This window comes from Mytilus edulis, chromosome 1 (genome assembly GCF_963676685.1).
Source record: "Mytilus edulis chromosome 1, xbMytEdul2.2, whole genome shotgun sequence".
NCBI classification, from domain to species: domain Eukaryota; kingdom Metazoa; phylum Mollusca; class Bivalvia; order Mytilida; family Mytilidae; genus Mytilus; species Mytilus edulis.
The window spans coordinates 1,768,565-1,912,743 of record NC_092344.1 but is presented as its reverse complement, the minus strand read 5'-3'; the positions used below and the strand labels follow the sequence as shown (position 1 = coordinate 1,912,743).

Here is a 144,179-nt window from a genome sequence, read left to right as displayed (position 1 = left end):
GTCAAATTGGAATGATGAAAAATAGTTTGAAGTGAAAACTATCTGCATTTTATTAATAATTTACCTTATAAAAAATGTGTTAATAGGTTTGGACGATAAGAGACTAGATACTTCTATCACTATAACTGCCCTTTATCCATATAGTAATCAAGTTAATTCCTTAAAATCTATTACTTGTAATATAAAGCTTGCAGTAAACAATAACATGTGTAGATAATGTGATACAACATCATTGTTTAACTAAGTTTGGAATAATATTGTACACAATTTTTTCCACAGGCTAGTCAAAACCGTGAGAATAAATAACTATATTAAGTTGCTAATAAATCAATTCAGTTTTCATAAACTCATCATATATACCAGGAATGATATTTTGTGTAAACGCCAGACGCTCGTTTAGTCTACAAAAGACTCATCAGTGACGCTCGAAAAAACAAAAGTGCAATCAACAATGAAAATATTTCCCAACAACCATATACACAGAAAACAATGCATAGTAATACACAGATAATATGACACCAGTCAATCGACTACTGAATCCCTTTGAACCATTTGAAGAAACCCTATGTGTTTGAAAATTTAACATGTGTTTGTGACGAAATGATGTGGATTGAGAAAACAAAGTCACAAATATAAAAATCATAAAGGCATGTTCATCCACTATTTTCGTGTGAGTGAACAAATGAAAAAAAGATTTTATTTTAATTTCAGAATATAATTAGCATACTAACATAGCTAGCAACATGCACGTTATCAATTTTGACATTCAACATTATATGAATTAATCGGTTTGACGATAATAGTTATCAAAAGTACCAGGATTATAATTTAGTACGCCAGACGCGCGTTTCGTCTACATAAGACTCATCAGTGACGCTCAAATCGAAATATTGATAAAGCCAAACATGTACAAACTTAAAGAGCATTGAGGATCCAAAATTATAACATGACACCAGTTATTTTCTCAATCCACAATCCAAAAGGATAAACTCAGCCCCAATAAACAGCCGACTATGACGAAAAACACGACGCAGACAAGAAATTAGAATCATTAAGTTCAGATTAAAAAGCCTACTTTTAGTGACCTTAAAGTTAAACTTCATATTCTAGTAATTGGAAATGTCTATTTCAAATGTACTGGGAATTGAACTGTCAGAAAAAAACTGTCTTTCTGTTTTCAAATGTAATAATATTAGGAAGTGTTATCCCTTGCTGTCAAGTTTGTGTCGTCCTTATTCAAATAATCTACAAAACTTAAATTCAATTATTACCATTTCCTTATGTTATATTTGATTGAGTATCATTCTAATAGTTGTTTGGGAGTATGCGTGAAAATATGACATGTCTATGAAAGAGGGACGAAAGATACCAAAGGGACAGTCAAACTCATAAATCTAAAACAAACTGACAACGCCATGGCTAAAAATGAAAAAGACAAACAGAAAAACAATAGTACACACGATACAACATAGAAAACTAAAGAATAAACAACACGAATCCCACCAAAAACTAGGGGTGATCTCAGGTGCTCCGGAAGGGTAAGCAGATCCTGCTCCACATGTGGCACCCGTCGTGTTGCTTATGTGATTACAAATCCGGTAAATAGTCTATGATTCTCACGATGTTTTGATATATATATATATGTATATGAAATAAACTCACCAAAGATACCACGAAAATGGTCGAAATAAAAACGATGCGTAAAACAAAAAAGTAAAATTAAAAAAAAATATGTTTTCTTACAACATTCAAAAAGCACTAACGGAAGACAATATAGTGAAATGTTTCGCTTTTATAATAGTTTTAAAACTTTACAATCAAATCAGACATAACAATTTGTTAAAAAAATAAATAAAAACGAATCAATGAAGACTAGTTTCTTTTCTTCTAGATGATCATTTGCGGATTGGTATCTGACTAGCGATTAAATTTTGAATTAAAAACTTGTGTACATTAAAATAATGGGATTATTAATGACTTCTAGTAATAGAGAGAATAAATGTTTGATTGCGTTGATATCAAATCGTTGAGTGGCTATATTATAACACGCATTAACCTAAAACCAACAGTTGATCGACATTTACTGTAAACCCATTCCTTTGAGATTTTGTAGTGTTTTCATAATAAAACGAAAAAGATAATAACCACTATAAACAAAGAATGACTGCAAGGTACGACGCAAAATAACGTCGCCTGCAACACTGTAATGCAATTATTTAGTAGTCTATCAACCAAGGTTAACGAGAGTACTAACAAAGTTGGTTGACCTCAAATAATTGGAAACAACATTTGCAAAGTCCAGGGAATTAGACGATTAAAAAAACTTTTCTATTTGTTTTGTTTTCATGTGGAAAAACTTTAAGAAGTGAATAATTCAAATTGGACTATTGTTTTTATTTATTAGATTAGTGTAATGTAGTTTGTATCATAACTTTGATAACTTTACAAATTGCTAATTGTGCAAGAACTATATCACCATTTAGCCATATGATTATAAATTTCATGTCAATTTTGATTTACTTGTCCTCTGATGTTTTAAAACAAGATATTTTTTTCTAGAGATTTGATGGTAGTTTAAGTTAGAATTAGTATTTTATGGTTTCTAGGGACTTTGTTATCAGATAACGATAAAAAGAACTAGCTCTGACCGATTTACTAAAACCGCATAGGCCTTGACTGAAAACTTGTTCAATACAGAATCTTTTATGCATCTAACCACTTTAAACCAACATGTTTGGGGGATATTTGTTTTCACACCAAGTCACTTCCGGTGCAAAAGAAAAATCTTTTTAAAACAAAATTAGACCTACCGAATAAGACTATTTTCCGGATTTGTAATCACATAAGCAACAAGACGGATGCCACATATGGAGCAGGAAGGATCTGCTTACCCGTCCAGAGCACCTGAGATCACCCCTAGTTTTTTGTGGGGTTCGTGTTGTTCATTCTCTATTTTGGCTTTATAAATCTTATGATATGAGCGTCACTGATGAGTCTTATGTAGACGAAACGCGCATCTGGCGTACTAAATTATAATCCTGGTACCTTTGATAACTATTGCTATGTTGTTTCATGTGTACTATTATTTGTCTGTTTGTCTTTTTCATTTTTAGCCATGGCGTTGTCAGTTTATTTTCAATTTATGAGTTTGACTGTCCCTCTGGTATCTTTCGGCCCTCTTCTTTATAGAATATGACAGTTCTAGTCCATTTGTTTTTTATGTGTTTTGTCATTTGATTTTGCTATGTGATTATGGACTTTCCGATTAGATTCTCCTCTGAGTTCAGTATTTTTGTGATTTTACTTTTTACTGAACCATAACTATAAGCCTGTTCGGCTTTTAAAATGAAAACTAATAAAAATTGGAACATATGTTTAGTGCAATGAAAGCTATTGATGGACAAAATTGAAAATAAGACAACCGGATACATTACATAATCCGACAAAATACAACACAATCCAACACAGAAAATAGAAACACCCGAATTAGTCAAGGCCTCAAGGCAAAGTGACGTCATATTTGAAATTGTAAAAAAGGGCAAAAAAATGACGTCACATTTGAATTTGTAAAACAGCACACCAAAAATGAAAAATGACGTCACATTTAAATGAATAAAATTATCTGTCAAAATAAGATAGAATTAGGATTGATTTAAGATTATATTTGTACTTATACTGATATTACATTTAATAGCAATGAAGATTGCAATACTTATTAGTATCAAACTGAGGTAGCAATAAGACAATTACCTATATTCTATGTCCGGTTAATTCAGAATCGAACTGCAACCGAATACATCGTACAAATTACGTTGAACCAAATTAATCTAATAAATAAAGGCCGTGATTAATTTTCTTTAAAAGACATTTGACAAATTCAAACGATTAAATGACCAGTAGGCACTACAAACAAAAAGAGACTTCAAAGTACGACGCAAAACAAACGACGCCTTCAACGCTGTATTGCAATTATACTGTATTCTATCAGCACGGATTCAATAGAGTACTCAGTAAGTTGTTTGACCTCAAATTATTGGAAACAACATTTGCAAAAGTCAAGGGAATTAGACGACAAAAATTACTTTCCTGTTTATTTTGTTTTTATGTAGAAAACTACCGCAGTGCTGCCAGTTTGTGTCAATCTAATCTAAATCATAACAAAAGTCCATTCAATTGTTGCCTGTCAAGGGGATTTTTTTTTATTGCCAGACCATAAGAGTCTGGATTTATCCTTTAACGCAAAACATGTCGGTTATCCCCGTATATAGTTTTAAATCATAAACTGTCATAACGTTTTCTTTCCATTTAAACTCATAGAGGTCGGAAACAGATAGATACACAAACAATAATCGTTTTTTTAGATCCACGTGAATTGAACTCTGATATTATTTGTCTAACTGGCATTCATTCCACAACGCATTATTGTTTTTATGGAAAGCAATAATTGCCCCAAATAGTATAGTCTTGTCAATCGATATATACCATGGTTTTACACACCTAAATGTTTTGAATGCTTTTCTCAATGTTGTATTTCAACAGTATCATTTGTATTATTAATCAACAGTTTTTTGTCTTTTCAATGTTGATATTAGCATATTACAAATTGCACAATGTTTGATTTATTCGGTTAGTGCATTATAATTGGTATCATAACATTAATAACTTTATTTTCAAAATTGCAAATTGTGTGTGTACAAGAACTATAACGTCATTATACCATATGAATATACATGTAGTGTCAATTTTTATTTACTTGTCTTTTGAGGATATATTTTTTCTAAGGATTTGATTGTATTCAAATATAGAATTTACACTCTATTGTCTGATATTGGATTTGATATCAGATAACGATTGAAACGAGTTCTTCCCGTTTAATCTGCACAGGTTTTGTGTGAAAACTTATACAATACAGAATATATTGTGCATCTATACACTTTAGACCAGCATGTTTAGGGATCTTTGTTGTCATAACAAATCACTTCTGGTGCAATACAAAAATCTTTTTCAACACTCAATTACCAAACATAACTTTTAGCCTGTTAGAATGTTTTCTAAATAAAAATCACTTAAAGTAAGATCTAAAGTTAGGTTCAAATGCGTAATAAATGATAAAAACAAATATATCAACTAGCATACTAAAACTTTGACTTTGGACAAGCACATACAGAATGTAATGTGATTACAAATGCTTTTGGAGCACTTAACCGTTTCTTAATTTCTTTCCGGTAACTATATTATAGTAGTCAGCACTTGTGCTGACATGATCTGTCTTTTGCTTGTTTTTTGGGTTTGATTTGTTGTTAATTTAGTGAATCATTCTTTATTGATTATTTTGACATTGTTAGTAGAATACAAAAAAATACCATTTACTTATCCTGCCTAAACATATACCGTATGCATTATCGTGTACAAGGTCAATGGAGTCTTTTAGAGGGATATCCAAGTAGTTTGATCTATAGAAATGTCAACTGTGTATGTGAGATAATATGCGAAATTATTTTATAGAATAGTGAGTGCAAAAACACAAATAAAATTCTGAAAGTGTAGTCGTAGAGATGGAATGAAGAGATAAACCCATGACTCATGTTTCAAAGCAAAACACTATCTAAAAGGTGCATATAGTTCTCAAATATAATGATCAGCTAATTAATTCCTATTAGAAAACTTGCATAATAAACTAGGTTCCCTTATGTTACACTTCATTCAAATAGATATATGAAGATGTGGTGTGAGTGCCAATGAGACAACTCTCCATCCAAATAACAATTTAAAAAAAGAAAACCATTAGAGGTCAATGTACGGCCTTCAAAACGGAGCCTTGGCTCACACTGACCAACAAGCTATAAAGGGCCCCAACATTACTAGTGTAAAACCATTTAAACGGGAAAACCAACAGTCTAATCTATATAAAATAAAAAAACGATAAACGAGAAACACGTATAAATTACATAAACAAACGACATCTACTGTACATCAGATTCCTGACTTAGGACAGGTGCAAACACTTGCAGCTGGATTAAACGTTTTAATGGATCCAAACCTTCTCCCTTTTTCTGAAAGTACATTCTTCTGAATTAAAAGCTGTTTTGACATAAGTTATACAATGTAATCATTTTAAAAATATTACCAATTTTTGTTCAACACGATGTTGTAACCATTACAAACAAAGAGAGACTGCAACACTGTAATGCAATTATGTCGTATTCTATGAACACGGATTATAAAGAGTACTAAGTAGGTTGGTTGACCTCATATTATTGAACACAACAATTGCAAAAGTCAAGGGAATTAGACGACAAAAACATACTTTTCTATTTGTTTTGTTTTCAAGTAGAAAACTGCCAGTTTGTGTCGTTAACCTTTGAATATTTTAACAAAGAAGTCTAATTTAATTTTTAAAAGTCAAAGGGAATGTCTCTAATTGCAAGACAGATATGTCGGTTGTCCTCAATATAGTGATAAACCAGAAAACGATGAAAGAGGGACGAAAGATACCAAAGGGACAGTCAAACTCATAAATCAAAAACAAACTGACAACGCCATGGCTAAAAATGAAAAAGACAAACAGAAAAACAATAGTACACATGACACAACATAGAAAATTAAAGAATAAACAATACGAACCCCACCAAAAACTAGGGGTGATGAAACGTTTCATGTCCGTTTGCACTAATAGAGATAGGAAACAGGTAGGTACACGATCGAAACGCTGCAGACTAGAGTTATCTAAATCCACGTCACTAGAACTGTGACGTAAAGTTTTCTTATTGGCATTCACACCAGATTGCATTATTGTTTCCTGAAAAATATCATTAAATTGCATTAGTCTTTCTAATCTATCATTTTATTGTTTTGTAAATCTTCATGCATAATAAACCAGGAAACCTTAGGAAACAAATCAATCAAAACTCACTACTTTGAATAAAATGGTTCAAAGCAATTTTAAAACAAGTACTACAATTTAATCATTTACACAAAATAATATCAACTTGTGTTGTAACCATTAGGCACTACAGATAAAAAGGCTGCAACGTCCGACGCAAAACAAACGACGCCTGCAACACTTTAATGGAATTATTTTGTATTCTAAAACACGGATTAAAGAGAGTACTTATAAAGTTGGCTGACCTCAAATTATTGGAAACGACATTTGCAAAAGTCAAGGGAATTAGACGACAAACATTTCTTTCCTATTTGTTTTGTTTTCTGTTGAAAAAACTGCCGCAGTGCTGTCAGTGTATGTCATTCTAATTCAATTGAAACCAGTCTGTGGGAATTTCTTTGATTTCCAAACCATATGAGTCTGGAGTTACCCTTCAACGCAAGATATGTCGGTTGTCCCCAATATAGTGGAGAATGAGAAACTGTATTAACGTTTCCTGTCCATTTGAACTGATAGCAGTAGGAAACAGATAGATACACAAACAATACGCTACAAACCCAATATAACGGAGAATCAAAAACTGTATTAACGTTTCCTGTCAATTTGAACTGATAGCAGTAGGAAACAGATAGATACACAAACAATACGCTACAAACCCAATATAACGGAGAATCAAAAACTGTATTAACGTTTCCTGTCAATTTGAACTGATAGCAGTAGGAAACAGATAGATACACAAACAATACGCTACAAACCCAATATAACGGAGAATCAGAAACTGTATTAACGTTTCCTGTCCATTTGAACTTATAGCGGTAGGAAACAGATAGATACACTAACAATACGCTACAAACCCAATATAACGGAGAATCAGAAACTGTATTAACGTTTCCTGTCAATTTGAACTGATAGCAGTAGGAAACAGATAGATACACAAACAATACCCTACAAACCCAATATAACGGAGAATCAGAAACTGTATGAACGTTTCCTGTCCATTTGAACTGATACCGGTAGGAAACAGATAGATACACAAACAATACGCTACAAACCCAATATAACGGAGAATCAGAAACTGTATTAACGTTTCCTGTCTATTTGAACTGATACCGGTAGGAAACAGATAGATACACAAACAATACGCTACAAACCCAATATAACGGAGAATCAGAAACTGTAGGAACGTTTCCTGTCAATTTGAACTGATACCGGTAGGAAACAGATAGATACACAAACAATACGCTACAAACCCAATATAACGGAGAATCAGAAACTGTATTAACGTTTCCTGTCAATTTGAACTGATACCGGTAGGAAACAGATAGATACACAAACAATACGCTACAAACCCAATATAACGGAGAATCAGAAACTGTATGAACGTTTCCTGTCCATTTGAACTGATACCGGTAGGAAACAGATAGATACACAAACAATACGCTACAAACCCAATATAACGGAGAATCAGAAACTGTATGAACGTTTCCTGTCCATTTGAACTGATACCGGTAGGAAACAGATAGATACACAAACAATACGCTACAAACCCAATATAACGGAGAATCAGAAACTGTATTAACGTTTTCTGTCCATTTGAACTGATACCGGTAGGAAACAGATAGATACACAAACAATACGCTACAAACCCAATATAACGGAGAATCAGAAACTGTATTAACGTTTCCTGTCTATTTGAACTGATACCGGTAGGAAACAGATACATATGTAGATACACAAACAATACGCTACAAACCCAATATAACGGAGAATCAGAAACTGTATTAACGTTTCCTGTCCATTTGAACTGATAGAGGTAGGAAACAGATAGATACACTAACAATACGCTACAAACCCAATATAACGGAGAATCAGAAACTGTATGAACGTTTCCTGTCTATTTGAACTGATACCGGTAGGAAACAGATAGATACACAAACAATACGCTACAAACCCAATATAACGGAGAATCAGAAACTGTATGAACGTTTCCTGTCAATTTGAACTGATACCGGTAGGAAACAGATAGATACACAAACAATACGCTACAAACCCAATATAACGGAGAATCAGAAACTGTATTAACGTTTCCTGTCAATTTGAACTTATAGCGGTAGGAAACAGATAGATACACAAACAATACGCTACAAACCCAATATAACAGAGAATCAAAAACTGTATGAACGTTTCCTGTCAATTTGAACTTATAGCGGTAGGAAACAGATAGATACACAAACAATACGCTACAAACCCAATATAACGGAGAATCAGAAACTGTATTAACGTTTCCTGTCAATTTGAACTGATACCGGTAGGAAACAGATAGATACACAAACAATACGCTACAAACCCAATATAACGGAGAATCAGAAACTGTATTAACGTTTCCTGTCCATTTGAACTGATAGAGGTAGGAAACAGATAGATACACTAACAATACGCTACAAACCCAATATAACGGAGAATCAGAAACTGTATGAACGTTTCCTGTCCATTTGAACTGATACCGGTAGGAAACAGATAGATACACAAACAATACGCTACAAACCCAATATAACGGAGAATCAGAAACTGTATGAACGTTTTCTGTCCATTTGAACTTATAGCGGTAGGAAACAGATAGATACACTAACAATACGCTACAAACCCAATATAACGGAGAATCAGAAACTGTATGAACGTTTCCTGTCCATTTGAACTGATAGAGGTAGGAAACAGATAGATACACAAACAATACTCTACAAACCCAATATAACGGAGAATCAGAAACTGTATTAACGTTTCCTGTCTATTTGAACTGATACCGGTAGGAAACAGATAGATACACAAACAATACGCTACAAACCCAATATAACGGAGAATCAGAAATTGTATTAACGCTTCCTGTCCATTTGAACTGATACCGGTAGGAAACAGATAGATACACAAACAATACGCTACAAACCCAATATAACGGAGAATCAGAAACTGTATTAACGTTTCCTGTCCATTTGAACTGATACCGGTAGGAAACAGATAGATACACAAACAATACGCTACAAACCCAATATAACGGAGAATCAGAAACTGTATTAACGTTTCCTGTCCATTTGAACTGATACCGGTGGGAAACAGATAGATACACAAGCAATACGCTACAAACCCAATATAGTGGAGAATAAGAAACTGTATTAACGTTTCCTGTCCATTTGAACTGATAGCGGTAGGAAACAGATAGATACACAAACAATACGCAACAAACTTAAGAAATTTAGATCTACGTCAACTGAACTCTGATGTGTAGTTGTCTCATTTTTTTTTATGAAAAGTAACAATTCCCCAAAATAATACAGTCTTGCCAATCAATCTATACTGTGGTTTAGAAACCTAAGTTTTTCGAATACTTTTTTAAAGTCTTATTTCTTCAATCATCCGTTGTTTGTTTACCTTTAGAAGTAAATATTATAAATTAAACTTTTTTATGTATTAGATTAGTGCATTCTAATTTGTATCATAACTTTGACTTTTCAAATCGCAAGTTGTGTTTGTACAAGAACTATACTTTGAACCAAAATCTGTAATGCATTCAATGTTTTGAAAGTCGCAAAACAAAAATATTGAACTAGTTTTGTCTTCTACGTGCAAAAACCCGGCTAACTGAACGATTTGATATAGGTTTTCTAAGCGACTTCATATGTTTGATGTGAATAATGATCTCAAAGCAGACTACAAACAAATCAGTTAAGACATGTGGTCATACAAATTACCGACAATTGCAATCATTTTTTTCTATCAAGTAAATTCTAGACAAAACCTATTGGAATACTAGTAAAACATTTTGTGAACACAAAAGCAAAAGGACTACAAGACACCACTAAGGGTATCTTTCCTTGAATACGTTACAATTTTAGTTTCAGAACATTTACGTAATTCATGATCAGACAAATGATGTCAGTAGTACGCAGAATAATATGACGCCCGCAACAATGTAATGCAATTATTTAGTATTCTATCAACATGGATTATCAAGGGAACAAACAAAATTATCAAGGGTACAAAAGAAATTCGGCAAAATTTTAAACATTGGTTTTTTTCATTACAAATTTTATTTATTACAGTATTAGTTGTTACTTTCTGATATGGTACAAAAATCAACCTAAAAAACCCTTTACGTTTTTGGCCCATATACATTTTAAAATGTTTATTAAATTATATTAAAAAAGCACCACATTATTTCCCTTTGGTGCATAAATGCTAATTTTTGCATTTAAATATTGAAACATCTTCTTTTTTTCTTTTTTTTAATTCAACAACAGTATTGCTCGCTGTTATCAATTACTTCACTAACACAGCTATCTCAGTGAAGGTCCCTGTTTCATTATTACCAGAAGTTCAGGGATTCTGCAGGTAGATAAACTGCATATTGTTAGTCGTTTACAGAATATTATAAATATAACATCAATAGATAAATAATGCTTATCTAATTATATGAAAGTATTTATATCACCTGACGCTATTTTCGGAATTTCATAGTTCATCCGAGTTTGGGATGATTTTTAACTAATTATCAGTTTCCATGTGTTTCTGGATAACGTTGTTTTTCAATCAATATCGAAAAATATTGTAATTATCTTTTTCTACATCATTATTCAGGTAAGACAGATAAAATTTGCAAGAACACGGTAATCAAAGAACAACTATGTTGTGTTTTTTGTAATGTATAAAACCTCGTACCAGATTATATAAATATTGTGAAGTCTATCAGGCAACATAAATAGATACAAAATTAGATAATAAATTAATTAATACACAATGATAACATTACTAACCATGTTATTAGATCATACAATTCAAATACACCTAAATATGTTTCCTAATGTTCCTTTTCTTTCATGGTTTAAAAATTGTTTTCTAGAACGAGCCTATTTCTAAGCTTAGTTTGAAAAAAAGAAAATACATTTATATTCTTTGTTCTAAAATTTGACAGATAGGGTATTTGTGAATTGAAAATATAATTAATGTAAGGAAAAAATTAATATCATAATATTCTACATCACTTATTTTGTAACCCCAAATCATTTTTTTTAGTGTTAAAATGTGTTTTCCAAGGTTAACTTTTTCTAACAAATTAAATATTTCTTTCCAAAATTTATCAAGAAAGTGGCATGTAATAAAAAAGTGTTCATAATCTTCTGTAATATTACAGTTATTACAGTCGGAGTTTTGGCATATTTTCCATTGTTTTAATAAAACTTTGTTTGGAAGAATAAAATGTAATAGTTTCCATCTGAACATTTTTAATTGATTTTCTTTCAAATAATTATGAACAAATTTTAGTATGTTTTGAGCTTTATTTTCTATGTTCTTAAAATTTAGTAGTCTCTTCCATTTGTCAAAGCTAATTGGTATTTCTTTATCTTGTTCTAATAATATTTTGTATATTTTACTTGTTTCTAATTTATTTATATTTTGTTTAAAGTTATCTTTGTCATAAATATACATTAACTGTTAGTACATTAGTTGTTCTTGAACAATTTTCAGCTAAAATATTAACCCATTCTTTTGGTATAGCTTTTTTTAATTTTAAAAATTCAGTTATCCATTTTGTCTTTTTATTAAGCTTTTGTCTAATAAATTTTTCTGTTATATTTCCAGATTCATCAATGATATCATTTATCTATATTCTGTTGCTATCTATCCAGTTTTGGAATAAAAATGTTTTTTCCTGAAATTTCATCCACTGATTTCCCCAAATAACTTGTTGGCGGATTAGTCTGTAGTTTTTGGGTATTTATCATTTTGATTATTATTTTTATTCTTAATCCAAACTTATATATCAAGATAAAACTCTGGTAGTTTTTTTATATCTGGAATTTATACTATCCAGAGTCATTGTCAATGTAAGAAGATTGTTTCCAAATTTGTTTAAATAAAATTTTGGTATTACAGTCCAGTTTAAGAATGGCTCTGCATTTAATCTTTTTTTTTTATTGTTTCTATGTATTTCTCTAAATTAATCATTTCTAATCCCCAATTTAATTTGTCGTAACTTAGTACAGAGCGTTTAACTTTTTCTGTTTTGTTATTCCATAAAAATTCATATATCATTTTTTTTTAAACTGGTTTAAACTGGCGTACAAAATTATAATGCTGGTACCTTTGATAACTATTAAATGCTCTTTATCTATGGTTGAGACAGATGCTAAAATGTAATTTTAGAAATAATTGATTAATGATTTAGTAACTGTGATCCTCCTTATCATGGTTAAGTTTCTCTTTTTCCAATTAAGAATAATTTTTGCTGATTTTTCTAAAAGTTTTTCAGCATTTAATCTTTGACACTCTTTTTTATTATGACCAAAGTATATACATGATATACCTAGGCTCTTTACAGGTGTATTTGTCCAGTTAATATTTTCATGTTTTTATCTTTGCAGGTTTTTTGCTTTCCAAGCCAAACGCCCTCAGTTTTAGCTCTAATTAATTTCAACCCTGACAATGTTCCAAATGTTTCAATCATATTAAGTGCTTTTGAAATGTTTTGTTTTGTTCTAAGAAAAAGAGTGGTATCATCTGGTAGTTGACCTATTTTTAATGTGTGAGTTTAGCCATCAATTTTAATTTCAAAGCCTTTGAAGTCATGATCTTGTCTGATCCTACATGTTTAAATTTCAACAGCAATTACAAAAATTATCGCACTGCATGTGCACCCTTGTCTAATCCCACGAAAAATGCTTATAGGTTTTGAAATCCAACCATTGTTTATAACTGAGCTACATATCAGTATATAGAACTTTAATCCATTTCAACATTGAACTTTTGAATCCAAATTTTTTTAAAGCTAAAAACATGAAATCCCACTCTAAAGAATCAAAAGCTTTTGAAAAATCTAAGAAAAGTAGAGCTCCCTCTATGTTTAATTATGTTTGATATCTTGAATTTGTATAATGTTATATCCAATGGGCCATTCTAGTTAATATCTGCTAAAGGGGGATGGATGGTCCTTTCTGAGGGGTGTAAAATTTATACATCTTAGGGGTGAAATTTTGGGTTCATTCATCTGACACGTACACTTATACGCAAAAATTTCTGAGGATTTGCAGCAATAAATAATTAAAAACAATTATATCTTAGGGGTTACAAAAAATACCTATTTCAGATCTTAGGGGTGCTTTGGAATGTAGACAGTTTCGTATCATGCATTATCTGGTATTGTATTTAAAATTATGACGGGTACAATCCTTGCAGTAAAAAATTTTGATTGGTCAATTTTTTCCATGAAAGCCCATCCACCCAATATGAACAGAAACTCTACATCTGATAGGTCTTAATTTATAAATCTGATAGGTAGTTTTTCATGATGTTTTTTTCTGATAAATATGAAAAAAAATCTCCCCATCCATCCCCACCTGTCAGAAATTAACTTGAATGGCCCAATATATCTACTTTTAACAAACCCATTTTGATCTCCATGATTAATTTGAGGTAACATTTTACTTATTCTTTGTGCCAATGACTGAGCTACAATCTTTGTATCTACATTTTATAATGTTATTGGCCTATAGTTATCTAAAGATAGTGGGTCATTTTTTTTATGCAGAAGGGAAATAACTCCTATTTTTTGTAAATTAGTTAACTCCCCTTTTTCATATGAAAAATTGAATGTATTAACAGCAAAATTTTTCAGATCTTCCCAGAATATCTTGTAAAACTCTACACGTAACCCATCAATGCCTGGGTCTTTATTAAGTTTCATTTTAAATAGAGATTCTGTGCAGTCCTGGATACTTAATAGACCTGCCATACTTTCATCTTTTTTAAAACTCATGGGTGACTAATAGTTTTTATCATTTATTCAAATAAGCAGTTCTTAAACTACACAATTGTAAAATTTAAGCGATTTATATTATTTTGTGTTTATTTTTATTTTATTTCGATATTACCTCTATTTCTCCTATTAGTTAAAAGAAAGTACCTTAAAAAAATGCATGCTTCTTTCGAAGGCAGATTGTGAACTTTAATGAATGGTGCCACTATTTTTTTTTATTTTATTTTGCTATCAAGTATATGATAAAGTTCATTTAGAGAACAAAATAGTGAAATCCTATAAATAAAAAAAGGATTTATACTCTCGAGCCTCCTTAAGAGTAGTAAGTTAGTTAGTTGACCTCAAATAATTGGAAACGACATTTGACAAAGCCAAGGAAATTAGAAATCCAAAACGACTTTTCTATTTGTTTTGTTTTCATGTAGAAAATAGTCACAGTCCTGCCAGTTTGTGTCATTTTAATCTTAATCAATATAACAAAAAAAGTCAAATTCAATTATTAAAGTCTAATAGCATACTTTGATTGCCAGACCATATGAGTCGTGAGTTACCCTTCAACGCAAGATATGTCGGTTGTCCTCAATATAGTTGCGAAGCAGAAAACGATGAAGCGTTTCATGACCTTTTGAATTCATAGAGGTAGGAAACAGGTAGGTACACAAGCAATACGCTACTGATTAAAGATATATAGATCCCATCAATATAACTGTAATGCATAGTTGTCTTATTGGCATTTATACCACATCGCATTATTGTTTTCAAGGAAAGCAAAATATCACTAAATTGCATTAGTCTTGCCAATCAATCTTTCCATAGTTTCATAATACTTAGTGCATTATAGACGAAGTAACCTTGTGTTACAAATCATTCAAAATACATTATGTTGAATAAAATGGTTAAAAGTAGTTTTAAAACAAGTACTACAATTTAATCATTCTGGAAAACATATCAACTTTGTTTAAACGATTCTTTAACCATTAGGCACTACTAACAAAAATACACTGCAATGTACGACGCAAAACAATGACGCATGCAATACTGTAATGCAATTATTTCGTATTATATCAACACGGATTCAAAGGAGTACTAAGTCAGTTGGTTGACCTCCAACAATTTAAACGATATTTTCAAAGGTCATGGGAATAAGACGACAAAAAAATGACTTTTTTATTTGTTTTGGTTTCATGTTGAAAACTGACGCAGTGCTGCCAGTTTGTGTCATTCTAATCGAATGCATTAAAAAAGAGTCCAATTCAATTCATACCAGTCTAAGAGAATTTCTTTGATTGCCAGACTAGTTGAGTCTTGAGTTATCCTTCAGCGCAATACATGTCGGTTGTCCCCAATACATGTCGGTTGTCCCCAATACATGTCGGTTGTCCCCAATACATGTCGGTTGTCCCCAATACATATGAAACAAAAAAATGCGTTTACTTTTCTTGTCCATTTAAATTAATAGCGGTAGGACACAGATAGATACAGAATTAATAGCGGACGGACACAGATAGATACAGAATCAATAGCGGTAGGACACAGATAGATACAGAATCAATAGCGGTAGGACACAGATAGATACAGAATCAATAGCGGTAGGACACAGATAGATACAGAATCAATAGCGGTAGGACACAGATAGATACAGAATTAATACGCTACAAACAAAGGAAAATTTGATCCACGTCAATTGAACTCTGATGTATTGTTGTTTACTGGCATTCATACCACATCATATTATGTTCTCCAAAATTGTATAGGCTTGCCAATCCATTTATACCATGGTTTACAAAACTAAGTGTGTCGAATGATTTTTTCAATGTCTTTTTCTTATTTCTACACGATCATATACTTTCTCAGTCAACTTTAAGAAGTAAATATTTCAAATTGATTTTTTTTAATTAATCGATTAGTGCATTATTATTTGTATGATAACATTGATAACTTTTAAAATCGTAAATTATGTTTTTCACAAGTTCTATACCATAATTTATCCATACATGTATGAATATACATTTAATGTTAAGTTTGATTTACTTGTCCTTTGACGTTTTACAACAAGATATACTTTTATGGAAATTTGATGGTATTTTATTTTAGAATTAGCACTTTATGGTTTCTAGGGACTTTGGTATCAGATCACGATAAAAAAAAAATATAGCTGAGACCGCAAAGGCCTTTTCTGAAAACTTGTACAATACAGAATACATTATGCATCTATACAATTTAAATCAGCATGTGTGGGAAATATTTGTTTTCATAACAAGTCACTTCTGGTGCAATACAAAAATCTATTATAACACTCAATTACTAAACCATAACTTTAAGCCTGTTATGTTGTTTTAAAATGAAAATCAATAGAAGTAATAATTAACGTTTATTGCAATGAAAGCTTTTGGTGGACAAAATTGAAAATAACATAACTTACTGCTATGAAGGACAAAACAGAGAGATTAATTAACTCGTCCACTTAGCGTAAGATTTACAGACGACAGTATATTTAAGAAATGTAAATGTTTTGAACATACAATTTTTAAATAGTTTTAGCCAATAAATGGATAATGTATTTAGATAGAAAAATAAGCAGATGTGGTATGATTGCCAATGAAATAAATATGCACCAAAGTTCAAATATAGTGAACGTACGCAATTGTAAGTTTTTTGGACTCAGTGTTTGCTCGACGTTGACCTGACTGGACTCTCACCCCGGCCTCAACAGGACTATTCCTATTATATCAAACGACGTAAAACTCATATAAAGCGGTTTATATTAACGAAATTCAATTATTGTTTTTTTTAAGTAGGATAACCTACAAAATGTTATCCATTTCACATAAACGTATCCAGAACTATCATGGTGTTTTTCACAGAAAAACAACTCTCATTGCATTTCTCTAAAGGACAAATAAAGAGTTAATAAACTTATCATAGATACCAGGATATATCTATAGTCGCCGTCACGTAAAATTGGCACCATGTTTTTTGTCCAAAAAAAATTAAATATCAGCCGCGTTTACTCAAGATGATGTTTTTCATTTAGGAAGTGAAATCCTGTCCAAATATCCACTACTGTCCTACCTTTTATTATGTTTGTACTGTATAATCCTGACCTTCACATTTTTCAAGATTATTTACATTGTAAAACCGCCATCTTGGTTTCTATGAGGATTCCCTATTCCATATCATTCGTTACTCTCCGGTAATATCATTGTCATATATGATACAATTTCTCGCGCTTTTTACGTAAAAATGACGAAAAGCTCTGCGAGTCACAAGAAAATTGAGAGCACGTGAAACCCCACGGCAACACTTCCGGTAATAACAATGTAGGATTCCACCATACAAAATAATCTTGAATTTTGTGAAGGTCAGGATTATACAGTGCAAACACAATAAAAGGTAGGACAGTAGTGGATATTTGGACACGATTTTTCTTCCGCTAATCGAAAAAACATGATCTTTACAAATCTAGTAAACACGGTCGATATTTAAGAAAATTTTGACAAAAAACATGGTGCCAATTTTACGTGACGGCGACTTAAATATAATTTACGTGTCAGATAATTTCAATAAACGTTTTTAAATCCGTCTTTGAAATAAACAATACAGTAATTATAATAGATAATCTAATATAACGTTTTAGCGTAAAGTAATGCGTGAATGTTAAAAATGTGTCTTAAATAATATAAATCTATTTCCTTTTAAAAAATAAATACAGTTAACAAGCTGTATGAGAGTCCGATACATGTTGTGCATGTTAAAAAAACATGGAAGGATTGTGCCTGATGTTCATATGATGAAATCATAATCTTTCAGTCAGTTTAATTGAAGTCTGGAGCTGGCATGTCAGTTAACTGTTAGTAGTCTGTTGTTATTTATGTATTATTGCCATTTTGTTTATTTTCTTTGGTTACATCTTCTGACATCAGACTCGGACTTCTCTTGAACTGAATTTTAATGTGCGTATTGTTATGCGTTTACTTTTCTACATTGGCTAGAGGTATAGGAGGAGGGTTGAGATCTCACAAACATGTTTAACCCCGCCGCATTTTTGCGCCTGTCCCAAGTCAGGAGCCTCTGGCCTTTGTTAGTCTTGTATTATTTTAATTTTAGTTTCTTGTGTACAATTTGGAAATTAGTATGGCGTTCATTATCACTGAACTAGTATATATTTGTTTAGGGGCCAGTTGAAGGACGCTTCCGGGTGCGGGAATTTCTCGCTACATTGAAGACCTGTTGGTGACCTTCTGCTGTTGTTTTTTTTCTATGGTTGGGTTGTTGTCTCTTTGCCACATTCCCCATTTCCATTCTCAATTTTATGAAATGAAATTGAATTCTGGTATCCCGGAAAAGAAATACAAACTAAGTTTTCGCTTTGTAACTATCTCGATTAATTCAATATAATAAGTTTTAAAAAAAACTGTATGAACATGTCCTGCATATTACCAACTATAAGAGGAAGACAACGAAAAAACAGAAACACTGAAGTGCAACAACAAAAAAACGACAATGCAACACACACAGAAACAAACTATAAGATAACTATTGCCATTTTTCTGACTTGGTATAGGACACCTTAAGAAAACTTTGTGGGTTGAATCTGGTTTTGCGGGTAGCCAAATCTAGCGCTTATATGACCATGTTAAATTACCACTAAAGCGATATCACTACATGACAGTACTACAGTTCAAATAAATTCAAGAACATTACGGAAAGAGAAATACACAAAAAAACATTACAATATTGAATATATGTGTCTACAAATATTTGTCTTTATAACAAATTCTAATCTTTTCCACGAATGTGACGTCACTGATTCTGTACTTACCATCAAGGACATGTCAGATGTTGTGTTCGAATTGTTTAGCCTTCATGAATACTTCAGATGGGCCACAACTTCCATGTCAATTGGTGTCAAGAGTTGTCTTATCCACAAAATTCTATATTAAAAAGTTATGTTTTTTCAAACAACTCCTCATCACAATTCTCAAAAAGCTTATAATTATAGGGATGGGCTTTAGTTGCATACACTAGGTTTTGACGTTGTGTGTTATTCAGTTTACTTGACACTTTTTCTTACATTTGTCTCTGTACTATTTGTTTCTTTTTGGTCGTATGACTCTTGTTTATTTGGTCTTTAACTGATTGGGAGGTATAGCTTGTTATAGCTTGGTTTAAAAGGAGGCTGCATCTGAAAATGCCTGAGCCAAGTCAAGAATGTCACAAAAGTTTTTCATTTTTGCGTTGGTTGATAATGTTGAACGTATGACTTCCTCAGTTTAAAGTGACTTCCCCGTGCGGCCTTGGATACAACCGTTATCGTATAGTCGTCTATAAAAATTGTGAAACAATCCAAACAAAAAATCTAACGACCTTGTTTATTACAAAACAATTGACGAAACACAAATATGACAGATATAAACCACCAACAACCAATAAACTACAGTCTCCTTACTTGAGGCAGACAAACAAAAGAATGTGGCAGGGTTAGGCATAACCGTGTTATCCTCCTCTAATCTGGGACAGTGATGTAACATAACTAGAGGCCCTAAAGAGCCTGTGTCGCTCACCTTGGATTATGTGAATATTAAACAAAGGACACAGATGGATTCATGACAAAATTGTGTTTTGGTGATGGTGATGTGTTTGTACATCTTACTTTACAGAACATTCTTGCTGCTTACATTTATCTCTATCTATAATGAACTTGGCCCAGTAGTTTCAGAGGAGAAGATTTTTGTAAAAGATAACTAAGATTTACGAAAAATGGTTAAAAATTGACTATAAAGAGCAATAACTCCTAAAGAGGTCAAATGTTGACTTATTTGTAGATCTTACTTTGCTGACATTTATTGCTTTTTACAGTTTATCTCTATCTATAATAGTATTCAATATAATAACCAAAAACAGCAAAATTTCCTCAAAATTACCAATTCAGGGGCAGGAACCCAACAACGGGTTGTCTGATTCATCTGATAGATCTTGACCTGATAAACAATTGTACTTCATGTCACATTTACTTTGAATGCTTTGGTTTTTGAGTTATAAGCCAAAAACTGAATTTTACCCCTATGTTCTATTTTTAGCCATGGCGGCCATCTTGGTTGGTTGGCGGGTCACGCCACACATTTTTTAAACTAGATACCCCAATGATGATTGTGGCCCAGTAGTTTCAGAGGAGAAGATTTTTGTAAAAGATTACTAAGATTTACGAAAAATGGTTAAAAATGGACTATAAAGGGCAATAACTCCTAAAGGGGTCAACTGATCATTTCGGTCATGTTGACTTATTTGTAAATCTTTGTTTGCTGAACATTATTGCAGTTTACAGTTTATCTCTATCTATAATAATATTCAAGATAATAACCAAAAACAGCAAAGTTTCCTTAAAATTATCAATTCAGGGGCAGCAACCCAACAACTGGTTGTCCAATTCACGCCACACATTTTTGAAACTAGATACCCTAATGATGATTGTGGCCAAGTTTGGTTTAATTTGGCTCAGTAGTTTCTGAGGAGAAGATTTTTGTAAAAGTTAACAGACGATGCCGGACGACGACGGACGACGGACGCCAGGTGAGCTAAAAAAAACCTGAAAAAAAACCAGTTGTTATTGGCTTAGCGTAAGGGCATACGATACAGTTTGATGAAAATTTTCATATAGGCTATTTTTTGCCTGATTTTAAAATCAAATATGTAGTAAAAAATACACCTTCATGTGCTACTTTTTGAGTTAAATGAGGTCGAAATTTTGTATATTTGCTCAAAACTTGGATTTGTGGTCGTAATTTTTTCTTTCGAAAGAATTCAAAGACATAATTTGTTTGTTTTAAAAGATAAACACATTTTTTTTTGTTAAATAATTTGTAATTTCTGAATTTCATAAGTATCCTAAAAAGGTATGCGTTTTTTTATTCAGAAATAACTCATATTAATCAAATGGTCATGAATTGAGAAAAAAACGTCATTTTTTGCTGTATATTAATCAAAATTAAAAAAGTTGCACTAATCACAGTTTTATAAAACTTAGTCTACATAATCTCCCTGGAAAATGAAACAAAATGTCGTTTTGAAAAATTGGGGTCCATGCACTCGTTTTCAAATTAATTCAGTTTGAATGATAAAAATCAGTCGAAAAATGCATCTTTTCCCGATATGTCACAGTTTGACGTCGCGAAAATAACATGCGTGTAATTTTCGATAATAAGAAACGTAAAGGATTTTTCGATACTCCAATTCCCGCATGCTAACTTCTATAGTTAGCAATCTCAAGATGACTGACTCTTTTGGTGTTGCTACTATAATGCATGTTAATTATAATTTTTGAAATGAGGAAGGCGCTACCTTGAATGCCAGATTTACACCAAGACTATGTCCTATAATTATGTTAAAGCAGAGGACAATTTTAGTATCATTCATCATCCATGATTGAGGCTGGCGGATCCGATTTTCTGTCATTTTATTACAGCACAGAAAACCAACAATGATATTTTAAAACTAATACCAAAAATTTAGGTACACGAAGAAGTAAGCTTCCTTACTGAACAATTTATTCAATTTCTTTATATTAGAAAAATAATGGTATGCCGCTGATATCAACAATAATACAGCTTTATTCAAGAACAAAGTTCGGATTTTCTCCACGTAGCACATATTTTATCTAACAAAAAGTACAAAAATACTGGACACCGAGGAAAATTCAAAAGGCAATAGCAAACAATATTTTTACACGCCCGTAAAAATTTTGACGGGATGTATTATGGTATACAAATGTCCGGCGTCCGTCTGTCTGTCGTAAACATGGTACATCATATTATCCTAATGCCATTTAACATGGTTGTTTTTTCATGATGGTCAAACGAGCTGTATACTTTTTGGTAGAGTTTTTGAGTTATAAGACTTTGTAACTAAAACAGGGGGTGGGTTTTTTCACAGTTCGCGCTGTATCTCAAAAACTATTTATGATTATTGCTTAAAACTTTACACACTTCTTAGTTATATGAATCTGAAGATCTGTATTCTTTTTGAGGAATATTCAAATTTTATTTTAAAGTTATTGTGTTTATGAAAAAAGAGGGGGTTTTCACATGTCGCGCCGTATCTCAGAAACTATATATAATTATTGCATAAAATTTCACATACTTGTAAGTTAAATTATTCTAAAGATCTGTATACTTTTTCGCGATGATTCTTTCATTCGTCTTAGAGTTCTTGAATTTTTATTGAGCTTCAATTTGGTATCTTAGAAAAGATGTTATGATATACAAACTTCCTTTTGAGCAAGAATAAGGAATGAGTCAGGATATACTTAGTATGACTTCCTGTACCCCCGTGTTATTTTAAAAACATGTATTATGTTTTTTTGTTTTTCAGAAGACGAAGGGCGTGTCATGCGATTTTAGCTCAGCTGTTTATTTTGTTCTTTATTTTTTTTACAAATATTTTAGAGAAATGACGGAATGACAGCAAATACAATGGAATTTCCAATATAATTAATATTTTCAAATGACATAACTCTTTTAAAGAATAGTTGGTAAGCACTGTTTTCGAACGTGTCAAAACGATATCAGTTTTATAGAAAGGAGTAGGTTCAGTAAGACCTCTTATGGCCCCAAAATATAGCAGTTTTACAAAATTGTGAAATTGTAATCTTTTAGCTATTTGTTAGAAAGTAGAATTCTTCTGCTACATAAATATAGGCTGTTTTTGACAATACAATGTACATATATCGGGTACTGGCATCATTAAATCATGCTTAATTACTGAAATCTTCACAATTTTAGCATTTTAGTTAAATTTTAGACGGTTTCCGTCTTAAATGAAAGTGGCCGCATTGAAGTTGAACACGGATGCGGCCACTTTCATTTTGACGAAAGCCATCTGAAAAGTGACGTTTTTTGGCATATTTGATAGATTTTTAATATTTTAAACGCTTGAATCGGAGCGTTTTTAATGACTAATTCAGTTACAATCTTTCACAAAAACTAATCAAATCAATTGAAATAGACATTTAAGTATTTAAAAAGTGTCCAAAATCTTTCCTTAGATGAACCTGAAATTTGAGGCCAAAATCGGCCCTTATCGGACCTAATCCTTTGGCAAGAATTGTATATTTAAAAAATCAAACTAACCATAAGGATCGGAACGACAGACAGAGGAATGAACGTGCGATATTTTATGTAACCCCTAATGCGTTGCGCTGTAATGAACAAACATATTTAGTTGTTTACCAATGAAATTACGCATAGATTATATGTCCAGTCCTCTCGCTATTAATTCTTAATTCAATCGATTTGCCAAATCAAAAATTTCAAAATTATGGGACTGTCCCTCTGTCTGGACAAAAGCATCCTTAAGCATATTGACGATTATCCTTTATAAATTTTATTTGGACTTCAACAATGAGCAAAGCCCATACTGCATAGTCAGCTATAAAAATTGTGAACTTTAAAACTGTTTAGGAGCCTTCCAGTTTATTCAATTGTAATCATTGACCCGAATAAAAGTTTAATTTTATGAATAAATGTGAAATTTTAAAAAGTGATTAAAACGTGGATAGAGGGATATAAAGGAATATTGTAATGAAAAAGCAGCCCACCAAACAAAACAAAACAAAAAACAACATATACAGGCCAACATATGCTATAAGTTAATACATAAATAATACACGAGTGTGTACAGTACATGTACCTGTTTGTCAAGTTCTAAATTGCCGAGTCTTTAATTTTAAAAGCCGTAAAAATTATCAACTGTTACATTCCGTAATCACTTTTCTTGAGATGTTTCTCGCTTAGACCACAAACAAAGAGATATATTTATGTTTCACATGATTTTGTTTCCGACAATAGTATAACCAATTTTAAGGTAGCTCTTTACAAGCAATATTCATACATCTGAAACATTAATTTCGTCGGTAATTTGCAGCGATAACATTGAAAAAGTCTGCCAGTGACGTCGTGCACTTTAGCGCTAACATGGGGGGTACAAAGGGGGACGCAATTTTTAGGATAAATTGCGTTTATCATAGAATCCAGCACGGTAACATATATTTTTTTTTTGAGATTTGGAGAAAGCATGACAAAATGCAGTTTATGCAGAAAATTATAAAAATGACATTTTCAGAAACACTTTATTTCCATATTTTTTGATTTAAAAAAATACCACTTTGAGCATCTGGTCCGCAATGTCAAGCAAGGCTTGCATAATTGTATAGTCATTCGTGTAGGGATTTCTTCTTTCCCTTATTGTGTCTTATCACAGCTTCAAATTGAATCCGGTACTCCAAAAATTTTCTAACATCGCCGAACTTTTTTACAAAATTGCACAAATCCCCAATTTTCAGCCTCAATTTTCTCGAAAACAAGCACGGTGACCTAAGTTTTATTTTGTGTTTTATTTTATAACTCGCCAAGGCCTACAACATATATCAAAATTATAAAAATGACATTATATTGAGGGTTTATTCCCGATTGTCCCACTTTTTAAAATTTTAGAGTTCTGATTGTCCCACATGAAAAGTTCTGATTGTCCCACATTATTTTATGTAGTAAAATGTTCTTAGATAAACAAGGTAACTGTTGTTTGTTTTGCTAAATAAACAAGAATTAATTATTGCACATTTAATATTAATTTTCTAAAAGTATAAAAAAAATGTTTTTTAAATCATTAGATTGATACACTTTTGATTAAAAAAATATAATATTTCTGATTTATGAAATAGATCTTTTAAGGTCTTGAATTAAACTTTTTTTCTGAACCTGATTTTTGGGTTTATATATGAATCTAGAAAAATAATTGGTGACGAAAATCATATGGTGGTGCACTTATTTTTGCTTCAGCCATTTGAAAGTACCCAATTCTGATAATTTTGTCAGTTTTCATCAAATGTTATCCATTTTTGGGCTATTATCATGAAAAAAATCACAGTTTCACAATTAAACTTTATTTTTTTTTATACTTTCAATAAAGATAGGTTGGACCAATCTGAATAGATCTAACTTAAAAAAAAAACCTTGAAGTAGGTGTTAATATAAGAAAGTTTTATAAAATTTTATTGCTTTTTTGTGTCAAATTGACCATTCTATTGACTATTCTGAATCACTATTGACCATTCTGTCAATTTGTCAATTTGTCAATTTTGGAATTTTCTCTTTTTTTAGAACACAAATCTTATTATTTCAACTTCTTTGTTATAATTGATTGAAAAAATACATATTTGAAAAATTTGAAAGATTTTTCTTTTATATGGGATGCACATGCTTCTGGTAAAAATCATTTCTTGTACCCCCATCCATTTTCTCTAAATTTGCTGCTGTCTAGAACTTTTCCAGATCAGCCTTTCAAAGAATCACTATTAAAGGTTGCTTTTCCAAATTTTGTGTTTGCAGTCAACAGGACTCTTCACCAATTATAAAGAAGAGCAAGACTTCCATAAGAGATAAGAAGATGTGGTATGATTGTCAATGAGACAACTCTCCCAAAGAGACCAAATGACACAGAAATTAACAACTATAGGTCACCATACGGCCTTCAACAATGAGCAAATCCCATACCACATAGCTACAAAAGGCCCCAAAATGACTAATGTAAAACGAGAAAACTAATGGCATAATTCATGTACAAAATAATGAACGAAAAACAAATATGTTACACGGCAACAAACGACAACCACTGACTTACAGGCTCCTGGCTTGGGACATAACCACAACAAAGACACTAAGTACAGATCTGAGAGTACTCACAGTACTGACTGCTAGTTCAAAGCCAATAAAAATATGCATCTTAGACTAAAAAAAAATGTTTTTTTAAAAGACTTCATATTATATCATATGATACTTCAATTGTACCTACTATGAGCAAAATAAAATATGTAAATATTATTATTTGTTCTTATTTTGTTCATATTTTATAAGTTACATTGATTAGTAACCTTTGATTAACTGCAACACGCTATAAAAACAAATTAATCATTATAAAAACAGTTCCCAATTGTCCCACATTTAAACTTCCCAATTGTCCCACAAACATATTCCCGATTGTCCCACAAGATTTCATTACCTTTTTACCTGTAATTTCAAAAAGTGGGACAATCGGGAAGACACCATATTGAGAAACTGTATCGGATGCCCTTAAGGATGTATTCTTCTGACGTTTCAGTCTCATTCAGTCTCATTGAAATCTCGTTCTGTAATTATTTACAAAACTTGGGTCACAAGTGGAAAAAAGCAATGAATTTGAGAAAAAGCATCATCAAACTTAACCCTGTGAAAAAATTGGGGATTTCAAATGGGTAGTTTTTGAGTAATCAAATTTTTAAATTTTATTACCAATCAAGTAATTTTTATTAGCCAAAATCTTGAGAAAATGGGTGAGGGATACACAAAATTATTTTACCAGAAACATGTACATCCCACATCACTTTTTTTCTTTTCAAATGTTTTAGATATGTATTTTTTCAATCATTTATAACAAAGAATTTGAAAAAATATGCAATTTGTGATTAAAAGTGAGAGAAATCACAAATTTACCAAATTGACAACATAGTAAATTTGACACAAAAAAGCATCAAAGTATGATAAAACATTCTTATATTAACACCTACCTATAGTTTTTTTAATTCAATTTTTTTTCAGGTTTGTCCCCTTCATCGTTATTGAAAGTATGACAAAAAGTTTAATTGAGGAATTGTGATTTTTTTTCATGAAAATAGCCCCAAAATAGGTTAAAATTGATGAAAAATGAGAAAATCATCAAATTGGGTACTTTCAAAGGCCGTAGTATAAAAAGAAGTGCACCACCATATATCTTTACCAATCATTTTTTTACAGTCATATAAACCAAAAAAACAGGTTTAGAAAAAAAGTTCTAGAAATTTTTGGCTCATCAGAGTTATACATCCTTAAACGATTGGTACGAGAGAAAAAAAAACCTTACATAAAATTAACAGACAGAAAGCACTAATAAAAGAGAACTCGCAGTTACTAAACTGGTTCTAAACCAATTACGCCTAACAACTAAAATCATGCTCTAATTCATCTTCTATTATAATTAATTGGTTTGTTATGGTAGTATTCAAAGTATGTTAACTTGATCAGTTCAGTTATATTGCACTCTCCCAGCAATTTTATTCTCACCGAGTTTAGGTCAATTATTTCTTCTATGACATGATTGTGTTCTAACTAATTTCAGAATTTGAAGTCTTTCTATAGATAATAATTATTCAGATGACATTTAAAAGAAATGGAAATGGAAACCTTTCAAGTTTTCTATCTTGCGCTACGGATATTTGTTTCCTATCTTCCGAGATAACCATGCTAACTATATCATAATTAATCTAAATAAGGTCTTCGTTCAGACATTGTTGAGGAATTGATTTTTTTAAACATAGTTATTTCAGACATTAAAGCTGTATTGTGCCTAAGATGACCATTAACTAAATTTTGACAATCTATCATTTTTTTGCTAAAGCTTTCTTACAGTAATTTGTCCGGTAAAATATCAGTCATCGGTATTCGTTGATTAATCTGAACATTTTCATCTGAATACAAACAACATCATCTGCAAGCTGCATCGTTTGTACTTTGGTGGGAAGTTGTCGCATTGGCAATCATACCAAATCTTCTTTTTGTATACGGCATGTTTTGAATCATATCAAATGTGGTCTACAATCCATTACTTGTTTCTATCTTACATGCAATAATGACCTCTAACCAAAGAACTTAATAGTGTACATTTGACATTCCCCGGTTCCTCAGGGCCATAAGAATTTAAACTTTTCAGATTTTACTAATTTTTTATATTAACTTTTGATAACAGCCATAATCGTATTATTCTATTAAAGTAGATAAGTTTGCTCATTAAAGATGTGTTTTTAATTCTTGAGAAAAAAAGGGAAAATGAAGCAACACAGATTGTCAATATGAAGCAACACAGATTGTCAATATGAAGCAACACAGACTGTCAATATGAAGCAACACAGACTGTCAATATGAAGCAACACAGACTGTCAATATGAAGCAACACAGACTGTCAATATGAAGCAACACAGACTGTCAATATGAAGCAACACAGATTGTCAATATGAAGCAACACAGACTGTCAATATGAAGCAACACAGATTGTCAATATGAAGCAACACAGACTGTCAATATGAAGCAACACAGACTGTCAATATGAAGCAACACAGATTGTCAATATGAAGCAACACAGACTGTCAATATGAAGCAACACAGATTGTCAATATGAAGCAACACAGACTGTCAATATGAAGCAACACAGACTGTCAATATGAAGCAACACAGATTGTCAAAATGAAGCAACACAGACTGTCAATATGAAGCAACACAGACTGGCAATATGAAACGACACAGATTGTCAATATGAAGCAACACAGATTGTCAACACAGACTGTCAATATGAAGCGACACAGATTGTCAATATGAAGCAACACAGATTGTCAATATGAAGCAACACAGACTGTCAATATGAAGCAACACAGACTGTCAATATGAAGCAACACAGATTGTCAATATGAAGCAACACAGATTGTCAATATGAAGCAACACAGACTGTCAATATGAAGCAACACAGACTGTCAATATGAAGCAACACAGACTGTCAATACGAAGCAACACAGACTGTCAATATGAAGCAACACAGATTGTCAATATGAAACAACACAGACTGTCAATATGAAGCAACACAGACTGTTAATATGAAGCAACACAGACTGTCAATATGAAGCAACACAGACTGTCAATATGAAGCAACACAGACTGTCAATATGAAGCAACACAGATTGTCAATATGAAGCAACACAGATTGTCAATATGAAGCAACACAGATTGTCAATATGAAGCAACACAGATTGTCAATATGAAGCAACACAGACTGTCAATATGAAGCGACACAGATTGTCAATATGAAGCGACACAGACTGTCAATATGAAGCGACACAGACTGTCAATATGAAGCAACACAGACTGTCAATATGAAGCGACACAGACTGTCAATATGAAGCGACACAGATTGTCAATATGAAGCGACACAGACTGTCAATATGAAGCGACACAGACTGTCAATATGAAGCGACACAGACTGTCAATATGAAGCGACACAGATTGTCAATATGAAGCAACACAGACTGTCAATATGAAGCAACACAGATTGTCAATATTTAGCGACACAGATTGTCAATATGAAGCGACACAGACTGTCAATATGAAGCGACACAGACTGTCAATATGAAGCAACACAGATTGTCAATATGAAGCAACACAGACTGTCAATATGAAGCAACACAGACTGTCAATATGAAGCGACACAGATTGTCAATATGAAGCGACACAGATTGTCAATATGAAGCGACACAGACTGTCAATATGAAGCGACACAGATTGTCAATATGAAGCGACACAGACTGTCAATATGAAGCAACACAGACTGTCAATATGAAGCAACACAGACTGTCAATATGAAGCAACACAGACTGTCAATATGAAGCAACACAGATTGTCAAAATGAAGCAACACAGATTGTCAATATGAAGCAACACAGATTGTCAATATGAAGCGACACAGACTGTCAATATGAAGCAACACAGACTGTCAATATGAAGCAACACAGATTGTCAATATGAAGCAACACAGATTGTCAATATTAAGCGACACAGACTGTCAATATGAAGCGACACAGACTGTCAATATGAAGCGACACAGACTGTCAATATGAAGCGACACAGACTGTCAATATGAAGCAACACAGATTGTCAATATGAAGCAACACAGATTGTCTTCAGACGTCATATAGTTTATTCATGCGTATCTTTTATCGATATACATATTAAACAACTCACTGTCTCTTCCATTTGTGCATGCGTATACATTTATCCAGAATAGTATGTTTGTACCTAAAGCATGATTTAGACATTATGATAAGAATGTTGCTGCATGTTTGTTATTAAAGAGTTTTTTTGTTGTTGTTGTAGAATATAATCTATATTAAAATCTAGGATGCCCTCAATAGTACGATAGCCGCGAGATGAACACATGGAACTAGTTCTGTCTTCGACGTGCAAAAGCCCGCTAAACTGAAAAATCTAATATAGGTTTGTATGCAACTTCCTATATTTGATGTGTTTAATGATTCCAAAGTAGACTACCAAACAAATCATTAAAAAATGCGATCATGAAAAATACAGACAATTGAATTTTTTTTTCTGTCCAGTTATTCTAGGCAAAATCCATTTGAGCAGCAATATAACATTTTGTAACCATAAAATCAAAAGAACACTACCTAAGGATAACATCCGTTGAATACGTTATAACTTGAGTTTCAGATATTACATAATTCAAGATCTGACAATACATGGAAGTATCTAAGTACTTTACAGAATAGTAGGTGCAGCTAAAAGGTGAACAGTTATGTTATACTACACCCGTAGTCTTGATCTTGTGGTAATTGTCAACAATTTAAATATTAAATCCGAAGCTGAAATGGTCACATAATGGCCGCATGTCTATTTGCATTCATATTGCAGATTTATTTTGTTATTTCAAACTCTTGATGATGATCTATGGTGACGGGTGTCACATATGGATTAGGAACTACTTATTCTTCCACAGCAACTTAAATCACCCTTTTTTTCATGAGTTTTTGTTGTTTATTCTTTTGTTTTCTATGTTGTTATTAGTGTACTGTTGTTTCTGTTTTTGTGTTGGTTTATTTTTACAATTGCGTTGCCGCTTTGTTATATACTTATGATTTTGTAAATCCTATAGGCATCTTCCCAGTGTCTTCCCTGGTCTTTCGATGACCCTTATTAAAAAGCGAATGTATCATCAAATCAAAATATTATATAGGATATATAGACTTAAAAGTCTTTCTCGTTTCAGAATTAATATAAAAGTTAGATGTTGTATTATTGTCAATGAAACATCTGTCAACAAGAAGTCAAATAAAATGCTAAAAAGAAATTAAATCCTAATATTTGTGAGAAAACCACATACCGTAAAGTCGTTGCTAGAGGGCCCCGACATGCAAATTGTGAAACAATCCCAGAAAAAAATCTGAAGGTCTGATTAAAAATCAAACAATCTATAGTGCCTAACAAGATTTTGTGAGGTAGACGAAATTGACTTTAAAACGATCGTATTGACTTTTGATGTGCAGAAATAGGCAGATCGGACATATTTTGACTTTAGTTACTTACTTCTTAAGTTTGGGATTAATTGTAATCAACATATTCCAATGAGACTGAAAAATGCTTTTTTTTATTATGATAAATAATAATTTTACCTGCCGTAGTCGTGCGTAAAATATATTTCGGTATTTCTCTTACGAAAATGACTTGTTTAATGGAACAAAACGTATTATTTGTAAACTTTCTCTTTACTCTTCACAATAGGCTTTTAAAAAATAACCTTTCCAACTGTATATTCCGAAAATTTTGTGAAAATCGAATAAGTGGCAATTCTTACCTTTCATACCTTAACTTTCATTGATAAAACATAATATTGACTCGTCCAGTGTCCAGTTTGAAGGTCATTTTAGTTACCGGTCACATTCATGCACGTTCTAATTAATCAATAGTCATGTATGAAAAGCATAAACAAGTTTGAAGGTAAACTAATAACAACTTAATCCAATCAAATTGCCTACGATTCAATAACAATGACCAGTCCACATCATAAAAATGTATAGGGGTAAACTGGGTAGGGAGAAAATGTCAGATATATTAAGTTCATTATTTTGCAATAACGAGTAAAAATTTGTTAACCAATAGATTTGTTATAATTTCATAATCATGTCGTTATGTATTGGTATAGTTTTTGGATCTTTCATTAGCGTATTTAAGGCTGTAGAAAGTTTGGCCTTCAAAAGTCAACATAATCATTGACTTTATAAAGAAAATTCGCCTTTTTAAAACATTGAATGTTTCACAAATAATACGCGACAACAAAGCAAAATCATTTCTTAAAACACTGCAAAAAAAATAATTCTGATTGATGCAGTGGTATTGTCATAAATTGCACTGGAGTGAACAGTGGTACATCAAACGTCGAATTCCCTCACACAATGTTATCACACACTATAACATAGATTCATTTTCACAAAATATTCCGTAAAGATCGTAATAACGCCGGAGGAGGCTTATTTATACAAAAGATGATATATCAGTCACCAGAAAAGGTGTACTCGAAAACCACATTGACGAAACTATCTGGATGGAGATCAGAGGTAAAGGTCAAACTTTTTTATTATGTTGTACTTATCGATCGGAATGGTCAGGTGTTGAATATTATACACGGTTAAATCATGCTATTGAACTTGGTTATCAGTATACAGAAAACATTGTGATTTCTGAAGACTTGAATTCAGATTTATTTTCGTATAATAATAATAAGTTATAATTCATCAATTTAATTTAAAAACGTAATTAATAAACCTACAAGGGGAACTGCTCACAGTAGTACGTTGCTTGATCCGATCGATTCATATTAAGTGATGCTTTACAATTTTCTTTTTCTGATGTACTGAATGTACCTGCTAACATCAGTGATCACGATGCCTCTATTATTTTTTTACAATGTCCAAAGTCCGAAACAAAGTCATTTAAACGGGAAATATGGTTATATGAAAAAATAGATGTTGATAAGTTTTCAAATATGTTGAATGCAATTGAATGGAATGAACTCTTTTCCAATGTTGAGGAAGTAGACGACATGGTCACTATATTCACTGAACAAATCCTAAGTATTGAAAGAGAGAGCATTCCAACCAAAATAGTAACTATACGTGGCAATGAAAAAAACACTGGTTTAACAGTAATATCAGAAAAAGCAATTCGAATAAGGGATAGATTACGAAAAAAATCAATTAAATCTAAAAAAAAAGAAACGGATATTTTATTAAAATAAATATAAGAAACAGAGGAATAAAGTGAATAATATGAAAAAAGAAGCGAAAGAAAATTTTGAGAAAAACTTGGAAAATATAATACTAGATAACGCTTCAGATTCTAAAGTTAATTGGAAAATTATGAAGATGCTGATTAAGCCAACTAGAGGATCTAATAACATACCCCCATTAAAAAATATTCTTAATGATGATCGTTTCGAGGAGTTCGCCGATAGAGACGACGAGAAATGCGACATTCTAAATAATTATTTTTGTTTCATTTCATCACTAGCAGATGTTGATGCTCAATTACCCGATTTCGACAAAAAAACTAACAATTTATTGAATGATATAGTAATTAGTACTAGTGAAATTGTTGACATCATAAAAACTATAAATCCTAAAAAAAAAGCGTCAGGCCCGGATGTCATTAGTCATAAGATGCTTAAAATTTGTCCCGATTCCATTATGTATTATATTTGATAAGTCTTTGCAGCAGTGCAAATATCCTTCCAGCTGGAAAATTGCAAATGTTATAGCCTTATTTAAAAAGGAAAAGGGGGATAGTTCATTACCTCCCAATTATAGACCTATATCACTCATTAGTTGTATAGGCAAAGTCATGAACGTGTTGTATATAAATATGTTTACAACCACTTACAAAGATTTGAATTAATTTATGAGTATCAATCGGGTTTTCTTCCTAAATGTTCCATGGTTCACCAACTGTTAGAAATGTATAATTGCATATTGAACTCACTTGAAAAGAAAGAGATAAGTTGTTTTGTTTTTTGCGATTTCTCCAGTGCCTTTGAGAAAGTTTGGCATGATGGTTTATTACATAAAATGAAGGCTTATGGTATAAATGGAAATCTGTTAAAATGGTTTAGAAGCATTTCAGCTGGAGTTCCTTAAGGGTTGGTCCTTGGACCATTACTTTTTATAATATATATTAATGATATTGCAGAAAGACTTATTTCTCTGTGCAGACTCTTTGCAGATGACACATCGTTCAGCTGTGCGGATCGTGATGCTTTTCAGATAGAAACTGTGATAAACCATAATCTGGAAAAGCTGAACGAATGGTAAAAAAAATGGTTAATGTCTTTTAATCCAGATAAAACGGAAATTAAGTTATTTTCTAATGTTGAAACTCCAGAAATGAACTTTATATTCAATGATATACCTATTACAAATATTCATAAACATTTAGGGGTTACATATAGCAATGATGCTAAATGGAATGTTCACGTTGATAATATCATCTTAAACACGTCTAAGCATATAAATATCCTAAGGAAATTGGAATATAAATTGAGCAGAAAAATTTAGAAAAACTCTATTTAGTTTTTATAAGACCTTTATTTGAGTATGCAAGTGAGGTTTGGGATAATATTGGGGTAGGTTATGTCAATAAACTGGAGCAATTACAGCTCCAAGCTTAAACTATGATCTATATAGGGTCAATATTATGTCTGACCCTTCTTGCCGCTGTGGTGTTAATCGTGAAGTTTCCTATCATTTCTTTTTTAAATGTATATTATACTCAGACATACGAAATAAAATGTCTGAAAGTCTGCACTGGCCTCAAAATGATTGTAAAATTAACATAGAACTACTAACCTCGGGTAGTTTTCTTCTTTCTCTAGAGCAAAACCAAACCATTTTCAAAAATGTCTTCGACTTTATTAAAAGTTCGGAAAGATTTCAAATTGTCTAAATAGCAAACCATGATCACACACTAATCATCATCTGAGTAAAATTATTCCCCCTTTTTTTGTCCTTTTTATTTTTCGTTTTTTAAATTTTATATTTTAATTTTTTTTTGTGTTTCTGTTTTCTAAATATTCATCTATTTATTTATCTATTTTTCTTTTTTCTGTATTATCATTATTTTCTTTTTTCTTCAATTTTCCGTCTTTTGATCCATATTTATATATATATATAACTAAACAGATATACCATTCTATACATGCATCCTCATACATATATTTTTGTATTATATTGCTATAAATGTTAAATGGAGAATACTTCATAAGTCTGTTTGACTTGTGTCTTATCCAATTTGTATTTAAACAAATAAAATATGTTTAAACTAACAATCTAAGAATAAAACAAATGTGACAGACATCCAATTACATTTCCATCGATATAGGTTTATAATCAGTGGGTCAGTCTGGCTAAAAGTGCTTAGTGAATTAGATACAATGCTTTGCAATGCCGAAGATGTGATTAATGTTCATTTAGAAACATGATGTGATTTAAAAACGTTTAACCCATTTCTTTACCTTTTCTGTTATACTTAACTTCAGACTATAAAGAAACAGGTCTGCAAAGAAAAGTGAAATGATGTGATTTAAAAACGTTTAACCCAATTCGTTTCCTTTTTGAACTTTTCAACGTCATACAAATACAGAAACAGATTTGGAAAGAAATGTGAAATCAAGAGGACATAGAAATTGCATTAACAATTGGCACTCATCGTTCATAATCTGATTCAGTACATCAAAGTTAGCGTTAAAAGACTTTTCCAAGTAGAAAGTCTCATGAACTATCAATATTAGCTATTCAATGTGCCGTGAAAGGTTAGAGGATACCCAGAGGACATTTTAACTCGTAAGTCGAAAAGAACCTGACAAAATGTCATAGGACAAAGAACACATAAAGACGTCAAAAATACAAATATGTACCACACATAAAATTAAAGAATAAGCAACATAAACCTCACACAAATCTGGGGTGCACTATTAGGGAAGGCAGATTGTTTCTTAGTAATAGCTGCCGCCGTTCATAAAAGAACATTTAATTCAAGCTCACTTTCTAAAATTGTCAACTTCTATGCAAGAAAATTTTAATTTAGCACTGTGGTCAACGTTCATCCCAAGATTATATTGAACGGAATAGAATTTAGATTTTAAAATATTTTTTTCATCATGATTATACTGATTAAAACAATACGTTAGATAATATATTCACAGAGCTAAAGCTTGCAAATAATTTATATGAATAAAAATGTGCAACACCTTTTGATGATCGTTTTCATAACACAACATAACACACAAAACATCAGACTGAGCAATACGAACTCCACTTGAAACTGGAAGTAATCGAAGATAATCCGGTAGGGTGAGCAGATCATGCTCTACATGTGACACCCTTCATGTTACTTCTGTTAGTACATACCCAGTGATAAGCCTAAGTTGATACGTCACAATTGCTGGAAAGGGGATTAATGCTTATTGATGAATAGTAGAAAACATTAATGGACAAATAAAGTCATTTATTACAATTTATTACATCACAATAGCCATTTATAACAATATTTACATAATGAATACATCGTTGTTGAGCAAAATCTTTGAGCTGAGGAATAACCTTAGTAATGAGCCATGATAAGGGATAAACATTTCCTCAAACAAAACATCAGTGTTACCATGAAATCGTTATAGTTATTATCATATAGTAAAAAATACTATTTAAGTTTTGAAAAAAGTAAACACGTGTTTTATTTTCACGTCACAAAAAATGATCATTATGTGACTGTACTACAGCATTCATCTTTAAATCTGGCTTTTTAAAAGTTTGAGAGTTGTGGGGCAAACGATAACATTTTAAGAAAATGTTGATTTTATCCAAATGGAGCGATAATTCAAAAAGTTTTAAAAAGGTAACATATTTTTGCTTGTTTCTTAAATTTTGGAGCGAGTGAAACCGAGAAATTTATATCAATTTGCAGCAAAATAATTTCATTTAAAAAAAATGAATACCTGAAATAGTTGTAAAACCCATTAAATGACTATTTTGCCGGATGTTGTTTGTGAAATTCTGAATATCACTGAATTATATATTATAAAGAGCCTCGTATTTTAACTCCACACTGATCGCAATGACACATACGCAGTTCGCATCGTATTGTTGTAACCATTCCATATCGTAAACAGCAAACGTTTAACGTCTATATACAAATATGTTGAAAGTTAGATGCAATTTTCATAAATTTATGTGATAAAGAGTTACACTATCGTACCAATGTATGGTAACAATGTCGTAACATATCTACAAGTCTGTTCATGTTTACAAACACCTCTGGTTCATTCCCTTTTTATCACTGAGATCTCATCGAAGTTGAGGCGCTGTAACATGTTTGTCAGTCATTTACATAAACGCAAACGTAAAAGACTAAAAGCTCCCACTTCTTGTATCCGGTATGAAGAATGGCAACGGTCGCCTCCTTCGACGACATGGAAATGATTCTTTAAAACTTTTCCTAAAGTTTGCTGAGAATAGTGCGTATAAAATTGGATTTAATGCGCTATTTAAATATAATATTAGGAATGACACTGGAGATAAAACCCGTTCAAGGTCATACATAGGCACTTTCCAAAATAACAGGAGAATTCTTATATGATGAGGGAGTACACAAACAGTAAATGAGATGACAACGGCAACTAGTAGTCTTATTACACGCCTTCTACTTCTTACTGCTCTTATGCTGTTCATTCGCGTTTGTTCAGTGTTAAAATAAACACGTAGTTTGGGAACATTCTTAGTCTCTCTTGTTTTATACTCTACAAATGCGACATTGTTACAATTAAACCTTGAATGGTTAGTGTTTATGTCGACCATGTTTGACGAAGATGCTGAACTCCTTTCCGATTCCACTTTTTCACAAGAACAGCGCTTTGTGCTTTCCTTTAGTGAATTACGTTGGTTTGAGGGTTTACAGTATAGACATTTGTCTCTTTGTTCCTTGTGATTACATACAGAAGACATTTTATGCATTCTAAGAGAACGTTTCCGACCTTGACCTTCAGATGATGATGTTGTATAATACGAATCTTCAGCTGGTATTTCTACAGGTTTCGGAGGTTTTGGAGTGCGTGGTTTTTTACTGACCTTCCAGAGTGAAATACCAATTCTACAATACATATAGGACATTAATCCCAATGGTATGACATACCAAATGATAAAATTGGCCGTTACAAGAGCTTTCATATTAATACGTGAATAATCTGGGAAACAATAGTATGTTATTTCACCATCCATTCCGGGCATTTCATATAAATCAAATATGAATAAATACGGCGTTCCATATACTGCTGCTATCATCCATATTATTGCTTGCACTAAAAACAGACGTTTTTGAGTAATACATCTTCTAGCTCTCAGCGGGAATCTGATGGCGATATATCTTTCCGTAGCAATGGCTGTCAAAATGACAATTGACGCCGTGTACGACATATTCCAGACAAAATAATATATCTTACACATCGCCTACAAATGGAAAGAAACATTTTATGTCATATTAAACATGGAAATAAATGGAAATTAAAAATAATATTTACATTTTGTTAGCCTTCACAAGGGACAATAATATTTTTTTTGAATGCATATTGTCACTTGGAGACTTAGAGGACTTACAGCTCAAGATATCTGTCTGCGAATTGTCTTTAACGAGTAACTACATTATGTATGAAAAGGACAGCATTAATATTTATAAATTCTTATATTCTGTTATTCACTCTATATACAGACTATAATTAAATTGTTGTTTCTATTAACTATTACATTACTGTATTAATAAACCATTATTGTATTAATAAACCATTATACATGGCGTTTCGGTCATTGGCGTATAAGGTATTGGTGCTAGGTTTTCATAAAGACATCGTTTAAGTCACAATATAAGACTAATATGTTGTATCAAAACCTTTTAATGAAAAACGCGTCTGCGTAAGCATGGAGGTGCACACACCTTGGATGGAATTAAGAATAAATGAAATGTCGTTGTATCTTTAGTAAAAAATATTACGACCCAATATATTAATCCATATTTATTAATAACGCTTTAACATTTGTGAATTGTCTAGATATGCTTCACAACATGATTTACGATTGAATGTACTCAGCGAAAAATAACGTAACTTATATTCATTTAAATAATATAAAATCAAGAAGTCGTAAAACTGGCGATAAAAAGGACATTTTAGTTCAGAGATCGGAAACAAAGAATTAGTTAAGCTGTTCGTGTGTCTTTGAAAGGAAATAAAAATCACTTATCATTGATAGATTTTTCTATTATGAGAGTCCTATTCAAAATTGTCTTTAACATAAGTGTTATTTTATCTTTAATGAACAGATGGTTTCATAGTGCTAAACATTAATATTCAATTTGATGACTGCAGCATAATCGGTAAGATATCACACATGTTAAACTTTACTTCTGAGTTATACTAAGTTTCCTTTTGATCTTCATCATTGTAATCGTCAAAAATAAGCAAGAAAAGATAGGACAAATGAAAATGCATGTTTACTATACGTTGCATAATACTTTAGTCTTGTAGAACATGATTTATCAATTATAGTTGATAATAGCTTTCAGTAGCTGCAAGTACTACAAGTTCAGTACGTTGTATCTTTTGTCTTTATTTTAGTTTTTTTTTGTCACGTGCTTCGTGTGATCTGACGATTCGAGTTTGAGTTGTTTCACGTATTGCCGTATTGGACCTTTTTAGCTGACTATAATATAAACGTTTTCTTCATATATATTAGTTGAAGGTCATACGGTGACCTCACATGCTCAAATCTGCTTCACTTGGAGTCTTGTTGATAGTTGTCTCATTGCCAATCATATGAACTTAATGTATATAACTTTGATAGATGAAATACATTGTATACATCAATGAAATGACACTTTAAACATGGCGTGTGCCGGACGCTCTTTTCTTGGTGTCAACCCATGGATTATTGTTTTTTTTATACATTATCCTCTTGCGATTAATGAAAAGAAGCTGATAGTATCATCACTGTACCAGCCACTTAATAAATCATGTCTTCTTGTTGAATAGTTCAAGTGTGTTGACTATATATTGATCTCGTTAAACATGAAGTAAGAACTTGATTTGGCACGAAATTGTTGACACATACTAGATTGGGAATTTGAAAAAAATACATATTAGACTATCTTTTTTTATTTTCACAATATATTTGCAATAGGATACATGCAAACGTATTCTGTGCATTCCCCAAATTTGTATACATTACATGTAAATCTGTTCATTTGCAATAATGAATGTTTGAGTTTTTATAAATGATATTGTTAGGTTCTAAAGAAATATTCAACCTATGTGAAAGGCGATGATTTCGATTGCAACTTTACTATATGGGAATGTTGAATGGGAGCAGAATATTTACATTATATCTGACCACTTATGTTACTCCAAACATTAACGAAGATCAAAACAGAACAATGAAACTAGTTGTATGAACTTACCCTGTCTAAAATCATCAAAACAGAACAATGAATCTAGTTGTATGAACTTACCCTGCCTAAAATAGTCAAAACAGAACAATGAATCTAGTTGTATGAACCTACCCTGCCTAAAATCTAGTTGTATGAACTTACCCTGCCTAAAATCGTCAAAACAGAACAATGAATCTAGTTGTATGAACCTACCCTGCCTAAAATCTAGTTGTATGAACTTACCTTGCATAAAATTTAGTTGTATGAACTTACCCTGCCTAAAATCTAGTTGTATGAACTTACCTTGCCTAAAATCTAGTTGTATGAACTTACCCTGCCTAAAATCATCAAAACAGAAGAATGAATCTAGTTGTATGTACCTACCCTGCCTAAAATCTAGTTGTATGAACTTACCCTGCCTAAAATCTAGTTGTATGAACTTACCTTGCCTAAAATCTAGTTGTATGAACTTACCCTGCCTAAAATCCATTTTTGAGAAAAGAATGTCGACAAGTTAGGCAATACACAAAACACACCAATCCAGAAATCCGCTACGGCTAGGTTGGCTAGGAAAAAGTTGGTCAAGCTTCTTAACCTAGCACTTTTAACTATCGCAAACAATACCATAATATTACCTGAAATTCAAAGAAAAATAATTTAATTTCAACATACACATTTTAGTATAAAGCTGAGATAACTTCTTTGTTAACTTAATACACATATCAAACGTCAGAAAAATCCCTGTGAAAGATTCATTTTCTACAGAAAAACACAAACCACTGAAACATATAATAACATAGTCAAATCATATAGACAGCAGTACACTTATTTACCTTTGCAGGGAAAATAAATTAATTCATAATTAATTTTTGAATTGTATTATTGATTTTAAAAAAGTTCTCTTTTAAGTGTGTGTGTCAGGGTGGTTGTGAGAAAAATAAAACATGTCCGCAGTCTCACGTCCTTGGTCTATTTAGAATAAATAACATTGGCACTCACACCACATCTTCCTATATCTATTAAGTTGATGTCAGTTTGTTGTAATGCATTTATTCTTTGAACTGGGACTCTTGTAATATAATGACGCATGATATGTACAAGGCCTAAATTGACTTTATAATTTCAATCAGTGTGTGTTTGCTCTCCCTTTCAAGTATTTCCTTGAATTCATTGTTATATGTCAGATTTCTTATAAGTAGGTCACAAAGGATATATATTGGAGATGTAGAAATAAATACCACTAATGTACTTGAATTAAAACCCAGACAAATTGTTCTAGGTGTTGCGTTTTCAATTAGTATCATTTACAGCTGTTGGATGCCCTTTTGAACGTACAAATAAAACTAATTATTGACCAGTTTTATTGCCTGTATTTATCTCTTATGGGCCATCTGATTAGACACATAAAACGATAAAAGTAGCCTTCGGTAATCTATTGAAAAACGTGTCATTGGAACAATCTGTACTTATATTTCTATATGTCAAAGCTTAACCAGTACCTATATACATCCCGTTCAGTTCAAGTGCGAATTGAGGATTTATCCGTTCTAGTTTCTCACTAATTGCGGTGAATTGAAGGATGTTAATGAGAGTCTGCTTTGGGGTTCCTTCATTGCTGTATTTTTTAATTTTTCTTGAGATGTTTCTCTATGCTAGTTCTTTTTATTAAATGTACATTTTAATTAGTTTTCTGATATTTTGTTAATTATTGACTCATGGTTATTAGCTATAAGGGTGAAATTTCATTGATGTACATTATTGAATACCATAGGTTCGTGGTTTTCTGTTTGATTACTCTATGGATTATTTTTCATTGTTCACCGATTTGAATCAAAATCTCATATTTGATTGTTAACAATATAAAACATGTATCAAAATTATAAAATGTCTAATAGTGTCGCATAATTGCTTACATCCTCGTCATTGGGATTCTGGTGATAGTAATAATACCACATACTGGTTACAGGCACTTGTCTAAGAAAACAAATCTTGAGACAAGTGCCTGTGATATAGGTAAATATATATGTGTCTTTCTATGTTGTGATGTTATACCATTGGTTCAGAAAAGAGAGAGGGTTTAGTACCATTAAAACGTTTAATCCCGCTGCAAATGTTACACCTGTCCTAAGTCAGGAATCTGATGTTCAGTAGTTGTACACTCTTTATGTAGTTCATACGTGTTTCTCGTTTCTCGTTTTTATATTGATTTTATGTTGGTTTTCCTATTTGAATGGTTTTACACTTGTTATTTTTGGGGCCCTTTAATTGATTATGGACTTTCCGAATTGATTTCCCTCTAAGTTCAGTATTTTTGTGATTTTACTTTTTATAGCTTGCTGTTCGTTGTGAGCATATGCTCCTTGTTGAATCCGTACCTTGGCACTCATACCACATCTTCCTATATCTATATATAAATTATATATTAAGGTACAATGTTCGGTTATATGAATGATAACGATAAAGACGATATGCCTCAACCTTTGATAAAAATGAAAATGTTATTTGGTCACTAGTCCTGTTTATGTGTTATAAGAAAAGTTAATTTTAATCATGCTGGTTTTTTATAAAGAGAGGTTTGTTTTACTATTGCTTGTTCCTAAAAAAAATTGTAATTTTACAAGTGAAAATAGCTTATTAAAGTCCAAATATTTTTATCTGTAACAACCGGTGAAACTTATAGATTATACATTTATTTATAGGTTTATTAATTTCAAAAGTGTCAAATACTGATTGTCATTTAACATTTACAGAATATGAATCAATGAAGAATGCGTCTTGTGTACTTTCTGGGTATTTCTTTATTAAGATTAATCTTCAAATTAGCATTGTTTGACCTGAATGAGTGAAGTTAATTTCAGGTTCGACGTTTATAACAAATGACGTGTTGTTTTTTTCTTCTTTAAAATAGAAATGAGAGAGAAGCCCAATTTTTTGTCATTAGTAAAGTTATGTAATACCATTATCTTACATGTCAAACACATTAATTAGACTTTTTTTTAATCAAAACTAAAATAGTTTGCACTTAGCATTGAGATTAGTTTTATGCTTGATTATCATTACCACTATGTGCGGGTTATTTTTCTGGAAAGAAAGTATAAAACGGAACGCTGTTCGTCAAATGATTCTGATGGGGAAAATTCTAGATGATGTTTTTTTTTATAAAATAACACGTAATAATTGCATCTGATATAAGTATCCAAGATTTTGATTGGTTGCGAGCTTGTGTACTTTTATGTTCATTTCAAAATGTGATTAACCAGTATTTACTAACAACAAGAATGTGTCCATAGTACACAATGCTCCATCCGCACTTTAATTGTCTATGTTCAGTGTTACCGTGAAAATGGGGTAAAATCTCAAATTTGGCATTAAAATTAAAAAGATCATACCATAGGAAACATGTGTACCAAGTTTCAAGTTGACTTGACTTCAAATTCAACAAAAACTATCTAGACCAAAATAGTTTAACCTTAAGCAGGACAGACGGACTAACGACCGGAAGAACGGACGATCAAACGAACGAACAAACGGACAGACGGATGAACGGACGCACATACCAGAAAACATAATGCCCATGAATAAGGCATAAAAATATATGTGAGCAAACAAAATACATTGTGGGGTAGGTGATAATCAATTGATAAATTGCAAATTCAAACACCAAAAGTTTAAAGAAGTTGACTTATTTTCTCATTTACTATATATAAAGAAAACATTCACATTCTTGAAAATTGTAAAACCATGTGCTTCATATAAAATGTACCAATAACACGTGAAACATCAAACTATTATTTTAAAAGTATGTTATATTACTACGTTGTATTATTGAGATAGTTGAATGCGTATTGCTCTCTGGTGAATAGTTGTCTCATTGGCAATCATATCATATCTTCATTTGTTATATTAACATTACTGACTAATGCACATACTAGTAGCTCTAAAATAAAGTACCGATAATCTGAACTATATATGAACAATACAACTATTTTTCTTAATGATAACATGGCAATTTCTTTAATTGTGTACTATAAAACATTAAGCTGCGATGTGTTTAGATCTAAAATATCTTATTGACTGCATAATGGGAAATTTAGATAGAAAGCGTTGACACTGCAAAAAATATTATTTTCAAGCTGCAGAAATCCCGGTTCACCGATCTCAAAAACTAAGTGTTATTTTTTTTTTATTTCGTCTTCTTTAAACGTTGACTAGATGCGTTTCTGGATTTTGACTTATTGCGATTTATCTAGTGATATATATATTCACGACATTCTCTGTTCATATCGTTCATTAATCTGTGGCCTTACTGAAACATGAAACACATACTGAGTTCTCAATACACCAAACACAAAGACAAAGGTAAACATGTCATATAGATTATAAACCACCAAGGGATTTGGTTAGTTAATGAAAACTGTGAAAACAAAAGAAGTCTACGTCAGAAGTGATCAATTATATTTAAATTCTTGTGACATTATTCAAATTAGCAATTGGGCTAATTAACAATTTTATCTATTGTTTGCTATAAAAATCCCATAGGAGTTCCATTCACTGTTCAAAGGGTTATTAAACTTAGAAGAAAATTGCGTAGAATAAGTCACACTTTTCATTTACTGATCGTTTTCTCTTTATTTCAAATACAAAATTACAGAACCATATCTTCAAGGCATTTTAAAACGTATGTCATAAAAAGTTAGAAAAAACAGTCACATTTTATATTAAGATGGGAAAAGATTTTCACTGGCTTTCTATCGTTTCATCCAAATATTGCATTTTTTTTGCTTTTTCTGAGAAATTGGCTATAGAAGCATTGAAGTTATTAATCGCATCTCTATTTTCATTTCAATCGAATCCTAGGAACCCAAAAGCCTCTTCAAAATAAGATACGTGAAAAATCAGATTACAATAATTTAATTTATAAGATAAAGTTAAAAGTTTTAATTACTTAAGGTGTATTACTAAATTTAGACTAACCGACAAACACAACGCACCGTGTGCTAGTTTAAAGACTTTTATTTATCTCTGTTTCCCTAATCTATATCATTATATATGTATGTATGCCCCCGTGTTTGATTTTAACCTTCCAGACTGATCATTTTGGGATTGCGTATATATCCACTTTAGTATAGAGGGTTATCAAGGTTAAGTATTAGTTTTTGTGATTTATTGAACCATCAGGGCTGCGAAAATGTAAAACATGCTTCTTATTCTTTCATAATACAACCTAGTTTAATGTTAACGTGTTCATTAGTTGTACATCACTGTTCAGCGCAAAAGTATGGTTCTTGGGATGCATTATATGCAAATTTAGATTTTATTTGCATCGATTTTATCAATTGAGGAATCACTTTCATCTTTGAAGACCATTTACCAGAACATACCGTACTCACTGAATATAGATATAAGGAGATGTGGTGTGAGTGCCAATGAGACAACTCTCAATTCAAAATTTGTAAAAGTAATCCGTTATACATGTAGGTCAAGGTACGGTCTTCAACACGGAGCATTGTCTCTCACTGAACAGCAAGCTATAAAGGACCCAAGATATGATTTGTGTAAAACCTTTCAAACAGGGAAACCAACAGTCTAATCTATAAATAAAAAAACGGGAAACGAGAAACATTTATGAACCACATCAACAAACGACAACTACTTAACATCAGAATAAGTTGTTGGTACCAACTTCTCAGAATAAAACCAGATCGTACAAATAAATCAATGTAATATGTTTCAGTATGGTTTTCATTTTATTCTATTTTAGTTCTTCAGCGATTATGTGTATCTTTTTCATTGTCTTTTTCTTCATTTGATGGCAATCTTATGCGTTGTACACTGTTGCGTCTTAGGATAATAAAACTTTGAAATTTTGAATCTTGGGATTTGAAACCAATAAAATATTCTAATTTATACAAATATATCATGCACGCACTGGAATCGATGGTTAATATAGCGTTTCCAATATAATTGTAAAGTGATGTATACATGAAGTACCATGCGTTTTTATTTGTCCGATAAACGTTCAAAAGGAACTAGTTCAATCTGTTTTACCGTATCGTGATACATAATATATCAACGATCCCTTTGACATTGGATCAATAGTACGCACTGCACTACCAAATTAAGAATTCAAGTAGAATTAGCAATCATTGAATAAATATAAAACGGTCAATAAAATGGACTTAACAGCAGTAAAAGTGGGATAACTAAAACACTAATCCGCTGTGTATGGTATGGGGGTGATAACTTTCAAGATGCTTTTTATTGGCTGGTCTATTTATCAATGACATGCGTACCATTATCTGGTGAACATGTTTCGGTATTCTAGTATATCATTGTTTGATTGTTGGTTGCTTCAAGCTCATTGACAAATATTCATGCTTGTTCAGTACCAAAGAAAAGCATTGAAATATTATCATATATCCCATGATATCATCTTGTCATATTGAAATCTCTTATTTTGAGGTAGCCATTTTGATTTGGTGTAGACTAGATATTTTTGAAATTTAAAAAGATACATAACTGGGTTTCTTCTTTGATTTTGTTTATATGTCGTCATGCCGGGGCCTTATATGTGTAACTTAACAGTATTGGGTGTTCAAAGTCGAAGGCAGCGCACCCAATGTGATTTGTAATATGGTGGACAGTTACACATGACTGTACTACATCTGTTTATTTTGAATGTGAATAACTCCTTAAATACTGGCAGAAATTAGATCATATACGATTAAGCAAGAAAAGTAGTATTGAATAGATATATTAAAGAAGTTTCCCCTGTAGGAAAGTGCAGACTATGCTAAATAAAGGCAACAGTAGTATACTGCTGTTCATAAATCCGTAGAAAAATAAATCCGGGTTACAAACTAAAACTGAGGAGCGCATTAAATATAAGAGGAGAACAAAGACACAACAATAAAATGTAACACACACAGACACGAACTAGGCATTAGAAAAAATCTGATGAGAATAACAGATATAACATCAAAACTAAATACATGAATTTGGGATAGAAAAGTACCGTCCCACGTCTTATAGTAATGTGAATTCACACTCCGATATAAGAGGAAATAAACGACACAACAGAAACACAACGCTAAAATGTAACACACACAGAAACGAACTATAATTAAACAATGGCCATATTCCTGACTTGGTACAGGACATTTGTAAAGAAAAAATGGTGGGTTGAACCTGGTTTTGTGGCATGTCAAACCTCCCGCTTTAATGACAATGTTAAATATTACATCAAAATGACAACACAACATAACAGGACTACAATACAAATACATAGGAGATCATATTGGACAAAAACACAGTCGAATAATAGCTAACAAAAGGCACCAGATTTAAAATCTAATACACCAGGATTGCGTTTCGTCCACACAAGACTTACTAGTGATGTCGGATACAATGTTCGAATAGATACATAGTCAACTTACGAGATGATAATTTAATGTATTTGGTGCTATGATTCGTTAGGAATAAAGTAATTGTAATATATGGATAAGCATTATCCTGAGGTAATCCATGAATAATAAAGGTTTGACAAGTCTGTGAAGTATAAATTTTTAAAAGCTATTTAACTTTACAAAAGTATAATGATTGGCTATTTAGTTCAGACTCATGTAGCAGTAGTAATATGCACCTTGTCGTACATAATTATGTCTTCAATAGACCTTAAACATTGAAAAATGGTATATGTAAAACACACAAGAGTAAATAAAGAGGTACGTAAATACTGGCAAATTATCATCAAATAAAGGCGGTTTATTATCAAAACGGTCAATAAAACAATAAATCTGTGGCCTCTTTTATCTAAAGTTACATGTGATAGGTGCGTCCAACATAGTCACAATATATTGAGGTATCTAGCAGAAAGTAATATTAAAGGATATGGCTAACTGCCAAATGACAATGAGATAAAAGTTGTAATTGAGATTAGGTTTTAAAAACATGTTTGTATAAAAGGTAAATTTGGTTCGTTATTCACAACCACCGTGTACATACAATATATATGACACTTATTTTTGAAATAGATTTAATGGCAGTCTTGGTAAATTGTTATATATTTCCAGATGCCGTTCAAGGACAATTTACGATGTTCACATTAGTATTAAGCCAAATTTGACTTCCAGAGTTAGAGTGGGTGTACTTATTCCGTAAGAGATTAATTTTATTAAACTCGTCTCGTTTTTCTACACGTTGCTTTAAGGGTATTTAGTTAATACCTACTTAGATATACAGACACAAATTACATTCTGTAAATTCAATATTAAACAAACTTTTTTCAGTTAAAACCCAACAAATGTCGTAATCAGTGACAAAAATAAATTAGACAATTCTATTACTATACGCCTTTCTGTTAATAAAATTAACGGTATCAATTTTCTTGCACCAGATGCGCATTTCGACAATACATGTCTCTTCAGTGATGCTCTTTTTGTAACAGTAAATTTTAATAACACAAAAAATCCGTATTTTCATGCCAGTACCGAAGTACTGCCTACTGGGGTGGTGATACCCTCGGGGACTAATAGTCCACCAGCAGAGGCATCGACCCAGTGGTAGTAATAACATTAACGGTACCAATTGTCTTGCACCAGATGCGCATTTCGACAATACATGTCTCTTCAGTGATGCTCGTGGCCAAATTATTTGAAATCTAAAGCTTATATAAAAGATGAAGAGCTATAATCCAAAAGGTCCAAAAAGTATAGCCAAATTCGTGACAGGAATCAGAGCTTTGCATGAGGGAGATACATTCCTTAATTTATAATAATTTCTATCATTTTGTAATAGTAAATTTTAATAACACAAAAAAATCCGTATTTTCATGCCAGTACCGAAGTACTGGCTACTGGGGTGGTGATACCCTCGGGGACTAATAGTCCACCAGCAGAGGCATCGACCCAGTGGTAGTAATAAAATGAACGGTACCAATTTGTTAATTTTGCCTTAAAAATTTGAACATTAAAACTAAAGATTTGCTATTTTGAGTCCACGTAGTAATGAGTGTTGGCATTACGGAAAGTGGTTGTTCTGTTTCAATTTCTTTTAAAGACTGTCGTGAATTGATAGTATTCTCAGAACAGAGCTAAAATGAAAGCTCTATATTATCCTTGTTTATGCAATATAAGTCATTGAAAAGTTGGCAGTTCTCTCTAACTTTGTTTGCCAATTTACGATTGGCTATTTGTGTTTGTTTTATAATTCATCTATGACAATGGCTAATTAACCAATATGATTGTGAAAAGAAAAATAGGAGTTATCGAGCAATTTTTGCAATGGCAAAACACGAATAAAAATGTTTGGACTGAATACAAAATACTGGCTTATGTTAAACAGCGGAATATTAACAATACAGTTGTAAATCATTCACATGGGTAGGAATACCGACGGATTTATCAGAGCAATTAAGATAAATGACGTAAGATGTATCGTTTTTATGTCTTGTATGAAAATAAAGCAGACAACCCCAATGACACACAGACATAATAATAACGAGAGATTTTTCCCTAAATCTATCAGATGTCAGGAAAGCCTGGAAACCTGCCTAAACTTATATAGGTTACTATTCATGTATCTGATTATTCTGAAATATATTCTCTCCATTGTGATTGATGAAGGTAATTATCAGAAATAGAGGACTATTTTACAATTTATCTTAAGCTTAGGTTTATATAATATATTTGTTTTATTTAATATGTGATGTAAGATTCTTTGGATGTTTAATAGTAGATATAATTGAAGAACAGAGGTTATCTGAAAAAAAAAACCTGCTTGATTTTAAATGAACGATTACAGCCAATAAACATGTTTTTAAATTTACGACTTGAACATACTGTTCTGCTTTGGATCGACACTTTTTATTTACCAAAATGCTGCCATGATATGCATGGTATATGTCTTAATATCACATGATTCATGTTGTTATTTCTACCAAACTACGTTGACTCCAGTTAGAATCAAAGACAGGTACGCAGTCATGAAAATATGAAAATATACAAAATGTACATAGCATTTATTTTGTACTTACTACACTGTACTTGAAAACATTTAAGGATACACACAATCAGTTTTGTTTCTACTTTTTTTTTATTTCTATACGTGACATACGTGATCATTTACCAGCCTTTTGTTTTGCAAGTATTTATAGGAAGCTTTTATGTCGAATATATGTTCTGCTCACGTCCTAGACATTGCCATATTGTATATACTCCTGCCTATATATTGTAGATGACCTGTAAGATTCTGTAAGCGTCTTTCGGTTTACTATATCTTATCGACATATTTTTTAATCAATCTAAACTGTTTTAAATTCAACCGGTATTTCTCCCGAAAGAAACATTATTAAATATATTATTCGAACTGAATACAAATATATTCCAAACATGTTTTACTTGTAAAATTGCTTCTCTCAATTTGGTGTACAGTTTTTCTGACCGCATCAGTTTACACATTTTGGTAACAAAAGTATTCCTATTTCAATGTCCTGTGTCTATTCTGCTAGGTTAATTTCAATCAATACCAGATTCAAAGATAACCTATTTGAGCCATTTGTCTGAGACGTGATTTCATTGAAAATTCGAACTATTTTTTTTAATAGCGTCAAATTGTCTGTAGATTATAAACTGTATTTAAAGTTTATCATCTGAACTAAGGGAATAACCAATTAACTTCAAAAATGAGGGTATGGTTTGTTTTTCCTAGAAATATACTAATCCTAAATTTGACTAAAAAAATCTTCCCGTTTTGAAGTTAAATAGTTGGACCTTAAAACAACATTGTAATTGTTGGGAAAAGATTTTTGCAGACAATTAAGTGTTCACATGAACAATTGTAAGCATTAATATACTGAGTTTAGCTTTGAGATTATTCTGTTTTATTAATGCGGCTAGTTGTTTTATGAATTTAGCGTATTTAAGTACGCTTATAATACAAGGGGGAAATGTACACAAGTAAGGCAGTGAATAGTATGGCTTCTAACTCAAAATTTTAGTAATTATGACAGACATAATACAAGGTCTTATTTAGTTTTTTAAGGAATGACTGTGATATTTTCTTTGTCAAGGAAGAAATAACATCAAACATGTGGTGCACACTGAATAACACGCGTAGCGGCTTTATTTAAAGTATGACCACATTTGTTATGTAATTCTGAATAAACAGAAAAAATATATTACAGTCATTTCTTATAATTTAATTCTAAATTCCATTTTAAGCCAGTGTAGATCACGAAAAATATTGATGATGTCCCGATCACGTGACAAAATTATGTTTATGAACTGATGAACAAAACACTGTCAGCCAATCTAAGACGCGTTACATTCAAAATTAAATTATTAATGGATGATATTTTGTCTTTACATAATATGGTTTTGACATTACGTAATGATCAAGTATTGTTAAAATCACATTGATTAATGACACAACCACATTGAATAATGGTGAAACCATATCAAATAATGACAAAATCATATTTCGTTATGGCAAAACTATATCAAGTCACTACGAAACCATATCGTGTAATATTGAAAGATCATTAAGTAATAATAAATACAGATTGAGTTATATAAAAAAAATGTAAAGACATAAAGTAATAATAAAACAGCATAACGTATTGGTTATCATGTCTATTCATATCTGTTAAAAATAACAAACGAAGTTCGAAGCTATACTTATAAAGTGTAAGAATACCAAACTACACCTAAAATTATGTACTGTAATGACAATTTGAATTAAGCATGTTAACCCTTGGCTCAAGCTTACATCTTCTCAACAGACAATACAATGCCTAGTTCTACAAAAATGTAGGTAATTCAGCCTCGCCAAAAGTGAACATTAGATTTAGTATTTTATATGACCTAGACAGGATTGGTTTTTTTTGTATATATCTTTATTAAATAGACAGGTGCAGACATTAATTAATTTTACATATTTCGAATATGTCGTGCTTATTGTGATTCAATGTTTTTGATTTTGTGTAGGTTTCCTTCATCTATGTCACTTCCAGGATTATAGAACACATCTCGGGAAGTTGCAACGGAATCGTCTCAAAACTTAAGCGCACTTTCCTAAAATACACACTCTATCTATTCTTGTTAATTAATTATAATCTCAAAATTGATATTTGACTACATTTAAAGGAGCACTAGCTGGCGTTATCATGTTCATTACTCAAATTATCTTATTCAATTTATAGCCATGTACATTATTTTTTCAAATTATAAAAAAGTCTAAAATTAACAATTTATAGGTCGATAATGTGTAGCTTCGTTTCGTGTGTATTTAAGTAATTGACGCCATCGAATTAACTGTCGTGCTGACCTCCGATATTAGCGATATAAACATAATTGTCGCTATTTAACGAAATTTTTCTTCAATCTTACTGACTGATAATAACCTTTCTTAGCACAAAAGAGTGATATGAAGTAATTATCCATAGGAGCTAAGGGTACAAAGACGTACCTGCTCAAACAAGAAAATAAATCTCGTTTTAGAAATTTACCCCAAAAATGAGGCAGACTTAAAGTTTTTCACTATGATCCAGCATTTATTTTTTAATCGCTTTTTGTCGCGTTTCAACATCAACTGCTAACCTTCATAAAATCTTTATTACTGAACCAATTTCAAATATAATTGAGAAAGAAAATGGGGAATGTGTCTAAGCGACAACAACCCGACCATAGAGCAGACAACAGCCGAAGGCCACCAATTGGTCTTCAATTTAGCGAGAATTCCCGCACCCGTAAGTGTCCTTCAGCTGGCCCCTAAAGATATGTATATTAGTACAGTGATAATGGACGTCATACTAAACTCCGAATTATACACAATAAATTAAAATTAAAAATCATACAAGACTTACAAAGGCCAAAGGCTCCTAACTTGGGACAGGCGCAAAATTGCGGCGGGGTTAAACATATTGATGAGATCTCAACCCTCCCCCTATACCCCTAGCCAATGTAGAAAAGTAAACGCATAGCAATACACACATTAAAATTCAGTTCAAGATAAGTCCGAGTCCGATGTCAAAAGATGTAACGGAAGAAAATAAATAAAATGACAATAATACATAAATACACGTAACAACAGACTACTAGCAGTTAACTGACATGGCAGCTCAAGTTCAATTAAACTGATTGAAAGATTATGTCTTCATCATATGAATATCAGGCACAATCCCTCCCATTAGGGGTTTAGTATCATACTGTCATAGACTATATGAGAAGAACATAATCTGTGTCATGCCAATAAATGTTTTTTAAAAAATAAATATGTTTAGTTCTGATGCAAAGACCCTATAAGTGAATCAATATTAAAGCCAAAATATGCAATCTTTAATGACCTGACAACAGTATCGTAACTATATCCCTTCTTAATTAGTACGTTTACGGGTTTTGGAAGCTTTTGAGGTGAATACTGACATTTTTGTGCTTTATAAAGAATATTACCATAAAAGATTGGATGTGAAATACCTGAACGTATAATATGTCTGCATGTTGAGTTATATTTACGAATTATTTCCTTATACCGGTGATAAAATTTAGTAAATGTTTTGACCAGTTCGTGATATCGAAAACCCTGGTGTAATAATTTTTCAGTAATACATAAATTTCTCTCGCTAAAATCTAATACGTTGTTACATACACGAGCGAATCGTACAAGTTGAGATATATAAACACCATAAGATGGTCAAAAACTATGGTACCATTTTAATCGTAACAGCTAGTGGAACACAGAAAATATACGAAAAATTGAGGCAGGAATGGAAAAATTTCACCTTAAGGTAGCACTCCACAGTTAGGAGTGTAGTTTCGCATTTTGGCCCCTGTGGATTTTTCAAATATGAGAGCTAGTGTGCAATAAAATTCCTTTTTGGATAGCTGCGTATTAAAATAGCCTTTGTATTAGGTTTATATGCACATCAAGGTTATGTAATATATGTAATATAGGTTGTTTTCTGTTTGACAGTCCGTATTTCCATTTCCCTACCATACATTGGTCCAGCAATTATTGTAATGTTTTTTTCTAACTTTTTATCGCACGAACTTTGTGATTGTTTTTTACGAAAAAAATGAGGCGAAAGACACCTATTTTTTATTTGATCAATAGAATGATTAATTGCAACAGTTTCTAATAAGGTAACACTCAAAAGCGTTGAAATTCTAGTTTGATCCAAATTTTTTTTTTGGGGGGGGGGATATGTGACATGTTTCCCTCCCTTTTTGCAAGATTTTATGGTAGATAAATGCAGAATGTTGGCATGGAAACACATAAAAGGAATTATTTTTCACCCTTTTAACTTTTGAAAATCAAATCTATGGAAAATACTGATTACATACATATGCACATGTACAACACAAACAGTTAGGTTAATGTATTAGAAATCCAGGAATAGGAGATGATAAAACATTTTGTGGCTCATTTTTAATTTTATTTTCTAACTGTGGAGTGCTACCTTATGGCACATTAAAAAGCACAGAAATTCACCTTTTAAGATAAATTTTATCACAAATCTTTAGTCTTTTATGTTCTTGTTTTAGTTCTAAAGGTAAATCATCTGCTAGGATTGCAATCCATGTTTATTTTATTGTTTACTATCCTTAGCAACCAACTATACACATTTTGACACTCAGACATGATGCAGTCTTAAATTTGTACACCATTAGCTTCGCCCTTTTAACCAAAAAGTGCGCTTTATATGATATCCTGCAAATGTCTATAAAAATAGATATAAAAAGAAAGCGAACGCAAACGCGTGTAATCTAATTTTTCTAGGTCTGTTTAATTTCATTTTACATATTCAAAATATATGTTGATTATCGCTTTTGACTATATAAGAAAGATTTTTTGTGTATCGAATCAGCCAATCAAACGATATACCTTTATTTCACATTGAAAGTTCACATTGTTTTCCTTTAAATAACCGAAAACGCATAATGCATGCGTTATCAATCTTTAGCCAGGGAGTAAAATTGAACTTCACATGCATTCGGATTCAATAAGGTCGAATTTTTCACTTGTAAGTGAATTATTCATCATAAATGTTTCTGAGCTTAATTTGAACAAATTGAGCAATACTGGCTACTAAAATTCACTTTCATTAATGATTGAAAGAGGGACGAAAGATACAGAGGGATAGTCAAACTCATAAATCGAAAATAAACTGACAACGCCATGGCTAAAAATTAAAAAGACAAACAGACAAACAATAGTACACATGACACAACATAGATTTGTAGAAAACTAAAGAATAAGCAACACGAACCCCACCAAAAACTAGGGGTGATCTCAGGTGCTCCGGAAGGGTAAGCAGATCCTGCTCCACATGGGACACCCGTCGTGTTGCTCATGTTATAACAAATCTGGTAAATAGTCTTATTCGGTAGGTCACATCTATGAAAGAGAAGATATGAGGCCGACTTAACTGTATCTGTTGTATACTTTATCTCTAGTTCGATGAGATATATGCGTTCAACATAGTCACCAAATCTTGAAATATTTAGTGAGAGAACATCATCTATATAGCGGAAAGTAAAGTTCAACATTCCAGCAGCACCTGCATACGGGGTATATATCTCTCAATTGATACGATATTCCCGTGCTTGCATTTCCTATCATGATTTTCTTGATAGAGGGTTACTGCTCACAAGGAAGCTATTAAATCAAGAGTTCCAAATGGTGAAGTTGAAATCATCCCTTCGTAAATTTTACGGACGCCATCACGAGTTGGTTGACCGTTATGGAATAACCATTTCACAAATGATATCGGATATGTTCCTCACGTCGTAACTACAATCCCCTTCCCTTTCATGAATTTGACCTACCGAATTAGACTATTTACCGGATTTGTAATCACATAAGCAACACGACGGGTGCCGCATGTGGAGCAGGATCTGCTTACCCTTCCGGAGCACCTGAGATCACCCCTAGTTTTTGGTGGGGTTCGTGTTGTTTATTCTTTAGTTTTCTATGTTGTCATGTGTACTATTGTTTTTCTGTTTGTCTTTTTCATTTTTAGCCATGGCGTTGTCAGTTTGTTTTAGATTTATGAGTTTGACTGTCCCTTTGGTATCTTTCGTCCCTCTTTTAAAGGATGTTGCTAACTTCTAATCTTTCTTCCTTAGAAGTTCCTGTATGATCTTACACAAATCATACTTTATATACCACATTCTTTTATTCTTATATTACCATTTGAAAAAATTATTTGTCTTAAAGTGAATATAAAAATGCATACTAATACAAACAAATAATAGTTTGTATCTTCTTGTCTTATGCTCTATTGTGGAGAGTTTAATTCCTAATAATTTCAACAGTAAAGATTCGTAACTTGTTATTTCAGTATTAATACAAGTAATAAAATACCGAACAGCATAAACTATCTGTTATCAATTTACAATATCAAGTTCATGACCTGCTTATTTATCTTATACTAGGGAATTATTAAAAATGTATATGGCTAATTGGTTAGTTTGCGCTCATGATTGATTATATTGTATCTTATCTTTTTATAATCTTACCTTATTTAAAAATCATTTTCATAATTATCATAAATAAAAAAAGGTCAGAAACACTCAGTTTGCTTCATTCCCTTGACAATAATCATCATCCATAAAATTCTGTAAATTAGTTTTTCTATATCAAGTAATGTTTTTGTAGACAGAATTTGCAGTTGTAATGACATGATTTGAGTAAGCGTATATATCTTGTCCTATAAACAACCTAAATTGATCTGATTTATGAATGTTCAAAACGCGATGTTAAGTAAAAATCTGTAAAAGTTCAAAAATAACACATCACTCGTGGATTTTGATGGAAAATGCTGGCATATTTATTACTATCTTGCCAAACTATCATCAGCAACAAAATTTACATATTGTCTACATGATAAAACTTCAAAAACGACGGATAACGGAAAATAAATGGTGTATAAATTCATGACAAGAAATCACCAATCTTACTTGACAAAAAACAAAGGCAAAGAAACAGTTTTTTTTAATTCCAGTTCTTAGTCTAAACTTCACAGTGAAACACATCAGCTAGCAATCTCAAAAAGGTGAAATACGACCCCTAGCGGTTGTCCGATATTCTAAGCTAACAGTTGATCAGGCTTGATCATTGCATCACAGTTACGGAATAATATAAAGTTATTATGAACAAGCTTTACCAAAGGAATTTACCAATTATAAGTAATCGATCAGTTCTGTGGGAAACAATTGTAAGAACGTATTTATAAAAATTATTACAAATGAGCTTTGTTCTATTACGAATATAATAATAATAAATATTGTATAAAAGGTCCACATTCTTTTGAAGAATAATTAATCAAAATTGGCATTTATTCAGAATTAGTTACATGACTATGAAAGAACACATCTACTTTAGTTATATATTGAATGATATCACAGATTGCCAAATGGCCATCAAAAATAGACATACTAAATCAGATATCACAGGGACAATAAGAAATCATGAGATATGAGACAAAATATGTAATGCTTATATGTATAATGCACTTAATGGTTCAATTGAGATTAAATTACATCCATTGCAAACAATTAGATAATAAGATTAATTAGACAAGGCACGTGCAATCCTGATAAACATGGACAGAACACCTGCTTATGAAATAATTGTCAACAGGTACGCTCGGGAAAAATATTATGTAAGACGTTAAACTCACATGAATTTATCACAAATGAATACCGAATACATTCTCTGCACCATATGAATTAGGTTATGCAAATCAAAGACATTGTTGCAGCATATATTGCATTGCAACGGCAATCATAAACACTAATCTACTGTATACATGACAACCAACACTTGTTTTTGATGGCCTCTTCGCAGTCCTCGTTTAAAATTTTGCACAATCTTAAATTATGCCTCCAAGAAAATCCATGCCATAACTTAAATCAAAATGAAAACTATTGAAATGCCCGTTATTGTACGCAAGCTAGGGAAAGAACTGATGGACTTCGTTTGTGATAAGAAATGAAATTACAAGAAAGGAATTGATCAATTGAGTAGCATATAAATACTGTGCAAAATCAGATTTATAAATCATTGCATTCCGTTTTTATGGATTTTAATGTTGTGCTTTTGAATGCTGCAAATCTATTTTTACTCCACGATTTATAAGGATGTAATTAAGCAGAGTGCTTTACTCTTTTAATTCGACTAATCATTATCTAATTCGTACTTCCACCTCCCCATGGTGAGCACGGATAACAGTTATATATAGACATGTTATAATTTACAACTCACCTATGATTTACATGTGCATAATAGGCGCAAAATGAAAGACAGAATTGGCGCAAGTAAAATAACAATTCGCTTCAAGTGAAATGCATATCGACGACAATGCTAAAAATTATAGGAGTGTATAGTATGGCTTTAAGAAGATTTCTGAGTTAAGTTATCATATTATATCTCTCAGTCTCGCATAGACATAATACATACTGTTAACGTTTATAGTGCTTAGAAGTGACGTAAAAAAATACGAAATTATGACAAAAAAACATAATGACGTCAAAATTGTAAGCACTAGTGGTTATTCATATCTGTTAAAAGTAATAGACTAAGTCAAGTGTATTCTAATATCGAGGCTTCACACATAAAGTTCAGGAATACCATGTTACAGATACAATTAAGTTTTCTTATCACTAGGTCGAGACAGTTGGAATTGAACCTGTTTTCCCTTGGCCTCAGGCTTACACATTCTCAGCAGACGATTCAATGTATAGTTCTGTAACAATGTATATAATTTAACCTTACCTAATGCCCGCGTCACACTGTCCCGATTTTTACGCCGATGGCAACACGATTATGGAAATTTTCAAAATCGGGACTGATCGTATCCAGATTGGGCTATTCGTAGTGCCATCTTTAACCATCGTAGAACCATCGGCCACTTTTTCTAGCCTTCGGGGACAACTTCGGGAAGGGTTCTAAATTTTTTAACATGTTAAAAAATCCCCGAAGGTGCGTCCGATGTTGAGGGTTCGTATTGAGATCGTATCACCATCCTCACCATCGTAATGTCACCGGGAATGCATCTTTGAGCATCGTATTGCATTCGTGTTTCCATCGTTTCCATCGGGCAGTTTTGACATTACGATGTCTACACGAATGAATCACGAAGCTACCCGAAGGTCTTACGGTGGCAACACGACTTCGTGAAGACCTCGTAATCCCGTCGTGTTGCCATCGAATAAAAGTACGAAGGCGACAAGATGGAACTACGACGGCAATAAATCCAGCTAAATGTAAGTTAATTTTCGCGCTAAAATACATTTAAAGTGCCATGCGCGATATGCACTGGTCAGTCTAATACGAATGTTAAGAAAGACGCTCACAAAACATGGAGCTCATATCATATGATTCTATGAGAACAAGAAAGGCGACAGCGTTGTTTCTATTAATTCAAATGGAACAAGAAGAGCAGATATTACAGGCTCAGGATTTACTTTTACAAGTAAAATATTATTTTTTGTCAATTTTTCATATCAAGTAACATAATGAAAATTATAAACGCGCCTCGTACACCAACACTGCAGGTACACGTTTATAGGGAAACCAACTTTTTCCTCATTATTCTGATTTTTTATGTATCGTCTGAGTTGTTGGCACACGAATGTTTACTCCATAACCATTTTGTTTTCTATATGTCATATTTTGCCGCATTTGTTGCTTTCCCCACATCCTTCCTTTTGTCTATATTATTATAATATTCTCCTGGAAAGAGCTCTTTTTGAATAAAAGGGATCAACGAACCGTTCCATTACCTTACCTTTAAGATAGATCAGTAAACATGCGCATAATTATGGGTGATTATTCAGACTAGTGCACACATTTTACAGTTCAAACAAGGCAATGCCGAGCGTGGCATCCCCTCGTATGTAACATATTGGGGACAAATATGGACACTATATTTGTATATGACACATGCAGAAAATGGTAAATTGAATATGCATATTTGATACTTAAACTATTTTTTTAGAAATCAACCAAAACATTCAGTAACTGGAAATACCTTTAATATTGTCTTTAGAACCAGCAGGTAAAACAAATGAGCAACCAATTTCCTGTGTATTATGCTATTTTGGCATATAATATAAATGCATCGTAAGCTGTACACGACGTCTTTTAGACATCGTATGGCCATCGCGCCATCATCGTAATCCATCGTGTAGCCTTCGTGATCCATCGTGTAGAATTCGGCTGAGATATGAAGCTTAAATACCCGTCTTCGGTTAACCTTCGTATGTCCATCTTTTGCTATCGTATATAATTTCGGCACCAACGTATAGACTTCGTTATTCATCGTACTTGCTTCGGTCACTTTTTTGTAATTTAACGAGATCGGGACCAACTTCGTACGAACTTACAATTTTCGCATTCGGGTGCCCATCGTATATAAAAATCGGGACAGTGTGACGCGGGCATAAAGAGAAACTTTTATTAAATTTAGTCTTTTATATAAACCAGACAGGCTTGTTTGTTTGTATATATCTTGATTAAATATACAGGTGTAGACATTAATTAATGTTACATATTTCGAATATGTCGTGTTCATTGTGGTTCAATGTTTTTGATTTAGTGTAAATGACCCTTCCATGATTATAGAACACATTTGAAGAAAGAATAACGGAATATCTTTCAAAAGTCAGCCCTCTAACCCAAAGTATACGCTCTACTTATTCGTTTAAATTCCTATCTCGTTAGAAATATTTGACCACATTTCGTGGATTATGTGTGATACTAGCCCTATAACACACCAATCATTTAATCTATTATTTCTATTTATTAATAGAAAATTTTATTACGAAATGCTTTATTGAGTGATGTCGCAATATACCCGACGCTCTACGCCGATGAAACATATCTCTCAATTTGAAAAAAAGCAGCAATTGTTTTTATGATAGTGCAGGAATTATTCGTTTCTACAATCACCGTGTATTATTTTTCTAAATATTGAATAAAAATGCATAATTTATGAAATGTGTAAATTTGAATAATAGTGTATGCGTATTTCTATGATTATCATAAATAAAAAAAAGAAACTGTCAATTTGCTTTATTCCAATGATCATAAAAACTCATCTATTAATGTCTGTTTAAATTAGATTTTTTTTTTATCTATAGTAATTATTTTGTAGACAAAATTTGTAGTTGTAATTACATGATTAGTGTATATATTTTGTCCTATAAAAACTTTATTAGTTAATTAATGAATGTTCGAAACGCGTAAAAATCTGTATAGTCTGTAAAAGTTCCAAAAGAACACATCACTCGTGGATTCTTATGGACAATTCTGGCATATTTATTACAATCTTGCCAAAGTATCATCAGCAAATAACTTTACAAGTTATCTACATGATAAAAGAAAACCAAATGTACCATACTTGTCAATACAACTTCAAAATATGCCGCATAAGAGAATATTAGGTATAAATTCATGACAACAAATCACTAATTTTATTTAACAGAAACAAAAAGCAAATTAACAGTTTGTTTTTGTATTCCCGTTCTTTTGATAAACGTCACAATGAAAAACACCAACTATCACTCTCAAAAAAGTGAAATATGAACCCTGGCCGTTTTCCAAAATTCTTATTAATAAGTCGATCAGGCTTCTTCAGTACATCACAGTCACGAAATAATATAACGTTATTATGTACGAGATTTACTTAAGAAATCTACAAATTATAAATAGGTAAAAAGGAAAATTTCTACGGGAGACAATTGTATAAAAACGTATTCACTGTGTATCATCGCCACCGGAAATTGGGTACTAACGAAGCGGAGAGAAATAGAAAAAAAAGTAAACAAGTTAAGAATTCATTCAATTTAAAGCATTTCCACTCATGTGATGAGGGTGCCGCTTAAGAAATGATTTTCTGATATATAATTCTTTAAATTATTAGGCCGATAAGTACAAAATTAATACAAGATTTTGAGTAATACTCCAAAACTTGCCACTTAGTACCGGAAAATTTAGAGGTCGATCATCCTCTGTCGCCCATTCTCAAGATATTGAACTGTTTTTCATTATTTTTCCAGACACGTTTTTAGATTATTATAGTGTGGCATCATATTTACTGAAATTTGTTGTCAAACACTTGTTTTTTTAAAGAATATGGACAAAAACATTGTTTGTTTGTTGTACAGCGAATTGCAGGACGTTGTACGGCGAATAGCAAAATAACAACTTTTGTCTGTACGGCGTCTTGCAATATATTACAATTTTAAGAGGAAATTAATTGCTGTTTAGATAATATTAAGTGACGATATTTTGTTGATATCAAAGCTTTACAGGCTTACAAATATACAAACGTTTTACTAATCAAATATTATTAAATATATGCCGTTAATTCAGTTCAGAAGGCCTCGTTGCGTTCCGCTTTTCGATTTTGTACAAAAAGGTTTTTTTCAACCATATTATCCTAAATACATTTATATATCGTTATACTACTAACGACTGTTGTCTTATTTGTTGTTAGGTTGAAATTGTGTAAATTCAATAAAATAAACCGTCCATTCATCTTTTGTTGGTGCTAGCTTTTTTTTAAAGATAAAAACAGTGGAGATGTGGTATGATAGCAAATAATATAACTATCGATCAGGATAAAATAAAGTGTGTGCAAGCAATTATATGCTATCGTACGGCCTTCAACAACGAAAACTCGTACCTTATAGTCGGCTATAAAAGGCACCGACAGAAAAATGTGGAAAGGACTCAACAAGAAAACTAACGGCCTAACTCATATACAGTCTAACAAAACAATTTATGAAACCAACAAATAAGATAGAGATGAAGCAACGACAACCAACGAACCACAGGATCTTGAATTCGGACAGACAAAATTAAGAAAATACTTTGTTGTCATCGAAAGTAAGAAGAAACAAATCGTGAATTCCATTTCGTATTAATTTTCTTGTCAGTTTCTTTTTGAAAATATATAATTTGTATAAATCTAAAATTCTGTCAAGCAAATGGTGTTTCTATCTAATGTGTTTTATCTAATGCATAATTAGAAAGGAGGAGGGGGGTCCGTTAACATGTTAACAACACCTCGATTTTGGTAAAAACAGTTAACAACAAATTTTAAATGCTGATAAGAGTTAACAGTAACTTTAATTTATCCTTTTTTCCAAACGAACCCAAAAGCAATGAAAAGGGGAAATCCATATCTTCAATGTATTCAGAAGTTTGAAAATCATTGTACAAAGTCGCAAAAATGCCAAGCTCCATAAGGAATCTTTTATAAAGCTTACTAATTTTCAGAAGACACACGCAAGTACCATATTTTTTTTTATTGACACATGGACAGACAGTTGAACGGATGGAAAAGCAGACGGATTGACTCCAAGAAAAAGGACTATGTCATGAATAATCGAAAATGCTTCAAACAGCAAAAGGGAGGCTTCTTCTGGTTATGTATATTGTTTAGTATGAGTGAATAAATACTATAGGGCGCGAACATTATTTTTTTTTATGGCGGGGGCTCTTATAAATTATGGTTACATCTCAGTCAGGGTATTCATACGACTCATTGCTTACATGATTTTATTAAAAGGAATTACGAAGGTTTACTTATTTTTATTTTAAATCATCAAAACCAGTGTATAAATCAGGAAAAAAAAACATGTAAGGTGTCACAAGTTGAAGCGGTCTTTCATCTCCAAGTCCCAATTAAGAACTCTGATCTGATATAAAAAAAAAGCCTTGGTTCATCTTATCATTTCTGAAGTCTTAGACTAGCAAATTTGACATCAATTTGAGAACCAAGTCCTCATTTTCGGCTTCTTCTACAAGGCCACACAGTTCAGTTATTTTACGAATTGCAAATTGAAAAGGTAATTTATTTTTCACAATTCCGTCCAGGTACTCTGGGTCAATATAACTTATCAAACATTCCATATACATCTGAATTATTTTCATCATAGGACTGACCAGAGTTTTAGCTGGATAAGAAGTGGCCTTTCCTTTTAACGTTTTGGATACATTACAAATAGAAGGCAGATATAACTACATTGGTTAGACGTATACAGTGGGACATGAGATATCCCTAAACATGTTTAACACTGCCGCAATTGTTGCACCTGCATGACCCAACTTGAGTCCGTAACCTTTCCTACATTTGTGTATAGTCTTTTTTTACATAAATACGGCCGTTAGTTTTCTCGTTCGAATTGTTTTACATTGCCTATTATAGCTGACTATGCGGTATGGGCTTTGCTCATTGTTGAAGGCCGTACGGTAACCTATAGTTGTTAATATCTGTGTCATTTTGGTCTTTTGTGGATAGTTGTCTCATTGGCAATCATACCACATCTTCTTTTTCATATTGTATTTATTTCATTTTTTAAATTTTGGTTCATTTATATGTTTCAAGAAACAAACATTGAACTTTTACCCCCTTTTTGTAGTTAAATGATTGCTCACTTAGGAGACAGCTTTAGGTATATCAATACACAGTTACAAGTTTAGTTTCGCATTATAGACATGGTGAATTTTCTAAATATGAAAGTTTTTGTACAATTGAATTGATTTTTAGATAGTTAAATACTAATATAGCCTTCCTAGTGGGTATATATGAACACTTAGATTGTTTTTAGTATGTTTTATAAGCCATTTTTCAGTTTAAGCGTCCACACGTTCCTATCCGTAACGCCATAGATTTAGAAATTTTGTATTGTTTTTCAATAAAGATTTGACGCTTGATCTTTTCAATTTTATGGAAAAAACAGCAGAAATGCCTTGATTTTTTTTACCTTTTGATAGATATATGTCTATGGTTTAAGGAAAGGTATTACTCTTATTGATTGAAATTTTCATTTGGACCAAATTTTTGAGATCTTTGTGACATGTTCAACCCCCATTTTGCATGTTGCCATGGTTAAAAAAAAGAAGATTATATTTCACCATTATTACTATTGGAAATCAAATCTATGGACGATTCTCTTTCCATAAATATACACATGCATAACTCAAATAGTAAGCCTTATTTATTAGGAAGAAAGGGAAAGAGGGTGTTTAAAAATTATGAGTGTCAATTCTAAGTTTTTTTCTTATCTGTGAATTGACACCCCACCCTAGTGCATAATTTTCTCGTTGCGTTGGGTTGTTTCTTCTATTTGGTCGGGCTTCTGTTTCTTTGACATTTTCCTCATTTCCATTTTCAATTTTATCAAGGATTTACTATACTCAAAGATTTTTTTAAAGACATGTACAGTTACACATATGCTGTTTATGTCACTCCTTTGCGGAAGCAATGTAAAGAAAGAGATGGACAGCAGATTTTAATGTGATTCTTGTAAACAGTTAAGATCAGTTAACAGAGAAAATAATGTCAGAAACAGTGAACACTTTAAGTATTAAGTAACAGATAACAGGAATCTCAATTTCAAATAAACAGTTAACAACATTGCAAATTTTAACAAAGCAGATTACAGACAGTGGGTCAAAAACAGTTAACAGTTTTTAAAAATCAGTCAAATAACAGTTTTAAACAAATTAAACCTTGAAAAGGACAAAAACAGTTTAACATAGAAGGGTAACACCCCCCCCCTTTTCCCCCCTTCAACCTTAGATATTTGAACTTTATACTTTATATTCTTTGAAATGACGGTAAATAACTATTCTAAAATTAGTAAGTTGCCGTACAGTTGAAAACAAGTTGCCATACAGTAAATTTGTCAACACGAGCAAGTTGCCGTACCCTAGACTTTACTTTTTATGGTCCGTATTCTTTAAAATACATCTTTTTGACAACAAATTTCAGTAAATATGAAGCCACACTATAATAATCTAAAAACGTGTCTGGAAAAATAATGAAAAACAGTTCAATATCTTGAGAATGGGGCGACAGAGGACGATCGACCTCGAAATTTTTGGTACTAAGTGGCAAGTTTTGGAGTATTACACAAAATCTTGTATAAATTTTGTACTTATCCGCCAAATAATGTAAAGAATTATATATCAGAAAGTCATTTCTTAAGCGGCACCCTCATCAAATGAGTGGAAATGCTTTAAATTGAATGAATTCTTAACTTGTTTACTTTTTTTTCTATTTCTCTCCGCTTCGTTAGTACCCAATTTCCGGTGGCGATGATACACATTGGTATTTATATAAAACAGCTACAAATAAAATCTGTTCTATTCGTATAGGCAATACAGACGAAAAAAATGATACATATTTTAAAATGTTACGAAAATATTCTTATGAAGAATAATTAATCAAGATTGGCATTTAATCAAAATAATGTACATGACTACGAAAGAACACATCTATGTCAGTTTATATATTGAATAATATCAAACATTTCCAATTACTTCATCGTAAATGTCCACCAAAAATAGACATTGATAAATCAAATATCACTGTGATAATCAGAAATCGTAAGATATGACACAAAAATGCAAGATGTAATGTTTTATACATATACTGAATTTAATGTTCACATCAAGATTCATTTGTAACCATTGCAAACAATCACATAAAATATATCATGATTAAGATGTACAGGACAAATGATATATAAGATTGCCAATGCCTTCATCCACCGAAAATAGACCCGATAAATAAGATGTTACAGGGACAATCAGAAATCATAAGATAAGAGACAAAAGATGTAATGTTTTATACATACTGCACGTAAGTTTGCATCTAGTTACTTTTGTAACCATTGCAAACAATCAGATGCAAAAAAAACTTCAATCCTCATTAACATGGATAGGAAACCTGCTTATGAAATAATTTCACCAGGTACATTCCAGTAAGAAAGATCTAATGCATTAGTATGGCAATTAGAAGATCTAATGCATTGATATGGCAATTAGAACTAACTAACTATTATACAAAACACGTCTTGATATATATATATTTGTACTCGTAAAAATTAATAGAATTACATGTCAACCCGTGAACTTGATGAGTAAGCAGCAATATAAATATTTCTTTTGAATTACAGTTCATGTTGGTGTCCTCTTCCCAGTCCGCGTTTAAACATGCATATTTTCAAGAATATCTAGGCAATTACTTATATCAAAATGAGAACTTTTGAAATCCCCGTCTCTGCATGCAAGTCAGGGAAATAAAAGATGGACTTCGTTGTTAGCAAGCACAACAAAATCAGATTTATAAATCATTGAATTCTATTCTTTTAATGTTGTGCGTTTGGATGCTTCAAATATATTTTTACTCCGTAATTTTAAATGATGTAAACAGAGTGCTTGTATCGTTTAATTTGACTCATCCTTGTCGAATTCGTACTTCCACCTCCCCGTTGTGAGCAGGGACAACAGTTATATACAGTTATATACATGTTATAAATAAACTCATCATAGATAGATACCAGGATTAAATTTTGTATTTACAACAGACGCGCGTTTCGTCTACAAAAGACTTATAAGTGACGCTCAAATTCAATAAAGTTATAAAGGTTAAATAAAGTAAAAAGTTGAAGAGCATTGAAGACCATAATTCCTAAAAAGTTTGCCAAATACAGCAAAATTAATCTTTTCCTGAGGTAGAACAGCCTTAGTATTTCAAAAATTCATTTTAACAGCTAGTTTATAAATATGACTTTATCCACGATATTTCATGTCATCACAGAAGTGCTGACTACTGGGCTGGTGATACCGTCGGGAAATTATAACTCTTCCAGCAGTGGCATCGGCCAAGTGGTTGTAATTAAACTCACCATAGATACCAGGATTAAATTTTGTATTTACGACAGACGCATGTTTCGTCTACGAAAGACTCATCAGTGACGCTCAAATTAATTGAGAATTAATTGACAGTTCACCAATGATTCATGTTTGCTCTTTCGGTGCAAGTGAAAGACAAATTTGGTGCAAGAAAAATGCAGATTGGAGAAGATGCACAAAAGTATGCCAATGTATAGTATAGCTTCCACCTTAAATTTAAAGTAATTTTGACAGACATAATATAAGGTCTGAGTAATCATGATGTATCTTTCAATTCTCACAGCAACATTTACAAAATACATTCCGTTAACGTTTATACCATCGAGAAGTGACGTAATTAAATACCAAACTATGACAATAACACATGAAGACGTCACAATGGCTTGAACTAATTTCTATTCATATCTGTAAAAATTAAAAGGCGAAGTCCAATCTGTTCTATGTTTGAGGCTACACACTTAAAGTACAGGGATACCAGGTAACACCTACAATAAGGTTTTCAAATCACTAGATCGACACACATGGCCTTAGGCTTACACCTTCTCAGCAGACAATACAATGTCTGGTTCGTTAACAATGAAGTAACTCAGCCTCACCCAAGGCGAAAATTAGATAAGATTAAGGTTTTTTTTTCATGAAAGCAAGACAGGATTGTTTTTTTTTATATGTATCCTTTACTTTAGGTCAATTGTTTTGATCAAACTTTAAAAAACCTTTATTTTTATCGCTTCCAGGTTTATAGAACATATCTTGGGGAATATAATGGATGCTAATCTAAAGTATACTCTTTATTTATTGTTGTTTAAAAATATTTCTAATCTCAAAAGTAATATGAGACTACTAGTATATTTAAAGGAGTATGTGTGATACGTGCCCTATCAGGCACCTAATATTTCAAAATTAAAATTGTTTCAAAGAAATGCAATTAAAAGAGTTTGACAAGCATACCCCATTCTTCAATTTTTATATTACTATCTGAGAAAGTATTACTACAAGCATAATGAAATATTTGTTTAAATAGAAATATAAAATTCATAATTGTAAAAACGCGCAAGTTTTAATAATAGTTTGTGTCATTTGGTTTCTTGTGGAGAGTTGTATCATTGACAATCATACCAGATCGTTTGTTTTTTATTTACGTGTTAATTAAGAGTAAAAATGTAACCAACCAGGGGCCGTGTCAACGTAGATGTCCTAGGACTAGGACATGTCTTAGGATGGTCTAAGGACACGTCCTAGTCCCAAGTCAGTTTTACGAAGGTGTCCTTAAATAAGATATGTTCTAAACTTGGTCCTAAAGTTAGGACATATAAATAGGTGTCTTAGGATAGTCCTAAAAGTTACGGTGTCCTAAAACGAAATAAAAACAACAAATATGGCATAAATTCATTAATAAAAATACTAATACAATACTAAACTAGTATAATGTTATAAAAAATAAACTAATCAAACATTTTTTTTTCAATATTTCTTAAAGATTCAATTGTGTTACATTATTTTCAATTTGTAGACAAAATTGATATTTAAAATACTTGCAGATAAAAAAAAAAGGCGTTCATAGTATTCATTTTTAGGTTTTGGAATAATAAGCATATTACAAGACAAAACACTTTTAGCTAACATTCAATTCTAGCACAAATATCTCATGTAACAAAGTTGTGTGACTATTTAGTTTTGATGTCGTAAGCAATTCATTTATATTTTTTTGTCGTGTATAATAACGTATTTACTAGTATTACGTTAAAACTTTTATTTTGTATAAATTCTTTTTTCAGAATTCCATAAAAGAGTAATCCTTTTTTCCTTTACACATATAGTGATATACAATAATATATACGCCATTGAATTCCCTACATATTTTTTTTAATTAAATGAATATGCACTACAAAAGTCTAAAAGTCTGAAAAGACCAGTTTTTGTCTTGATTTGCATGAACTTTTACTCGACATTCTCCAAAAGTATGACTTGTGTCTTAATTTTTCTTGACAAATTCTCATTTATATCAAGTTTGTATGAAAATTACTTGACATTTTCTTGACATTCTGAATATGGTCTTAAAATTTCTTGACAAATTCTTGACATTTAAATACTGTCTTGAAATTTCTCAACATGTTCTCGACATTCTTATTTTTTCTCAGTATGTCTTGACATATTCTGAACATTTTGAATTGTGTCTTAAATTTACTTGACAGTTCTGAGTTTAAATCTAATGTTTAAAATAATTTAAATTTGGATGTGTTGATATAAAACAATTTAAAATTGAGTTTTTAAATAATTACAAATTTTGATTCCTAAATTTTATAAATTAAATGATTAAAACCAATCATACTGTAGACATATTTCATTCTACATTCATAATATTAAATGTTTATATGGTAAAAAATTATTGTACCAAAATGTGGTTTTTATATTAATAGCAAATTATGATGATATACAAATCATTCATTTGACAGAAGAAAAATTGTGTAATGTCATCTGTTGGAATATATTTTAAGTATTACACATGGACAGGATGTTCCCCATAAAATTAAGATATTCCACACACCCAGAATACACGAACTGTCAAATAGAAATTACTGCTTTACCTGTAATAAGCCATACAAATTATCAATTGACCGACCATGCCACTACAATTTAAAAAGTTTGTTCATAGACGAAAAAGGAAATCATCATTTTGATGAAAAAAAATGAATTGAAAATTGAATATTTCCCAAAGATTAAAAGAAAAGTATTATCTACCCAAGGAATAATAAAAAAATGTATTTATAATGGGTTCATTTTCTATAGAAATCATTGGTCTTATGAAATGGATTCCAAACAGACATGCATAATATAGATCTTAACATTTTTTTCTTTTTCGGAAGGTCAGTTATCAAAAATATTTATTTTTGTTAAAAATTTATAAAATTCAACACTCAAATTGAAATTAAAAATGTTTTTTTGGTTGTCCTAAAAAATGAACAAGGTTTTTGAATCAAGATGTGAACTAAGTCTTTGACCTTCACGAAAAAATCTAAATGTTCTTTGTTAGCAACTTCAACTTATATTCCAAGTGAAAACAATTAATTAAACGTTTAATCAAAATTAATCAAAATCAAAGTACATGGGGGATTATTCAGGGTATTCCAACTAAGTTGCACCAAAAGGGTATCTTACTACACAAAATTAATCCTTGATTCTTCAAAGTTTAGTTTAGCCATAATAAGTATATAACAGCAAAAGAATGTCACAAACAGTGCAGAATAAGTCTGTTTACATTTTTAGGCGAAATTTATACTGTTGAGATAGTGTCAAGACATATTTAAGACTGTCAAGAATGTGTCGAGACATATTCAGACATTTTTTAGAATGTCAAGAATATGTCAAGACATATTCAGACATTATTAAGAATGTCAAGAATATGTCAAGACAGATCGAGACAAATTTAAGACAGTCAAGAATTGGTCGAGACTAATCCAGACTCTTATCAGATGATACAGGAAGTGTCGAGAAATTTTAAGACAATGTTCATACTGTCAAGACACTTGTCAAGAAAAATCAAGAACCTTATGAGACAAATTCATACAATGTCAAGATTTTTAAAAAATTATTAAGACAAATCAAGAATGTCGAGTAAAAATTCATTCAAATTCAGACAAAAACTGGTCTTTTCAGACTTTTTGACTTTTGTAGTGATGTTAGTATGGTCCTAGGACCATCGTAGTTAGGAATGTTCTAAGATAGCTTTGTTTTATTTCCTAAGACATGTCTCAGACACGTCCTAAGACCATCCTAAATAATGTCGTAAGACCTATCTTAGGATATTTTCATTGACACGGCCCCAGATTCATAACTTGTTATTTCAGTATTAACGTAGTTATCTTTATATATTGCCGAACAAGAGAAAAACATAAACTATCATTTATCAATTTTCCATGTCATGATTTATCTTATACATGGAAACTTTACCATTATTTATATAACAAACTTGCTAACTTCCGCTTATGATTGATAACAACGTTTCAAGTCTTATCTTATTTTTTATGATCATCAATTTGTTTCATTCACATGATAATATATAACATCTATATAATTCTGTTTAAATAAGTGTTTATCTTAAGTAATGATTTTATAAACAGAATTTGCAGTTGAATTATATAATTAGAATTAGTGTATGTATCTTTTCCTATAAAAAAAACTGAGTTGATTTAGGACAGTTCAAAACTCGCGATGTGTTCATTATAAATCTGTATAGTCTGTAAAACATCCGAAATACCTCATCACTCGCGATTTTTTATTGAAAATGCTGGCATATTTAGTATTTTATTGCCAAACTATCATCAGTAACTAAATTTACAAGTTGTCTACATGATAAACGGAAATGCTCTGATTAATAATAAAACATTTGGTGAAAGTAAAATGCAGATTGGCGCAGATGCACAACAGTATGCCAATATAAAGTATGGCTTACACCTTAAATTTAAAGTTGTTTTGACAGACATAATACAAGGTCTAAGTTCAGTTATCATCTCTCGTTCTCACAATCATTTACACAATACATACCGTTAACGTTTATATCGCTGAGAAGTGACGTCATAAAACAGCAAAATGTGACAATAACACATAAAGACGTCAAAATGGCATCCATGTCTATTTATATCTATTAAAAATAACAGTCGAAGTCTAGCTAATTCTATGTTTGAAGCGCACATAAAATGCAGGAATACCATGTTACACCAACATTACTAGGTCGAGACAGTTGGAATTAAACCTGTTGGCCTCAGGCTAACACCTACTCAGCAGACAATGAAATGCCTTGTTCTGTAACAATGTACGTAATTCAGCTTCACCCAAAGCGAAAATTAGATTAGATTTAGTATTTTATATAACCTAGACAGGATTGGCTTTTTGTATAAATCTAGATTAAATTGACAGGTGTATTTTACATATTTCGAATATGTTGTGTTTATTGTGGTTTAATGTTTTTAATTTAGTGTGGGTCTCTTCTTGGATTATAGTACACATCTAAAGGAAAAGAATAACGGAATAGCCTTCAGAAGTAAGCCCTCTAACCTAAAGTATATGCTCTACCTATTCTTTTTAAATTCCTATCTTGTAAGAGATATTTGATCATATTTCAAGGAGTATGTGTCATACTAGCCTTATTAGACACAAATCATTTAATCTATTACTTCAAGAAAGAATAAAAGTGTTTCAAAGAAATGCATTATGGTGTATGTTGTCGCAATATACCCGAAGCTCTACAGTGATGCAACTCATACTTGAAGTTTAAAAGTAGCAATTGTTTTTATGATAGTGCAGGAATTATAAGTTTCTACAATCACCGTGTAATATTTTTTTCTAAATATGAAATAAAAATTCATAATTTATGTAAATTCGTGTAAAATTGAATAATAGTGTATGCATATTTGTAAACTGCCGCCTATGATCCTGATGATTGATAAAAAGATTTATCATCTTATCTTAACTCATTTTAATGATTATCATAAATAAAAACAAGACATACTCAATTTTCTTTATTCCAATTATTATAGAACACCATCTATTAAAGTCTTTTTAAATTAGTATTTTTTGCAGTTGAAATTACAGGAATTGAATTAGTGAATATATTTTCTCCTATAAAACACTTTGGGAGTTGATTAATGAATGTTCAAAACGCGATGTTCAGTAAACATCTGTATTGTCGGCATAAAATCCAAAATAACATATTACTCGTGAATTTTTATGGGAAATTTCGACTTTTTTTATTACAATCTTGCCAAACTATCACCAGTACTAAATTTACAAGTTGTCTTCATGATAACAGACAACCAAATGTACCATAACTGTCAATAAAACTTAAAAATGTGCCGCATAAAAGAAGATATTACTTATAAATTCATGACAACACATCACTAATCTTATTTGACAGAAACCAAAAGCAAAGACACAGTTTGTTTTTGTATTCCAGTTCTGTGGATAAACGTCACAATGAAAAACACCAACTAGCACTCTCACTGCAAAAAGGTAAAAAAAAAACGAAAGAAATTTACTAATTATAAATAAGAAAAAATCATTCCATTCTGCGGGAAACAATTGTATAAGAACGTATTTATAAAAAAACATTATTACAAATAAGCTTTGTTCTATTCATATGCAATACAGACGAAATAAATGATACATATTTTAACATGTTACGACAACAATCTTATGAAGAATAATTTATCAAGATTGGCATTTAATAAAAAATAATGTACATGACTACGACACAACACATCTACGTCAGTTTATATATTGAATAATATCAAACATTTCCAAAGCCTTCATTGTCAATGTCTACCAAAAAAATAGACATGGATAAATCAAATAGTATAGGGACAATCAGAAATCTTAAGATAAGCGCATAAGATGTAATGTTTTATACATATACTGAATTTAATGTTTACATCTAGTTACATTTGTAACCATTGCAAACAATTATGTGATATCATGATGAACATGGACAGGACACCTGCTAATGAAATTGTTTGTCAAGATCAAGTTCATGACCTGCTTATTCATCTTATACAGGAAAGTTATAACATTATTTATATGGCTAATTTTTGTTCAAGATTGATAACAAACAAAATAACGAATAATCATGTTCACAATTATCATAAATAAAAAACAGCCAGAAACACTCAATTAAATTCATTCTCATATACAACATCACCACTTTTTTTTAATTTTATTTTTTAATCTACAGTAATGATTTTCTAAACATCATGTGCAGATCTAGTTATATGATTTAAATACGTGTTTACATTTTTCCTATGAAAACCTATATGAATGTTCAAAACGCGATGTTCAATATAAATATGCAAAGTCTGGGAAAGTTCTAAAATATCACATCACTCTAGGATTTTTATAAAAAAAAAAGTGCTGGCATAGTTATTACTATCTTGCCAAACTATCAGCAGCAATTTAATTAACAAATTGTCTACATGATAAATGGAAAATACCATGATCATCAATAAAACTTCGAAAATAAGGGAGAAGTGAAAGGATATGATGTTTCAATTAATGGCAAAAAAAAACCAATTATCGTACTTGACAGAAACCAAAAACAAAGAAACAGTTGTGTCTGTAATCCAGGTCTTTGTCTCAACGTCACAGTAAACTCTCAAAAAGGTGAACTACTACCCATAGCGGTTGTCCGAAAATCTACACAATAATTCGATCAGGCTTCATCGGTGCAACAGTCACGGAATATTAATAAGTTATTATGGACAAGATTATAAAGAAATTAACAAATTATAAATATGTAATAATTATTCGAAAGTATTTCTAAAAATAATTATAAATAAGCTTTGTTCTATTCATATGCAAAAAACAAAACAATTATGAAAACATATTGTATAATGTTGCGTCAACATTCTTATGAAGAATAATTGATCAACTATTGTACAAATAACTTCTTTCTTTGACTTGCGTACAGAGACATTGCAATAGTTCTCGTTATGACATAAGTTATGACCTGGATTTTCTTGAAGACATTAAGGTTAGGATGATGCAAAAAGTGAAAACGCGGATTGTTTATGTCACCCGCTTGCTGAATAAGCGAGCGGGTTAACAGGTTACTCGTTTTGTACAAATACAAATAAATATAGCAAGACGCTTTTTGTACAATAAAATAAAATTGAGAATGGAAATGGGGAATGTGTCAAAGAGACAACAACCCGACCAAATAAAAAACAACAGCAGAGGGTCACCAACAGGTCTTCAATGTAGCGATAAATTCCCACACCCGGAGGCGTCCTTCAGCTGGCCCCTAAACAAATATATACTAGTCCAGTGATAATGAACGCCATACTAATTTCCAAATTGTGCACAAGAAACTAAAATTAAAATAATACAAGACTAACAAAGGCCAGAGGCTCCTGACTTGGGACAGGCGCAAAAATGCGGCGGGGTTAAACATGTTTCTGAGATCTCAACCCTCCCCCTATACCTCTAACCAATGTAGAAAAGTAAACGCATAACAATACGCACATTAAAATTCAATTCAAGAGAAGTCCGAGTCTGATGTCAGAAGATGTAACCAAAGAAAATAAACAAAATGACAATAATACATAAATAACAACAGACTACTAGCAGTTAACTGACATGCCAGCTCCAGACTTCAATTAAACTGATTGAAAGATTATGATTTCATCATATGAACATCAGGCACAATCCTTCCCGTTAGGGGTTTAGTATCATATCATCATAACATATATGAGAAGAACATAACCCGTGTCATGCCAACAACTGTTTTTAGAATAAATGTGTTTAGTTCCGATGCAAAGACCTTATCAGTGACTCAATATTAACGCCAAAATATGCAATCTTTAATGACTTGACAACAGTATCGTAATTATATCCCTTCTTAATAAGTCTATTCAAAGGTTTTGTAAGTTTCTGAGGTGAATACTGACACCTTTGTGCTTTATAAAGAATATTTCCATAAAAAATTGGATGTGAAATACCTGAACGTATTAGAAGTCTGCATGTTGAGCTATATTTACGAATGATGTCTTTATACCGATGATAAAATTTAGTAAATGTTTTGACTAGTTTGTGATATCGAAAACCCTGGTGTAATAATTTGTCAGTAATACATAAATTTCTCTCGTTAAAATCTGAAACATTGTTACATACACGAGCGAATCGTACAAGTTGAGATATATAAACACCGTAAGATGGTGACAATGGAACGTCACCATCTAAAAACGGATAATTAACGATAGGAAATGAAAAATCATCCCTTTTATCATAAATTTTAGTATTCAGCTTTCCATTAGTTATATAGATATCAAGATCGAGAAAAGGGCAGTGGTCATTGTTAGTATTAGCTTTATTTAAAGTAAGTTCAACAGGATAAATTTCATTAATATACATACTGAAGTCGTTATTATTGAGAGCCAAATGTTTGGCTGCTTGTAGCATTTACTAGTTTATGAATTGCCTATTATTATTATAAGAGAGTTATAATTGTTTTGGCTGTCAAGTAGATTTGTGTTTTTGATTGACATTCCAATGCAATATATCTTGCAAGAATGTACAACATATTTTGATCTGTGTTATTTAATTAGAATGTATTTGTTATTCACTTGTGATAAATACATGTGTAGGGCTTTATAACTATCGTTCTCGAGAGTATGTGGTGAAAATAAAGTATAGGGTCTACTTATTCTCACTAAATTTGTCTAATCTCATAAGAGATATTCGACTTAATGTAAAGGATTATGTGTGATAATTAGCATAATATTGCAACATGTGGAGCAGGATCTGCTTACCCTTCCGGAGCACCTGAGATCACCCCTAGTTTTTGGTGGGGTTCGTGTTGTTTATTCTTTAGTTTTTTATGTTGTGTCGTGTGTGCTATTGTTTTTCTGTTTGTCTTTTTTATTTTTAGCCATGGCGTTGTCAGTTTGTTTTGGATTTATGAGTTTGACTGTCCCTTTGGTATCTTTCGTCCCTCTTTTAAGCACTTAATATTTCAATATTAGATTGCTTCAAGGAAAAGTACTATTGAGAGGTAACAACTATACCCAATTTTTTTTATTTTTATATAATCATGTGAGAAAGTATTTTTACAATTACAGTGAAAAATAAGAATGCATAGTTATACAAATGTGCAAATTTGAATAATAGTTTGTGCTGTTAGGTCTCGTTTGGAGATTTGTCTCATAAGCAATCCTACTGAATCTTCTTATATTTATATATGTGTTAATTCCGAATTAATTCGACAGTCTAGATTCATAAATTGATATTTCAGTCTAAACGTTAGGTTGAAAAATTATCGAACAAGGGCACAACATAAACTATCTTTTATCAATTTACCATATCATGTTCATGCCTTGCTTCATTATCATATACACGGAAATTATAACATTATTTATATGGCTAACTGGTTAATTTCCACTTTTGATTGATAACAACATTTTACAATCTTATCTTATTCATAAATCATTTTCACAATTCTCATAAATAAAAAAAAAAAACACTCAAATTGTTTCATTTCCATGATAATATAATGCATCCATAAAATTTTGTTTAAATATGTTCTAAATATTTTTTTTTATCTTAAGCAATGAGTTTGTAGATAGAATTAACAGTTGTAATTACATGATCACATTATCACATCACTCGTTGATTTTGATAGAAATGCTGGCATATTTATTACAATCTTGTCACAGTATCTGCAGCAACTACATTTACAAGTTCTCTACATGATGAACGGAAAATACCATAATTATCAATAAAACTTCAAAAAATGTCGTAATAAAGGGAAAGTATATTATGTATAAATTCATGACAACAAATCATTAATCGTACTTGACAGAAACCAAACACAAAGAAACAGGTTTTATAATCCACTTCTTTGTATAAACATCACAGTGAAAAACATCAGCAAGCACTCTCAAAAAAGCAAAATACGACCCCTGGCGGTAGTCCGAAATTCTAAGCAATAAGTTGATCATTCTATATCAGTGCATCACTGTTATGGAAATGTATACCATTATAAATAGTTGAAAATCGGTCAATTCTGCGGGAAACATTGTATGAACGTATTTATAAAATATAATTGCAAATAAGCTTTGTTCTATTACGAAAATATTAATTATACATATTGTATAATGTTACGTCAACACTCTTATGAAGACTAATTAATCGAGATTGTTATTTATTTAAAATAAGGTACATGACCACGAAAGAACACATCTACGTCAGTTTATATTTTTAATAATATCTAAGATTGCCAATGCCTTCATGTCCACCACAAATAGACCTGATAAATCTGATATCACAGGGACAATCAAAAATCATAAATACTGTACTTAATGTTCGCATCTAGTTCCAGTTGAAACCATTACAACAATGATGATTAACACTTTTAACCTGGTAAGTTCGAGAACAATAGTTTAAAAGACGTACAAGTCACATGGATTTATCACAAATAAATAACGAATACATACTCGGCACCGGGTGAATTAGATAAAACAGATCAAAATTTTCCGAACATTATTACAACATCTAATGTATTGCAATGGCGATTGCAAACACCAATCTACTGTATACAATATACATTTCTATATTATATGCATGAACCGTCCCGAAACACGATATGTTCCGACACGCGAATCAATGAATGTGTTTGTAGATAGATGTTTTTGTGTTCTGTTAAATTGTTCTATTTAAAATTGTTACACGATGATGACTGTTGTAACCATATAAGACTATTTTATTTATTATGTCTGTTTAGTACACGCATCATTGTAAATATAACGGTATTTGATGAAACTGTCAACAAAGTGAGAGGCTTAGCGCTATAAAACCAGGTTTAACCCACCATTTTCTACATATGAAAATGCCTGCACCAAGTCAGGAATATGACAGTTCTTGTCCATCTGTTTTTTATGTGTTCTGTCATTTGATTTTGCCATGTGATTATGGACTTTCTGATTAGATTTTCCTCTGAGTTGAGTATTTTTGTGATTTTACTTTTCTCATGTGATTATCAAGTAAATGGCAGAATACGATAGAGAATATATAGCAATTAGGCATGAAAGTAAATAGACCCATATTTGTAATGACACCAGGATGCATACATAAAGTTTCCTCGAAATATCAAAGTTCCTCTGTGTATGGCAATATATCATAATTATTTTAATGAAACTATTGGGCTACTGTGTAGTATGAAGGATAAGGTTACCATTGATAAATCTAATTGAAGGAACACATGGTTAAAATGTGTGTTGTTCAACTGATATCATATAGCTATGATGCATTCATAAAATGACAATTGAAAATCATTTTCCCGTTTTGTCAAGTGAGAACAAATTTGTTTCATTGTTCTAATATCAATTGTTTTTCAATAATTATGATCATGAAGAGTTTCTCTACACCAAAAACAGTTTCAGTTATAATTCATATTCCGTTTTTGTCAAATAATTCATTTTGTATTCAATTCTAGAGATAGGATAATCTAATGTTGATGACAGCATTTTTCTGTCAGTAAATCGCATCTTAAGTTTGGTTTAAGAATAGCTTTAATATTGAATTAATAAGAAATAGTATCCCTATAATGTACTTAAAGTGACATGTGGTTAATATTGTCATCCTGTGCTTTAAAACTGTTAATAAAGCTGATACTGTCTAATTACAAACGCGAAACAATGTTTCTCTTTTACGATAAGTTTATTTAATAAGCTTGTAAATTTGTTACTCTCTATGTAAAAAGTAGATACTATCTATGTTTATCTTTTTAATAATCCATTTCTTGAACGATATACTTGATTTTGAAGTGCAGGTAAGTTAAACACCTTAATTAGGCTTCTTGTATGTTTCTGGATAAACACTTAAGCATTGCCTATTATAAAGCACTTCTCTTTTTATACATCAACTAATGACTAATGATTTATTTTATCAGTTTTATTTGTCAATTAATTGCTTTTCAATCTTTTATTTAAGATTGTGAGACTTTATTGTTTATTGACACTGAAAAACCGATACAAACTTCAAAAGCATATCTTTATGACCCTTTTAAATGTAATAAGCAATGATTCGTGAAATTCATCATTGGCAAATAGTTCTGTTATTGTCTGTAAACCTTTCTTTTTATGTCTTAAGACAATGTTCAAATTGAATGAAAAATGGAATATAATAGCGTGTGAATGGCTCAAAGCTGTAATAGAAAAGCGTCAGTTTGAAACCAACTCTTATTTTGATTAATTTTTGTTGTCTTTTTGTTATTAAACTACATAATGTGTTTCCATTATCACGAACAAATGTTTTATTCGTGTAAAGAAATAGAAGAAATCTATCAGTTATGATGACATGCCGTCTTTTTAAAGATCTATATACTGGTAGTTCCGGGGTAAAATCAAATGTGTGTCAATTTCATAAGGTACACGTTATCCATCTTGTAAATGATATTTAACCTAATAACTAACTTCTGGTCTTTCTAAAATCTGTTCTTAACTAAACGCCTTGTAAGTACAAGTATAAACGAAAACGAGGGAGTGATTAGTGAACATGACTCAAAGCGGAGTAGATCGTGTACATAGATAAAGACTGCCTGTCTTCTGTTTGTTCAAACCGTCAAACGAGTCAAAAGTAACGACAAAAAACATCGAACTCCACGGAAAATTTAAAACGTTACTTCCTTAGCCAATAGCAAAATCAAAAGCCCAAACACATCAAACCAACGGAAAACAATTGCATTTTCATAATGAATTTCGAACCTACGAACAGAAGATACCAAGGATCGGTCAAAATCAATTTAAAGAAAGGTAGCAAACACCAACCGATGATGTTTTTAGCGATTCAACAGGGTAAGAAGTTTCTGCATTATATGTGACGAATCATTAATAGATAGGTAAGGAAAGCCAATAAAAAGCGTGTATTAAGGTGCTTAAATAAATCAGCACCTCATGTGCTTGTAATACCACTCGTGGTATTACTCACAACAAGTTTGAACAAGTGATTAATTGTATTCATTGCGTCCATTTTGATGAACGGAGAACGTGAATAAAATTCCAAAAAAATGAAACAAAACCGTGGTAAACTGTAACACAGGGTCAAGCAAATCATATGGCATCCGTATACATTTTTGAATAGAACAACTTTGACATTTTGGTCATTAACTTCCTTTAAAAGCAATCTTTTCCCAAGAAAATCATAATAGAAAACGTATGTGCACCAATAAGTACCAACAATTACCAACAAGTGAATGTTCAAAATAGCTCAAATGGTAACAGTAATAAAACTTTGAACTTGGAATAGAAAATAACATATCCGAGAACACATGATTTTGTACCTACCGAAATTAAAAGACTATATTATACATTGTAATTAGAACTCGTCTCCTTTGTCGTAAATCCTTTTTATCAATTGCACAATAGCATCAATTTCAAGAAATAACATGTATAAAATATAAACCGTTATTTACTAATTAGTTGTTTACTCTTGTTTATGACGATGTTAAAGACGTAATCTTTATCTGGTAAAATGCAAAATAAATACCATCAATATATTTGAATGAGTAATTCAAAAAGTTTTTTTAATCTTTTCTCTATAAAAGTTTTATATTAATTCGGTTTTATATGTAAACATTCACAATGGAAATAGTTTATACCGTGTAATGTTCAAAATGTCAACTTTTTATATTCTAACCTTATTTATTGGTTTATAACATCAAAGGTAAAACGCTTGCATAAAAAAAATTACTTTATTTTTTAAACATTGACACTTTCAAATATTTTTTATACATTATCGAAACACATTTACTGACAAGTTCGTTTAAATCAAACTCAGACTGAACGATTCAGCATATTCCTGAAAATTACCAATTAAAGTTCTTACAGATTTGTATCATTGAAAAAAAGTTTCTAAAAGTATGATTTATTGCAGGATATCATTTCACGGATATTTGATCCTTTAGATACCTAAATATGTATAAAAAAAATCCTTTATCACATTAATAATCTATCCACCAGTTTGTAATGTGTCCCATGTTTTATTGCCATTAGTAATGCAAAGTTAAGATAAAAAAAGTAATTAGAACTTCAGTTAACTAAAGTAATTTTCATTTGATTTTCAAGCGCACTATATATCTAACCTAAACATGTTATTTTTGTAGTTTTTTCACATCAAATTGAAGTAGCAATAACACATATTTTTAATTTCAGCACATTGAGAATATCTTTATAATGTCAGATATAAAAAAAAGAAGATGAGGTGTGATTTTCTATGAAACAACTCTACTCAAGAGACCAAATGAAACAGAAATTAACAACTATAGTTCATCGTAATGCAATTAACAATGAGCAAAGCTCATACCACATAGTCAGCTATAAAAGGCCCCGAAATGACAAATTAAAGACAAATATGAGAAAACTAGAACTTATTACAACAGTAAACTAACTTCCACACGAGGAAGAGAAATAAAAGGGCTTTTACTAAACGTAAATTCATAATGATAACAATAATGAAATACTTCAAGTTATATGGTTCGCTACTGACCTCCTACGGATCCATAGCGAGTAAGTAAAATCCATAGAGGGTGAGACCTTTACTCCTGCTGCGTTTTGTAGAAAACAACAGGGAAATACAACAAGTCCTCTATGGATTTTACTCACTCTCTATGTAACGGGTCAGTAACGTAGTGAATGGTATAACGAATTTATCGTTCGCATGACTTTTCCTGCTGTGTTTTGTAGAAAACAAACAATGCAATACAACAACATCAATAGACTAGGCCACCATTAAGGGTAGACGCGACGTCATGAACCCCCTATGAAATTTACTAACCTTCTACGGATCCATAGGGGGTCACCACGTGACGGCGCTAAACCAATCATAACGTGATATGTTACCAGCGATGCGATAAAAGTACATAAATGAATAATATTGAATTTAACAAAAACAACACTCCTCCTTTAATTTGTTATTGAAGACAAAAATATAAAATATAATCATCCGATTAAAATCATTGCATCCTCTTATTAGTGCAACTTTTTGCATATTGAAGAGTGTAACAGTTTTTATAGTTCTCGTCTACCGGAAACGTATGGATATTTCAGCCTTTTGTGTCCCTATTTAGAATAACATAATGAGCTGTATCAGGAAATATATCTAAATGAGGTAGTAGTGAATGAGCACCTGAATAACTAATATCAGGCGTTGCACTTATTTTAACTATACGCATCATTGCCATAAATACAACACAACCGAATAACAGGTATAAGCATTTTTCTACTTTATGTAGTAAAAAAATCATCACCATCATGTTCATGTTGTGAAAAAAAACTTTGATTTGAAAAACAAAAACGCTAATTCGTCGTAGTCTACGATTTGGAATAAATTGAAATCTATTTAAAAATTATATATATTTTTTATAACAAGGTTCTATCTGATGTATATCTTATATATTTAAAGCGAAGACACATATATGTTGTAGTCGACAGTTTGGTGTTGACATGCATGTTAAGAAAATGGTTATTTTTATTTTCTGTTAACAAAAGTAGAATTATTCGAAATACTTAAGATTTTCTTATCCCAGATATCAATTACCTTAGCCGTATTAGGCACAATTGTTTTGGAATTTTAGGTCCTCATTACCATTAATCTTTGTACTTTGTAAATTGACCAAAAGAGACCTTACAAAGAAGACAAAGATGGTCCATTAGTGGTATTTATCTTTCTAAAATGATCTTGAGTATCATATCAAACTGTGTGTAGGCAGATTGGATCATTAATGGTCAACACTATATTCTATCTTGATGCGGCTTGGTTTGGATTTTCGAAAACATTTTGATCGAATCGCTGTAGATGTCGTCTTTTATTATACTTGATTTTCCTCAAACTTTTGAACCGATTATGACAAAATTTAACAGAAATGCTTGAACTAACCAGTATTACAAAGGAAAAAAGTCGCAATCAGTTCATTAAACAATAATGTCTTATTTAGGTGTAACACCACCAAAGCATAGTACGTCACATCCGATTGTTTATGAAAATAGGTCGGAAAATATTCCCTTGAATTTGACAGTTGTATGTAATTAATCCTACATTTTATTGCAGTAAAAGATTTCTGTGTCATAAACATATGTCTTGAGTATTTCAAAGCACCATTATTTTTTATTTGGGATTTCTATAGAATATTTTGTAATCCTGAGGTTTCATAGTGACTCAACCTTGTGCACAGATAAAATAAGGGGAGAAATTTGATTGGTTAACTTTCAATGATGATTTTTCTTCCTTATATGTATTGAAATGTTATGTGATTTTTTTTCTATAGTACTGGACAGGATAAAACTTTACTCATGCCAAGTGGTTTTTTTAAATGAAACAAGGATAAATTATACAGATTTTTTTTAAAAGTGCATATTTAACAAAGACTAATAGGGGTAAAACAATTGTGTCATTACACCTGAATTGATAACCTTTTATAATAAGTTTCTTTAAAGGAGCGATAAGTTTACAAGAATCATAAAGTATAGTATATATTATTTCTGATGACTAAGCTAATCAGTCCGTTCTAGACTTTACAAATCATGCTTAAGGATCAAAAGAAAACATTGAACCACGAATGCTGCATTGAACACATTGATATGATTATGCAAATCGTGAAAGACGAAACCGTCTTTCCTAAGTCAATATGTAATTGAGTGAGGAAGAAATTATATTGAAACCTTTATTCTGCTGTGATGTTTCAAACCAGCAAACAATCGTAAAAGCGTAACACGAATATGAAGGGATATCTATTAATAGAATGGCGTTAAGATGTAATTGGTGAATTTAGAAATAAAACAAATAGACTGCTCTGAGGTATTTGCATCATAGAAGTAGAATATGTGTTGATACTAAGTAGTTGATCTTTAATTTTGAACAAACACTGTAAACTTGTTGGTTGGTATGATATTAGCGACCATAATTTATTTGAAAGCCCTGAAAACAGAGGATCCATAATCATGATAATTAAGATGGACTTTTAAAATAAACGAAAGAATGATATCATCCTTGCGTAATTGTTAGAACCGTACACGTTTTAACTCTAGTAAAGAGTTGTATCCTGTTTACTGAAGTTTTTAAATGTGTTCGTTTTAGATTACTTCCGCTCTCAGGATAATTTATTAGGCATTAGTTATCTAAGTACCTGTGTTTCTTTTTCATACTAGCTAAAAAGCTTACATCCTATAACGGTATTTCAATTATTCATTTACAGACCAAATTGTGGATTGCAAAGTAACATGCCAAAGGGTATATAATTATAGGAATGAGCACGAACACATTTAATTAAGTTCGCATAATACTTACTACGCGTACTTCGATAAATTAAGTCGAAATATAACATCAATTGTAATAAGCATCCCTTCGAGCTTAAATCAGCTGACATGGTTTCCACTTATTACTTAGATAATATCATCTAATATAGCTATGCACCTTTATATTCGTCCTTCGAGTATGGCTTATCATTTATCGTCATAATGAAAGGCAAATTAAGAATTTTTATTCTACGAATAGTCTTTAAGTTTATTCCTTCTTTAAAGTACAATTTCAAATTAATTTGTTGGTTTTCTCGTTTCAAAATTACTTAAAAGGGCAAATGTTGTTTTAGTCCAGGATGCGTGTATTTAAATTTTGTTCATAGTATAAATAAACTTATCATAGATACCAGGACTAAATTTTGTATATACACCAGACGCGCGTTTCGTCTACAAAAAGACTTATTAGTGACGCTCGAATCCAAAAAAGTTAAAAAGGCCAAATAAGTACAAAGTTGAAGAGCATTGAGGTTTCTGTTCTTATCCATCATTGGGTTGCAAATATTCAGCTTTTAGTGTTCGTGGTAACGGATGCAAGAAATTTATAAAGTGATATCACTTTTTGTAATGACTTTATGAACTTTAACCATATGCTATTACTATTTATGGTAATTTTGCACATGGCAGTTTATATTGATACAATAAATGCTTCAAATGTATTCGAACAACAAAACTTGGATCTTGTCATTTGTATAATGTATACAGTTAGCCTTTAAATATTTGGATTTGAATATGCCTGATTAAGATTGTACATGAAAGTAAAGTTTCATTCAGATTAAGTTTTGTTTTGTCCGGCATACCTTATAGATTTTTTTGTGTTATTCCATGGTAAATTAATTCACATTATTAATATACTTATAACATTTAACCATAAAATAAACACAATCGTATTAAAGCTGAATACATGGATTATATAACAATGCTGTATAATGCGTCTCAGGGACTCATTTTTTCTTTACATATCAATACATTTTTTACGACAACCTTGACATCTAATTTTTAAAAACTGTGGTTATTATCTTTATTGTCGAAAGGAATTGCCACGCATGTCAAATCAATGATGCAATAAATTGTGTTCAATTTTATAGAAATATTTGAACAAAATAATCTATATACAATTTAAGTTACGGTTTCTGACATTATATTTCGTCTGTTTAATAATAATTGATTAGTGTTATATTAAAAAAAAAAATCGATTGCAATAAAGATTTATAATTTAAGAATTAAACTTTAAATGAAACAATACAGTTTTTATTGTATTGTTTTTGTGTCAATACAATAAAAGTACAAAAATTTAGCATGTAAATGGGAGGATTAGCTAGCTATACAACTAGGTTTAAATCCACCTTTATGTTTGTAAAGTACATGTCCCAAGTCTGGAACTTGACAATTGTTGTTTACTTTTTCCGTTTGTTGGCAGCGTTTGATTTTTTTCACATTCATGGAATGTTTGCGTTAACGCCCTTACATTCAAATATTAAGGTTCAAACCTTTTAGATGAGGACAGGTCGCGAGAGGTTCTTGATGTGCGAAATACAAGTGTAAATTTAATAAAGGATTTTTTATCATTTAAACAATCTTGTTTTCATTTAACACATTTAGATCACAGTATTTCATTGAATTTGTTTATAATCGATTAGGTCTACCTTTATATGAACTTTTCAAAAATATAAGATCTCATTATTAAATATGATTACTTCAACCTGTTACAATTTTACCGTACATTTATTATTGGTTTAAGTACGGTGATGAAAAAAATAGAAGTTATAATTTATATAAGTCTATTTATTTAGTGTGAAAGACATCACGAAAAAGGAAAACTTATTACATTTCAAAAAACCTTCCATTGTTTCGTTTAGATATTGATTTTCTATCCTATTCTGGGTTTTTTTCTTCATTGTTTAAACTGTGCATATTTCTTTTCGTCTACATTTGTTATTCATTCGATAAACATATTAGCAATAATACACTATAGAACCATTTATTTTGTTTTAACACATTAAATGTAATAAAGGGTTGTGACTAGAGTGGCAGGGAAGTATCTATTGCAAAAGTATTTTGTTCTTGTTGTAGGATAAATGTCAGGTATAACACGCTATCAAGGTTTATTCAAACTGCTTTACATTATATCCAGCATCATTACGCTCGAGACAATTTAGAATAAGTCTGTACACTTGTTATTTGCCGACGATTTCATTCTGACCGTTTATGTAAATTTCATTTAACGTCAGAAGGTTGCCCTTATATTCCTTTTTGTTTTATTACTGATTGAGACGAACTAGATACAACATGCATTAGTAAGTAAAAGTTGTTCCATTATATATATTTGTTTTTCGTAATTGCATACGAAATCTTTGGTTATTGCCGTTAACACGTGCCGTCAACAATTATTTCAGTTATATACTATTATATAACTGCCATTCATTTTTAGTGGCGGCCCAGAGGTTCCATTAACAAAGTCTTAATTCTTTTTAAAGTAAAAAAATATATCAACTTCTTAAACGTCTGCAACTTAGATACACTGCTTCGGTTAAATTTTACACCCGTATCTATTTCTTTTGATACATGACTTCGAATAGGTTTCATTCACTGGTTTTCTTTTACATGTACTCGATTTGGGACCCGAGTGCATTTATCACATCGTTTAACAGGATGACTTATTACTCTTTCTGAGAAACACATATCGTGTGGCCAAAACTCGATGTTATAATATAAGTCACGCGGAAATAGCTCAATGATGCTGCAAACAAGCGAAATAAACACAAAATATATCAAAAGGTCAAAATACGTCCCCAACACTTTTTCTTTGCAATATGTTAAGGCCTTAATCGCCAAAGTCTAAAGGAAACGATTTTGATAAATTTAGCGAAAATACCGAGTATTTACCACATGGTAGAAAATGAAAATTAATTGATTGGTCGTTGTTCTTGCCTTACACCTTCAAATGGCTACATAATTTGAGACTGTAATTTTTAAGAAACGAGTGTCAATGTAAAATATGCACTAAGACATCCGATCTTATTTTGTGAGCTACCATTCATTCTAATTATGTGGGGGAAATTAACTATTATAGTCTTAAAAAAAAGCAAAATAATTCATACAATATAACCTGTTAAAAAGTACAATTACTAGAGAATAAAAAGCTTTTTTTGGTTTTAAGCGCTTTAATTTCAGTATCTACTATCTCTGTATACAATACTCTCTACTATAACAATATTATTTTCTCGTGTAGTGTATTACAAAAGTGTTACTAAGTACATCATTTTTTTTTAAAATAAATTAGATTTAAATAAACTATTATCAACGGTTTTAATTCTGGCAGGGGAGAGTATTGGTTGGTCTTGAGATTTTTTTGAAATTGTACCGACATTAAAGCCATGATAACCATGAGCAGCAATACAAAAGACAACAAAAAAAAAAACCCACCGCCATGTCAGTTAGACTTTAAGATGCAATTATAATGAGTATAAAACATATTACTTTAATCTTATAATGATGAACAAATGTTTCGTGTACTTATTGAAAGTCGTCAATATAAGGAAACACTTGTATATTATGTATATTTTTCATTTCATTTTCTATAGTGGTTCAGTTCTGTAAACTCGTAATCTGGACTGGGTATGTATACTGATGTTTCTAAAAAAAACTTCCCATAGATACCAGGATTCAAATTTTGTATGCACGCCACATGTGCGTTTCGTCTACAAAAGACTCATTAGTGACGCTTGAGTAAAAAAGAATATGCCTAAAACGTTCACAAAGATTCACTCCTGTGATGGAATACGGTCACTTCTACCAAGATATAATTGAATTTTGTGAATACATTTGCCAAATGGCATTCCTTTTCCAAATTAAGGGTAGCCCATCTTTCATGAATTACCAGAGCACATTGGTTACACAATTTAATTAAGTTTGTATGATGTCATTCATGCAATGCACGTGATAATATGATTAGATTACTTTACTGGTATACATATGAATTTGACTTTTATATAACATAGACAAGTGTATAAGACATGCTCGTGTTATAAACATGTTCACAAACTAAATTACTAGCAAGAAATTTCAAGCTATTGTGGCACATTCTCAGTGAAAATTGTTAATTAAAGCGCTAAAGGATGTTCTTTCTCCGACCATTTTTGTGAACAACAGCCGTCTGGTTCCTTAAACTATTTGTTAGATAATTGCTCATTTAATGAATACATCGAGGGAGTTCACTGCTCGATGAAACTTTAATTTTTTTGTCTGATTTCTAGAAACAACATTTGTTTGATTTCCGAAACCTTACAGTAAAATATCTCTTAAGTAGGTCTTATAAATAGACAAAGTTATACAACTGAAGGCAATACTAACACGAACTCTTCATTTAAAACTATTTGATTAGCCAAATTTTTTTCCTTGCAATTTGTCAACATACAACTAGGTTCTTGATTGTGTCTCGTCCAATTTACAATATCCGTTTGATTCTGTAAACAATTTCGGACATACATTCTACTCTATCATTTTGCTTATTAAAATATGTTCAATTTCAAACTTATAAAATTTCGGCAAATCTGGCGTATAGAAGTATCACAAAATGGAGCGTAAACAGTGTTATCAGCGATAAGAAATCAATATTGGACATATATTGGGTGTGTATGAACAAAAATAACCGTAAAAACAAATGACTATATTTCATTATGCTTCGTAAAGGATCCAGGAACTGAGTTTCAATTTTAAATGAGGTCACAAATATCATTATTTTTTGTAAAAGTAATTTCTACCACTATCTTGGGTGATTAACATAATGATCAAACGAAGAAAACAGAGAAATCTTGATCGATGGTGCTGCAATACTTTATAGTGCCGCTTCTCGTATTTTTTGTCAAAAGATTTACATAAATTTGAAGCAACGGAACACATCGATCTGATCAATGCGATTACCAAGCCTTGTCAGCGCTTTTCATTTGTTAATTAGGAACAAGAATAAAGAACATGAAAGAAGCACATTGGTTCCAATTAGAATGTTATGTATTCTTTGAAAACAGTTCTCCAAACAAACAAAACAATGTCCATAAATACAATTTTTGAAAATTAAATCGAAATAAAGGTATAACTCTTTGATACTTCATAACTGACCATACACTGATCTGAGTCAATTATAATGTTAGAAAATAGATTAAACAGATAGGTAAAGAACGATTCATAATTAAAGAAATGCCAATATCCCGATAGCAAGTAAAAACAAAACTCAAAGCCACAATTTTATCATTTTCATAACTTATGCTATTTTTTCCTACAGATATGCATTACAATTTAACAAATTAACCCTATCATTTTCTGCTGCCTGTACACCTTTTGTTTTCATCTAATGTTTATTTTGTAATGTTTAACGTTAAATCACTCACTACATAGCTGATGCTAGCCTTCTTTAACTTTGAATGTTCTGGTCATGTATCGCGTACTATAGTTCATTAGTTCATTTTCCTTGGGTCATTTGTGGATAGTTATCTAATTGACAATCATTCTGCATCTCTTTTATTTCTTAACTGGCGTTGTTATTACATGGTTGCAGAAAGTTAATTTGTTATTTCAGCTCACTAATCATACAAGCTATTTAAAAAAACGAAATAAACGTCATAACAATGGCTTAAGTAAGGGGCACGATTGATAAATGCATTAACAAGCATATGTTCAGGACCAATTTAAAACCTCTCTATTTCCAAACACCTACTCATTTTCTTGATATGAACGACTAACAACCTTGAGTACTGATATAGCAAACTTATCATACAATAAAATGTAATATTGACTGCTACATAATCAATAACTAAATTGATATCAACTACATGTATAAATAAAGGAAGTTAAACATTACATTATATTGGCTGGCTGTTGATGACCTCTAAATAAAGGAAGTTAAACATTACATTATATTGGCTGGCTGTTGATGACCTCTAAATAAAGGAAGTTAAACATTACATTATATTGGCTGGCTGTTGATGACCTCTAAATAACTGATTTCAGGAACTGAATAACTGGCAACAAATGCTGCAAACTGTCCATAAATGAAGACGGTAAGAAAACATGACTAGCAAAGACACAATTTACCCTGTTGAATCAGTATATCATTTATTTTTTTCATTTTTGAAACATGGAATCTAGGCGGTCAACTTTGAATAATAACACTTATAGTTCTAATTGATCTATAATTTCTTCGATGATTTCACTTAGTAAATGACAAATATTGTTTTTATACATTTATAAAAAATAAAATGACTATATATACATTATAAATGAGAGTTGTTTGTTGTCCGCTATAATATAATGACTTATAGTTGCAATATAACACCGTGACAATTTCAAACATCTTAAGCAAAAATACAACCGATGAAATTTTAATGACAATCCATTCAATTTTACGTGTCTATGGAACTTCAAGACTCTCTAAATACTACTAATTGTAATTCAATAACGTATGCAATTGTTGAAAGAGAATATGTGCGGAGTACTGAGGTACTTGCAGTCACTTGCTACGTACATTGTATCCATTAGTTTTAGCTTTTAGTTTTAGTGTGTTCATCATCGAGTATGTGTTTCTTCAAGGTCCCTTGATAATCACAACTTTGTGTTCTGTGCAACTCAAAATTTAATATGGCTACTTTGTTATATCTGAAGACTTAAAAAAAAATATCACTTTTGTGCTAATCAATTGTCTAACTTTTGTGATAATTAATTGTCTAAACGAAATACATTTATAAATTGAAAACGGTTTGTATTGTACTAATGAAACATATTCCAAGAATTCCAACGAGTTAGACAGCTTCTTGAAGATCTCTTTGAAAAGTTTCAATACATATCTAACAAAAGCTGAGCATCTTAACAGTAAAACTTAATGAAGCAACACAAATAGCTTTCAAACAGTCTTTCGCATTGTAGTAATTTACTTTGTTGAATTCTTAATAAAGTTTAATTAATTCTCTTTTTTTAAACATGTATCTCTGGCAAACTGTGGACACATTGTTGTTCCAGCGGTGGTTATCATCTTATATGTAATGAACTGGTATGTCACATTTTGTTTGTAGTACTGGACAAGATCACACTTTCCTTATTTTAAGACTATTTTTTATTCGAAACAAAGATCAATACTACACCAATTTTGAAAAATGCAAATCGAACAAAAACTAATAATGAGAAAACAATGATAGAATAACACCTAATATAGCAAACCAGTAAGTAATTTGTGTAGGTTTTTAAATTCAGCAAATTTAAATAAAGATGTTAGAAATTTTCGGTACTTATACATCTTCGGATTTCAAATATTTGGCTTTGAGCGTTCCTGATGAAGGTAAATCCAGAAATGCGCTTCGGACGCAATAAATTATTAAACGTGTTGTTTTATATTTTTATTGCCCACACAATGTAGTGGGACGGCATATTGAATATATTAAATGCATGTAAAACCAATGATTTTTTTTTAAATAAATCATCAATGGCAATTATAGTAACAACATTTAATTAACCAAATCTAGTGTAATATTTGTTTTAATATAATTTGATTGGGTTTACCAGTATTACATGATTTTATATGATTACTTCCTTGTTTAAGACATGTAAGACTTTAATTTTAGATTAGTAACAGTTCGAACTCAAATTCTCTTAAGGTGATTGTATTTCTAACGGCTTTCTCGTAAGAATTTTAATCCCATACTTTATTTTTGCGAATCAGTAAATGTTGAGGAAGTGACAATTCCTTTAATAAACCATTATGATTATTCCATTTCGATAAGAATTAAGGATTAATTTGTTTTCGAATTATTAATACATTTCCATATGTTTATGGTTCAAAATCATTGACTTTTGATTTATAATTCATGGTGATATTGAATCGCTGATTTTCTTTTGACAGAAGAACGTGGAAAATTATTAGAATTAAATTGACTTCCAAACAATAAATATGTCTATTAAAAAACTAATTACATTTGTTATACAACCAATCCATGTAAGTATCAGGGATGTTTTAGAAAGAAACAATGCTTTTTGTAAAATAGGAATAAACAACCTTTAACCACGATTTAGGTTGATAATCATAACAATGAAATGTAACCAGAAATTGTCTACAGTAATTACAATTTCCAAATAATTTCAAAAATATTATGCATGAACATTATATATTTGAACTGACAAAAGTATCGTTTGATGTGTTTTGTCATTTGATTTTGCCATTTCATTAGGGACTTTTTTTTGTGATTTTCATTTTTTTTGTAAAATTGAGGTATGTTGATCCGACATCTTAAATAATAAAAGTGAAATACTTGGTTTTTGGTCTGCTTTTATATTTATATACGTCGGCCATTTTGACCTTTATAAACAAACAAAATAAAAAATAACCAAACGAAAGATAAATGTTTAAACTTAAATAATTGATTGATTCTACAATTTGTTTTCAATTTTCCAAGCATAAGACCAACTTCATTAACAGATACATTAAAAAAAAAAACATGCTTGATGGTATGTACTACAGGTACTGTGTTACTGATTTATTCTTAAATATACTGCATGTCACATGTGTTCATTTATTAGGTTTGAAAATGACCGTTTGTGTCATATATAAAGTTTTACTCTAAACAACGAAAGATAAACGTGTAGTTTTGAATGAGCTTATCATTGAGGGATAAATCCTACTTTGTAAAGAATCACTCTGATTCAAACAAAAAATTCTCTGAAACTGATATTATCAAGATGCTTGATTTCTTGATTGACAACATATTTGTTACGTTCGGAGGACGTGTTTTTCAACAGACTGTCGGCATTCCAATGGGAACAAACTGTGCCCCTCTACTCGCCGACTTGTTTCTTTATTATTATGAGGCTGACTTCATGCAGGAACTTCTTAGGAAGAAAGATAAGAAGTTAGCTATATCCTTTAACTCTACTTTCCGCTATATAGATGATGTTCTTTCACTAAACAATTCAAAATTTGGTGACTATGTGGAACGCATCTATCCAATCGAACTAGAGATAAAGGATACTACAGATACAGTTAAGTCGGCTTCATATCTTGACTTACATCTAGAAATTGACAATGAGGGTCGGTTGAAAACAAAACTTTACGACAAAAGAGATGATTTCAGCTTTCCAACTGTGAACTTTCCATTTCTAAGTAGCAACATTCCAGCAGCACCTGCATACGGGGTATATATCTCCCAATTGATACGATATTCCCGTGCTTGCATTTCCTATCATGATTTTCTTGATAGAGGTTTGCTGCTCACAAGGAAGCTATTAAACCAAGAGTTCCAAATGGTGAAGTTGAAATCATCCCTTCGTAAATTTTACGGACGCCATCACGAGTTGGTTGACCGTTATGGAATAACCGTTTCACAAATGATATCGGATATGTTCCTTACGTCGTAACTACAATCCCCTTCCCTTTCATGAATATGACCTACCGAATTAGACTATTTACCGGATTTGTAATCACTTAAGCAACACGACGGGTGCCACATGTGGAGCAGGATCTGCTTACCCTTCCGGAGCACCTGAGATCACCCCTAGTTTTTGGTGGGGTTCGTGTTGTTTATTCTTTAGTTTTCTATGTTGTGTCGTGTGTACTATTGTTTTTCTGTTTGTCTTTTTTTATTTTTAGCCATGGCGTTGTCAGTTTGTTTTAGATTTATGAGTTTGACTGTCCCTTTGGTATCTTTCGTCCCTCTTTTATCAACTCAGACTCCTGTGCCACTGTTGGATCTAAGTAAAAGCGAGTTAGTCACAACCTTTGTTTAAATCTCCTCCAAGATAAAAAAAAAAAGTATTGAATGCTCTGAAAACAAATCCAGCTAATGGAAAATAAAGAATCGACGGAATTTATTTGTTCTTAAATTCTGTATGTAGATAAACGCCTGTAAAAAGTATAAATAAAATACAGAACTCGATCACAAAATCAAAATGTTGAAGTAAAAAAATATTAAATCAAGCTGTATCAACAAACGGAACAAAAAACAAAACACTTCTGAATTGTGTTCTTTTTGGTTTTTTTAGCACAAAAAAATATGTGAAACATGTCTATAGATTAACTATAATATTTAGGTGTGGCCCAAATAATACAAGATCTGCCTACATTTCCGATCACCAGGGATCACCTACAGGTCTTGATGTTTTTTGTTTTTTTGTTGATGTTCTGTTCTGCATAAGCCGATTTTCGTACTTCTTGTTAACTGAAGTATTTTTTATGCGTACCCTTGTTAGGCGTCATCGGTGCTGTTTTGTACGTTTCCTATGGTTTTTTTCAAAAACTCCGTCATCACTGAAATGTGTTAAATATAGAACAGTTTTCTCACTAGAATTCGCATATAATTTACCAAGAACGTTTGTCAATCACCATGAATGTTCCATTTGAATAATATAAAGACCATTTTGAACGGTTAATGGGAGAGCAAATTTTCTTATAAACTCATCATAGATCCCATATAGTAGATATATATAATCAAATGAAACATGCGTCCTGACATGATCATCATTAAGTGTTTATTAGGGTCAATTATATGAACTATGTTTCACTTTGTAGGTAATTGCTTTATAAACGCTGTCAACTGTCTAATTTTAACAAAGTGAAAATGATCACTCTTTTTCTTTACATACTGAAATAGCTGTAGCTGTCTATTGAAAGGCCAAACGCACGGTTCTTTGAGTAATGACCTTGCTATCATGGTTCTGAAGGCTGTTTAATGGTATAACTTTATCTTAAGTCGGTGTTAGGAAGATTAAATCGTCACTGGAACATTTGTCGGTTAATGCGTTTATTGCCTCGATTTAATAATACCAAATAACTTCCGCTAAATTCATTACATTCTAATCCAAACAACATCAATTTACTATGAAATTTAAATTAAGATACACAAAAGTTTCTGTTTTATTACTGGAAATCAGTATTGTATTTATATTTAAGTTGTAAATTTCATGTTAAGTGTTTATACGTGGCATTGATAGGCATCTTGTACATCTACATTCAGTAGATTGTTTTTGTTAATGGTAGTTACTCCTCAATTTGATTGAAAATAAATCCGGTATCCACGTTTTGCTATCAAGAATCACACAAAGCTCCGTTCTTTTTACTGTTTCAAAGATCTTTTTGCCGTAATTGCACACATCTTCCAAAACAAAAATAACTTAAATTTCATTTGATAATGTAAGATAAAAGCAAAAGAAATGTACCGTTGTTCAAAAGTCAGAAATTGATTGAGTTCAAAATTGAAGAGCATTGAGGACCCAAAATTCCAAAAAGTAAGGTAATCGTTGCCTTTGATAAACATCCTTAGTTTTTCGAAAAATTCATAGTTTTGTAAACAGAACAAAATAACATGACAAGAATACTCAAGTGAATAATCTAATAGTAAATTTCGACATGTTAACCAAAGTATAACAACGAATACCTAAAATAAATTTAGAACAGTACATAAAACAGCATATCAAAATTACACACTCTGTGTCACACATATGATTAAACGCCACAAAAAGTGACGTCACAGGTAAATTTCAAAAAAGGGATATACATCGAGATTAGGTTTGTAATTATGTTATCTGATGTATTTTATAACAATAAAAGAATATTAATATAGAATTGTATTAGTAATTATGCAACTAGCTTCACTATTAATCCTGTGCATATTAAAGTTGCTTTACACTAAAATCATACGAATGAACTGGGTAGGTATTTACCGTTACTTGTTCATACGAATAGAAAAAAGAATTACAACTAAAAACGATAGGAAACAAGACAATATCAGTTCAGGATTATAATGAAAACATCATAACTTAATACAGGAACGCTTGATAAACAAATACCAATACACGTCTTACAGTCATGCGGATTCACACTCAGTAACACAGTAATTTTAGGGAATAGGTCATGTTTGGAACTTAAAAGACAAGACAACGTTAGTAACAGTTATCAAAACAGAAAGAAGAATAGATTGTTCACAGATCCTGGTTAGAAAGAAGTAGAGACATGTACATGACATGTATAAAAACATTTTTGGTGTTTACATTTTGTACTTGGCAAATTATCATACATTGATGAAAATTCTTGTAGTTTTAAATTCACAAAACTTTAATCTAATGTGTTTTAGTAAATAAAAGGTCAAACTTTGGTTTAGAAATTAAACAACTGTATATATAAAAAAGAAGATGTGGTATGATTGCCAATGATACAACTCTCCATAAGAGACCAAAATGACACAGAAATTAACAACTATAGCTCATCGTACGGCTTTCAACAATAAGCAAATCCTATACATGTGGTCTATTTTAAGTCCAAGTTTGTCTCGTTGAACTGTAACGGACAAAATAAAATATGCATGTATCTCTTTTATTCTGTGATTAAAAACAGAAAGTCATATGTTGTTGATACATACATTTACATTCTAATGATTTAAATAGTGATAGGGTTATATAGACCCGTCAAAGTTGTATTTTGATAGGAATTTTACATATGTAGAAAGAGAAGAAAAAAAAATTTCCAATACGAAAAGAGAAATCCTGATTGATGGTTTCATATATTGATGGTCTAAATGTGGTTAACACAATAGAGATTGAAAAATTATATAGAATAAAGTAGGTATGACAAGGAATGAAAAATGAATAAACTAACAAAAATGAAAGTATAAGGATGCTTAAATGTGAAAAATAGAGGAAAATGGACAATATTAATTAATGAAAAGAATTTAAATATTCCAAAGTATGAAAAAACGTAGTAATCAAGAACCCTTGCAAGACCCTTAATAAAGAGATCAAAGATACCATAACGTGCAAGTAATTTTTTATAGATGATGTTTTCTTAAATTGTATACAGATGGGTGCGGTCCTAACCTTGACAAAAGTTAACTTAGAGTTAACTTGTTGACTGCTTTTTAAGTTAACTTGAGAATTGTTAAGCAGACCAGCAGGTTAACTTCGTCTACGATGGACCAGATAGGCGAGTGATATGAGAGCCAAATTTACATTTTTAATGCACCTACCTAACACACGGCTAAATTATATATCACTAGAAAGCTAAGAATGTGTACTTTCTAAATATCCCGGTCGTCAAAAGAAATTATGGTGCATTTTTTTTTTAATCGAGGTCAAATGTCATGGGTGCAATTTCAATTCACGGATACTTCCAGTTGTAAAATCGAGTCAAAACAAATGCAAACACGAAACAATTTTAAAGGAATGCTGTATTACTGTTGGGAAAATATTTTTCTATCATAATATTAATTAATTTTGGTTGATTTTAACAGTAACGCATGTTACATAACGTTTTCTCTCGGAGTCTTTGAAAATCAACATTTAAGTCACACAAATGTATCTGTAGTCGCCCTTGCATTATCTAAATCATATAATACCTCCATATCATTTGATTGCACGAATTTACAAACATATATATCTGCAAATTTGATATAAATAATCCGAAACAAAATGTTTGAAGCAAGGGGAAAATATAACACATGACGTATTTTTAATTGATTAGAAAAGTCCCATGATGAGCTGTTTATTAAAATTGAGGAAGCGTATGGTCTCCTGTTAGTTTGAAAGCCTGACAACCATACAGCAGATTTTCTTTTATATATGTTGCAATATGTTGATATATAAAAAAGAAGATGTGGTATGATTGCCAATGAGACAACTATCCACAAAAGACCAAAATGACACAGACATTAACAACTCATACATCACTAAATCAGATATGATAAAAGTACTAACAAACATAACTAAAATGAGAAAAGTGCTACTGGTATATTTATATCAACAAATTGACAATTTTAATATAAAACATCACAAGGAAAATATGATCACTCATTGTACGTCAAAATGTGTTTGATTTTACTTCAGTCGGCCGCCGTGTATCTTGAGATATATAATTAATCAAACAACACTTGACAAAGTAGTTTGTACTCGTTTTAAATATTTCACTAGTGATGACGTTCGGCTACTTTGGCACTAAGTATTACGTTTTTTTTTATCTTGTTTCACCGCTTCAAACAGAGGACTAGGCTATCCTAATATTGAACCTTTTATTTGGCTTTCTAATGTTAAAATCCCGTGATCGAAACGTCGGACCAATGGGATGTTGGACCATTTAGGTGTCGGAATATTGCGATATCGGAATATTATAGCTTCATTTTAACTTGTAATCTCATCATTCTTATCGGTCAACATATCCATACAAAGACAACTTCCTTGGCATGGGCATATATCAGTACAGCAGAGGTTTTGCTCAAAGTGGACACAAGATCTACTATATACAGATTGAATTAAAAAATTTGGAATAGACATGAGGGATTTGTCAAAGAGACACCAACCCACTAAAAAGCAGGCAACGGCCAAAAACCACCAATGGGTCGTCAATGCAGCAAGAAACTCCCAAACCCGGAGGCGTTCTTCAGCTGTCCCCTAAACAAAAATGTACTACTTTGAAACGATAATGGACGTCATACTAAGCTTCGAAATATACTCAAGAAGTTAAAATAAAAAATCATACAAAGCTAAGAAAGGCACGATGCTCCTGACTTGGGACAGGCGCAAAATTGCGGCGGTGTTAAACATGTTTTTGGAAATCTCAACCCTCCCCCTTTACCTATACCAATGCGTGAACAGATCAAATCTTGTAGAAAGTTGGATGACATCATACCGGACCGATGTTGCCTTTTAGCCAACCAAAGTCATACGGAGATCTTTTATTGTTTCTGTAGTTGGGTCGACATTGCCTTGGATAAAATTTTAACCCCCAGAAGAAAAATAATGCCATGTAGAATGTATGCCCCATTTTCATTGTTTCTAATCTCCTGATCAGTCAAACTTGTTAATAGTTATCAAAGGTGTGTCCATAAACACGGTGCATTGGTAGTGATAAACCTAAATTAAAAAGAGTAAAAAAAATATTTATAGATAATATACATTCTACTAAAGCCATACATCGAAGAACTTTGTCAATAGGAATATCGTACGCTTTATTAACTGCCGCAGATGTGCCATCATCCAAAAGACAACACAAAAATGTTTTTAAAGCAGGTGGCATAATTTTAATTGAATAATCCAGTGAAATGTTTTTAGAAAATGGATATTCATCTGATTGGATTACAACTTTACCCTATATCTGCTTCCGTAAAGTAGCTGCACTAAAAAGTAAAAACACAAAAATACTGAACTCCGAGGAAAATTCAAAAAGGAAAATCAAAAATTAAAAGGCAAAATCAAAAGTCCAAACACATCAAACGAATGGATAACAACTGTCATATTCCTGACTTGGTACAGGCATTTTCTAATGTAGAAAATGGTGGATTGAACCTGGTTTTATAGCTATCTAAACCTCTCACTTGTATGACAGTCGCATCAAATTCCATTACATTGTCAACGATGCAATTAAGTGCTTGCAACCAGTTTCGCAGTCACTGCTCAGATCTTTAAATTTTACAGACCGAATATCACAGTCATTTTAAACGGGTAATTTTCCGTCATTACGGCATAAGACAAAATTATAGAGCTACTGTATACAATATTGGATGTACCTTGGCCTTGTTGAAGCTGTATACATGTAACTATAAATTGACCATGTTTTTTAGTTTTTGTTGAAGCTGATAATATGTTGTGTAGTTTTTTCGGCGGCGATCCTCGGGCAGAAATTAAGCCCGGTTAACTGATCAAGTAATTAAAGTTGTTAACCAGAATACTTCCTTGTGTACAGGCACGTCACCTTTAATCGTCGAAATGTTAGTAAAAGCTGTTTTATGTTAAGAACTTAATAGCTCTTTAATTTCTGATTTCAAATTTTGTAGCAAATATTTAGCGATGCAAGCTCGATGGTATAAAGATTTAATAGTAAAATTATCATGAGTTATTTTGTAAATCAGATCATTGTAGGAGATATATGTAGTAACACTTAATACAGCTTGAGTTTGCTCCTCAGAGGATACCTTATGAAGTTGTGTAACTTGCTTATAGGCTTTATACATTTGCAAAATATACAAACAGACAAATCAGAATGAGTTGTAGATCTACTGTCCTCGTTGATATATGAGAAGATCTACTGGTCGGTAGAATTGGTACATGTAGTACAAAGTCTTTGTACAGACAAAGCAGAAGTTGATAGGTTGTGCTTACTTTTGAAATATTTACAGCAACTCTTATGATATTTTGTATTTTCAAATGGGATGTTTTCATTTTTTTCATATTCATCGACCAGTCTTCTGTAAACTTCATCTTTTCGTTTTCCCACTGCGACAATACAACTGTATCTTCATTTATGTGTTAACTACATAGTTTCTATGTAGTAAATATATGACAGACTATGCATCTGTGTCAATAAATGGATAGTTTTTTGCTTTTTAGCAAAGGAAGGGTTTCATTGTGAACTGGACTGTGAAAAGTTGACACGACTCGGAAGATTTTCTACAATTTTCCGATACGATTCCTTATTTAGAAAGGGGTGAATTCTACAGAACTCAAAAACTATGTTTTACTCTGATCTGATCTTTATTTTGGACGATTTTATATCTATTTAAGCTACACAGAAGTTAAAGATAGAAATAGAACCGTTTAAATATGATTTATCGTACTCTAATAGCACTATTAAGTACACGGAAATCGACTAATATATTCAGTAAAAAACGATAACGAAATAGATAAGGGATTCCGGAAATTATAGTGATTTTACCCAACATTTTAAAATTACAGAAATTCGTGATTTTAAGAAATGTTGAGATAAAATTTTGATCTTGAATGAAAAAACGATAACTGATGAGTAATTTGGTGTGATCTAAAACGGATAGATTGCAAAAACATTTAATAAAAATTTAATTGTAGATCCAAAAAGGTCGGGATTATGAAAATTTTCGTACAAAATGTCAAATATTTAGAAGGAATGCAAAAGCATGCGGACTTACAGTTGTAAATATTGTTTTTCATTATTTTAAGAATCTAATTCACTTAATTATTCTGTCTAAAAGAAGAGATACGACTAATTTCCTTTGCTTGAAAAACATGTCGTAATTATATCATTTTCAACTAATTTCTGAAATAAACGTCAATTTTACAAAAACTGCACCGTACGATTTTGTGACGACCGGGCAAAAATCAAAGTTTAATCATTATTCTTTCATTTAAAAAAGAAATTAGCCGTGTGTTAGGTGGGTGCATTAAAGTCCTTAACTAGACGTCTTTTTCAAATATTACACTCGCCTAAGACCTACGGTCCGCTTTTTTATGACTGCTGCAGACCTATCGACGGGTCTGTTCCAGACCAGACCTGTGGACAAGTCTGCTTTTGACCAGTCCTGAGGACAGGTCTGCCCCAGACTAGACCTGTGGACAGGTCTGCTCCTGACCAGACCTGTGGACAGGTCTGCTTCTGACAAGACTTGTGGACAGGTCTGCTTCTGATCAGACCTGTTGACAGGTCTGCTTCTGACCAGACCTGTGGACAAGTCTGCTATTGACCAGACCTGGGGACACGTCTGCTTATGAAATGTTATCGTTTTTGCGACTTTTCATATCAGACTTGAGCTTTATTAAAATATGTATAAACAACATTCGCATTGTTCTTCCCAAGAAGGCCTCTGATAGCAAATTTCTTTACTCGCTATACTCTACTAGACATTATTAATAACAACACAATTCTTTTTTTTTTATTTTTATATATTCTTATAAACATTACTCAATTACATAGAGCTATCATATGTTTTTAATTGGAAGGCGGATAGAAATTAGTGTTATCCAACGCATCGGAACAACATTCGTATATCATGGGATATCAACAACTTTGTCGACGTTACTTCGTTCCCCGTGTTTTACCTGTCCCTTCATAATTTTTACTTTACGCATTTATACATGCATGGATATTTCATTGTTATTCTACTTATTTGTATTGGATTTACTATTCTTTTTTTCCGCAGAATATTCTAACGAAAATTGTACAGTTGTACAGTGTCCGGATATGCACGATGTGGTAAAACTACCAACAATCTCGTCAAATTCGTCAGATTTGTCGAGAGATTTGTGCACATGAATGAAATAGTTGTCACGGGGTTGTCACTTGACGTTTAACTACAAACAAAATCAATCAACCGACATAATAGATTAACAGTATAATATTACCAGAAGAGAACCTCAAATACATTTTTTTATTAAAAATCACAAATTAATTCAGACATGTCAGTGTGTGTACATGTACTTGGATGATGCGGCCTAATAGTTTCGTTTTACATACCATAGTGACTGTTCAATATTATGAATACAGAGATGAAACGCTGACATTCTCAATGTATGCAGAAAAAAAATGCATTAATTGTTTTCCTTATTGTTTACATTTGCCGTCCTACTAACATGTTCACAGGAGTGCCAGGAGAAGACATAATTAGGCGCCATCCCAACAGCGGTCATTTATTTTATACATTAAATCCAGACATCAAAAATATGGCTGATTTACTATGCGGATATATATAGATTTTTAAATTAGAGTGCACATATGCAGGTCAGTTTTTGGTCGATGCAGTCAAATAATTTTGTTGTATAAGTCAGCATGAGGCATCAAATCTACTGAAATTTTGTTACGTATCAATATTTTGAATAAAAGGAGGACATGCTGACATCCAAAATTAATGCGAACAAAAATTTGTTGTTATTATATTGCAACATTACTGTCCATTGTATTATCATGATTATACATTAAAACCTAGCATAAAACATATGGCTTATTTACTATGCGGGTATACATGGTATATAGATTTACAAATTAAAGTGCACATATGGTCAGTTTTGGTCAATGCGGTCAAATCATTTTGTTGTACAAGTCAGTATGAGGTATCAAAACTACTGAAATTTTGTTACGTATCAATATTTTGAATAAAAGGAGGACATGTATGCTGTCACCCTAAATTTATGCGAACAAAAATTTGTTGTTCATGTTGTTATTGTATTGCAATATAGCTGTCCGTTGTATTATACATTGAATCGTGACATAAAAAAATATGGCTGATTTACTATGCTGGCATATAGATTTACAAATTAGAGTGCACATATGGTCAGTTTTGGTCTTGGTCAATGCGGTCAAATTATTTCATTGTACAAGTCAGCATGAGGTATCAAAACTATTGAAATTTTGTTACGTATCAATATTTTGAATATAAGGAGGACATGCTGGCACCCTAAATTTATGCGAAACAAAAAATTGTTGTTATCAGCTGGTTATTGTATTGCAATATTGCAATCCATTGTATTATACATTGAATCCTGACATAAAAAATATGGCTGAATTACTATGCGGTTATATGTGCTATATAGATTTTTACAAATTTAAGTGCACATATGGTCAGTTTTGGTGGAAGCGCTCAAAATATTTTGTTGTACAAGTCAGCATGAGGTATCAAAACACTGTAATTTTGATATGTATCAATATTTTGTAAAAAGGAGGACATTCTAGCACCCTAAATGTATGCGAATACAAATTTGTTGTTATTGTATTGCAATATTGCTGTCCATTGTATTGTTCATTGAATCCTAACACAAAAAATATGGCTGATTTACTATACAGGTATATAACTTTACAAATTAAAGTGTACATATGGTCAGTTTTAGTTGATGCGGTCAAATTATTTCATTGTACAAGTCAGCATGAGGTATCAAAACTATTGAAATTTTGTTACGTATCAATATTTTGAATATAAGGAGGACATGCTCGCACCTTAAATTTATGCGAAACAAAAAATTGTTGTTATCAGCTGGTTATTGTATTGCAATATTGCAATCCATTGTATTATACATTGAATCCTGACATAAAAAATATGGCTGAATTACTATGCGGTTATATGTGGTATATAGATTTTACAAATTTAAGTGCACATATGGTCAGTTTTGGTGGAAGCGCTCAAAATATTTTGTTGTACAAGTCAGCATGAGGTATCAAAACACTGTAATTTTGATATGTATCAATATTTTTTAAAAAGGAGGACATTCTAGCACCCTAAATGTATGCGAATACAAATTTGTTGTTATTGTATTGCAATATTGCAGTCGATTGTATTGTACATTGAATCATAACACAAAAAATATGGCTGATTTACTTTACAGGTATATAACTTTACAAATTAAAGTGTACATATGGTCAGTTTTAGTTGATGCGGTCAAATAATTTTGTTGTACAAGCCAGCATGGTCAGCATGAGGTATCAAAACTACTGAAATTTTGTTACGTATCAATATTTTGAATTAAAGGAGGACATGATGGCAACCTAAATTTATAACATGTTTATGGGAACACAAATTTGTTGTTATTGTATTGCAATATTGCTGTCCATTGTATTATACATTGAATCCTGACATAAAAAATATGGCTGATTTACTATGCGGGTATATAGATTTACAAATTAAAGTTCACATATCGTCGTGTGAATATTATAATGTTTTATGTCCCCTTTTTCTAAAACTGAGAAAATGGCATTTAAAGTTGGACAGTCTGATATCCAGTCATATAAAACAAGAGCTATGCAAAAAGTATGCGTAATACTAGTTCCAACACATCTGATTAAATTGTCCTTTTCAGAAATCTGATAAAGTATATATTATTTCGGCAATTTCATATTTCAAGTTTTGAGATAATACATTTTAATCTTGTGATAAGTAAAGTTGAAAGAATTAAAATGGTATTGGACATAATCTTGTGATAAGTAAAGTTGAAAGAATTAAAATGGTATTGGACATAAAACATTATAATATTATTACTGGGCAATGTATATGCCATTAAAATTGAATAAAATCGGCAGTAGAAACAAAGGCCATACACAATCTTGTTGGTTAAAATAGTGTCTTATGTTTTCTTTGAACTATATAGCTATGCCTGCAAGGCAAACTGGGCGTATAGTTCTTCTGTCTATGCGTCTGTCCTTGCAAGGTTAAGGTACACGTTGACTTTGTCTTTCTTAATAGAATTTCAATGTTAAAAAACCAGGTTAAGTTTCAGGTTTAAGTTTTTTGATATAAGAGTTATGATATCACCAAGCAGCTTTGTACATAGATAGCTTATGATGTGGACTGTTTGATGCAAAGTTGATGCTTGGGTCGTAATAAGTCAAGACTCATTGACTTTGTCTTTTGTAATAAAAAGTCAATGCTAAAGACCCAAAGTTAGGTTAAGGCCAGATCAAGTTAATTGATAGATTCTCATCCACCTAAATTGAAAATATTGGGTTGAGTTGGACTCTTATATTTTATTTTTACGTATTGTTATTACAGATTCCAAAGAACTTTGTAAAAATACATAAAAAAAATATAAACCACCTAATTGGTTGGAACGGATGGGGATAAGAATGTAAAAATTAATTTGATATGATCTTAAGGTTAAGTCTGTAATGGGTCTGTGTCTGAACAAACTGTTAGTCATTTTAAATACAGATCATTGGCGGGCATGTAGTGTCATTGGACATTCTTTTTCTAAAAGGACAGTAATAAAATGACACATAATAATTAGACAAATTATGACTTTATGAATATAAAACTAAAGAATTACAAAAATGGCACCTTTACTCCTTATAGGATGCTGATTTATAAACAAATCATAATTAGCACATCATCATAACAGTTGGACATTAAGTTCATGATATGATATGAAAGGGATCTGTATATGTTTCCGCTAAACAAAATGTATATTTTTTGCTATAATTCATTAAAAAGCTGTCACTTGGACCATTTGAAAATTTCTATATTTTGTCAATAATATTAACAACATGTAAAGACTATATTTATCTATGAAAGTGCCATAAAGTCCTATTTTTTAAAAATTATAATGCCCTCATTTCATACTACATGTATCTCCATTGGTAAACTTTTGTCATGTGACCCAGAATCCGTCAATTTCATTGGTTTGTACTTAGATCACTATAATTCTGAATACAACATTGTATTTGGAGATATATCATTTTAATACTACTGTTTAGGCAAATTTGAAGATAATTAAGCCTGGTTAAATATATAGGGAGATAGAACATTGCAGCACGAAACTATTGACACCCATAACTCATTTCCACTGTAAAATGGACTTATAACATTATAATATTCACACGACGATATGGTCAGTTTAAGTTGATGCGGTCAAATAATTTTGCCGGACAAGTCAGCATGAGGTATCAAAACTACTGTAATTGTGTTACAATGTACGTATTAATATTTTGAATAAAAGGATGACATGCTGTCACCCTTAATTTATGCGAACAAAAATTTGTTGTTATTGTATTACAATATTGCCCATTGTATTATACATTGAATCCTGACATAAAAAATATGGCTGAATAACTATGCTGGTATATAGATACACAAATAAAAGTGCACATATGGTCAGTTTTAGTTGATGCAGTCAAATAATTTTGTTGTACAAGTCAGCATGAGGTATTAAAACTACTGAAATTTTGTTACGTATTAAAATTTTTAATAAACGGAGGACATGAAGGCACCCTAAATTTATGCAAACAAAAATTTGAAAAAAATGCTGATTAAGAATGCTGGTATATATAGATGTATGAATAAAAGTGCTCAAATGGTCAGTTTTGGTGAACACAGTCAAATAATTTTGTTGCACAAGTCAGGAAGAGGTATCAAAACTACTGAAATTTTGTTACGTATCAATATTTTAAATAAAAGGAGGACAAATGCTGGCACCCTAAATTTATGCAAACAAAAAATTGTTGTTATTGTTCAGCAATATTGTTGTCCATTGTAATATACAATGTACATTGAATCCTGACATAACAAATATGGCTGATTTACTATGCTGGTATATAGATTTACAAATTAAAGTGCACATATGGTCAATTTTAGTTGATGCAGTCAAATAATTTTGTTGTACAAGTCAATATGAGGAATCAAAACTACTGAAATTTTGTTACGTATCAAAATTTTGTATAAAAGGAGGACATGAAGGCACCCTAAATTTATGCAAACAAAAATTTGAAAAAAATTGCTGATTTAGTATGCGGGTATATATATTTATAAAAAAAAGTGCACACATGGTCAGTTTTGGTCAACACGGTCAAATAATTTTGTTGCACAAGTCAGCAAGAGGTATCAAACCTACTGAAATTTTGTTACGTATCAATATTTTGAATAAAAGGAGGACATATGCTGGCACCCTAAATTTATGCAAACAAAAAATTGTTGTTATTGTATAGCAATATTGCTGTCCATTGTAATATACATTGAATCCTGACATAACAAATATGGCTGATTTTCTATGCTGGTATATAGATTTACAAATTAAAGTGCACATATACATATTTTCGAACATCCTGGCACCTGAAATTTCTAGGAGGTGAAATTCTCGGGATTTCACCTCAAACTCTATAGGAAAATACAATTTTTAATTCCAATTTAAAACCAAATGGTAAAAGATATCACAAAGATTTTTGAAACACATGTCTAGTATGATGAGGAGATTTGAAAAAACGATCTCAAATTTAATTTTAATGTTTCAACAAAAAATAAATTAAGTTTTAAGTTTGTGTACCTATATATGGTAAAACCCGAGGATTTGCCACCTCTTCAACTCCAATATTCAAATAGATAAACACAATCTAGTTATCTGATTGGTCAATCTTCAGATGTGATGCAAGCATGAAATTATGTATGGTCAGTTTTAGTTGATGCAGTCAAATAATTTTGTTGTACAAGTCAGTATGAGGTATCAAAACTACTGAAATTTTGTTACGTATCAATATTTTGAATGAAAGGAGGACATATGCTGGCACCCTAAATTTATGCAAACAAAAATTTGAAAAGATATGGCTGATATACTATGCAGGTATATAGATTTATAAAAAAAAGTGCAGACATGGTCAGTTTTGGTCAACACGTTCAAATAATTTTGTTGCACAAGTCAGCAAGAGGTATCATAACTACTGAAATTTTGTTACGTATCAATATTTTGAATAAAAGGAGGACATATGCTGGCACCCTAAATTTATGCAAACAAAAAATTGTTGTTATTGTATAGCAATATTGCTGTCCATTGTAATATACATTGAATCCTGACATAACAAATATGGCTGATTTACTATGCTGGTATATAGATTTACAAATTAAAGTGCACATATGGTCAGTTTTAGTTGATGCAGTCAAATAATTTTGTTGTACAAGTCAGTATGAGGTATCAAAACTACTGAAATATTTTGGTATCCGGTCGCTCCGGCTCCAAAGCGATCCGGCCCTAAGTCAATCCGGCCCAAGTCTATCCGGCCCAAGTCGTTCCGGCCCACGTCGATCCGGCCACAAGTCGATCCGGCCCCATAATAAAATATGAATAAACTATATTCACTATATGGAGGAATTTGTGACAAATTTGAACTGTATAAACGGAATTTGCAAAAAGTGTCGATAATGGATCACAACAGGTAAACGAAGTATTGAAGTACCAGTTAAAGAACTATTTTAAATCCATACGAAACTGAGTGTTAGTTTAGTCTTAGATGCATGATTTTTTTATTAGTTGTTAGTGGCTTTGAACTATAGTTATTGTGTCTATTTGTAAAGCAGCTCCAATGATATTTTAAAATGTGAAGATATTTTCAAAGTTGACTTTGAATGTCATGGCGATTTTTATTTTATTTACTTCTCACACAGAGTAGCTAAATAAATATTTACAGTCCAATGGAACCGTAAAAATTTAACTCATCATTAATGTCTTGTTTAACCAAATCATTAGTTTATAATTGGTTTGTTTATTCAATAATTGTCTGATGATTGTGAACTAAGGTAATGCCAATCGTAATCACTTAATTCAATCAAATCCTGATTAATTAAAGTTACGTTATCAACAAGGTCTTTGTAGTTTGATCTTTTGTTTGGTGTTTGGTGTTTATATAATAATAATTAATTGTATTTTTTTCAGGTAACATCAGAGGCTTCTATAACACATGTTACACTTGTTTTTCTTTTGTAATATCGAATATAGTCAATTTATTTTTTCTTAAAATTGACAATACTTTGAATAGTTGTGTGTAGATAAAAAAAACCAAGTAATATGAGTATCCATTATTCTTTATTGCAAGAAAATAACAAACCAATGACACTAAATGCACATGTTGGTCCCATAACACACAAGGAAAAGCCATTGTGATATAAAAACAAACGCATTCTGTCTTCTCTTTTATAGAAAGGACTAGGCAAATCTAACAACATTTCTCAATTTGAGAATTTTAAAAACTTTTAAAAAAGAAAAACAAAATTTGTATGTATCAGCTTGGGGATCGGCCTGTACCGTTGTGTATGTAGCTATTTGCTATAACACAAGATAAAAGACGTATTGGATTACAGTCGGCGTTTTACGTTTCCGCAAAAAATAAGTCTACGTTTCCGGAAATAAATACCTTACTTTTCCGCGAAAATAGTAACCATTCCGGAAAAAATATATTAAAGATAATTAATCTGAGTACCTTGAACCGTTGATTGTAGTAGCATGCAATATTTGTAATAGCAGTATGCATTGCGCATTTAAAGTCAATTTATATACCTCGGGCTGGAGATTTAGTCTTCGGGTTGTGCACAAATCAATAAGCAGATCCCACATTTTGATAAAAAGTGGAAGTAACACAAACGCAAGAGGAATGAAGTTGCCATTTTACACCCATGTATCGAAAAGTTAACCGTGCCATCCATGCAAATATCACTTGAGTTATTTCATTACATAGAGAATCAAAGACATTTCAAGTTGGCGAAACACAAAAATATAACGATTCCGACATCATCATCTTTCACTAAGGTGAAACTTTCATATTTTTTTTACTTCTAGTATATTGTAGATAGAAGATCAGAACCCTTTTGTATGCTCATCTAAAGAAAATATTTTTCAAAGGCCTTTTTTTTTTTTACCTTACACCGTACACCTTTTACATTATAATTAAAAGAAATCAGAAACATTTATGAATTACAATTAATATATATCTTTATTTTTATTCCTCATAAATATATTTTTTATTGGGGCCGGATCGACTTTACATATGGGCCGGATCGACGTGGGCCGGATCGACTTGGGCCGGATCGACGTGGGGCCGGATCGACCCGAAAGCAAATATTTTTACGTATCAAAATTTTGAATAAAAGGAGGACATGAGTGAAATTCAATTTTGAAAGTAGCATTTTAACTTTTGAAGCAAATCCATCATTTAACTGCGTGTTAGCTTCATAAACATTATATGATAAAGACTCATTTTTATTTGACTTCAAAATATGTAACCAAAATCCTACAGAAGACTTAAGGGCCTGTAAACCAATTGGGTACATTCCCAATTCAGCTAATACAGCTGTATTTATTGCCTTTGAATTAACCTTTAGAAGACCTTTCGCAAATTTGATCTGGAGTTTTACTTATTCCATAGATAAGTATTGAGATTTGTTGTTCTTCACAATATTTTGCGACCATATCTCACTACAATACAGTAATATTGGGCTAACACCAGAATTAAACAGTTTCATATGGGAAAAAACATCCATCTTATCTGAGTAGAGCATTTTTTAAATACAAAACATGCCTTAGAAGCTTTTTAAAGAGGATATTTACAGCATTAGGGAAAAATCCTGATGCCTTGAATAGTATACCTAAATATTTATATTCTGTGCAACATTCAATTACTTGATTGTTCAATACAAACTTGTCTTTAGTAAGTTGTTTACCACTTTTATTAAATATCATTGTTTTTGTCTTGTCATTTTTCACAATAAGTATTTAAATTGTTTAGACAATTTTGTAAACTTTCGGAAGATTCTGATATTAATACTAAGTCATCAGTATATAAAAGACTAGACAATTTTATGTCATGTAATGTTACAGGATCACATGTGTTATCAAACATTGAGGTTAAATCATTTATATAAAAAGAAAATAAGGAAGGGCTTAGAATGCAGCCATGGTTAACTCCAACTGTGGAAGGGAGCATATTAGTAATTCCTTCAGTGACTTTAACTGCAAATAAAACTTCTTTGTACATATTTTATAATATTAAAGAATGGTCCATTTTTGTTATGTTCAGCAAGTTTGTGCAACAGAGGCTCTCTTTTTATACTGTCAAAAGCTTTTTAAAAATCAATAAAACATGCATATATTCTTTTGTTTGATTTAAAAGCTTTATCAATAAATTATGTATATGAGGCAGCCGCGCGTTTCGTCTACATAAGACTAATCAGTAACGCTCGAATCAAAAAGTGTTTGAAAGACCAAATTAAACAAAGAATCCTTAGTATTTCAAAAATTCAAAGTTTTGTAAACAGTTGATTCATAACTATGACAATACCAATGATAATTCATGTCATTTATTGTCTCCCGTACTCTAATAGCTAATTCAGAAAGAACACATTTGATTACAAAAATCATCGAAAAACTTTCATCACGAACGTAAATACATAATAAAATACATTGATCATGTCTCGTTCAATAACATGCTCCACGTGGTATTTGTTGGTGATTGCTTATCAATGTCACGATCCGATAAACTTCGCAACAAACTTGAAAATCAATTAGGTTGAGATTAACAATAACTGTACGAAATATGAATTTTCGATAATACCATATAGATTTGTTATTGCAATACAAAATATGCCAGCAGGATCTAATTTAGTATACATGCATGGATGGTTAAATAACTTCGATAACATTTATTTTTTTTTGACACGTGCTTCACATTACTTTAAGACAAATTTGACCTTTATAACATCTTACTGTGTATGTCCATTTGTTTACATTTGTGAACAGCAGTATGTCAATAAACAATCGTTTGCTTGCAATCTGTTTACAAACAATAGATATAATATTTTATCTAAGATATTTGCAGTGTTTAGAGATACACATCCCATGCTTGGATTATACTCTATGGAATGAATATAAAATATTCCAGAGACTATTTTGGTGTATGCCGACGAAGGGGACTTTATGATTACATTTTTAAACATTTCAAAAACTAAAAACCTTCCCACCTTTATTTGTTCTCGAATATCCTTCATATTGGAAAATATAACGCATATTGTATTTTTATATTATTTTCATCATAAATACTGTCTAAACTAATATCATAATGAAATGTTTTAATTAGGAAAAAACATGAAAAAGTTTTGATATAGCACAACAATAAGCATAAAGTACATTGCCACAAGCAGTATATCTCATAACTAAGTATTATTTGTTATTTTTGTAGCAATAATTTCAATAATTTATTGATTTAATCTAATACCTCAAGCGTGTATGCTTATTTTAATAAAGTCAGTTTGATTTTTATCAACCGTAATGAATTGGAATATCATACCTGCGGTACAAACGAACAAATTGTTTACATAATAACTAAATAGCTGATAACAATAAATGTAGTTATTACATATTTCTTGTTTTTTTTTGTTTTTTTCTAAAATGTCCATTATTGTGACAGTCGAAAAAGGGCAACAGTAGTATTCCGGTGTTCAATTGTCATTAATCGATAGAGAGACAATAAACCGGATTACATACTTAAACCAAGGGAACATATCAACTACAAGAGAACGGATAAATTTACAAAAGTAATATTCAAATGCATAAGTCTAAAAACTGATAATGCCATTGCAAGTAACAACAAATAAAAAGACAACCAGTAGTACTGATTATTACATTGGTTGCAATGAATTCCATTGATTTCCAAGTTAAATAAAAACTGATAATTTCACCTGTGAAATAAGCGTGGTTAATTCACTCTCTGACGTCATATAACAATAGGCGTTGTCAAGACGTCGATAACGGCGGATTAAAACAAATTGTGAATGCGTAGAAAAAAGATATAGTGTCTTAAATTATTTTACATTAATTTCTTTAAAAAAGCCATTTGCCAATGTAATAAAAAGAATAACTAATTAAAGAATTCAAATATCGCAAAATATTCAACGCGTGACCAAACATCACATTAATTCACGAATGCGCGTAGCGCATGAGTTAATTATCAGTGTTGTTCGTTCACGCGTTGAATATTTTTTTATATTTGAATTCTTCGATTAGTTATTCTATAAGTAATACGAAACGAACCAAGGCGATATCAGGTGCTCCGTCAAACCTTTATAATGATAGCGAAGTAGCTATGAGAACCAGAAACACCATTTTTCCTATTACTTGGTTAATCATACCTGTAGATTTTTCTGATTAGTATTCAAAGGTACCAGGATTATAATTTAGTACGCCAGACGCGCGTTTCGTCTACATAAGACTCATCAGTGACGATCATATCAAAATATTTATGTAGCTAAACAAGTACATAATTGAAGAGCATTGAGAATCCAAAAAATCCTTCGTTTTTGTGTTGAAAAAATGAAAGTTTTGAAAACAGGAAATTTATAAATATGACCATATTATTGATATTCATGTCAACACCGAAAACGGTTTTTGTATAGTTTAAAATATTTCAGTATTTGATAAGTTAAGTATGTTTCATCTGTTGGATTTACAAATTATCTGTGTATTGCTATACACAGTTGAGTGTCTATCAACATCTTGTCCGGACTACTTCTGACACTTGTGCTAAGATCATTTTGAACCTAACAAACAAATAAACTGTTAGTTTGTGTATGTGATAATGGAATCGCTTCTACCAGGTTAAATGTTATACAACTGAAATTGATAAAATGATATACTTTCTGTGTTGCAATTATTGAACGAATACTTGAACAAAAAAATACACATATAAAAAAAAGAAGATGTAGTATGATTGCCAATGAGACAAGTCTCCACAAGAGACCAAAATGACACAGAAATCAACAACTATAGGTCACCTTACGGCTTTGTTCCTGTTTTATAGTAAACAGTTACCATAATCCAATCCACAGTAACTCAAACAGTAACCATAATCCGGTCTATAGTAGTTACTAACTCTAATTTGACATCTCTGATCTACGGGTATCACAAATGGAGCAGAATATGTTTACCCATAATAAGCAAATGTGATAAACCCTTCATATAAACGGTCCATACTTGTCAGACATTTATTTTTTTGGTGTTGAGTTTGAACTTTTTGTGTTTGTCGTTGCTTGTTTATCGTTTACTATCCTATTGGTGTCCTCTGTCTCATTTTAAAAAGCAAAGTGTATTGACCTCTTTGTATTGAATAAAACACAATAATGTTATTACTGATCTTTTTCATATTAAATTCACATTGTTCCTTCAATATATTGGGTTTTAATAAAAGTTGTTGATAAAACCACCAACAATATGTTTAAAGCTTAACACCACTTGATGCTTTTGTTGTATTTAAACATATCACTTTCCTCAAACTAGACATATATTTTCTTGTTTTTTGTTCATGTGATTTTACAGAACGTTTAGCAGACTTGATTTATAGATAATTGAACTAAATACAATAAAGTTACTGTTACCGCCTGTAAACAAATTCACCATAAGTGTAGCTTGTAATTTCAATTCATAATATAAAACCAATTCGGCGTATGTGATTATGCCCTTTTTTCATAAAGCACCTACTGTTGCAGTGTATTACGTATAACTGGATTTCGAATATTTATGTCAAAGCATTCATGATACAGGTACATCTTATAGCACTTCAGACTTATTTTACTCATAACCTATTTATTATACATGTATGTAATAGCAATGAGTCGTTAACACTGTTCGTGAATTGTAGACCTCGATGGAACTATCAGCTCTGTAGTTAGTGCTTCTGAACCGATATAAATTATCACATATTCTTTTGTTAAAACACTAAAACTCAAACTCCCTCATGCAAATTTTATCTATGACGTATTTGACTATTCTGTTATGGTCCTTTTTTGTCATCAAAATCCGTACATTTAAGAATTGAATGCTTCTTTTTGTAAATTTATTGGGGTGTAAAAGCGTTGACCGAAGTACATTGTACGCATGGTCAACGCTTTTACAACCCTATAAAGTTACAAAAAGAAGCATTCAATACTTATAATTACATTTTTTAGCTATGATCATGATAACACGAATTTTATATATTTTATTATTTAATTCACCTGTGCACTTTATTGTTGGAGCACGTGTTATCATGAGTGAAAAGTTGTATTGAGCAATGCAACTGCTTGCGGAATAACACGTGATGTGCAGTTAGCCAATCAGAATAAAATATTATAATGAAACATACATCTAATGTAATTATTGCAAGAAATATACGTTTCTAATTAATTTAGATCAAGAAAACTGGTTTAATCGCAAGAATGTATCAGTAATTTACTTAATACATTTCTTCCTTCTGTTTATCAGCACGTATCATAATTTCATATATATTTTGCAGGGAAGTTATCACAAAGTTCCAGCAAATATACGGTAAAAATAATAATTGTACTGGGAATATTCACGCATGTAGTTATGTAAGACAGTTCACAGCCAGGACAATAATTAAGAGCACTTTCAAGAAATGTCAGTATACCAATATACTTCAGCAATCAAATAATTCTCATCAACTTTGGTAAACATTTTATTAACCTCCACTCAAAACCATTATTGGAACTAGCTGCATGTTAATAATTAATAACATTTGAAAAGACTTTCGATTCCCTTGACGAGATTAACCTGAAAAGTTCTGCCAATGCACGTTCAATTAAAACAAGTGATCGAATAACAATAGACGTTTCACAACCATAAACAAGGATTAAAACACCATGCATTTGTTAAGACGTAATTGAACTCATATTCATATGTGCATTGGAAACACGTGGAATAAAATGCTAGGTTTTTGGCATCAAAGACAAAGACAATTGCATTCGGACATATTACAATAGTATGTGCATAAATAATGTTGTTTATATCAGAAAGCCTAAACGAATAATGCTGTTTTTGTTGTATTTTCGTATAATAGAACCACATTTAACTAATAGTGATATGTTGTCACGGATGTCCGATAACAATATGGATTGTACCAAACCAAAGGAATAATGAGCGGAAAAAGATTGCTTTAGAAATATAAACCAAATCAATCGTCCATTATCCAACAGATGTCCACCTTTAATTAAGTACACACGTTTTTTTGTTTGTATAACCTGCTTCGTATAAAGAATGTCAACTTAATATATCCAATATCAAATCAAACTATGAGATGTTTTCCGTTCATTAAAATACATATGAATTGGGAGCTCAACATTATGGTGATTCACCATGGTTTATTTTCATAATAACATTAAAAACAAAAATACTATCGTTTACTAGGGCTACATGGTTTAAAATTTTCAACATTCTTCGAAAGATCAAGTTAGAAAACATAATACCTACATTGTACCACAAAAGGTACTTATTTCTTGGCAACAAGTAATATATCCAATGCAAATATCAAACATAACAGGTATTAAACTATTTTGTAAGTAGGTTTTAACCGATGAATATGTGTAATTTGTGCTTTTGAAATCATCAGAATAAGATAATTTTGCATTTTTTCGTAATATTATTTGACTGCATAACTTTTTGTACGTAAATACTTACCAAAAAAGCACAAAGAAAACACTGTGGAATATGCACAAATAAGAACTGCTTTGGTGAACATATCATCGAAGAAAAAACTAGTTTGAACATTACTTGAAGTCCCATTGAAATAATCTCCATTTATGCTTCGGTTTGCTTCCATTTTTTTCAGATTAAAAAGGTTCCATATGATATATAAAAACGTTTTAAAAGTACACAAATTCCAACTGAACGAATTATCATGATACACGAAACTTAGTTATATTTATAAAACATTGTAAGTTAAATATCTGCCATATGATACACAATAAGATAAAATCAATCGGAAACATTCACCTTTTTAGAAATTAATAAATGTTCACTTCATTTGCGTTGACACCTTCAGCCTAAAGAATCGTATCAAAATCATGTTTTTAGTGCTAAACAACTGCCCTCTTTGGCGAAGGTATCGATTCTCCTATATTCATATATTTTTTTATGATTTAATGCGCTTTTATGTCCCATTCTATTATTTTTCTCATTACTTTGTCAATCTTCCCTAATTACTAGTGACGTCCGGCGATACATGCAGTATTCATAAAGTATCTTTGTAATAGTATATATACATTTTATACGTATTCTCTGCTGTAATATCAGTTGTATTTTGGACAAGTTTATGTTTAGGACAAAGATCAACTTTAGAAATCTTACGAACATTATAATCCAACATTTAATTAAAAAACCACAAATAACTTTAATTTTCGATCGGCATTAAATCAGTGTAGCTGCGCTTTCTCTCCATCAAAAAGTTTGTATATAGGTTGAAAATTGTTCTTTGAACTTATTTCTTTTTATCAAATATGAGATTATTTGTTGTCACATTGATTACAACCCTATTACGTTCCTAACTATTGTTTGCTTTTTCATTATTATGTATTACAACCAGAAGAACTTTGTTTTGATTATTGTTAATTAAGAACCGATTCTTGTCTAACACAGGGCAGAACTACATTACATTCCTATAATGTTAATTTTTATTTACGTACATTCAATCAAGGTCGAAATGTTATGTTCATGTTTCTAGTAGGTAGGTATAATTGATCAAACTTCAATGATAGTTTGATTACAAAGACAGTCACACACTAAGATAATTTATAAAATGTATTGTTATTATTCAACGCTCTCTTTGGTTCAAAATCAAGATAACGTTTAGACGTGCGTATATATATATATAGAAAAGTTACTTTAAACGTACATTACTTTTGTTTAGAATAATCTACTTTCACTACTATCAATCACGGTGATATGATTTATACTTCGTGAAATAATTTAGTATGATATAAAGGAGATAAAAGAGGGACGAAAGATACCAGAGTGACGGTCAATAAAAAAGTTCATATAAATAAACGCAAGCTCTAGAATATCTTATAAATAAAAACAAAATGTATACAACATGCGCAGGTTCTTCTCGAAATGTCAATGGTTAAATCCCCCAATTTTATACATAAAAAAATGCCTGTACCAAGACAAGATTTATAATGGAAACGTTGAAAAGCTATTAATGGAAACACTGCTGCTGCATAGTTGACCTTAACATTGTTCTTAAGATGGTGTAATCATTTTACTTTCGTTATGTTGATAATTCATTGGCGTTCATTGGCGTTCACCTTTTTTACGACAGCTGGTATATATTTCGTCGATAGAGTAGCAAAGATATATTTTGTAAAATGACAATGGCAATGAAATCTTGTTTTATTCACTATCAGGGGCTCCATTAATGATAAACAACTAAAATTGAAAATGGAAATTGGGGATTATTTTATTTTTATTTTGCATTTTTTGCATCAATTGTTGGATGCAGTTAAATCAAATAATGGATCATATGCCAAAAAGCTGAACTGTGTTGTATTCTGATCAAAATATATATAAGATACATGCAAATATTTTTTTTTACTTTTAACTTATTTTTGTTCATTTTATTTGTGGTCATGTTAATCACTCAATACGAATTTTTTAATGAAAAAATATGCGTTACCCTTGAGACAGAAATAAAGATAATAATAGCATTTGATTACACGCTAAGTCAACATATATTGAACCATCATGAAACAAATTTCAAAATTAAAAGATAATTGTTCATTAGAAGAAAGAGAGATAGTAACTATTCTGATAATACAGATAACTCTAATCAAAAGAGAGGCGAAAGATACCAAATGGATGATTAAAGTTCTAAGTCGATAACAAACAACAACCTCGACAAAAAATGAAAAAACACAAAATAGATAAGAAGAAAATTCACAAAAAATACGTAACTCCGAGGAAAATTCCAAACGAAAAGTCCTTTATCAAATGGCAAATCAAATGATAAAACACATCAAATGAATGGACAAAAACTGTCATATTCCTGACTTTGTACAGGCATTTTCAAATGTAGAAAATGGTGGATTGAACCTGGTTTAATAGCGCTAAGCCTCTCACTTGTATGACGGTAGCATCAAATTCCATTATATTTACAAGATTCCACTTCATTAGTGTTATGCGTCTTGAAGACTTTTCTTAATTTAGTTTGACCAGAAATGCCCTTAACCAAGTCATTCCAAACTAAATGTGTGTAGGGACTGAAACAAGTAAACATATATGACAAAAAGCGAAAGAAACTTAAACAAAAGGCAAATGCATCTGAGGCCAACTGTGCCTGGGGAATTAGAACCATATTTTCCTTTTAATTTCTAAATTTGTAAATGGGCAATTCAGGATTGCTATGTTATAAATTATGTATATGATAAAGCAGTGGCTACTGATATGATGATTAACAACAGTAAACAAAAAACAAGATAAAGATGCATAGATGTTCATCGTTGTACCTGTTTCATAGCAGGATATACTAGAAACTTTGGTTTTAATTTTCATTCTGAGCTAATTCATCCCTTTTTGTAAGATTACTTTAATAATTCTTGTTATTTATATGACAGCCAACTTATCAATAAGTCGATTAGCACTTTATCTACAAAACGTATGTCGATGAATGTGTTTGGATATATTATGAGACAGGTAGGATATAAGTCCTAAGATGACCACAACTTTCAATACAGTCAAACAATGCTGTCATAATTGGCCATCTTGATAGAAAGGTGAAAAACATCTTTCAAACACCTTAATGTGATATATAACCTTTATACCGACGCTAATATTTATTAATTCATCAATGCACAGACACGTATAATTAAATGCACTGTTGAGAAAATATATCTTACACAGATATTATTACAAGTGTAAAAATGTCTCGCGATTACAAAAAATAACATCGTCACAAATAATGTGCGTCATATTCTTATATTAAAAACTAAAATGACAAGTAAACGATAAATGCCTTGTATGTTCTAATTAAACATGTGAGTTTTGACTTTTATAATCCGTAATAAATTGCAATAAAACGCATGCGGTACACACGAATTATTTTTAATTACTTTATACATTATGTAGGCAATAACCATTTGTAACAGATTTTTATGTCTAATAATTATTGTCGAATTTCTTGTATCGTTATAATATGTATTCAAACTTTTAATGCCGTTCACAACAAAAATCAACTTAACTCATATACCATGCTAATAATTTCGTTACAAATGATAACATTTCATCGGCGGTGCTCGAAATAAAATTGGCGGTAGGATTATCAGTAAATTTACAAAAAACAAACCTACGAAGATATGTTACGTGTTAATAAAAATGCCGACTACTAGGCTGCCCAGCCAAGTTCAAACGTGATTTCGAAAACAATATCATGAAGACCGGTAACACATAGTTTCATGAAACCATAATATTTGTTTGAATTTTTTGATTGATTTTAAAAAAAAATTAAACTTGGGGGAAAATTTCATATATCGCTAGATATTTTACATTAGTACTTTTTAACATTCCCCGCAGCTGTACTTTTTGAAATGTGTATCGTCGCTACTGTGTTAAAGGCAAAACTAACATGCTCAAGTACTAAACCAGTGTTTTTGTTGGCATTGATGGCAAACCGCATCACTGCCATTAAATTGAAGAACTCTATAAAAAGATAATTAAATATCAGTCGGCATCTGCAATCATGTTTTAGTTATACAAGGCAGTAAATAACTCACAAATAAAAAATATTTTTTCGACCACTTCAGTTTTGAAATTATTTTTCATATTTGAACTGAAAATATCATCAAACCTTAGTTCTTCGAAGTCGATAAACAATCTATAATCATTAACTCAGAACTCAAATAGGATCTAGTCATATGTAAATAACCACATAACCTGTCAACAAATTATAGATCTATCGGAACAGATCTATTCCAAATTATTTGTCATCGCTTACATAAAACCCTTCATTGATTCATAATAGAAGTTAAATAATCTTGAATTGGAATTTATATGGAACCAGTTTAGAAATTATTAGTATATTATTCCTTGACTTAGATTCCTCTTTTACTTTAGGCTTATTTTGTTCATCACCAAAACGGAAATAGAAGTAAGCGTAGCTTTGCCTTAAATAGGTCGCAAAATCCCGTTTTTCATTTTCCTGCAAATGACTTGCACTTTGTCTTAGTTTATATATTCACATACAAAAACTTGCGTTAGAAAATGGGCAAGATTCTTATTCATATTTCTGTCCAAATAAATAAACACTATGTGTTGACTTGCATTCAGAATTATAGACACTAAGACTTTTGTATCCTAATAATTATGGACATCATATCCAATGCCTCGTGTAGGAAGAGATCCACGCTGTATGCACGCTATAAGATGCACGTTAAATGGTCTCTTGAATATAAAACCTTTTGACCCGATCAAAAAATGCATGCCCCCCTTTTATCATGACATATACCTATTTACTGATCGACCTACTGTTCTTGTGATCTAAAAGATTCGTGAAACATTGGCTACTGGTCGGCAGCAAATATAAAGTTAATCAAATATCTTCAAATATTTGAATTAAAAACTGCAACAACTTGACCATTTATGTCAAATGACTTTATAACGAATATTAAAAATTAAAAAAAACACTAAGAAAAAACAACCTTGATGTTTTCGTCAGATATTTAGTAAGGTCGGTTCTTTCTTTCTTTTTCTTTTCTTATTTTTTCATTTCTTTTAGTTTAATGTCAGCTCTTTTTATTAAAAGAGGCGAAATATACAAAAAGAAAGAAAAAGCTCAGGAATTGAAGAAAAACAACAAATCAATGTCAACAGATACAAATCGACGAAAGAACGAAGATTTTACGAAACAATATCAGAAGAAGCATAATAACCAATAAATGAATAATGAAAAGTAAGTATTAGTCACAATTACAGTTATAAAATATAAAGTATACCATTAGTTTAGTTGGCATATAAAACGAAATAAATGAATACTTACCAAAAACACACAAGGCAAAGACAGTTGAATAAGCACATATGAAAACTACTTTCGTAAACATATCGTCAAAAAAACTAGTTGGAACACTGCTTGAAGTCCCATTGAAAGAATCTCCATAGAGGCTCTCATTTTCTGCCATGTTTTCCGTAAATTCAATTCTTCCTCGGAATATTATAAAGTTTACAAAATACACAAATTCCAACTAAAACAATTACTGAAATACATTAAACACATAGTTGCTATAAATATTACATCGTAAGTTAAAATCTGCCATCTGATACACAATATTATACAATAAATCGGATAAATTCACCACTCGGCAAAAACTTTTAAAGTAATAAATGTTCACTTCATTGACGTTGACAACTATAGTGTAAGGAATCTTATTAACATCTTGTTACCAGCGCTAAACAACTGCCCTCTTTTGCTAAGGTATCGATTTTACTGAATTCATATATTTTATGATTTAATGCGCTTTTAAGTCATATTCTATTATTTTTCTCGTTTCTCAGATAGTTTTTCCTCATTACTAGCAATATTAATAGAGAAATACAATATTCATTAAGCATCTTTCTAAATAGATATTTGTATACTTTTTTGCCTTAATAACCTTGCATAATTTAAGTTTTATCTGAGCAAATAGATCAATAGATCGGTATGGAAAAAAACAACCAAATTATCTAAAAACAATGCAAAGCAAAAATAATAAGTTATAAGTAAATCACGTTTTTCCAGAATAAATTATCAATCATTTCTTTAAACATCCCATAAATATACAAACTCAGAAAAAAACTGATGAATTTGTAATGGTGTGTCGACCGGTAGAAAAAAAGGTTGTTACCAGGATTTGTTTTGACTAAAGAATTATGAATATTAGCGGTATACTACTGATTCCTATATTTTGTATCTATTTTTATGAATAAGTTATTGTTTGTTTTGTTTTAATTTTGAATGAGCTAATGGAAAATTCATAAACTAGTTGCTTGCAAGTCAACTATCTGTTTTGAAGGAGCAAAGGCATTATGCGTGTAAGAGCCCTTTGTAGCCCACCAAAATGTATGGATATTTAAATTGCCGCAAGACAGACTGTTGAGTATACTTGCTGTATTTGAACACTGGTGGATTTTATTTTGCATTGACAATCTACATTCATATTCAGAATTGTCAGTGCCCTACCGATGGAATGTGTTTCTCTACGGACACTCTGTCTTCTTCAAATAAAACATTGCCCCATGACAGCTAAATAAAGGCAACGGTAGTATACCGCTGTTCAAAACTCCTAAATCCATGGACAAAAAAACAAAATCGGGGTAACAAACTAAAACTGAGGGAAACGCATTAGATATAAAAGGAAAACAACAACACAACATTAAAATGTAACACACACAGAAACGGACTAAGCATTCGACAAAATCCGATGAGAATAACAAATATAACAGTGTTTAAAGTGGCTTTACACACCAATCAATCAAGCACATACAACCATCATTTTATTTACTTTCGCGAGTAGAAAGATAACATCAATAATAATTATCGCAAATATGTAACGTTTGGATATTTTCTTATGTATCTATATCAAATAAAGGAGATGGTTCAGTAAGACCCTTTGTTGGCCCCAAAATATAGCAGTTTTAGAAAATTGTTTAAATGAAAACTTTAAGTTATCTATTGGAAAGTAGAATGCTTCTGCTAAATCAATACGGGCTGTTTTTGACAATACATTGCACATATATTGGGTACTAGCATTATAAAGTCATGCTAAATTACTGAAATCTTCACAATTTTTGCATTTTAGTTAAATTTTAGACGGTTTACGTCTTCAATGAAAGAGCCGTATTTATGTTCATTCTTCATATTGAAATGTAATTTGTATTTGATAATACATAACATATATAAGGGTTGAGGATGAACACGGATGCGGCCGCTTTCAGTTTTGATAAAAAAAAAAACATCAGAAAAATGACATTGTTTTGGAATATTTGAAAGATTTTTCAAATCAAAGCTAGAATCGGAGCGTTTTTAATAAGTAAATCAGTTAAATTGTTTGACATAAAATAATTGATTCAACTGAAATAGACACTTGAGTGTTTAAAAAGTGACATAACATATATAAAGGTTGAGGATGAACACGGATGCGACCGCTTTCAGTTTTGATAAAAAAAAAAACATCTGAAAAATGACATTGTTTTGGCATATTTGAAAGATTTTTCAAATCAAAGCTAGAATCGGAGCGTTTTTGATGAGTAAATTGGTTAAATTGTTTGACATAAAATAATTGAATCAACTGAAATAGACACTTGAGTGTTTAAAAAGTGTCTAAAATCTTTCGTCAGATGAACTTGAAAATTTGAGGCCAAAATCGGCTCTTACCCGACCTACTCCTTTGAAATTAAACGCCGCGAATTCGGATAAAAGCGAAATAAAGTATCCACCAACATAAGATTATTTATAGAATATTTGATCGAATTTGTAAAGACAATTCAACTGGTTACTGTTACGAGAGCAAATACGAATACAATTTCGTGTATATCAACCAGTTATACACTTGACAAAACTTTTGTGGAAACAGTAATTAAACACCAACAGTTATAATTCAGTTCTTATGTTTGGTCTAAACCAGACTCATCACCGTTGCAAGAGATAAAACAAGTGTGAAAGCAAAACCAAACACGATGTTGAGGATAATTTAAAGCCCCAAAAATCTGAAAATCCACGTTCCGAAAAAGGACATGTATGCATAGGGACAATTCGGTGTATTTGATATAAAAATAAGTTTTTTACTTTTATAAAATGTAAAATAACAAAAATACTTAACTCCGAGGAAAATTCAAAACGGAAAGTCCTTATTTAAATGGCAAAATCAAATAATAAAACACATCAAACGAATGGACAACAACTGTCATATTCCTGACTTGGTACAAGCATTTTCAAATGTAGAAAAGGGTGGATTGAACCTGAATCAATAACGTTAAAGCTCTTACTTGGATGGCAGTCGCATCAAATTCCAATATATAATTTGCATCAAACTATAATTGTTTTTCTCTTTTTTAAAAAGGTAGCAGGCAAAACGAGAGAGAAAAACCTCAGTTACAAAGTCATCGAAGGACGAAATCCGATAGACGTTCCCGACTTTAAAGGACATTGGTAATGTGTTTACTGTTTTTCTTGTGTAATGTCGCTGTAGACTAATAGCGTAGTTTTTCTAAAACAAATTTTATTGAAAAGGCAATAACAATCAAAACCAAAGAGTAAACAAAGACTCACAAATCCAAAAGACATTTACATCAAAAGTTATAAATAATAAATAAGAAACAACACGAGCTCCACTAAAATCGGGAGTGAAATCAGGTGCTCTGGAAAGGTAAGCATTTCATGCACCGTTTACGGCACCCGTCGTGTTATTCCTTCACCATTTCATTCGAGTAGCCGATATGATATAGAATCATCACTAAAAAAATTAAAGGAAAATTGAAGAAAATTACGATACGATAACATATTGCTAAGATGTTAAAATATTTTAGAACATCTTTTTTTTGTAATTTATTTTTATTTCATCTGAAAATACACCAAGTATTGTGATACATAATTCTATAGTTAACTCATAATACATGTTTTGATATTAAAATTTTCAATAACAGTCTAAAATTAAAAGTAAGTTATGCTAATTGTCCTAAATTTTCTACTCGATCATATACATTCTTTATCACTCTGGAATCGAATACCTGAATATGCTGATCAGGTTAAAGATGGCATCAGCCTTCTTCTCTAGCCACATGCATCACTGCCTATACAATGATGTTGAACATGAGAGGTACCAGGGGAGGCCACCAGAGATCATTAACAGATAACATGTTGGACAGAATCACCTAATAAATGTCAACCTAAGTCAAGGGGAGATAATTCAAATACAATCAAACAAAAACTAGTATATCAATATATATATAACAATATCAATAAACATAGATAGTACTTTTAAGATGCACACATATCACTGTCCAGTTGTGATGTGCATCAACATATTATTAATTCTACATGAACTATTATAAAGCCTTAAGTAAATACAAAATAGAAAGATCTCTCCTCACATGTGAACTAAGTTTTTAATTAATTCCCATTTACTATCAAATTTCTCTCTTGCTTTAGCGGATCTGTAAAAGGAGGTAGATATTTTTTCTACTCGGTAGGAATTTTTAATCATAGCTATGACACCTGTAAGAGTCAGTAATGAAGTATTAAAGCGACATGTATAAATGTAATATTTAACCAGAATAGTGAGTAAGTTTAGGGAAACATCCCAAGACTCTGATCCAAGAACAATATTTAGTTAAATTAAGTTAAATTATTTTGAACTAGAAAAAGTGCTGCAATTTCTAACCACAAATTTCTAACTAGGGTACATTCCCAGAAAAGGTGACTTATAGTTTTTTTAGTTTCATTATAGAAACTACATAAGTTAGTTTCTTTTAACCCATATTTCTGCAATAATGCATTTGTAGCGAAAGTTCTATGTAAAATCTTAAACTGGAACATACTAAATTTCTTGTTTTTAGTGCAACAAAAGGGTAAACTATAACTGAAATTCCAATTTTCTATATGAGTGCCTAGTTCCTTACACATTTTGTCTTCTTTTGTAGGACGTTCTGTATACATTGACAAGAAGTTTTTATAAAAGAACTGACATGACTATTTATTGTTTTTTATAAATTCAAATTTATCGTTAGCTATGTGCGTAATTTTCTCTGAAGTAGTGTTTTGATTTTTCCAGTGTTTTGGTATCATATGAAGCAAAGAATGGTATTCCAAGAAATTAATATTAAGATTATATTTTTTGCAGAATTGTTTTAAAGTAAAAAAAAACCTGTTTTCATAAAGTAAATCACCTACAAAGAAAACTCCTCATTCCTCTGGTAATAGACAGTTTTATTATTAATTTTCAAACTCCTGTTTAGCCATACGGATCGTTCATGATCCCCTCAGCAGTGCCATTAGTGACAGTGTTTAGGATATTCCAGTTTAGTCAAATATCTTTCCAGAAATTGTTAAAATTTCAAGAAATCTTTTGGATACCATCAGGGGTCATCAACCATATTTTGTCTGCTCCTAATCTATTGTATTGATCTTTTAACAATGATTTCCATGGGAATATATTCAAAGTGTCTAAACGTTTATTTATCCATGTTATCTTTAATGAATAACAAAAAGATCAAAAAAGGCATTTTCAACCCCCCATTTTCAAAAAACTCTTTCATTACTTTTCTTTTAATCTTGTCGGGTTTTCCTGACCACAAGAAACTAAAAAAAAATTTTTTTTATTTTATCATCAGGCGGGTTTGGCAAAACTGTCAATGATTGAATTAGAATAGGTAGAGCTAATAATCTAATGACAGTGATCTTTCCCATATATGTTAAATCTCAATAAATCCAGGAATTTAGTAAGCTCTGTAATTTTTTATTTTTTCTACAAAATTTACAAGCGTTTTATTTTCACTGAACAGATCAAATTTTATTCCTAAAAGTTTAAATTTTCCTGAATGATTCGAGTTCAAATTTCTTGTTGTTGTTAGCTTATTCCTTGAGTGAATCTTTGACCCAATCCTTATGGCTTCAGTTTTATCAAAATAAGCCCTACATCCCGCACACTCAGAAAATGTTTCTAAAATATATAAACATTTTTCTAAAGATTGCTCATCCTCGTCTAATAAGAGACATGAAACATCTGCATACTGGCTTAGTAGATACTCAGAATCATTTATTTTAATACCATTTATATATGGGTTATTTTTAAGTGCAACACTCATAAGTTCTGAAGATAATATAAAGAGATATGAAGATAGAGTATCACATTGTCTAACACCCCGACCAATATTAAAAATTGAGAGCAATGTCCATTATTTATAATACAGCTCTGAGACTCTGAATATAATGTCTTGACCCATCTACAAAAATAGGACCAGATCCTAGAAAAGACAAAGCCAAGTCTATAAATGACCACCAAAGAGTATCAAAAGCTTTCTCAAAGTCTAATAAAAGTAAAAGACCTGGTAGATTATCATCTTCTGCCTTTTCCATAATGTCAAAAATAAGCGCGGTACATTCTCCAATATGCTTTCCCTTTATGACACCTTGCTGTGTTTCACTAAGAAAAGGTTTTATTCTATTTGCTAATGCAGCTGATGCAATGTTTGTATCAACATTTTATAAAGTGATAGGTCTCCAGTTTTTTAATTGAAATTTTGATTTACCCTCTTTTGGAATGCATGTTATTACTCCTTGTTTCTGACTAACCGAAACAGATCCAGTTTCTAAGCTATAATTAAAAGATTTTAGTACATCTTGTTGTTTACTACTATTTTAATATGAATACTTACGCAGAACATTTACTATATTATGTTAAATGCAGGCATATACACAATTAGGCAGTTGATGGAAACTAGACTTTTAAAATACGGTCAGTAATAAATCTGATACTGCTTCCAGCATAGACTAGTAATTTCTAATATGCATGACTTTGATAGTATAGCTATGGAAAACCCATCAACGAAACCAGGTTGAATCTTTGTTATGCGTTACATGCGTTTCAAGTACATTATACTAAACGTAGTGATGCTTAAATCGAAACAGCTGCTCCGGAAAATTGATCATTACAAAGTGGACGGCCATTAAAAGTCGTCTACCATGTTTATCAGTTTATCTTCGACTAAGAAGTTTAAATATCTCTTCGATATCTTCCACTTCTAAATTTGTCTTCATTTCTTCATTTTATCAATTATGGTGTTAAAAAAATGATCAAAGAATAATTTTTGGACTATTCAATAGTGCGTTCCTTATAATTGTTATAATAAAAAAGATAGCAAATCGTTTCTTATAAAAATATCAATGAAACAAGATTTTTTTTCCTTTGATTTCGAACAGTTAAAATTTCAAATAAACTACTAAGTAAATAAAAGCAACAGTAGTATACTGCTGTTCAAACTCATAAATCAATGGACAAAAACAAAATCGGGGTAACAAACTAAAACTGAGGGAAACGCATTAAATATAAGAGGAGAACAACGACACAACACTACAGTGTAACACACACAAAAACGGACCAAGCATAAGACAAAATCCCATGAGAATAACAAATATAACATCAAAACCAAATACATGAATTTGGGATAGACAAGTACCGTAACACGTCTTATCGCAATGTCAATTTACACTCAAAAATAAGAGAAAACAAACGACGCAACGTTAAATTGTAACACACACAGAAACGAACTATAATATAACAATGGCCATATTCCTGACTTGGTACAGGACATTTTTTAAGGAAAAAATGGTGGGTTGAACCTGGTTTTGTGGCATGCCAAACCTCCCCTTTTATAGCCATGTGAAATATAACATTAAAATGACAACTCAACACCACAGGACCACAATATAAATGAATTGGAGAACACAATTGACAAAGAAACACACGAACAACAGCCAACAAAAGGCAACAAGTTCAAAATTTTAATACGCCAGAAGTAAAAGAGTATCTAAGACCACGAACGACGAAAGGTTTTACAACATATGTGAAAGGTAATTTATTCAAAAAGTAAAGTAAAAATACTGAGCTCCGAGGAAAAGTCTCTTCTTGCATCCATCATGTTCGAAAGTAAATCCCCGAAGATGAATTTATATCAGTAAGTTATAGTCGTGCAAAGAGGACGGGATAATGATATCTCTCATTGGAACGGATCCGTCTTCAATTCGGACATTAACGGTACCAATTTTCCTGCACCAGATGAGCATTTCAACATCGTATGTCTCTTCATTGATGCTCGAGGACAAAATATTTAAAATTCAAAAGCTTATTCAAAAGACGAAGAGCTATAATCCAAAGAGGTACAAAAAAAAAATAGCCAAAACAACGCAATATCAAGAAAATCATGATAGGCCATGCAAACAATCTAATATTGCATTCACATCAGGCCCTGCTGGAATGTTGCTACATAGATATAGAAATTTCCCAATTTGGAAGCAAAAGATATTTCTTTTGTCGTTAAATATTGTTTTCAACCTAGCTTTCTTGATGGAATAAATGCGTTCATTATAGTCATTAAAATGTAAATAATTGTGTGAAAGGATATTTTCTATACATCAAAGGATAGTGCTACTATGTAGCTTATCTTTAGGCTAACAAATTGTTTAGGAAAGGTCTGCTCCAAACCAGGATTATGTTTTTTTTTTCTTTCGTGTCGTTGGATGATATTGTATAACGTTTGATATTAATGCTAAATCAGCAAGTAACTATTTTGTCTGTACCACAATATTATAAAATAGAATCATTTATGCAAATACGCAATCAATGTCCTTTGAATGTTTAAACTGCCAAATTTCATATAAAAAAAGTTCCTTCAACCAATAAAAGAACGAGTTGTATAATCTGTACTGAGTTTTAAATCTTATAAATATAGTCTCTACCGGCAGTGAGACAAAGCTTAATATTACACAATTTAGTGGCTTCATTTTCATGATTTAAATCAAAAGATACATGTTGATTTGGCTGGATGATATAAATGGATTGTGTAATAGGGATTCATTATCCTGTTGTGTTAACAGTTTTCCACTCAATAAACACGGAAATAGCTGATATCATTTTATGACCGGATGATTCTTTTCCTGAATTTTCCTTGCGTTAGGTGCGACTGTATATTTGTAAACGGAAGAAGACTATCACATTTCTTTCTCAATTTTATCACATGTTCATAAAGTTTCTACAGTGGAAAACTTCAGTTATGTTTCAAATCTCACTAATATAAAATCAATCAACTACTATGAAACTTTTTCAATATCATTTCGTTTTGCCGTATGCTTACAATATGCATCTAACGACCGCATTGCACCTTTAGACGCTTTATTTTCATTATCACAATTAATTTATTTTTTTTTTAAAACCATTCGATTATCATATATATTGTCTGTTCAAGTGATGTTTGGAATATGTATTTGGTCCTTGTATCTCTGCAATAACATTGTCAGCAGTAGGTATTGCCTGGATTTGAGCTCTATCTGTTATTTCATCAAGTTCATTTTCCAATACCTGGTATATAAACCACCTGTTTTATTTGATATTCCCGATTTAGTATAAACATTTATGATAAACATGGTTTACAACTTTAAAAAAAGTATATAACGATCTTCTAAAATTTTAAAATTCAAATATCGCGCGGACACGAAAGTGTTTTCCTTGTATATTTCATTGACTTTATTAACAAGAATACACACGTTGTCATTTTCTTGACGATCCCTGCCAAGTGTTTGCCAAGTGTTTGAATTTTATTTGAAAAATAACGAGCACTTAAAATAAGCATTTGAAAATCACGATGCACGTAAATAGGTAGAACATGTTGAACGAGGCACCTCTCTTGCACGATTGAACGTCAAATAAAACATTAAAAACACGTTGAACGTGAAATAAAAACGGCGATAACGTTGCACGGAAACAACCCTTTACGACACTCTTTCGGGGCTGCTTGACAAAAATTTCCGAAGAGTATCAGCTGACTTATGTTATTTCGTCCTTTATTGCTGACTTTGGTGGTGATGTTGTAGTGGCATTGAACTCTTTTGATACCTATTTGGGATATAGTTGGTAATTGTTCATGGCACACTAAGAGCTAGTGTTTTTATTGAACAACATTTTGCAGCAAGTTATGTTCATGAGCTTCGACGGGACGTCTTTGATAGGCCATTAATTAACATATCACTGATAAAGAGCTTGAATGGGCTGCTTTTTCTCTAGACCTTAATACCTTAAACAGATATAGGATTAGTAAGCAAGAGGGGTCCGTTCCAGTTCCAATCTTGGTACTGCATTACAAACCAGCTGCACAGCAGATCCAATGTCTTATAATAACGATAAAAAAACAGGATTAGGTTTCACAAAAATAACTTAGAACTAAGATCGGTCGTTAGTATACTGAATTTTCATGACTTAATCAATCTTAATCCTAAGTCAATTTGTGAAACCGACTCCAAACTTTAAATGTGTACTTCAATTCGTAAAACATCGTATTTTGCTTCATTTCAGACACATACCTTTATCTGTTTTGTTTAAAAAAAAAAAAAAAAAGAAGATCAGACTGGTCAACCATGAATTAATGTAAAATGTAAAAGATTGCATATCAAATTTAAGATCTGCGAATCGCTTTTGTTGCTGCTTTTCGAACGTTGTCAGCACATTCTATCGTGAACAACAATGCTAAAAATGGTGAAAAAAAAATATCAAAACCGCAAATGTATCAAAGAATAGAAAGATACAAGAGGAACAGTCAAACTCATAAATCAAAAACACTTGTGTGAAGTGTAGAAAGGTCAAATGTTTTAAAACTATTGCAAGATGAAAGATTCTAAGATTGCATGTACTCGAATGTTTTAGTATCCACATCTGATTCACGCCACCTCTAGAATAGGACGTTTCACAAAAACTTTGAAGCTCGGCTTTGATTGCTAATAAAATAGATGTTAAGAATTAAGAAAGAGGTTTCTTTGAGCACTCGGACGACAGACCTATGATTATCCAGGAGGTCCTCTTTGGTGAGTGTCGGAAGGGTATATATTAAGTTTTCAAATGAATTGTCAATACTTAATTCATTTATCAAGCAGTTTATGTAATGAGTTTTACACACTTCAAATATTTTGTTTGGTGCTTCATCTGCGGTGATAACAACATAGTGATGGAGGTAGGACAAGTGTTTTGCAAAATGTGGGTCTTATAGATTGAAATAGCAAGGGTATTGATAGACTCGTTCAGTTTCTAAATTCTTGTTTGTACAGACGAACTCACAGCCTAAATCCATTCGGAAAATGTATCTACGTCTTCTATCTCGCTATTGGCCAATTGCCTGGCATAATCCTCGACTGAATCCATCAGTATTTTGAAGTTGTGTTTCCAATTGGCGGATTTAAGCTCACGATATTTTCTGACCTTTGGATGACACATTTCGCAGTGAAGTGTTTTTACAATATTGAGGTCACCGGTAATAACGTGGCCTGTCGGATTATATGTGAATTTGGAACTAGCACAAGTGCAATCAGGAGGTTTAGACTTGCAGTCGTCAATTATGATATCCTGCAAAACGTGTTTGTAAATGAAAACTTTATTTGCAATTGATTTGGTATAGAAACTATTGGTAAAGACTGATAATTAAAATAAGGAGTTATTTTCGACTGAACTTTTGATGAAGGATATTACCTAAGTTGACACCATCGAGACCTTTGTTGGCAAAGGAAAGTTTAAAGAAAAGATTTTTTTTTCTATTTTATCCTTTTCAATGCGAACTGGTTTGAAAAGTCTGTGACTTGCAATATCCGAAATGATAGTTATAAATTTGTATTTGTTTTAATGAGGGTTTGTAACAGTGGTTTCCAAACAAAAATTGAACAGATAATGAAGTTTTGAAAGAGATTATGAATAAAGTTTGGTGCGAATGTCATGAATACATACCGGCTTGCATGTCATTAATGGAAACATCATGCAGAGTAAAATGATTGACGAAATACATGGATTTCTCTCGTCCTGCACTAACTGCCTTGCTACAGTGGCAGTTCTTTTTTGAAGTGCAGGTTAAATAAATAAGGAACAATTTCGGTTGCAATGAGGATGGAAATATGCCTTGAGTTTTCCGCTCGTTGTATTTTAATAACCTTCGCCGTATCTCTGAAAATTGTCAGTATCCTTTGCCAATGTGCGTAAATCAATGAAACTTTCAATATGACCCTTTTTCAGTTATGATCCCAGAAAGCCTTTAGTTGTTTCATTTGGAATTTTGTTGATACATAGTACAGTCAATTGTTAAATTGATAAAACAAAAAAAATTGCTATCTAGTTGTAGTGGCAACCGGTGCCACATGTGGAGCAGGTTCTGATACCCTTTCGGTTCACATTATATACCGTTGTTTGTCATTTAATCTTTTTGTCCCTGGTGTTTTAAGCTTTTATTTTTGACAATTGAGATGAAAAGATTGTAAAGATTTTCGACTCTTCATTTCAATTAACTGCACACATATTATCTTTCTTGAAACCTTTCATGCTCCTAGATTGAGATTGTAAGTGACTTAAAGACACAGTAGGACGCAGTAGCAACAACCAATGAGATGGAACATATGATATCTATTTATTAGCCTGCAGTTTCACAATCTTTCTTTATATTTACAGAGTAATTATTTTATTTATTTGAATATCGCTGGTATTTTCGTTGATCACTACAGATTCACTGTTAGTTCCTGGTGCTTACATGAAACAAAACTAATGAAAATCAATCAAATGGGTACATTAACTTCAAAATTAATCCTTATTATGGTGATCTGTTTGTGTTATAGTTGTACATTTTGTTTCAGAATGTCATTAATGTATATTGTAGATGCCATAATGGACGATTGTATCCGTAGATAAGTAAAATAATACTGCAAGACATTATGTAACATGACGGGAATCAAAATAATGTACGCATATATTGTATAACTGGAAGTGATAAATAAATGAGGCGATAAAAGGGAGAAAAAATGAATTAGTGATTGATATGTGCTGACTTTACATCCCTTGCTGTACATTTAATGCGTAACCAGGACGAAAATAGTATACAGTAGAATGAGTCAGTAAGGTATGTAGTTTTGGATGACATCGAGACTTCCACTTTAGTTATGGTGGGTAGGATTATAATTTGTCTAGTATCAGAGTCACCTAATGAATCCCAAGAGTTTCTTTTAAGTTTTAAGCTAGCTATAACAACATTTAATCCACCAATTGTATTATTTAAGTTTTTTTTGTGGTGTCTGTTTGACAATGTTAATGCGACAAATAATCTATATGAAGTCCAAAAATAAGGATTTTGTCCTGCCGTGCTCGTCTTTGGTTGCTGTTTGACAGATACACACGTCATTTTGTGGCAAATAAATATGCGTGACTCAAATATCTGACTGACAATGAAAGTATTTCTGTATTTGTTAAATATAAACAAATAAAAGAGACTTTCTAGCGTGAAAAAACCTCTTCCAAAATTTGTGTACAAATATATAAAACATTACGTATACAAAACAAATAGCCTAATGCACAACCACTTTAAATAGCAACAGGGCATCTTACTCTATTGTTATTAATATGGTTCATTCTGGCTATTCCTACATTTTGAATTTTATAGGTAAAATAGTAAAATTTTATGTAGGAGTTCCAAGAATTTTTGTGTAAACAATGGGATTATGTAGGATTATGTTGTAAAATCACTAAACTAATGAGATCTAATGAATCAAGGTAAATGCAGGGAATTCTTGTAGAAAGTAAAGAAAAGGAATAATTTATATCACAATCTTTTATTTCATTTAATAACTTCATAGCACAGTTTATGTTAATAATATGTAAATGCACAATATGAATGTATAGCTATAATGGCATGCACAAGTAATTCCAATTATTTACAATAATATATACTCACATAGTAATACATTGAACACGATTGAACATATAAGAGAATTCAAAGTCTTAATTAATGTGCAGGAGATGCGAAGCAGCATCTCCCATCTTCGCTAGCCAAGGGTTACGATCCACTCTCGTGCTCTTCACCCTTGGCGGATTAAGCCAATATTTGTAATAACAATGTTGCGCCATCTATCGGAGGATTAAAGTCACGCCCATTCCGAATACATTATTCTTGACCAAAGGTTGCACTTGAACTCTTCAATTTGGGGGTAAAAACACGGTATCGTCTAGATTCAACACACTCGGTCAAACCGAAAATGAAAATATACGTCAACATTCATGCATTTGTGCATGGAACATACACAGGAACTTCTTTAAGTTAATTAAAACCATTCAAGTTGTCACTAAAGGTAATCGTATGTTTAGGGATGTAAAGACTTGTTGCACAATAAACATGTGACAATTGTTTACAAATAATTTCTACATTTACACGTGATCATGCTATAGGCGCTTTTCGACTGCAACCAATAAAAATCCTTACCTTGTGTCTCCGAAATGTTATCTCAATCCGCCAAGGGTGAAGAGAACGAGAGTGGATCGTAACCCTTGACTAGCGAAGATGAGCATCTCCATGCTCAACTGGAGTAAGTTCATCATTCTGTAACCTTATCTATGATAATTAAGTACTTTTGATATTATATTCGTTTTTAAAAATCATAATTTGTTAAAAATAATGAAATTAATAAATTCTTTGTGCCTGTCCCAAGTCAGGACCCTGACATTCAGTGGTTGTCGTTTGTTTATGTGTTACATATTTGTTTTTGGTTCATTTTTTTAATATATGAATAAGGTCGTTAGTTTTCCCGTTTGAATTGTTTCACATTGTCATATCAGGGCCTTTTCAGACTTTCCAGACATTTAAATGCTTTTACTACTTTATCTTTCATTTTATTTTTATTTTTCCAATGCTTTTACTTCCTTTTTCTTTCAATTAGTTTTATTTTTTAGAAATTCCATGGTATAAAATACTGAAAATTATTACTTCATTCATGTTTTCAAACAAAAAAGTCTCATTTTTTACATATAAATAATGATTTTTATTTAATTTCCACAGGTAAATTTACCTTTGACAAAATTAGACACTTATGACTAACACAACATATTTTGCAATAAAAACATGTATTGTTCTTCTACCAATCCCCCATGTAGGAATAGCCAGAATAGTAAAATACAAAATGTAGGAATAGCCAGAAGACACCATAAATATTAACACACTTTATATAATTGAACATGCGTACACCTACCGTAACGTTTATAGATATCGTTATGTTCTTATAAATTTGAACTACTGTTAAACAATGTAAATGGGAAAATGTTAAATGTGATTCAAAGTATTTACAAAAATATTAAATCAGATATTATTTTTAATAACAGCAAGTCTGATTATTTTCCGTGCACTAATGGGGTAAGGCAAGGGAAAATATGTCCCCTTTTTTGTTTGCAGTTTTTGTAAATGACTTGGAAATTTTTTTACAAACAAAAAACTGTAAGGGCCTTTTCACAGTTACAGAAAAATTAGAACATGAACTTGATGTATTTCTCAATATCATTTTATTATTATATGCTGATGATACTGTTTTGATGTCTGAAACACCACAAGATCTTCAAATACAGTTAGATTTTTTTTAATGAATACTGTAACTACTGGAGATTAAAAGTAAATGTATCCAAAACTAAAATATTATGTTTTTCATATGGACGATTACCGGACAATTTACACTTTGTTATAGATGATCAAGAAATAGAAATCGTTCAAGAGTTTAGTTATTTTGGTATCTTATTGATAAAAACTGGAAATTATAAAAAGGCGATTAAATCACAAGTTGAAAAAGGGACAAAAGCGATGTATGAGTTACTAAAAAGGAGGGAAATTTCATAGCCTATCAGTTTCTTGCCAGTTAGATCTTTTTGATAGAGTAGTAAAACCTGGTCTTTTATATGGATCAGAAATATGGGGATTCAGCAACTGTAATATTGTCGAAAAGGTTCATCTAAAATTTTGTAAGTTGCTCCTAAATCTGAAATCTTCCACTCCAAACTGTATGATATACGGTGAGCTAGGACGTTTTCCACTCTCTATTGATGTAAAATTAAGGATGATATCCTACTGGTCTAAATAAATTATGGGAAAGCAGTCAAAGTATTCATGTATTATTTATAAGCTACTCTACCACTTGTATTGTACTAAACACATAGATTTTAAATGGTTGATATGTGTTAAAAATATATTCGATGAATGTGGATTTTCTTATACCTAAAACACACAGCTATTTTTAAATGATGTATGGTTGAAATATAATATGAAAGTAAAATTGTGTGATCAATTCAAACAAACATAGAACGCGACTATTTCAAACTGTTCCAAAGCCTTGAATTATCGTACTTTTAAGAATTTATTGTGTTTTGAAGAATATTTTAATATTTTAGACGAAAAAGATTTTTTGACATTATGTAAATTTAGAATATGTAACCATAAACTTCCAGTCGAACTTGGAAGATGATACAATATAGAAAGGGAAAAAAGAAAGTGTAAACAAGCGAGTGTGTCCTTCTAAATAAGTTCTTTTTGTCTTTGTTGTTGTTGGTTATATTGTATATTTATGTTTATGTAGTTAATATATTGTACTTTACATGCATGTCTTCTCTGTAACTATGTATTTGGTGATAAGAATAAAGATATATATAATGCGAGAAAAAAAAATTGTCTGATAATTGATTGAATTTAATTTTCTATTGATCTAATTCGTTCTTATTTTAGGATAATATCTCCTTTGAGTATTGAAAGAAGAAATTAGTTTGTCATAGTAAGGTTGGCTAATTTTGTTTTGCAATAATACCAATACCAACGCCCCTTAATAGTTTTTAGTGTTCAAGGTTATAGAAAAAGACTTAACAATAGCTTTTCAAAGACAGTTTTAATCGATTTCCTCATCTTCTCTGCTCAAGTTTACTCTTCTGTATTATGTTTTTTTTTTATAATACTGTAGATTCATTATTATTCGTTGGATACCAATTTTCGTGGATTTCGTGGGTACCGGGAAACCACGAATTTTAATATTCAACGAATTGCAAATTTTCTAAAGGAATATATGCATACTTTGTCAAAACCATGAAATTAAACATCCACGAATATGCAAGTTTTCCTCAAACCACGACAATTGGTACCCACGAAAATAAATGAATCCACAGTAGCATACAAACGGCAAAATCATGACAGGCTGGTCGTTCTTTTATTCATTTTTGTGGACGCTAAACCCCTGATTAATTCTTGAAGTTTTAGCTCTATCGCAAGTTTTTACCTTACGTTAAAAAAATTATTTACATGGATCATCTGTCCAATGTTGGTAAAAAAAGATTTTCAAACTAATAGAATATTTTCTCTCTTATTGATAGTAGGATTCATGTCCTTGAATAGAAGGAATTTTTTAAAGGAGTATTGTCCTCTCATTATTTTTACAGCATATTTTCATAATTGAAATAATTTGACATTCATATAACCTGGCCTAAATATTTTTTGTGACCCTCATCATGGAATAAGGGGTGTAAGTTGAAGAGACTCAATAATTAATAGAAATTAGAAAAATCAACATATTTTGTTTAGATTCAAGCTCATTGACATTTTGAAAGTACACAAAAATGATTCGATTCATGTAAATTTTATATTGCCATTTTCTTCAAAAAATCAGATCATCAAATTGTTTATAATATCAGATAGAGGCTTTTTGCCTTCTATGAGAGATTCGATCTAATTGTTTTAAAACTAAATATCATTTTGAAAAAAGGTAGCTGTAATGTAATTAATTATATTCTGTCCAATATTTCTTGAATGTTTGTTCTTTTTATCTTGTTGATCTATAAAAAAAACTGAAAACAACAGGTTTATTTGGGGAATTAAATAACTCGTCAATTGCACTGTAGTTCTGACATTTAAACATACATTTTATACTGTATAACCGTACGTAAATGCACTTTAACAGAACATTTCATATGTAAATGAAAAAAAACTAATTCACTTATTATAAAGAAATTAAGGTCTCATTTTTTTAATACCTCTCCAGGTATTTTGTTCATTTTTGCATTTCCAAGATCTCAGCGGTCGATTTGGATGCAAGTGTTACTTTCATTTATGACATTTTTAAAAGTGAATAAAAGAAATCTTAAAAATGCTTTGCGATATCTTGCATATTACAAAATTTATTACACAAATATTTTGACTTTTTCTAAAAACACATTCATAACTAAAAAACCAGGTTTAAGCCAACATTTTTTTCATCAGAAAATGCCTGTACAGTGTCAGGAACAGGGCACTTGCCATTCATTCTTTTGATGCGTTCGATATTTTGATTTTTCAATTTGCTTATGGACTTTCCGTTCCGAATTTTTCTCGAAGTACTTTCTCATAAAATTGCACACTTTTAAACTTTCATACATAGAAATTATTTCATATCTTTACATATATTTTTTAAATACTTATTGAAAAAAAAACTGATATGAACATAGTACACTTAGCACTATTTCCCTCAATAGTAATACAGTAAATAATTTTTGATGAAACATGTTAAATTCATTTTCTATTTAGGAGATAACTGTATTGTATTTTAATCTCCGACGGCATCAATTGGGGATTTGATGGTCGCAAATTAAGTTTACTGGCGACGCGTTAGCAACGTTGTTGCATTAGAATTGTCTATAGAAATCCGGAAATGAACCAACATGTTGTTTAATTCTCATCTCATTAACCTTTTGAAACACAACTGAAATTATTCATTTAATCAAACTTCTCTAGAAATTCTGCAATCGAGTCGACTGGCACCATTGTTATAAGATCAGACGTAGACAACTTATTTTTTTACTAGTGATTACTTTTATTTTAAATAAAAATCAATTTTAATTCCATTTTGTAAACAGATTAGAAAAGTAAATTATGTTACCAAATTGGTTTATATTTTACAGTATATTTATCAAATATCCTTTTATAAAATTCTGTTTACCTTACCATAGCTTTATAGAAAACCATCTTATGATTAATTGTTTGTAAGCCTTGTGATAGTTTTATAAAATTCCCTAGGAGTAATTTATGGTTGCTTTGTCATAGCTTTATAAAATACCATCTGATGAGTAATTGTCTGTATACATTTTCATAGCTTTATAAAATAAAATCATTTGCGTAATTGTTTGTATACCTTGTCATAGCTTTATGAAAAACCATCTTATGAGTAATTGCGTGTAAATTTTGTCATATCTTTATTAAATACCATTTTATGAGTAATTGATTGTAAACCTTGTTACAGACTTATAAAACATCATCTGAGTAATTCTTTGTAAACTTTGTCGTAGTTTTAAAGAATAACACCTATCATAAAGTGGGTAATAGAAATAAAAGACGTCTTGACTATTTGATAGATGTATTAGAAAAGGCCTAGTGACACGTCAAGGTGACGTAACGTTACATAAAGCGCGGTACATAGTAAACGTCCAGTGTGCGGTATTTACGATATACTGGGGGCCGCACAAAAGTGAAATTAGCAAAAAATTACTAAATTACATTGAATTTAGCCATTAAGAAAATAAAATAACTGAAAACTTTAAGCATTTCTCAAATGAATTAATGTCCATGAAAAACTAAATTGAATCTCGCTATTAACACATTTAAAGTCTTTGTTTAATTCACTAAGTTCATTTTTTTATCTTCTCCATGGCAACCATTCTAGCTTTGCGACATGTTTTAGTTGCACAGTCTGAATTGTCATTATCGCTATTCAAACTAACTTCAAGTGGGTATAGTTTTGTGATCGGACGCGATGTTAGTCCATTTTTGGTCCGTATGACGGCAGATCTTGCTAGTCCGTCTCCTCCTACATTGAGTTTTTCGACAACGGCTAGTGTCCATTTGATCCTCGGCGAATCATCATAGATTTGTACCACGTCTCCTATGCTGACCAGCTGTTTGTTGTTCCCTGTATTGCGATGATATTCTCGAAGAGCTGTTAAATACTCATGTTTCCATTTATACCAAAAACTTTGAATAATCTGTGTTTTCATCTTAAACAGTTTATTCGTAGATTTATGTGTCATATCATTTTGTGAATGTTCCAATTCCTGATTCGTAGGGTAAGGTAGTGATGTTATTCTACGTCCGTAAAGTAAGTGGGACGGGGTGAGCGGTTCATCTAACGGGTCGGATGATACGTATTTTAAAGGTCTGTCGTTGAGTATAGCTTCAACTTCCGTAACAATGGTTCTTAATAGTTCAATCTGAATCAATGAACGTCCTAATACCTTTTTGATACAGTTCTTCGTTAGTCCTATAAGCCTCTCCCAAAAGCCACCATACCACGGTGCTCTTTTTGGTATAAACTTCCATGTAGTGCCGAAGTTATTTAGTTTTTTCTATAACGGATGATGATCTTGTTAATTGCTTTGCAGCTGCAATGAATGTTGTACCGTTGTCTGAAATCATAATTTTTGGTAATGATTTTCTACTGGAAAATCTTCGAAACGCTAATATGAATGTCTC

At 31.4% G+C, this 144,179-nt stretch overlaps 2 protein-coding genes across 3 annotated transcripts in view; both read right to left on the bottom strand.

The window, feature by feature from the left end:
- Positions 1–36,841: 36,841 nt before the first annotated feature.
- Positions 36,842–124,590, bottom strand: LOC139521360 (trissin receptor-like). 2 transcript variants are annotated; one of them, XM_071314846.1, is made up of 3 exons: positions 124,162–124,590; positions 41,296–41,456; positions 36,842–38,852 (listed from the first exon to the last, which is right to left on the bottom strand). In XM_071314846.1, exons 1-3 carry the CDS (start codon positions 124,298–124,300, stop codon positions 37,758–37,760), a joined length of 1,395 nt encoding a protein of 464 aa, XP_071170947.1. In that variant the 5' UTR covers positions 124,301–124,590; the 3' UTR covers positions 36,842–37,757. The 2 variants fall into 2 exon arrangements, with proteins under 2 accessions (XP_071170947.1, XP_071170944.1); XM_071314843.1 differs by lacking the exon at positions 124,162–124,590 and adding an exon at positions 118,815–119,021.
- Positions 124,591–143,338: 18,748 nt separating this feature from the next.
- LOC139497647 (uncharacterized) overlaps positions 143,339–144,179 on the bottom strand; it is a 2,868-nt gene continuing 2,027 nt past the window's right edge. The window contains exon 3 of the mRNA XM_071285880.1: positions 143,339–144,052. Coding sequence (XP_071141981.1) covers positions 143,339–144,052 — 714 coding nt within the window. The remainder of the gene's footprint in view (positions 144,053–144,179) is intronic.

What these genes read in the sequence shown, in the direction of transcription:
- LOC139521360 (XM_071314843.1), bottom strand. Translation starts at nt 118,956, where the DNA reads ATGGAAGCAAACCGAAGCATAAATGGAGATTATTTCAATGGGACTTCA. An exon ending in GTTTTCTTTGTGCTTTTTTG is followed by an intron (nt 41,457 to 118,814) that starts GTAAGTATTTAC and finishes TTTGAATTTCAG; the next exon opens with GTAATATTATGGTATTGTTT. An exon ending in AAAAATGGATTTTAGGCAGG is followed by an intron (nt 38,853 to 41,295) that starts GTAAGTTCATAC and finishes TTCCATTTGTAG; the next exon opens with GCGATGTGTAAGATATATTA.